General features: G+C 34.8%; 10 protein-coding genes across 21 annotated transcripts; 8 read left to right on the forward strand and 2 right to left on the reverse strand.

The window, feature by feature from the left end:
* Positions 1-34650: 34650 nt before the first annotated feature.
* LOC140893015 (uncharacterized) lies at positions 34651-35666 on the forward strand. Its single transcript, XM_073302091.1, has 2 exons — positions 34651-34995; positions 35198-35666. The coding sequence occupies exons 1-2, from the start codon at positions 34684-34686 to the stop codon at positions 35462-35464; spliced, it is 579 nt and encodes a 192-aa protein (XP_073158192.1). The 5' UTR covers positions 34651-34683; the 3' UTR covers positions 35465-35666.
* Positions 35667-35806: 140 nt separating this feature from the next.
* Positions 35807-37461, reverse strand: LOC140892338 (thylakoid lumenal 15.0 kDa protein 2, chloroplastic). Of its 2 annotated transcripts, none has more exons than XM_073301190.1 (6): positions 37250-37461; positions 37048-37145; positions 36754-36844; positions 36302-36370; positions 36114-36223; positions 35807-36032 (listed from the first exon to the last, which is right to left on the reverse strand). In XM_073301190.1, exons 1-6 carry the CDS (start codon positions 37443-37445, stop codon positions 35940-35942), a joined length of 657 nt encoding a protein of 218 aa, XP_073157291.1. In that variant the 5' UTR covers positions 37446-37461; the 3' UTR covers positions 35807-35939. The 2 variants fall into 2 exon arrangements, with proteins under 2 accessions (XP_073157291.1, XP_073157290.1); XM_073301189.1 differs by having other exon boundaries at positions 37048-37151.
* Positions 37462-38784: 1323 nt separating this feature from the next.
* LOC140890922 (transcription initiation factor TFIID subunit 8) lies at positions 38785-41602 on the forward strand. 2 transcript variants are annotated; one of them, XR_012152358.1, is made up of 2 exons: positions 38785-40482; positions 41213-41602. XR_012152358.1 is itself a non-coding variant. In XM_073299089.1 (2 exons), the coding sequence occupies exon 2, from the start codon at positions 39230-39232 to the stop codon at positions 40346-40348; it is 1119 nt and encodes a 372-aa protein (XP_073155190.1). In that variant the 5' UTR covers positions 38785-38999; positions 39074-39229; the 3' UTR covers positions 40349-40598. The 2 variants fall into 2 exon arrangements, 1 of the variants encoding a protein (XP_073155190.1); XM_073299089.1 differs by lacking the exon at positions 41213-41602 and having other exon boundaries at positions 38785-38999; positions 39074-40598.
* Positions 41603-59112: 17510 nt separating this feature from the next.
* On the forward strand, positions 59113-61685 carry LOC140888179 (uncharacterized). Its single transcript, XM_073295867.1, has 4 exons — positions 59113-59432; positions 60038-60773; positions 60858-60940; positions 61355-61685. Exons 1-4 carry the CDS (start codon positions 59113-59115, stop codon positions 61683-61685), a joined length of 1470 nt encoding a protein of 489 aa, XP_073151968.1.
* Positions 61686-63728: 2043 nt separating this feature from the next.
* Positions 63729-66893, reverse strand: LOC140893419 (uncharacterized). 2 transcript variants are annotated; one of them, XM_073302490.1, is made up of 8 exons: positions 66817-66855; positions 66370-66716; positions 66153-66296; positions 65790-66059; positions 64990-65634; positions 64710-64864; positions 64079-64151; positions 63729-64001 (listed from the first exon to the last, which is right to left on the reverse strand). In XM_073302490.1, exons 2-6 carry the CDS (start codon positions 66697-66699, stop codon positions 64781-64783), a joined length of 1473 nt encoding a protein of 490 aa, XP_073158591.1. In that variant the 5' UTR covers positions 66700-66716; positions 66817-66855; the 3' UTR covers positions 63729-64001; positions 64079-64151; positions 64710-64780. The 2 variants fall into 2 exon arrangements, with proteins under 2 accessions (XP_073158591.1, XP_073158590.1); XM_073302489.1 differs by having other exon boundaries at positions 66370-66893.
* Positions 66894-68454: 1561 nt separating this feature from the next.
* Positions 68455-74219, forward strand: LOC140890785 (probable enoyl-CoA hydratase 1, peroxisomal). Of its 4 annotated transcripts, XM_073298833.1 has the most exons (7): positions 68455-68562; positions 68659-68805; positions 69102-69174; positions 69821-69868; positions 72913-73343; positions 73439-73721; positions 73852-74219. In XM_073298833.1, the coding sequence occupies exons 5-7, from the start codon at positions 72931-72933 to the stop codon at positions 73954-73956; spliced, it is 801 nt and encodes a 266-aa protein (XP_073154934.1). In that variant the 5' UTR covers positions 68455-68562; positions 68659-68805; positions 69102-69174; positions 69821-69868; positions 72913-72930; the 3' UTR covers positions 73957-74219. The 4 variants fall into 4 exon arrangements, with proteins under 4 accessions (XP_073154934.1, XP_073154932.1, XP_073154936.1 ...); XM_073298831.1 differs by lacking the exon at positions 69102-69174; XM_073298832.1 differs by lacking the exon at positions 69102-69174 and having other exon boundaries at positions 68462-68562; positions 68659-68694.
* Positions 74220-76068: 1849 nt separating this feature from the next.
* On the forward strand, positions 76069-84313 carry LOC140890855 (uncharacterized). 5 transcript variants are annotated; one of them, XM_073298976.1, is made up of 13 exons: positions 76069-76307; positions 76395-76441; positions 76803-77082; positions 77186-77529; positions 77862-78135; positions 78373-78440; positions 79088-79339; positions 79734-79809; positions 80809-80885; positions 80970-81019; positions 82905-82989; positions 83156-83254; positions 83801-84313. In XM_073298976.1, exons 1-13 carry the CDS (start codon positions 76136-76138, stop codon positions 84023-84025), a joined length of 2049 nt encoding a protein of 682 aa, XP_073155077.1. In that variant the 5' UTR covers positions 76069-76135; the 3' UTR covers positions 84026-84313. The 5 variants fall into 5 exon arrangements, with proteins under 5 accessions (XP_073155077.1, XP_073155078.1, XP_073155080.1 ...); XM_073298977.1 differs by having other exon boundaries at positions 79133-79339; XM_073298981.1 differs by lacking the exon at positions 76395-76441 and having other exon boundaries at positions 76177-76307; positions 76803-76889; positions 76993-77082.
* A 21817-nt stretch (positions 84314-106130) lies between these two features.
* LOC140887757 (TSL-kinase interacting protein 1) lies at positions 106131-111664 on the forward strand. Of its 2 annotated transcripts, XM_073295211.1 has the most exons (15): positions 106147-106256; positions 106335-106457; positions 107070-107292; positions 107369-107451; positions 107538-107585; positions 107687-107796; positions 108260-108344; positions 108430-108709; positions 108903-109022; positions 109144-109295; positions 109410-109648; positions 109720-110047; positions 110435-110833; positions 110926-111054; positions 111195-111664. In XM_073295211.1, exons 3-15 carry the CDS (start codon positions 107172-107174, stop codon positions 111420-111422), a joined length of 2322 nt encoding a protein of 773 aa, XP_073151312.1. In that variant the 5' UTR covers positions 106147-106256; positions 106335-106457; positions 107070-107171; the 3' UTR covers positions 111423-111664. The 2 variants fall into 2 exon arrangements, with proteins under 2 accessions (XP_073151311.1, XP_073151312.1); XM_073295210.1 differs by lacking the exon at positions 106335-106457 and having other exon boundaries at positions 106131-106256.
* Positions 111665-116376: 4712 nt separating this feature from the next.
* Positions 116377-118193, forward strand: LOC140888180 (uncharacterized). The gene is made up of 3 exons (XM_073295868.1): positions 116377-116690; positions 117028-118021; positions 118101-118193. The coding sequence occupies exons 1-3, from the start codon at positions 116377-116379 to the stop codon at positions 118191-118193; spliced, it is 1401 nt and encodes a 466-aa protein (XP_073151969.1).
* Positions 118194-125957: 7764 nt separating this feature from the next.
* Positions 125958-126668, forward strand: LOC140888181 (uncharacterized). The gene has a single exon (XM_073295869.1). The coding sequence runs from the start codon at positions 125958-125960 to the stop codon at positions 126666-126668; it is 711 nt and encodes a 236-aa protein (XP_073151970.1).
* The last annotated feature ends 7070 nt before the right edge of the window (positions 126669-133738 follow it).

Consider the following 133738-nt stretch of genomic DNA (forward strand, 5'->3'; position numbering starts at 1 on the left):
TTTAACATTTGGCATTATAGTTACTAATTTATGCAGCATTAGTTCTAATGACTTAATACCACACAAATCCCGAGAGAGAAAAAAATGACTCTTAATCGTGGTTACTTTATTTTGATTTTGGGGTATATGATCGAGTTTTTCTTGCACTGTGAAATCAGAGAAAATAAATATATCTTTAGTACGTTTGAAATAATCGTAAGTGTACAAATCAAGTTATAATATATATATATAATGTATATATGAATACGAGTATCATTCATAAATACTGTATTGCACAATTTTCTACTCTACTTAACAAACTTCGACGAATCGTGAGAATTGTTCGACCAAATTACTAGCAAATAAGTAATGTGTGAAATGCAAGATCAATTAACACTAGTAAACAAATACTCAAAGGCCCTGGATTCAAATTTTTAACAAATATGTTGGGACACCGTCCCCTTGATTGAATTTGATAATTATTCTCTTCAACAATCAATACATGCTTTTGACAATTAGACTCCCCTGATTTATCAATATGCTCTTTCAAAGTATGCTAAATTAATATTTCAACGCTATGAAATTGAAAGAACATGTCGTGCACATATCTTTTAAATTATTTCCTTATTGCATTCAATTTCCATATTTATAGTTTTGTCTTTCTTAGAACAAGTTTCAAAATTGGTAATATCAGTTATATCTTGATTCGAAATATTTGATTCTGATGATATATTGTTTCCATGCTTTGTAGGTTCTTATTTATGAAAACATATTGAAGATCTATTTATAGGAGTGCTTGGACCGATCAGAAGGTACAACGAGATAGAGAGATCAAGAGAGTGAAACGTAGAGAGCAAAATACATAGAGAAAGTACTGCAGAAATTCTAGAGTATTGAAGATCGATCATTGAAGAATTTCTGAAAAGATATTACTGCTACATTGTGTTGTCGAGTAGTGTTGGAAACACTGAAGAACACACGAGTGAAGTGCTGTTCAGAAAGTGTTGACAACACTGAAAGATACACACTCTCGAATATGTATTTCTAGTATTTCTGTGATTTCAGACTGTCCAAACCTTACAAGTGGCGTCAGAGACATTCACTTGACGATACTAAGTGTGATTCTGTTTTTGTGTTTGACATGATATCACAATGGAGATACCTTATTCAGAAACTGCTCAACGTCCTCCAATCTTGGATGGATCCAACTATGCTATCTGAAAAGTTAGGATGCGTGTCTACATCAAATCGATTGATGAAAAGACATGGCAGCGTGTGCTACAAGGATGGAATCCACCAAGGAGAACTGATGGAGAAGGAGATTTTTTCCTCAAACCAGAAACGGAATGGAATGCCGATGAAACTGCTGCTTCGAATATGAACAAAACCTTTAATGCTATATTTACTTCTCTTGATTCTAATATAATTTCACTAGTCACTAACTGTGTATGTGCTAAACAGGCTTGGAAAAAACTTTAAATGCACTGTGAAGGATCCGAAAGTGTGCATCGAACCAAAAGAAGGATTCTCACTACTCAATTTGAAAATCTGAGAATGGAAGAGTGTAACACCCGGTATTTTTAAATACGTAAATTCGCATGAATAATTAGGAAATTTATTTATTTAAAATTTTAGATAATGGGTTAAATAATTATGTGAATTATTTGTGCATGATTTAATTTATTTTTAAGCATTTAACCCATAATTGGTGATTTTATGATTTTTAGTATTTAAATTATTTTATCGCGTAGACGGGACCGTGGACGGACGAGATGACAACTTTCTATCCAATTTATTTCATGAGCCTTTTAAGAGCCCAAAAATATTATTTTGAGTTTTATTTCCTCAATATTTTTAGTATTTAATTTTATATAATTTTAGGAGTCCGTTTTTATTCAAAATAAGCCAAAATAATGACTTTTATTATCTTTAAAATTCCCTTAATTATTTATTTCGGTATTTTTAAATTAATTATCAGATTTTAATTATTAGTTAGAGTTTTTAAGTTATATATTTCATAATTAAAAATCCCTATTAATATTTTATTATCCTAAAAACCTATTTTTAAATTAAAACCTTACCCTAAACCTACCCAACCCTTACGCCTCCAAGCCCTCAGCCGTCATCTCCCCCTCTCCTTCATCTTCTTCATCGATCAGAAATCTCCAAGGCTCCATAGCCGATTTTTCTTCGAAGTTTCAAGGTTGCTCGTCGTCCCGTCGTCGTTCTACACGCTCCTATCTCTTCCTTTAACGGTGCAAGACATGTTTCTTTCTCAAATTTTCGTGTCATATCAGTGGTTAATAGTGTGCGTGTGTATGCATTAGAATTATTCAAGGAAATTTCAGAAAATTCGTTTAGTTTTGGTTGTTATGCACCTTGTTCATGTTTTTCTTCCATGCTCACGTTTTCTTGCTTCATGACTTGTATGGCTGCTGGTCAGAGGTTGCAGGGGGTTTCTTAGGGTCCCTAGGTTGGTGTGGTTCGGCTGGTTTGGGCTGGAAAGGGGCTGAGGCACGCTGGTTCGATGTTGGTCCAAGGGGGGTGTAGTTTAGGGTTCGATGGAAGAGGGCTTCGGGTTTGAGGTAGGGACCGTGGCTCGGGCTGAGCCATGGTAGGTTAGGACCGCCCAGACGTGGGCTACGTCTGGGCGGCGGCGCTCCGACCAGAGGTGGCCGGAGCTGGCCGGCAGCAGGCCATGAAGGCCTGCTGCTCACGGCCGAAGGGAGGTCGGGTAGGGGGGATCGGGTTAGAGGTTTTGAGGGGTCCGGGTCGGGTTCAATAAATCATGGGTCAAGTCTAGTGGGTCCGGGTCCGGGTTAAGTGAGTCGGGCTCGGGTAATTTATTTTTTTTAGTATTAAGTATAATTAAGTGTTTAATGGGCCTAATTAAATCCAAAAATTTAATTGGGTTTCATTTAATTATTTGGGTTAAATTTAATTATTATTGGGCTTAAATAAATTTATTTAAGTTAGTTCACTAATTTTTATGGGCTTTAGAGCCCATGAAAATTATTGGGCCAGTCTTTGGGCTTTTGGGCCTATTGGGCCAGAATAGAATGTTAATGGGCAAGAATTTCTGAAATTGGGTTTGAGTGTTAGGGCCAGCATTTCAGCACAAACCATGAGAAATTGCATGTGTCCTAAATATATATTTAATTATTTTATGCATGAATGTTATTTTAGTATTTATATGTTAGTATAAAAATTAAATTAAATATATATGAAGGACACACATTTTATTTAAGTACATGCATTCATGAAATAATTTTTATGCATGATTTAATGTTTAAGGTTGAGCAAAAGAAAATAATTTTATGTTGGAAGTTGAAGTAGTGTGACAATTTAAGGGGGATTCGTCCCCATATGTGAACTATTGAAGGGCAGTTTACTGCCAATTTAAGAGGTGATTCGTCACCGCCACGTACGTTGGTTTCCACGCTGATCAGTATTTAATGTATGATTTAAGGTTACATTATGGATACAACCATGCGATGTTAGAAAATACTTTGCTCAACAATGTTTATGTATTATGTATGATTATTTAATTTAAGTTATGTTATGTCATGATATTTTTAAGCATGCTCATTCATGTATATGTTATGTATTAGTATTAAAGTGATTTAAATTATTTTAAACCCTTGTTATGTTAGCATGTTGGGCCTCTAGGCTCACTACACTGGTATGGTGCAGGTGAGTACGTAGAGGAGGATATGGTACCCACCGACGGCGAGGACATATGAGCGAACATGCAGTGACCCCGTGACCGTGATAGTCGTCTGAGTCTTTATGCATGTTTTGAATATTTTAGCATGTTATACATTTATTTATTTATTTTCAGTGGTTGACAGTATGGGATATTTTATTTAAATATTTTCAGTGCATGCAAATTTTATTTATTTTTGCTTATGTCAGTATTTTATTAAATGTTTGACTCAGATATTTAATTTATTAAAGGTTGCATTTTTACTTAGTTTATTTATTTTTAAATCTATTTATTCTGTGCATATATGTATGGGCATGTATGTACATATTATTATTTAGTAAGTATATAAAAAAAAAAATTTCCGCATATTTATTTATATTAGAGAGTTAGGGTCGTTTCACTTGGTATCAAAGCACGGTCCTTGGAGGGGTCATTACTGCTATGCGAGCTCAGAAATCCACGCTACCGGTTTGTAAGTTTTAAGTGTTTATAACATGATTTACTTTTAAGAATTTAAGTTAGCATTAATGTTAAAACACTTAGTTATGCATGGCGATTTACGTAAAGAAATATGTGATGGTGCAGAATGCCTCCCAGACCGATGAACAGACGTGGGGAATCTACACCTACACCTACACCTCCACCTCCACCTCCACCTCCACCTCCGCAGAATCCACTTGCAGCATTGGAGCAGGCCAATGCTACTTTGATGGCAGGGGTTACTGCTCTGTTAGAGCAGCAGGCTTCATGTCCTAGAATGTCCCATGAGGAGGACGTAGCTGAGCGGTTCCAGAAGAAGGGGCCGAAGGAGTTCGTTGGTACCACCGATCCTTTGGTGGCTGAGGGGTGGATTCGTTCTTTGGAGTCCATCTTTGAATATATGGGGATCACAAATGCGGACAGGGTGAACTGTGCGACGTATATGTTGAGGGGAGACGCAGCTCTTTGGTGGAAGGGTGCTGCCAGGGGAGTACACCTTCCTACACTGTCTTGGGCAGAGTTTAGGCGTATCTTCTACGCCAAGTATTTCACGGAGGATGTGAGGAGTCGCATGATCCGTGAGTTTATGAGTCTCCGGCAGGGGGACAGGACAGTGGTTGAGTATGTGAGCCAGTTCGAGAGGGGCTGTCATTTTGTGCCTCTGATTTCAGACAGCCCACCGGAGAAGATGAGACAGTTTGTGGAGGGACTGAGAGCGGATATCAAGCACGACGTACGTATGATGGATGCCGCTACATATGAGGCGGCAGTTAGTAGAGCACTGAGGTCAGAGGAGGGTAGGAGAGAGATACAGCGAGAGCAGCAGGGGAAGAGACAGATTCAGTCGGGGTATCGGCGACCATCTTCGCAGCCTCCTGCGAAGAAGCAGTTTACTGGGCCGTCTAAGGGCTCGAATCCGCAGCAGAGGCCACAACAGCAGAGGCCACAGCAGTTGAGGGGCGGGGCCCCTAATGCTATAGGTTTTCCTACTTGCTCGAAGTGTCAGAAGATGCATTCGGGACCTTGTCTGTTGGGAGCAGGAGTTTGTTTCCACTGTAGGGAGCCAGGGCATCAGATAGCTAACTGCCCGAGGAAGAAGAACACCGCTGGTAGAGTGTTCGTCATGCAGGCAGAGGAGGCAGATCCAGACACCTCCTTGATCACTGGTATATCTTACCTCTAGTATTTTATAATTTCTTCTATTGGTTAAAAAATTTGTTTTCTGTGGAATTGTTGTTATTTGGATGATCTATTTTCATGTTAGAATAAGAAGCATGTTTTACTTGTGATTAGAATTAAGGGTTTTAGCGACTCTTTGGGGAAAGTTTAGTTGGAGGCAACTCCACGTTTGCATTGCTAGATTCAGGGGCTACGCATTCGTTTATCTCCCTGGAGTTTATCAGACGGATAGGCATCACACCCGAGATTGTTGACAGTGGTTATGATATCACTATGCCGTCAGGACAGATTATTTCTACCTCTAGTGTCATTCGAGAACTGGAGTTGGAGCTTCAGGGGCACTCCATTCGCGCAGATGTGGTGGTTTTGCCATTGAGTGGATTTTATTTGATATTGGGTATGGACTGGTTGACAGTCAATGGAGCTTCGATTGATTTTCGTCGGAGGACAGTGTCAGTGAAACCGCCGGGAGGCGACCCGTTTACTTTTCATGCATCTTAGAGCAGTGATATTCCTCAGGTGATATCTCTTATTCAGGCGAGAAATTTGTTGAAACGGGGTTGCCAAGGTTTTCTAGCAAGTATTGTCACGGCCACAGAATCACCTAGCAGATCATTATCAGAGATAGAGGTGGTTCGTGACTTTTCGGACGTCTTCCCGGAGGATGTTGCAGGAATTCCACCAGTGAGAGATGTGGAGTTCAGCATCGACTTAGTGCCAGACGCCGTGCCTATCTCTAAGGCACCATACAGACTTGCTCCTACCGAGATGAAAGAGTTGAAGGAGCAGATACAGGAATTATTAGAGAAAGGCTTTGTTCGTCCTAGCTTTTCTCCATGGGGAGCTCCAGTGTTATTTGTGAAGAAGAAGGATGGCAGTATGAGACTGTGCATCGATTATCGAGAGCTCAATAGGGTCACAGTGAAGAATAAGTACCAACTGCCGAGGATAGAGGACTTATTTGATCAGTTGCAGGGAGCTTTGGTGTTCTCCAAGATCGACCTGCGATCTGGTTACCATCAGCTGCGAGTTAGAGAGGCAGATGTGTCCAAGACTGCTTTCCGGACACGTTATGGGCATTACGAGTTCTTAGTGATGCCATTTGGGATGACCAATGCTCCAGCGGTTTTCATGGATCTCATGAACCGAGCATTTCAGCCGTATCTTGATCAGTTCATCATAGTCTTCATTGATGATATCTTGATCTACTATAGGAGCGTTGAGGAGCATAGGCAGCATCTACAGACAGCCTTGCAGACTTTGAGGGAGCATCGTTTGTATGCCAAGTTCAGCAAGTGCGAGTTTTGGCTCGAGTAGGTGGCATTTCTTGGCCACATTATTTCGAGAGATGGGATTGCAGTGGATCAGTCGAAGGTTGAGGCAGTGCAGAAATGGGGTATTCCGAAGAATGCTTCAGAGATTCGCAGTTTCTTGGGTTTGTCAGTATACTATAGGAAGTTCATCAAGGGTTTTTCCTCTATTGCAGTACCCTTGACTTCCTTAACCAAGAAGAACGCGAAGTTTATTTGGAGTTCAGACTGTCAGAGGAGCTTCGATCAGCTGAAGGAAGCACTCACTACTGCACCGGTTTTAGCGATGACAGTACCACACGAGGAGTTAGTGGTGTACACCGATGCGTCTAAGCTAGGTTTAGGCGCAGTACTTATGCAGTGTGGTAAGGTTATTGCTTATGCGTCGAGGCAGTTGAAGATTCATGAGCAGAACTACCCGAAACATGACTTGGAGTTAGCGGCAGTGGTTTTCGCTTTGAAAATCTGGAGGCACTATCTGTATGGCGAGAAGTGCAAGATTTTCACTGATCATAAGAGCTTCAAGTACTTCTTCACTCAGAAGGAGTTGAACATGAGGCAACGGAGATGGTTGGAGTTGGTGAAGGATTACGACTGTGACATTAGCTACCATCCAGGTAAAGCTAATGTAGTGGCCGATGCTTTGAGTCGGAAGTCGTCAGTGGTATAGTGTTTGTCAGTGCAGCTATCACTGCAGAGGGAGATTCAGAGGTTTGATTTGGAGTTTTACTCGAGTGGTCATGCACCGAGCTTGTCAGTGTTGACGGTGCAGCCAGTTCTGCGAGATTGGATCAGGGATGGACAGTCTACTGATGAGGAGTTGCAGCGATGGAGACAGAGAGATGAGGCCAAGGGTAATCTTCTGTATACAGTTGTGGATGACATTGTTCAGTACCGTGGTAGGATGTGGGTACCGAACGTCGATCAGTTGAGAGCTGAGATCTTAGCAGAGGCTCAAACATCTCCGTACTCCATTCACCCCGGAAGTACGAAGATGTATCGAGATTTGCAACTATTGTATTGGTGGCCCGGGATGAAGAGAGATATAGGGAGAGTTGTGTCAGAGTGCTTGACTTGTCAGCAGGTCAAGACTGAGCATCAGCGTCCAGCAGGACTTCTTAGACCTCTTCCTATTCCGGAATGGAAATGAGAGAATATTACGATGGACTTTGTAGTTGGCTTACCGAGGAGTGCCAGAGGTTGCACAGCTATTTGGGTGATCGTGGATAGACTCACCAAGTCAGCTCATTTCTTATCGGTGAGTACTACTTACTCGTTGACACAGTATGCAGAGCTTTACATCAAGGAGATTGTTAGACTGCATGGCATACCAGTGTCGATAGTATCAGACAGAGATCCGAGATTTACGTCTGCATTTTGGAGGAGTTTGCACACTGCATTGGGGACTAGACTTTTGTTCAGTACAGCGTTCCATCCCCAGACAGATGGTCAGTCTGAGAGAGTGATCCAGGTTCTCGAGGATCTACTGAGAGCTTGTGTCATCGACTTTCAGGGCTCGTGGGAGACTAGACTGCCATTAGTGGAGTTTACCTATAACAACAGTTTTCAGTCGTCTATAGGTATGGCTCCTTATGCAGCATTGTACGGGAGGAGGTGCAGATCTCCTGTGCATTGGGATGAGGTCGGTGAGAGGATTTTACTTGGACCTGAGATTGTGCAGCAGACAGCGGATATTGTGACACAGATTCGGGATCGCATGAGGACTGCTCAGAGTCGTCAGAAGAGTTATGCAGATACTCGACGACGAGATTTGGAGTTCGCTGTAGGTGATCATGTATTCCTGAAGGTGTCACCTATGAAGGGAGTAGTGCGATTTGGCCGGAGAGGCAAGCTTAATCCGAGATATATAGGGCCATTCGAGATCTTGGAGAGAGTTGGCACGTTGGCCTACCGTTTAGCTCTACCACCAGGGCTAGCGGCAATGCACAATGTATTCCATGTATCCATGCTTCGGAGATACATCTCGAACCCGTCACATGTGTTGGATTTTGAGCCTCTTCAGTTGACACCGGAGTTAGCATTTGAGGAGAGGCCTATACGGATCTTGGCTAGGGAGGAGCGCAGATTGAGGACACGGGTTATACCGATGGTCAGAGTCCAGTGGCTGAATCACTCGGAGGAGGAAGCTACTTGGGACACCGAGGCAGATATGAGGACTCACTACCCGGAGTTGTTCGGGTAAGTACTTTAATTTCGAGGACGAAATCCAATTTAAGGGGGGGGAGAATTGTAACACCCGGTATTTTTAAATACGTAAATTCACATGCATAATTAGGAAATTTATTTATTTAAAATTTTAGATAATGGGTTAAATAATTATGTGAATTATTTGTGCATGATTTAATTTATTTTTAAGCATTTAACCCATAATTGGTGATTTTATGATTTTTAGTATTTAAATTATTTTATCGCGTAGACGGGACCATGGACGGACGAGATGACAACTTTCTATCCAATTTATTTCATGAGCCTTTTAAGAGCCCAAAAATATTATTTTGAGTTTTATTTCCTCAATATTTTTAGTATTTAATTTTATATAATTTTAGGAGTCCGTTTTTATTCAAAATAATCCAAAATAATGACTTTTTATTATCTTTAAAATTCCCTTAATTATTTATTTCGGGATTTTTTAATTAATTATCAGATTTTAATTATTAGTTAGAGTTTTTAAGTTATATATTTCATAATTAAAAATCCCTATTAATATTTTATTATCCTAAAAACCTATTTTTAAATTAAAACCTTACCCTAAACCTACCCAACCCTCACGCCTACAAGCCCTCAGCCGACATCTCCCCCTCTCCTTCATCTTCTTCATCGATCAGAAATCTCCAAGGCTCCATAGCCGATTTTTCTTCGAAGTTTCAAGGTTGCTCGTCGTCCCGTCGTCCCGGATTCGTTCTACACGCTCCTATCTCTTCCTTTAACGGTGCAAGACATGTTTCTTTCTCAAATTTTTGTGTCATATCAGTGGTTAATAGTGTGCGTGTGTATGCATTAGAATTATTCAAGGAAATTTCAGAAAATTCGTTTAGTTTTGGTTGTTATGCACCTTGTTCATGTTTTTCTTCCATGCTCACGTTTTCTTGCTTCATGACTTGTATGGCTGCTGGTCAGAGGTTGCAGGGGGTTCCTTAGGGTCCCTAGGTTGGTGTGGTTCGGCTGGTTTGGGCTGGAAAGGGGCTGAGGCACGCTGGTTCGATGTTGGTCCAAGGGGGGTGCAGTTTAGGGTTCGATGGAAGAGGGCTTCGGGTTTGAGGTAGGGACCGTGGCTCAGGCTGAGCCACGGTAGGTTAGGACCGCCCAGACGTGGGCTACGTCTGGGCGGTGGCGCTCCGGCCTGGCCGGCAGCAGGCCATGAAGGCCTGCTGCTCACGGCCGAGGGAAGGTCGAGTAGGGGGGATCGGGTTAGAGGTTTTGAGGGGTCCGGTCGGGTTCAATAAATCATGGGTCAAGTCTAGTGGGTTCGGGTCCGGGTTAAGTAAGTCGGGCTCGGGTAATTTATTTTTTTTAGTATTAAGTATAATTAAGTGTTTAATGGGCCTAATTAAATCCAAAAATTTAATTGGGTTCCATTTAATTATTTGGGTTAAATTTAATTATTATTGGGCTTAAATAAATTTATTTAAGTTAGTCCACTAATTTTTATGGGCTTTAGAGCCCATGGAAATTATTGGGCCAGTCTTTGGGCTTTTGGGCCCATTGGGCCAAAATAGAATGTTAATGGGCCAGAATTTAAGAAATTGGGTTTGAGTGTTAGGGCCAGCAGTTCAGCACAAACCATGAGAAATTGCATGTGTCCTAAATATATATTTAATTATTTTATGCATGAATGTTATTTTAGTATTTATATATTAGTATAAAAATTAAATTAAATATATATGAAGGACACACATTTTATTTAAGTACATGCATTCATGAAATAATTTTTATGCATGATTTAATGTTTAAGGTTGAGCAAAAGAAAATAATTTTATGTTGGAAGTTGAAGTAGTGTGACAATTTAAGGGGGTTTCGTCCCCATATGTGAACTATTGAAGGGCAGTTTACTGCCAATTTAAGAGGTGATTCGTCACCGCCACGTACGTTGGTTTCCACGCTGATCAGTATTTAATGTATGATTTAAGGTTACATTATGGATACAACCATGCGATGTTAGAAAATACTTTGCTCAACAATGTTTATGTATTATGTATGATTATGATATTTAAGTTATGTTATGTCATGATATTTTTAAGCATGCTCATTCATGTATATGTTATGTATTAGTATTAAAGTGATTTAAATTATTTTAAACCCTTGTTATGTTAGCATGTTGGGCCTCTAGGCTCACTACACTGGTATGGTGCAGGTGAGTACGTAGAGAAGGATGTGGTACCCACCGGCGGCGAGGACATATGAGCGGACATGCAGTGACCCCGTGACCGTGATAGTCGTCTGAGTCTTTATGCATGTTTTGAATATTTTAGCATGTTATACATTTGTTTATTTATTTTCAGTGGTTGACAGTATGAGATATTTTATTTAAATATTTTCAGTGCATGCAAATTTTATTTATTTTTGCTTATGTCAGTATTTTATTAAATGTTTGACTCAGATATTTAATTTATTAAAGGTTGCATTTTTAATTAGTTTATTTATTTTTAAATCTATTTATTTTGTGCATATATGTATGGGCATGTATGTACATATTATTATTTAGTAAGTATAAAAAAAAAAAATTCCGCATATTTATTTATATTAGAGAGTTAGGGTCGTTTCAAAGAGAGTGAGACAATCGATGATTATGAACGCCTCTTGAGGAAGATCGAGAATGAGGCAATTGATCTTGGTGATGCTATTTCGAACGAACGCCTGGTGAGCAAAGTGTTGAGATCACTGCCGAAAATATTTCAAATGAAGATTTGTGCTATTGATGAATCAAAAGACACATCAATTCTGGGATTAGATAAATTAATGAGTTCACTTCGAACTTATGAGTTGTAGATGAATTTTTAAAAAAAGGACAAAGGTAAGTCTATTGCACTTCAAGTTTCTAATGACTCATACAATGATTTTATTGATCTAACACATGGAGTCAACGAGTCTGACTTAGGAGATGATTCTATTGCTCTACTTACCAAACAATTTGGTAACTATTTGAAGAGAATGAGAGATTATAAGAAACCTGGTCAGAAACCCAAAGTTTTGGATGCTCCTACTGTTGGAAAACCATTGAGGATTTGCAGACCAGAACAGAATACCATTCCTTCAAAGAGTCAAAATCACTTTCAGAAAGAATGAAAAACAATGACTATCTCCAAAAAGTTTGATTCTGTGAAGTGTCATGAGTGCACAGGCTTCGGTCACTATGCTAATGAGTGCCCAACCAGACTTCGCAAAGGAATGTGTGCTTCCCTAAGTGATGATGAAGATGAGGAAGGAACAGAACAAGGAGAAGAAGAGACTCACAATGCCCTTTCAGTTTTGGTGGTGCAGAAGAAACACAGTGTTGTCACAGGTGTCACAACACTTGGTCACAACACTGACCAAAAGGTACTTTGTCTGAATGCATATGTTTCTGGAGACTCAATTCAAGAAGCTGATGAAGTAGAACTTTCTTGGGATAATGCTCAGAAGATGTATGAAAAATTGTATAATGACTGGATATTAAGGAACAAGTCAAATTCTGCTTTAACAAAGGAGAACAGTGAACTGAAAGCTTCAGTGGCTAGACTTGAAGTTGTTTTGAGCAAGAAGGATTTAGAACTAGGCAAGGTCAAAGAAGAGCTTGGAAGAGCCAATGCAACTCTCGCAAAGTTTAATTCAAGCAAGACAAAGTTGGATTCAATTCTAATGATGATAAAAGATGATAGAGCTGATCTAGGCTTTCATAATAGAAAGTTTGAAGTTCGGGAGTCGTCAAAAACTGTTTTGTCAAAGAGAACAGTAACTCTGCTACTGTTCCAATTTCAATTCCAAAGGAAAAGCCAAATCCATTGAAGACACAAGCTCCTGTTCAGAGGAAAAAGTAAAAGAAGCGTAGGTTTGTTTGTCATTACTGTCACAAGCAAGGTCACATCAAGCCTTACTGTTTTAAACTCAGGTATGACTATATGTACTGGAATACCAGACAAGTTTTGCCATCAGTGTTGCCAACACTGAACCAGAACACTGACTGGAAGAAAAATTCCAAGAAAAAGGTTTGGGTACCAAAAGCTAAATCTAGTTGTAATGTCGTTTATACTTCCTTGAAAACTAATATTGCAGGTCATTGGTACTTCGACAGTGGCAGTTCACGCCACATGACAGGATTAAAGAAGTATCTTTCTGACTATGTTGAACGGGATAAAGGAAAAGTGACATATGGAGGAGGAGCTAATGGAAAGATTGTTGGAAAAGGAACCTTGAATGTAGAGGGACTGCCGAAGCTTCACAATGTTCTACATGTTGAAGGATTAAATGCTAATCTTATTAGCATTAGCCAACTCTGTGATGATGATATTTATGTTAAATTTGATAAGAATTTATGTCAAGTATTTGATAAGAGTAATTCGTGTGTTTTGATAGGGTCTAGATCATCGGACAACTGTTATCAACTTGGAGAGGATTTTGCTTGCAAATTCACCAAGGTTGATGATTTGAATTTATGGCATCAAAAGTTGGGACATGCCAACTTCAAAGCATTGAAGAAACTGAGCCAGTATGATGCTGTACGTGGAATGCTAAATCTAACTTTTGGAGTTCCATATGTGTGTGGAGACTGTAAAAAAGGTAAGCAAACTCGTGTGTCGCATCCAGTGTTACAACACTGTGGGACAACACGATGTCTTGAACTTCTACACATGGACTTAATGGGACCCATGGAGGTTGAAAGCTGTGGATGCAAGAAAAATTCATTTGTGTGTGTTGATGAATTTTCAAGGTACTCATGGGTAAGTTTTCTAAGAGAAAAGTCTGGGACATTCGAAGCTTTCAAAAAGTTAATAAAACAGATTACTAATATGTATGCTTTGAAGGTTATCAGGATTCGAACTGACCATGGTAAGGAATTTGAAAACTCATTGTTTGATCAATTCTGTGAAAAGGAAGGTATATCACATGAATATTCAGCACCTAAGACACCTCAGCAAAATGACATTGCTGAAAGAAAAAACAGAACCCTCCAAGAGATGACAAGGGTTATGTTAAGCTCCAAAAATATTGCAAAAAGATTTTGGGCTGAGGCTTTAAATATTGCATGTCACATATCCAATAGGGTGTATTTAAGGAAAGGTTATACTATGACATCCTATGAAATTCTCATGGAAAAGAGGCCTAACCTTAAATCCTTTCATATTTTTGGATGCATATGTTATGTTTTGAATGACATGATGCAGTTGGCTAAGTTTGATTCAAAAAGAGATAAGTGTTTATTTCTTGGATATGCTTTGAATAGTCGAGCTTATCGTGTGTTTAACTTGAGAACTAGAACTATCATTAAATCTATTAATGTGGTATTTGATGATTATGCATATCTGAAGGGGAAAACAATTGAAGACAATATTGATGATCTGTTGGATACTGTTGCTCCCCAGACTGATTCCAGTGTTGTCCCTAGTGTTGTCCCACCTGAAAAATCACCCAGCACAACACTAAGTCCAACACTGAATATGAATGAACAGAATACAGAAGATCAGGATGTTTTTGAAGATGAAATACAAGATGCTGGACATGATGTACCAAGCAGAATTCAGAAAAACCATCCTACTTCACAAATCATAGGAGATGCACAAGGAAGGATGCATACCCGAAGAAAAGAAAAAATTGATTATCGAAAGATGAGTGGGTTAGTGTGCATGACTTTCGCATACTCTCAGGTAAGATATTCTTGCTTTGTGTCTAGTATTGAACCAAAAAATGTTGTTGAGGCTTTAAAAGACGAGTTTTGGATCAATGCTATGCATGATGAACTTGAACAATTTGTTAGGAATGATGTGTGGATCTTAGTTCCTCCACCTGATCTGTAACGCCCCACTGTATCAAGATGTGTCTTTTCAGCGTGCTTATGTCCTCACTCACACGCATCCTGGAAAACTTCCCAGGGGGTCACCCATCCTATAATTGTCCCAAGTCAAGCACGCTTAACTTTGGAGTTCTTATGTGATGAGCTCCCGAAAAAAAGATGCACCTTCTTGATATGAATAGTACATATGAAATCTTTTAAGCCCTCCTCAACCATGTAGTCCCATACCTACACAGTCTCAGAATCCCTCTCATTCCGGCACGGGATCGGTTCATTCATGTCTCCCTCCGCCTAGAATCTTACCAGGAGCCGCTCATTGTCCGTGCAACCTCTTGGCACCGGCGATCACTCCCTGCCTTTTCAGCCCCGGGCGTCACATGCCCACCAGCTTCCGCTTGGTTCGTCCCCGAACCATACCGTACTAAGAGAGGTCGGCTCTGATACCATTTGTAACGCCCCACTGTATCAAGACGTGTCTTTTTAGCGTGCTTATGTCCTCACTCACACGCACCCTGGAAAACTTTCCAGGGGGTCACCCATCCTATAATTGCCCCAAGTCAAGCACGCTTAACTTTGGAGTTCTTATGTGATGAGCTCCCGAAAAGAAGATGCACCTTCTTGACATGAATAGTACATATGAAATCTTTTAAGCTCTCCTCAACCATGTAGTCTCATACCTACACAGTCTCAGAATCCCTCTCATTCCGGCACGGGATCGGTTCATTCATGTCTCCCTCCGCCTAGAAGCCTACCAGGAGCCGCTCATTGTCCGTGCAACCTCTTGGCACCAGCGATCACTCGCTGCCTCTTCAGCCCCGGGCGTCACATGATCATAGTAATATCATTGGAACAAATTGGATTTTTAAGAATAAAAATGATAAATCAGGAAATATTGTAAGGAACAAGGCTAGGTTGGTAGCTCAAGGGTATACACAAGTTGAGGGGATTGACTTTGATGAAACCTTCGCACCTGTAACCCGTATAGAATTTGTGAGATTATTGTTGGCTATTGCATGTCACATGAAAATGAAACTTTTTCAAATGGATGTCAAAAGCGCATTTTTGAATGAAATTTTGAATGAAGAAGTGTATGTAAGGCAACCTAAGGGATTTGAAGATCCACATCATTTTGATCATGTTTATAAGTTGAAGAAGGCTTTATATAGATTGAAACAAGCACCTCGTGCTTGGCATGGAAGGCTCACGAAGTATTTGCTTGACATTGGATTCAAAAGAGGTGAGGTAGATAAAACACTTTTTTGTTCAAAAAGTACAAGGTAACATACTTATCTGTCAAATCTATGTTGATGACATAATTTTCTGTGCTTCATCTCAAAAACTTGTGAATGATTTTGTTGAAAGCATGACTGCTACCTTTGAAATGAGCATGGTAGGTGAGTTGAATTACTTTCTAGGATTACAAGTAAAACAAATGTGTGATGAAATCTTTTTGTGTCAAAGCAAATATGCTAAGAATTTGGTAAAGAGGTTTTGTACTGATCATGTTAGACATATGAAAACACCAATGGGAACTAATGAAAAACTGTGCAAAGACAGTGTTGCTGGCAGTGTTGACAACACTTTGTACAGAAGCATAATTAGAAGTCTGCTGTATTTGAGTGCAAGTCGACCTGATATTATGTTCAGTGTGTGTTTGTGTGCCCGATATCAATCTGATCCTAAAGTCACACATATGAAAGATGTAAAAAGAATTTTGAAGTATGTTGCAGTCACTTTAGACTTGGGTTTATGGTACACTAAAGAAACCAATACTAATTTGGTAGGCTATAGTGATGCTGATTGGGCAGGAGATGTTGATAAAAGGAAAAGCACCACGGGTGGTTGTTTTTATTTGGGTAACAACTTGGTTTCATGGTATAGTAGAAAGCAGAACTGTGTGTCACTTTCTACTGCTGAATCCGAATATGTGGCAGCAGGAAGTTGTTGTTCTCAATTAATTTGGATGAATCAAATTCTACAAGACTATGGTCTTAAAAGTAAAATACCAATTGTGTACTGTGATAACTCAAGTGCTATAGATATATCAAAAAACCCAGTACAACACTCTCGAACTAAACACATTGACATAAGACATCACTTTATTCGAGATTTAGTTGAGAAGGACATGATCCATATGGAGTTTGTTGGGACCAATAACCAACTGGCCGATATTTTTACAAAAGCATTAGACTTCGAGAGATTCTCCAGTCTTAGGAAATCTCTCAACATGTGTTCTTTATAAGTACTCACGGTTGCTGCCCTTAAGTGTTGCCAACACTGACAGACAACACCAAACATGCATGTGCATTTTTAGGACTTTAGGCATACTGCATATTCATAATTTTCTATGTTTTGCACTGTTTGATAATACTGACTGACACTTTGTAGTTCTTCTGTCAAAGTTATTTTCAGATCACACTTGCAATGAAAATATTTTTTAAACCACGAAGTAGTTGAGGGATGTTCATGTATTCCATGATTTCGTATCATGTGAAAAGTGGTTTTAAAAATTAAAAAAACATGGTTTGATAAAATTTCAGTGACCAATGTCTTGAAAATCAAACTAAAATCGGAAGAAAATTGGAAAAATCTACCTAAGAGAGTCCAATGAAGGCCGTTTTTTTAGTGTGCAGGCTACCACTTCTGAATCAAAATAAAAAGAAGAAAAACATGGCTCTGGAAGTGTGACAAATTCAAAATTATTTTGAAGACTACAGTATTGTTGGGAAGTGTTGCCAATACTGGTGTTCAACACATACTGCACACACTTTGCATGCATTTTGATCTAATCTCATTACATTATGTTTTAGACATAAATTAGGTCATTGACCGGCTAAATCGGTGTGATATAAATCTACTGGCAAGCGTACCAGGTCAAGTAATAGTAAAGTGGACTGAGAGTCCAAGTATCGATCACACATGGACTGTTGTTAATTCTAAAGAATTAATTATTTTACTTAATCTAGACAAAATAATAAAAAGCAATTTGATTTAAATAAAATAAGAAAATAAAATAAAAACTGCTTAAAAAATAAGAATAAAAATAACTGAAGATAAAAATAATTAAAATAAAGACAACCAAGACACACGTAGGTACCGAACAAATCATGTAACATGTAGTTGATTCAGGATTCAGATTTAATCTTAGATCACGGGAATTCTCCTATCTTGTTCAAAGGTCTATTTCTAGAACAATCAAACCTATTCAAATATTGATGAACTAATCTTTCGTAATTCTAATCAAATTTGAATGCATTAAATATTTATGAAAATTCAGTTTACACCCAAACCGCACACTGAAACCGAATTCTATTTCTAGTCGGTTTTACCATGTGTTAATTATCAGAGTGATCGAAATCAATACCTCCTTTGTCGACTTGGAATCGATTAACATGCAAGCAAACAGTTGATCAGACTATTCACAAGACAAATATAAATCTGACAATCAATAAAATAAAATCAACTTTGAAAAATCTCAAACAAACATTCAAGTTTTCTACATGAATTTGTTCGGCCCAATCACGTCGTTTTGGTTGAAAACAAACTACTCAATAATTGAAATTATAATTCAATAAATAAAAATAAAGAAGAACAGAAGAAGAAAAAGTGTAGAAATATTCTCCCCTCCCAGCCGCCGCCTTGCGTCTGCGTTATGCGTGTTGGAACCCTTATTCTGATGCTAAAATATATATTTATAGGTCCCAAATATTAGAAAGATAAAATCCTTCCCGAGCAAGAAATTTCCAAAAATAAAACTCTGGTCCCGCGGCTCGCTCGAGCGAGCATAGGGTCTTGCTCGAGCGAGCATTCTTCTGCTCCGAAGATTTGAAATCATGTCTCGCTCGCTCGAGCGAGCATCAACTCTCGCTCGAGCGAGCATCAACTCTCGCTCGAGCGAGACATTTTTTGCCTGAGAAAAACTCACGCACAGACTTCATGTGCGGTTTCCTTCTTCCTCTTGCGCGTTAGCGCTCATTCATGCGCTAAACTCCCTTTCCTTAGCGCGATAGCGCCTCCACCATTTCTTGTTAGCGCCAAACACAAGGCCAAACGCGCTACACACTCACCATCAGCGCAACTTTCAACCTGCTCCGAGCGACAATTTTGAAAAATTCATATCTTGAGTTTTAGCCGTCGGATCGAGCTGAAATTTGGACATCAGCTTCAAAACATCTTGAACTTCATTCTGATTGGTGGAGATCGGATTTGTATATTTCTAAAATTAAATATGATTTTTAGATCAAGGCTGCTCCATAATTAACTCTTCAAAAATCCATTTTCCTACAAAATCAACCCGAGGAGTGAAATACACACACATGCACTTAAAACACATAAAAATACATAAAAACAATATGAATTCACACAAAATAAACATAAAAATATCACGAACTAATGCATACAAAATTCACTTATCAACACCCCCATACTTAACTCTTGCTCGCCCTCGAGCAAGACATGCAAAATAAAATGCAAACAAAAACATAAGTAAGGACAAGTCATGAATGTGCACAGCCTCTGAGAAGTTCAATCACCAACAAAAAAATCACATACATGCTCTCAACTTTTCATAATACACCTTCGATTTAACGTGAACGTGTGTGTGTGAAATGTTATTCCAGTTTCATGCAACTTAGACCAAATTTGTCTCAAAACTGCTTAGCAACCTATGACAAATCAGTGCAAGTTTCACTTTTCAAGTGTCCATTCCTTCCAATGACCCCTAGACATACCCACCTCCCTTGAGATAATGAATTACACACCTCCGGATTTTGCACCCGGTATTGCTTTAGCCACAATAATTACCCGCTGACTTAGATATAACTGGCTAGGATACAAAAAATCATTCTATTTTTTTTTCTAATCCCCTCGTCTATAGCCGGATGGAGCATCAACCCCATTTTACCCGCTAACTTAGCTATGGAACAATGATTAGAATTTCAATCATTGTCCAAGCCCGGATGGAGTTGTAAAAATATTTTTTTTTCTAGGTGCGCCCAAGATCATAAGTGTAAACTAGAGCCTCATCAAAATTCATAGAACACAATCAAGATCCACAAACCACCTATTGCCGTGAAATGGTCAAACAGACAGAAACTTCATCAAATCTTTCTTTACAGTCCACTGGTCTAACACAAGTGCTTATAAATATTCACGGTTCAACCTACAGTTTCTCATGTCAAGTCAAGAGCAAATTTTTTTTAAAAAAACAAATTTTCAAATAAACTTCATCATCATTGGCTATTATGACTCATCTTACTCATGCAAGACTAAAAAAACAACAACAACAACAAACTAAATGCAAACAAACACAAAAAATGACAGATGCAATACAAACATAACAAACAATGCAATAAACTAGTCTAGCCCCCATACTTATCCAAAGCATTGCCCTCAATGCTTCAGAACAATGAACAGAATGCATAACAAACACACAAATGCAAAGACGAACAAAAACACAATGAGAACAAAAATAACACTCCCCTGGTTTTCGATTCATCCTCTTACTTCATGACAGTATCTGCTGGGACAGCAGCAGCAGACTGTGTATATCGGCAGGCTCGGCAAACTGGAATGGGAAACAAGTAAAAATTAAATAAAAAAACAAAAACAAAAAATAAAATAAAAAAACAAGGGAAAGAACTCTGGGTTGCCTCCCAGTCAGCGCTAAATTTATAGTCTACAGCCCGACTATGCAGAAGCAACCATCAAAGAGTGGTTGCCGCTCATAGTAAGAATCATAAGACTCTACGTATGAGTTTTGATTTCCATCGCCCTCAAGCTTGGCGTGATATATGCATGGGATGCTCGTCGGTCCAACAACACTCTTCAAGAACTGATTATTTTGGAAAGAGACTCCGAATATAGGCTGAAGCTCATCGAGGATGTAATATTGTGGTGTTGACGTCAATGGAAATAATGGATCTTCAAGTGGTGTGCTTGTAAAGTCCATTGACGAGTTCAATTCCTCCGCCTTGAATGTTTCTTCCTCCTCCACTGTCACTTTTAGCTCATCTTCACATGAATATTCCTCAAAAAATATTTTCTCTTGCTCTGGCTCAATTACTTCATTCTCTTGGCAGATCTCAAAAATTGGTTCTCTAAGAAGCGCAATCTGTTCATCCAAAAGACTCAAAGACTTGATGCGGCTTTCTAAGAACTGATTTGTCGATGTCTGCCATCGCACCATGTTATCCAATTGAGCCACATGATCCTCAAAATGCCCTACACACTCTTCTTGATGCTCCGGTGGTTGGTTCGCAAAATTTGTGGAGTTGAATTCTGGAGGATATTTGTGACTCCAACCTTGCAATGAAGGATCACAATGCCAATGGTAATCAAAATCTGCCATATCATTTAACAAGTGCATAGTACTATTATAATCTCTGTTGAACAAGTGACTGCCAGTTGCCCAAGCTCCATAATCTATCCAACGTCTTGTTAGCTCATCCAAACCACCATAAAAAATTTGAACTAGAGTGTAGTTCGAAAAATCATGACATCTAAACCTGTTAGCCAAATCATTGAATCTCCCCCAAGCAGCATAGAAGGGCTCCGAGTATTGTTGGCCAAACCTTGTGAACACCTGTCGATGATCCATCTCCAAGTACCTCACAAGTAAGAAAAAAAATAATTAAAAATTAAAAATAAAAAAAAAATAATGCAAGAAAAAAAATGTCTAGTTTCAAGCAAATAATCTATCCTAATATTAACTGAACAGTCCCCGGCAACGGCGCCAAAAACTTGACCGGCTAAATCGGCGTGATATAAATCTACTGGCAAGCGTACCAGGTCAAGTAATAGTAAAGTGGACTGAGAGTCCAAGTATCGATCCCACAGGGACTGTTGTCAATTCTCAAAAATTAATTATTTTACTTAATCTAGACAAAATAATAAAAAGCAATTTGATTTAAATAAAATAAGAAAATAAAATAAAAACTGCTTAAGAAATAAGAATAAAAATAACTGAAGATAAAAATAATTAAAACAAAGACAACCAAGACACACGTAGGTACCGAACAAATCATGTAACATGTAGTTGATTCAGGATTCAGATTTAATCTTAGATCACGGAAATTCTCCTATCTTGTTCAAAGGTCTATTTCTAGAACAATCAAACCTATTCAAATATTGATGAACTAATCTTTGTTAATTCTAATCAAATTTGAATGCATTAAATATTTATGAAAATTCAGTTTACACCCAAACCGCACACTGAAACCGAATTCTATTTCTAGTCGGTTTTACCATGTGCTAATTATTAGAGTGATCGAAATCAATACCTCCTCTATCGACTTGAAATCGATTAACATGCAAGCAAACAGTTGATCAGATTATTCACAAGACAAATATAAATCTGACAATCAATAAAATAAAATCAACTCTGAAAAATCTCAAACAAACATCCAAGTTTTCTAAATGAATTTGTTCGGCCCAATCACGCCGTTTTGGTTGAAAATAAACTACTCAATAATTGAAATTATAATTCAATAAATAAAAATAAAGAAGAACAGAAGAAGAAAAAGTGTAGAAATATTCTCCCCTCCCAGCTGTCGCCTTGCGTCTGCGTTATGCGTGTTGGAACCCTTATTCTGATGCTAAAAAATATATTTATAGGTCCCAAATATTAAAAAGATAAAATCCTTCCCGAGCAAGAATTTTCCAAAAATAAAACTCTGGTCCCGCGTCTCGCTCGAGCGAGCATAGGGTCTCGCTCGAGCGAGCACTCTTCTTCTCCAAAGATTTGAAATCACGTCTCGCTCGCTCGAGCGAGCATCAACTCTCGCTCGAGCGAGACATTTTTTGCCCGAGAAAAACTCACGCACAGACTTCATGCGCGGTTCCCTTCTTCCTCTTGCGCGTTAGCGTTCATTCATGCGCTAAACTCCCTTTCCTTAACGCGATAGCGCCTCCACCATTTCTTGTTAGCGCAAAACACAAGGGCAAACGCGCTACACACTCACCATCAGCGCAACTTTCATTCTGCTCCGAGCGACAATTTTGAAAAATTTATATCTTGAGTTCTAGCCGTCGGATCAAGCTGAAATTTGGACATCAGCTTCAAAACATCTTGAACTTCATTCTGATTTGTGGAGATCGGATTTGGATCTTTCTAAAATTAAATATGATTTTTAGATCAAGGCTGCTCCATAATTAACTTTTCAAAAATCCATTTTCCTACAAAATCAACCCGAGGAGTGAAATACACACACATGCACTTAAAACACATAAAAATACATAAAAACAATATGAATGCACACAAAATAAACATAAAAATATCACGAACTAATGCATACAAAATGCACTTATCAGTCATGCATTTTGCATTTATTGTGATCATATCGTGCGCAGGGTTAAAAGTTGAAAGACGAACAAAAATTTGAAAAATTGCCCAACTTGCTGAAAATTGAATTGGTTGTGATTAAATATGTTTCAGTGGCGTTAAAACTCGATGTGGAGTTATTTATTTTGGAAAATATTGATATATTCTTAAGTGAAAGTTTTCAGGGTATCCTTAATTAATCAAATTTAATTTCCTTAATAAAGAGATTTTTACCCGTTGTTACCGTTAGGGGAGATTCCTAGTCTGATATGATAGATAAGGGTTTTTGATTTTTTTTTACCGTTTGAACCCCTTATCCCTATATATTTCTAAGCACTGTAGAAATTGATCTTATCGTCTTCAACCTTTTCTAACTCTCTCTATAAAAATTCTATGAAACCCTTACTTCCTAAATTGTTTATAATGGCAGACAAAGCTTTCGATTCGCATGATATACGATCGGAGATGGGTTATCAAGAGGAAGACAAGCCTTCAGAGGTATCTTCTGGAAATCCTATTCTCACGATTGTACCTGCTGTCATTCAACCTACACCGTTGGCAGAAATTGCTCCTGGAGAACCCGGGAACGAAATCGACCTTGAGAATCCTCCTGATTTCCCAGTGTTGAATCGTGTGTTCCCAACACAGCCAATAGCGAGAAGGTCAAAGCGCCAAGCGGGCTTCAACCCCGATTTTACTACCAATAAGAGATTTCGTGGTAAGGGAGAGACTTCACGTCCTATTGTAGATGATCCAGATTTTTAATCTGGAGATGATTCTGCGGATCAGAATTTTTAGGTGGTTGCTAGGACAAAAACCTTTGTTGCTGAAAAGGCCAAATCAAATAAAGGAGTTTCATCTAGTGGTGATGATTCTTTTGATGTGGCTTCTACTGAGAAAAAGCCATCTAGTGCTGCTGTTGTTGATGATACCACAAAGACAACCACAGAGGCTCCAGTGTCTACTGATGAGGAAATTTCACTGGCCACTTTCATGGCGAATATTCAAAATACCAAGGATAAACCAGTTGCATCTTCACAGATTTCAGCTGATGATGATGAACCCGATGCTGAAATGATGCAAGAGTTTGAGAATAACCGGCCCCAGGAGTCTGATAGTTCATCTTCTTTGAGTTCTGAGAAGAAGATTATGAGGATGCAGCTTCTCCTGGTTCTGGAAGTTCTGAGGAACAAGCTGCTGATGACAGTGTTGCCAACACTGATGACAACACTGTTGCTGAATCTGACTCTGATATTGATCCTGCAAAGGCATACAATCTTCAGTTTTAATCAAAGGAATCTGCTGATGAATGGGAAGCTCTGTCTGGAAAAGACTGTTGGGAAGAAAGAAATATTGATGAAGAGTCCTTCGAAAAGCAGAACTTGGTGACCTTTTTGAAACAGCAGAGTTTATATTCTACTGTCACCACTGCCGAACCATTTTCAAGAAGAGCCGTGTTAGAATTTTACTGCAATCTGAATATAAAGACTGGAGATGAAGAATCATTTAAGTTTGGAAGAGTGTACATCCGGGGAAAGGTGTATGATTTCACTCCTGTTTTGATCAATGAACACTACAATACTCCTGATATCGATGACGATGCAGTTACTGAGGATATTGATCAAGTCACTAAAGTGATCACTGGAGGAATGGTTCAAAAATTTCCACTGCACCCAGACAGGTTGTCAGCTGCAAAGCTTACTTCTTTCTTTTCTGTGCTTCACAAAATTGCGATTAGGAATTGGACGCCATCTACCAATACAACAGTGGTAACTAAGCCACAAGCCCTTGCGCTGTTTGCCATTGGAACTCAAGCTCCTTTGGACTTTGGTAATTTGGTGTTTAAAAATATTATGACCTTTCGAAAAGGTGGTTGGAAAGCAACTAAGTTTCCGTTTCCTTCATTGATCTATGGTATGCTGGAATCTCATGGCTTCACGAAAGAGGATGATGAAGAGTTGATTGGAGGAGATGAGCTTATCAAGATCGCACCTGGTTTGCTGAAAGGAAATAGGAAGATTGATCTATCATGGACTTGTGATGTACCCAGTGTTGCCAACACTGAGTCTGTTCCACCCATGACCATTCATAACACTGCTATGATTATGTTGAATTCTACTGCAATTCGTGCTCAAATGGATCATGCTGAACTGAAAATTGCACAAGCCAAAGCTGATCTCGAGTACTATGAATCCTTAATGGCTGAGTACAGGACTAAGCTTGGACTACCAGGGCCCTCTGGACAAAAAGGGGGAGTAGGATCAAGTGCTGATCAAGCTTAAGATGAGGAAAATGATTAGTTGTGGTTGATCGTAATTGGTTTTAGGATTTTTTTCTTCCTTATCTTTTATTTTTGTTATTTATTTTTGTTATTTTGGTCTAAGTTCGAATTATATTTCTGAGATAATTAGTGTGTGCTCCTTACTACTCTCTGATATAATATTAAACTATTTGTTACTCTGATCTAGTAAGTGTTGAGAGTTGGTGTTGCCAACACGATCACACAACACTATGTTCTGAGATGATTAAATTCAAGGGGAGCTTTAGTTGCATAAGATAGGGGGAGTTATTTGCACTTGTGTGTGTGTTTTGTCCAGAAAGGCAAAAAGGGAGAGTTTGAAAGAACATGCCGTGCACATGTCTTTTAAATTATTTCCTTATTGCATTCAATTTCCATATTTATAGTTTTGTCTTTCTTAGAACAAGTTTCAAAATTGGTAATATCAGTTATATCTTGATTCGAAATATTTGATTCTGATGATATATTGTGTGAGACCTCGTTTCTAAACAACTAATCTCGGAGAAAACAACCAAAGACAAATTTTATTTTTTTTTTTAAAGAAAACGACCGCGCGCTTGCGCCCTCTCCTCGCCAAGAACCAGCGCTCCCGCATTCTCAGAACGCGCGCCCGCGCCCTTACCTCGCCAAACGGCCGTGCGGCCGCGCTGATATCCGCGCGCCCGCGCCTTCCTCTCGCCCAGAAATCCAAGGCACCGAAAATAAATCCAACCAAACCTAAACACTTGCATTTAAAGTATCTGACAAGCCAATGGCAATACAAGAAAAGTTTAGGAAAGAAAAACATCCGATTCGGTAGTACCTACATCAATTCTTGCTTACAATACAAAACGAGAAGTTCGAATGACAAAACATGATCATAAAACATAAACTAGATTGACATGCTGATTCGACTTCTAAACGAGTCTCACTTCTATCTCTTGCTCTTGACGCTAACCAGGTCTACGCTGACTTGATCCTGACCCTCCTGTTGCCAAGTACACATACAAAACAAAGCAACAGCCGGATAACCGGTGAGAATAATAATCCCAGTAAAAGCAACATAACAAGTAATACAACAATAAACATGCTTTCAAGACATCAACGAAATCAATAACAACATAATGAAATGCGTGTCTTTAAAACGGGATATCAAAGCTGATAAACGAGGGATTACTGCTGTGCTTTTGGGATCCCGAGGATGAGATCATGTGATGACTCACCGACTCTCCCAATCAAGGTAGTGCCACATATCTCACTCCTCTAGACTTTGAGTAACCATAATGAGTATGCTAGCACTAGGTGATACGACTACGACCTAGGCCACTCAATCATAGTTCCCAAACGTCCAAACAAAAGGGCGGTTCTGCCCGCTGAAATCAACGTAGGCTCAAGATGAATGCATAACAGAAACATAAAACATAAGCCACATAGTCAAAAGCAAAATCAATCAACAAGACACAAGTTCCTCATGCTAGAACAAGTGTAGATGCAATATGTGATTTGAAAGGGAAACTCGAGAACCAACTGTCCCGAGTATGCTATACCGCTACGATGACTGCTTTTATCTTTCAATGCAGTAGTTCCAACTCTGAAAAAGCTACAACAAAAGATTGTATCAACAACTATACAACCTAAACAACAATCAACGGTTCAAAGAAAATCTCTTTACCGTTCTTCGTCCAATCACTCGACGACCAAATGCTGCTAATATAGGGCTCGACAAACTCCAACGAATCTGTACGAAGACAAGAGATGATCAACAACAACGATCAACTCACCAACCAAAGTTCAACAACCCGAAACGGTTTGAAATTCCAAAAACTCAAACGACGGCATAACGGCTATAAACTGAACAAACCGGAAACGCAGACAGCAGTTCAATACCGATATCAACTCATATCAATGCCCAAAACAACAATAACAAAGCAAACCCATCAATCTAAAAATCCACATTTTTGAAAATGGCTTCCAAAAATCATAACAAATCCGAACGTCGTTCTAATTCAAAACCGACAGATAATAAACTATCAGAACTCTGTCAAGAACAACATACTCGAATCTCGAACGATTCTAACAACATCCGAAAACTAGAATGTATCCGATCGTAGAAGAACTTACAATATAACAGAGCTCTCACTGCAGTGATCGATAATCTGCCTTCAGAAATAAATTCCAACGGTCGGATCGAGCTCGGACTGAAATCTGGAAGCTTGGAAAAGCTTGGAGGCGTCTTCAATGGTGCTTCTCGGTTGGGAGGAAGATGAGGGAAGACTTCTCAATCAATTCTAAGTGTAGATATTATATAAAATCCAATAATTGCGTTTTAGTCCCTGAAACTTCCAAAATTTGCAAAAAGGACCCTGATAAAAAACAAGTCGGCTTGTGAACTCTGTAATCTTCGATTAACTCAAATAAACTCATTTAAGATAAAAACGGGGCGTTACATATTGTTTCCATGCTTTGTAGGTTCTTATTTATGGAAACATGTTGAAGATCTATTTATAGGAGTGCTTGGACCGATCAGAAGGTACAACGAGATAGAGAGATCAAGAGAGTGAAACGTAGAGAGCAAAATACATAGAGAAAGTACTGCAGAAATTCTAGAGTATTGAAGATCGATCATTGAAGAATTTCTGAAAAGATACTATTGCTACATTGTGTTGCCGAGTAGTGTTGGAAACACTGAAGAACACACGAGTGAAGTGTTGTTCATAAAGTGTTTCTTTGGTTTTTGTTTTTCGGCTTAGAACTTCCTATTGGTTTATTATTCTAGTTCTTATTAGTTTTTAGGAAGTCATTTATTTTCTCAATCTGTTGAGAAAAGTAGTTTTTCATAAACAATCACTAGTTGGTTTTTGTAAACTGATTTGATTTTTTAGTGATTATTTCGCCATGAGGCATCGCACAAGTATCTGATACTTGTGCATAATTATCTGTGTGTTATTTACTTTTACAGTTAGTTAATTATTCTGCTGCATAGTGTTATCGTGAAGTGTTGACAACACTGAAAGATAACACACACTCGAAAAGTTATTTCTAGTATTTCTGTGATTTCAGACTGTCCAAACCTTACAGAAATAATTAAATATCTTCATTTATTTATAATATAGGTGATTGCATGAACATTTCTTGGAATCTACTAGTTTTCGACCGATTGAACTATCACTAATTCAATATCAATATGTATCATATTTCTATTCAAATTGTAGATCTACGGACGGTTTCCAATAAAATAAATTTAGCTACACATAAAATCCATAATCTTATCAAAAGTTCAGTATTTGAAACGAAAAATTAAAGAAAAGATGATTGAGATCGAGAATAAATGCCGCACGCAAGCTTCTTCCTTGCTTGTTCTTCGTCTCTCGGTCTCCTTGATTTCAACCGTTCAAAGTTCTTTTAAAACCTAATTTTTGGTCTTTTTTTTTTATCTCCCAAGAGTCCACACTTCTCGTCATTTCTTTTTTAGTTCACTCACAAAAAATTTCTCTTTTTGTGTGTGTGTGTTGTGTATGTCGCCTAGGCACGAAAGTCTTCTGACTTTATCCATTTGATTTTCTCGTGTCCCACATCTAGGCACAATAAATCACCGCATAAGCGCGACGTGTTCCCCTTTTTTTCAATCTTTTCCCGTCCTGGTGGAAAAAATCACTCCCTAGGCCGGAAGTGTTTTGTCCCGCGCTTCAAAATTGTCCTTCCCAAGCTCCAATTTCCGTCTTCTTCTTAAAAGAAGTCTTAAATATGTGAATAGAGATCATAATGCTAAAAAAAACTTGAATTTAAGATGAAAATAGGGAAGACTCAAAAGTTTTATGCATTAAGGGACTAAAATGGACTAATTTAACATGCAATTTTGACTCTAGCTATCAGTACATGTCCTATTTGATAATTACAATTTAATTATTAATATAATCAAATCAGGACCAACTAATTATAAAAGTAAGTTCTATTTATTTATTTTATCTCTTAGATATTGGATTTCAAGTGTCAACCACTCCAACAAATGAACAAACAGTATCGAGATTATTTTCTAGACAGTTGTTTGTATTTTTAGTTTTATTTAAGTGAATGTAATCAACTATTATTACATGGTTACAAAGATATATTGTGTTTTTAAGATACTATCGTTAGCCTAGACGGAGTGAAAGGGATGGTGAATGCGACTGTCCCCTCAATTTTTAAATAAAAATAATTTTACGATTAAATTTTATTTTACTAGTGTTTTAAATAATAATAATAATAATAATAATAATAATAATAATAATAATAATAATAATAATGAAATTTTGTCATCGATCCATGCACTCAAATTTTCTGATTGTTAAATGATATCGATTGAATTACCATGTGCTTATTATCGTAGTGTAGTTACTCTCTGAAAATCCATATTGAAAATGATGAAAAAATAGTAATATCCAAATGTACCCATTTTGAAATTATTGTAAGAATATTGTGAGACTGATAACTTGTAATTCATCAAGTTCAAGAGCAAATTGTAACAAAATACCTCATTCGCCTAACTCAGGATAACAATATCGTGGGAATTAGTAAGTTATCTCACATTTTTATATAATTGGAACAATAAAGGTTTAAGGACAAATTAAAAGTTTCCACTGATCTTATATCGACTATATTATGTTATACTCATGGAATCCTGTATTTTCCCCAAAATGTATTCGATGACAATGATTGGAAGATTTGGAAGGCAAATTACTCCATTCCAACCTAATTTGCTTATTAAACATCTGAAAATCTTATAATCATATGTTGGGATCCACCGCATACTCAACTTTTAAAACTTTTTAATATCTTTTCGATCCTCAAAAGTAAAAATTATAAATTATCTTCTGGATAAATATACTATTTTATATTATATTATGTATATAAATGTATGATCCATGTACGTAAATCCAGAAATAAAATTTTATTTAAATTACGTTAAATTTAATTAACATTATGCTACAACTCGGATTGATCTATCATTTGTATATATTTATGAAATATATATTATATATGAAGAGGAAACTGGCTGTATTTAAAATAATTTTTTTCCAAAAAAAAAAAAAAGAAGATGAAAAGCAAACCTTTAAGGGCCTTTATTGTTAATATTTATTTCATGGCCAAGCTACTTATTTAGTTATTTGCATTTATCTTCTCTCCACCTAGTTTTTCAAATATCACTCTCACATACATTTTGTGAATAAATTTTAAAAAATGCCATGAGATATGAGATATATGCCAAACTGGAAACTACTTTTACATACATATATATAGAGAAATTTTTAGTTGCGCAACCAGTGACGCTCAACTCGTTCCCGACCACTAAAACCCGGTATCGTGTTTTAGTTATGCGAAAAATAAAAAAAAAACAACAAAAACCCGATACCGGGTTTTAGTGGTCGGGGACGAGGTGAAAAAATATTGTTGGACAGCTGAAAAGTCATCTATATATATATATATATATATATATATATAAATTTATAAACTACCTATGTATATAATAATCTGATTCCTACCCTCAAATTAATCTTAATAATGTGGTAAAAGATAATAATCCGTTAAGTGACAATCACATATGTGAGATGGTCTCAGACGTCGACTCGATCCATATATTAAGTGAAAAGTAATAGTATCAAAAGTAATAATTTTTACATGAATCAGATCAAGTAGAATATATGTTTCACAAAATTAACCTATGAAACGGTCTAACGAGAGTTTCCGTGTCTTTTAATTTACAACCAAAATTCAATTAAAACCAACTTAAAGAACTAATTTCGCCATCTATATATAACTTCATACTGCCGACATGACACTAAACATTGCTCATCAGACATTAAAAAGGTACTCCCTCCGTCCCATATATGTTGTCTTGTTTTAGTTTTCACACGAATTAAGAAAAATTTATTGGGAAAATAAATTTTATATAAACTTTTTATTTTATCCCTATTTAATATATTAAAAAATGATTGCATAATTTTCAAGGTGTAGTTAATAGGGGTATATTAGTAAAGAAGTGTAAAAAAGTATTACTAAATATGGTGTATGATTATATATTTGGGACAAAAAAAAATGTAGACAATATAATTGGAACGGAGGGAGTACTATTTTGAGTGGTCAAATGACCAAAATCATATTTAGGTAAATCTTATGAGACAAACAACATTTTTTCATACACGCGTGTGTGTTGTATGGAAATGTTTTATTATTTTCAACTATGTATCCCCAAAAATCCAGAGATTGAATTCAATTTGAGAAAGAAGAATGTGATTTCTGAATTAAAAGTCGGGTAAAACATGATACAAATGTTCAAAACAAAAGCAAAATGGGAATTTGATCGTAGCCTAATTAATTTAAGCAGCCATAGCCGTGATATGCTGATATTAATTAAATTAATACGTGCGCACCTATATAAAGACAAATGGAATTAAATTTAGGTGAATGATATACATCATCATCATCCATATATATATAGTTGACAAAGAAACATCAGATTTGACCTAAACTCCACTGCCCTCTGACTCAGCAAATTACCGCTGCAGCCTTCGATCTTGGCTTCTTCCCCATGTATGTATCATGCATAAAAACACATATACATCATACATACATGCATATCATATCATACATAAATGCATCAATCATGTCCATCACATGACATGCAGCCATGAAGTAGACCTAGCTACCATCAAATCCAGCTGGGGATTAATAAATAAATGAAAATAAGAATTTTATGTTATTTTTTTATAAGAAAAATACTAGTTTACTTTATTTAAAAAAATTAATCGACAGAGATTTTTTTAAAAAAAATTGAGAAATTAATGACATGTACTCCCCTCGTGCTCCCTTTCATTGAACAAAATCTCACATTTAAATTTTCAAATTTCAAAATTCAAATGCTGAAAAAATCAGATATATACTTTCAAACTCTTGAATAAAAATTCCCTTTTACTTTTTTTTTTCTTACAAAAAAAAAAAATTGCATACTGTTCGTATAGAATAATAGAATTATAGAAGTTCAATTATGCACGTTGTCAGACTTTACATAATGTAGTTTTTATTTTTACCCTCCAGTTAATAAACGATAGATTTGAAATTCAACTGATTATATTTTTTAAAAAAATAATAAAACAAATTAAACGGCTTTGAAAATCATGATTTTTACGACTTCAAATCTCTCGATCCAAATAAACTCGTCCAAACAAATACTCGATCAAATTTAAATCCATAGATTTGAAATTCGCCAATCTCAAATAACTCAAGCCACACACATCATCCACGAGCATCGATCGTTGTTACCCATGTACTGATTAATAGTGGTAGGGGTCCGTTTGAGGCTAGTGTCACGTGTAGTTTGTCTGAGTTTAGGCATAAATAAATGAATATATAATGTAATAAAATGGATCCCCCAGTATGAAAATGAAATGGAATTGGGTTTTAGGAATCTGCTAGATCCAATAATAATATTAATTAATTAAAAATTCTAGAAAAAAAATGTTTAGTTAGGTTAAGGGGTACAAGAGTAGGCGTGAGGGGGGGTCCCGTTCTTTGTTGGCGCTGCGTCGGAATTTTAATTCTTACTCCAATCGTGCCACCTTCTAGTAATAATATTAATGTTATGCTTTCCAATTATTTCTTTTTTTTTAAATAAAGTTTGCTCATCTGGCAATTTATTTAGATTATATATAAAGCGTACCAGATATGGCCTATTATATTCAACTATCTGTCCACATTTTGGACATAGAAAATCACTTAATCTGTTTTTTTTTATAATAATAATAATAAACCATCGAGTCTAGAGAAATTCATAGATACATCCACGACGTTTAGAAATTTAGTGTGTATTTTGTGTGTAGGATTCATTAATTAAGCATCCATTGTCATTGGTGACAATCCACTTCGAGCTTGATAGATAGATACTTGGAAAAATCAACATTATTAATTAGGGATTTTTCTATATATATGCTATATGTCATGTAATAATGTGACCAAATGAGAGAATTTGCTTTGATCAAAATGATAGAAAATGACGGAGATAGCTACTCAACTGCATTAAGCATAACATACACTGAACCAAATTTTTTTTATAAAAAAACATTTTATGAAAATATATTTAAAAAGTACACTTGGAGAACACATTTTTAAATACTAGCTACTCAGCCTGTAATATAATATGTTTTGATTTCCATCGGTGCTTCAATTCAATTCGGAAAACATAAAAAAAAACTTTTTTTAAAAAACGTTTCATTAAAATCTTATCTAACCACATATTTTAAGTTTTTTTCACATATAAACACTAAAAACGTTTTTAAAGTACTAATCTAAACAAATTTTAAGTATTTTTCGCATCATTCTCAAATAGGGGCTGCCCTATTCATGCCGGATTGAGGCTTGAGCTCAGTATTTTTGGACGAATCCAAAAAGTCAAAGCGCCATGCATCTTTGATGTCTCCCAAAGGGCTGCTGCAACAAAAGCCACAATTTTTTACTAATTCTTGTTTTTTTTTCCTTCAAAATTTTTGCGTTGAATGCGCTTCCTATTTTTGAACAATTGTTTTTAATGTTCAACGGTTTTTAAATGTGTGGATATATGGTAAACATTATGGGACGCAACGCATGACTGCTTGTCTGAAAGAAGAAGATTCCTTGCCCTTTATTTGACTAATTAATTAGCCTTCCTTGTATATGTATTATAACCTCGTTTTTCAAGTGTAAGAAATACGAGATTATCTTCAAAATACAGTTGCATAATAAGTATTCTATCATATTGTTTCTATATAATAATATGAAACAACCGACGGCTTAACCTACGTGAGTTGAAAATGAAATTTAAAATTGTTTATAGCGATTTTCCATGGATCCCTACACAACATGTGTTAATAATTTTTGTAAAGTAAAAGATATTACTCTCAATTGCTATAAAAAGCTCATTATGCAGTCAAGTTTGTGCGGCGTGAATCAGAGTGGGACAACAAATACTTAAACTTCGTATGAAAGAAATTATAATCACAATCAACTCGAAATGTAGTAAAAGTCATACTAATAACCACAGTATATATATACATATTACAGGATATTTAGTATATGAAAATTTTCGAATTGGGCTATCAAAAAAAATTCGAAATTGGGCTAAATCATGGATTTCATGTGTGAATCTGGCCGAAAAATGGAGTCATGGAAAATTCAAAATTCATGGTAGTTTGGGCTTGAGTTGTTCTTAAGGGCCAGCCCTGAATTCAAATAGTCGGCCCATTATCGAACTTCCCCATTGCCCATTTGTGGGTAGGCCTAAAGAGCACATTTTGATGGAATCTCCGTGTACCGTCCAAGATTCCTGGATCCATAATCCAACGGCCCACAATAACTCTTTCCCAAGATTCGAAACAAATCCCAAGCTCCATTTCAGAACCTTTTTGAGCTGATATAAAAATGGCGAATTCAATCTTGAAATCCCATATTCTCCGCTCGAAGAATCTTCCAGACTTCCCATGGCCGCGCCACCGTGACGGCAATGCTAGTCTCTGCCACAGACGATTCCCCCACCTTCGCGTTCTTCTACGCACTCTTCCTCTTCGTCTTCTTCCTCCTCCTCTTTCGTTTCCTCGCTTTTTTCTTCTTCCTACTGCTCCTTTTCTTCCTCTGTTCCGACGTCGTTTACCTCCTCTCGTCTCTCCTATGTCCGCCTCCGTGAACTTCTCCCAGGATAAGGACGCACCCGCCGCCGACCCACCTGCTAAAACTGTGAGCAATCCCCTCTTTCGCAGATTTCCACTGATTTTATGCTTCGATTTTGATAATTTGTTCTGTGCAAAAAGATTATGTTTTTAATCCGAGAATCTTCATCGGCTTTAATGGGCCTTTGTTGTATCTGTGTCTAGTATTAAGTTGGGATGAAATTTTAGCTTGTGACTGATTCTTGCATTTTGCTGGTGGTGTGTCGTAGGTAAGAGTGATGATAAAGGGGAGGGTTCAGGGTGTATTCTACAGAAATTGGACGATTAACAATGCCAATGAATTGGGGCTCAAGGGTTGGGTTCGGAACAGGAGAGATGGCTCTGTGGAAGCCCTGTTTTCTGGGAACCCCGAGAAGGTCGAGGAGATGGAGCAGCGCTGCCGAAGTGGCCCGCCGGATGCCATGGTCACCGGTCTTCAGGTCTTCCTAAGTACCGATAATCCCGGAACCTCGTTTCAGCTGAAGCCAACTGCGTAATCAAATGTGCGTCTTTTGCCTTGTGCATTGCGTCTATTTCGCTTGTGGTTGTGGACTTGATTGATTCATGAAGATATAAAGGATGTCGTATGTTTATGTAATCATAGAAGTGATCTTGTAATAAGAAATCTTGGAAAACTTTCATATAATCTAAAATGGAATGGATATAGGAGGGTGTCATTACATTCTCCATTTGAGTTTATATGTGCTATGACATAGAGTTGGGAAATTTTCCGTGCTTGTTATTGAGATCCTATCCTTTAAAGTATTAAGACATCCAACATTTATTCTCATACGTGGAGTTCAAACTTTTTTCCATAAACTGACTTGTAACTAAAAAAATTCATCAATTTCCTTGTAATAAATCAATGAAAATCAATGTGTTGTATTACAAAATGTATATGAACTGCTGTCCAAAGATTGTTGTACAGGAGAACGAGCATACATAGAAACAAATGCTAAGAACTGCAGATTCTCATTTTACTTCTGAGCAGTTGTTTGCACCCACGGGTTCTCTCAAGCACGTTGATATCGCCACGACAGCGGCGTCGATAGATGCATCCTCTCCCTGCTCAAGGCCAACATCATCTTACTAATGCTAAATGTTTCATAATATTGATGGTACTAATCTGACTTGAGGAACTTTAACCTTTTCTCTCCAGTAAAAAATGTTTCCGTATTTCCCTGCCAATCGGCTCCAGAAACTGCGTGGTATGTCTAAATCCACCGATGCTCCGACATTGAAGTTCAATATGTTTCCTGGTTGAATAACAATGACCATAAACATGAAGTTGAGAATTGAGGAAGATTGAGAAAAATATTGTTTTAGGCCTCTACCAAAGGTGGGATCGGCCACGAATACAATTGTATTATCGTCCACCTTCCAGTAATCTTTGATAGCTAGACCTGTGGATAAAAATGTTTTCAGAAAATGCAGACACTTAGATGTTTGATATCACACCCCACATTGCATTATACAAGGGGTGTAGATAGATTTATAAGAAAACAAAATGGACTACTCTCACAACTCAGGTTCGCCATTTTCCGTTGAGAGGGAATGGCGAATACAGATTAGATAGTAGCCTCCGATTAGAGTTTCATTTGCCGCGAGATAGAGTTCTATCATCTATGCATGCTGGAGCCACCTTAAGTTGTCGGAGAGGTGTAGACGTATGGATATAAAAGAAAGATGAACTCTCCCATTAACTTGGGAGAACCATTTTCGTAACAAAACTAAACATCTGTAAAGTGTTGTTTACATTTAGAAACTCAGAATATTGATGTCATACCGGGAGTATCAGGATAGTTCTGAGCCAAAACTCGCAACTTATATCCTGTATCCTTTTCGAGGGCATCAATCTCCAGGGCTATTCTATTCTTCTGCAAATCAAATTGAACAATATGATACTATTTAGAGTTGCATCTTATTCATGCATGATCTCTAAACCATTTGACAGAACTATTATACAAACAAAGGTAAACTCTTTAGGAAATGTCTGAAAGGATTCGAAACTTGCAAAAAACACTTACGAAATCGAAAGATGAAATTGATTCGAAGAGAAACGGTGAGTAAAAAAAGGCACCTGACCCTCTGAAAGAAAGCCAGCGGCATCAATAACCGTAGTAAACACTTTAGGAAGCAATTCAGGCTTGTTCACCCCGGCTTTTCCCTCAGCAGATCCTACTCCTACAAAGCGTAATTCATTTTGCAACAAATGTAAAACCAGCAATAATTCATTCATTTGTACTTTCATTGCTTAACAAACAAATGTAAAGCATCATCACCAGTGAGGGAGAGAGAAAGAGCTAAAGATCCAGACAGCAAGATATTCAAAGATTTCGGAGGAATACGAGGAACCCATCTGGGAAATTGGTGTTTGATGTTGCAAGAAAGTGATGCTGCTGCGGATTTTGCCGAGACAGGGAGAGGAATTTGTCGAAATGCGAGGGATGAAGACGGATGCTGCAGAAGATAAGCCATTGGACGGCTTATAAGAACTTGGAAATCTTGATTCCGTCTTTATAATGGTTTTATTTATTTATTTTATTATTTTAATTTAATGGATGGGCATGCTTTTTTTTTAATTAATGAATAACGATTAAACTTTAGCGAATTCTAATTTGTAAATATAAAAAATAAATCTCAACAAACCACGGAAAATTATCCACTTTATACTACATGCTAGTACGTTGAAATGCTTTTAGGAAGTATTTTGAGCTTTTCCTTCGACTCCTTATGAAAATTGAAAAGAAAAGGTGGAAATTGAAGAATTAAGGGAATTTCTTGATTTTTTTACGAGGATATAGAATGTTATTTAAAATTTTCAATCTAACTTTATCTAACTTCGTTTTTAATTATTCAACTGAGCCACCAAAGGCATGCCGAATTGCCGATTCGTTTTAGAAACAAATAATCCGATCTCATAAAATCCAGATCAATGTAATTTGATGATTAATCTGGAAATTTTGCTTAATACCATAGTTCAATTTATAGTTGGGTAGATGGATAAATTGTGTACTTCGGATATTTAAATGAGAAGAATTTTTTTTTTATATCCCATATATATTTTGTTTATATGTTCTCAAAATAAATTATCTTATATAGGTTTTATATTTTTAAAATATATATATATATCACACTTTATATCATATTATTTTATTTTTTATTTTAGAAAAATAAGGTATAAAAAATAAATCGGGCTAATTTTATTTAATTTATAATAAGATTGAATGATAAAATATTCAATAATGAATCTCTACATTTAGATCTTTCAGAACGAAATCTTCACCTCCTAGAGTCCTGAGGTGGTTTTAAACAAAGTTCTGTTCACACGAATTAATAAAAATTAAGTGCACATTATGTATATATAAACAACATACAATAAATAGTTAAATAAAAAATTAGATTCATCTCTTTTTTATATAAGAAATTGAAAAAAAAAATTATCTCAAGCAAAAAATTTTTACTCATGATTAATTATATTTTGTTTATACACATTATCGAATGTGTTTTAAATTTTTTTTATCATCCAAATAAACAAAACTGATTTGAATAAAATATAACACGAATTGTAACATAAATTGAAGCTAAAGATATCGTATCTTCCCGTTTATTATTGACATAGTTTGCACGGTTGTCAAACGAATGGATCATTCAAAAAATGAAAAAGAGCATAAAATAGAAAAATCGAATGGATCAAATTTTATATTAATGAAACCCAAAAAAAAAAATAATAATAATAATTTACAATAATTTTAACTGAAATTGTTTGAATCCTGAGCATGGCTCCGTCCATAAATACCCCCGATAGCCTGTACAGATCCACGCTTTCACTTCCAGTTTCTTGGTAGGGTTCTAAACTCTACCGTATTTTCTGTAAACCCCCAATTTCATTCTCCGAACCGACAATTGCATGTGAAAACCCTAAAGTTGTGATTTTTGTGTCAAGGGTTTGACGCAATTGATGCAATTCGCTTTCGCTCATCAGAACTTAGAGATTGTGGGATTCGGTAGACTCTGGGAACTGCATATCTAGTAAGTATTCGTAATTCACTCAAACTTATTCGCATTAACACAATATGTGTGTTGTAAACTGGTTGACATTACAGCTGGGCCATTTGGGTTTCGTGGCTGTTCATAGTGGGACGTGGATGGAATGTATATAATTGTGCCCTAGTTGTGCTGTGGCGGTGTTTGGGTTTATGAGGTTAGTGATTTTGAGTTTTTGGAGTTGAACGAGACCTTAGTGGTTGGGGAATCTGAATATGAACGGTGGAGGTGAAGTAGATGGAAAGAGAGATGACCAAGGTCCGATAATTCGATCTGGCACCAATAAATTTGGCCGAGCGATTTCAAGGGTATTTGTGGCGCAGATGTGTGAGAGTATTGGTTTTCAGGGAGTCAACGAGTCTGCTCTTGATTCACTAGCTGGAATTGTGATTAGGTACATCAGTGACCTGGGGAAAACTTCAAATTTTCATGCAAATTTGGCTGGTAGGGCCGAGTGCAATGTCTTTGATGTCATTCAAGGGTTAGTGGATTTGGGCTCGTCACAAGGATTTTCTGGTATTTCGGAGGCCCGGAATGATTGTGTAATTAGTTCTGGTCCTGTCAAAGAGCTTGAGGAGTATGTGGTGTCTTCGGAGGAGATACCTTTTGCTCAGCCAGTTCCACAGTTTCCTGTGATCAGGGGACGGAAAATGATACCTAGTTTCTCGCAAATGGGTGAGACACCCAGTTCTACGCATATACCAGTGTGGTTGCCTGCATTTCCAGATCCTCACACGTATATACAAACGCCTGTATGGAATGAGAGGGACACTGACCCTCGTACAGATATGATTGAGCTGGCAAGGCAGCGCAGAAAGGCAGAAAGGTCCTTGTTAAGCTTGCAGCAGCGGCTGGTGTGTAACGGGTCATTATTGGCTGCGGCCTCATCTGGAGATTTAGCTGAACCAGATGAGGTGGGGAAGTCCGAGTTTTCTGAAATTGAAAATTCTGTTCTTGTTAAGCCGTTGCAGGATGGTGGGAGAAGCTCTTTACCAGCTGATCTGCATGCTAAGCTTCCTGGTGAGTCACACACAGACAAGCGGGCCTCTTTATTGGAGACATTTGCTCCTGCTATCGAGGCAATGAAGGATGGGCTTGATTCTGGAAGTGATGGGGACAAGCTTCTTCCGCAAAAGAGGAAACCTATATTTCTGGAGTTGAAGGGTGGTAAAAAAGTCTTTGGAGAATCACTTGATTTGAGGATTCAGAACAAGGCCTCTGCTAGAACTTCATCCTGGTTCGAACGTGAGGACGAAAAAGATGATAAGAAGAGGAGGGTTGAGTTTATACTCCGGAAGTCTATGGAAAACCAGCTAGAACTCCCTCAGTTGTAAATTTGTAATTCCCCGAGTGTGTTAGGTCAAAGAGAATTTGCATACGCTAGCTCAAGAATATAGCAGTTGATTAGGTTAGTCTGACTAGAAATTGTAGTTAGTTGTGCTGGTGAATGTGATTAGAACCCACACAGGTATCGGACCTAATCTAAGCCATTTTTCGAGAAAATTTTGTGTGTGTTTTTAGTTTCTTCTGTAAGTCTACATTATGATTTTTTCCAGTGAATGAAAATGTATCTTCACTTGTTTATTTTATAGATATCTGTGTACGCATTGTAATTGGTGCAGTTTACTCAGCATGTAGAAGGTGTAAACTTCAATTCCGGACATTGTTTTACTGCATTTATTACAGTGCTATACTTTTCAAGTATGAATGTTATCTATCATCCATGGTATGTGTGCAGTGTGCTTAACTAACTAAAATGGGAATATAGATTTCTTTAAATTGGCAGGTCTTCTCATCCTTTATACCCTGATTTGAAGGTTGTAGAAGAGGAGCAGTAGCTTTAGCTGTAAGTCGATAGCATGCTTTAAGCAATATGTGCCTTGTTTAAGAAACTTCATCCAAGTTCAGTGATGTTTTACCAAGAGTATGATATTGAGTTAATGCTGAACATTGAATCTTTATCATCAGTTTGAGCTAGTAATTCTCAATAATGGGAAGAGGAAGCATTTATGTCACTCTTCTCTTCTCAACTTTTGTCATTTAGTTTTTTTCTCTTCTTTCCAAATGTTGTTAGAATGTATCATAAAGCACAAATTATATATTCATTTTATGTTCAATTCACTTGTCGTATTTGTGCTTATATGGCAAAATATATCCAAATGTTGAGCTGATTTATTGTGTTCTTGTTATTGTTTTAGATTTGACAATTCATTCTAAATCTGCAAAAAATTGGGAAGCTATTCAAGAATCTATAAAAATAAGGAAGAATCCTTATTTCTCTAGAACTCAAAATCTACCAATCTCGAAGGAAAAAGGACTTTATTTTTTTCAGTTATAAATAGGACATAGTCATTCATTCAAGGAGGACTTTTGTCGAATTTTTTTGACGGCCAGAGGTTTGAAAGAGGAGGAAGACAACTTCAAGTGGGAATTTCACCATTCACGTCGAATTTTTCTTAATTTCCTTCTTGTAATTCATTATCATGAACTCAAACATTGTTTTTATGCTTTGTTATGCGTTTATGGAATAATGTGGTTTAGATCAAGACCACGATATTGATAGACATAACACTATGTTTTGATATTTAGTTATTATGCAGTAAATTATTTCTTACCTTCCAATCATAGATTGTGATGGTTTATATTGTTTGATTAATAATCTAGTCAATTATTGATATGTTTGTTGAATATTCTTGAATTGGAAGAGAATTGGTTTGATATAACTTTAAAGATATCAATCCACATGTGGTTAAATTGACTGCAAATAACATCGGATTTTTCAGTTTCGGTGAAATCTGAAATCCCTAGTTTTTTAATGTATTTGTATTTAATAATCAAGTTCATTTAGAAATAAATTGTCTTTAAGTTAAAATATATTTATTAATTTTAGAAAAATATTAATTAATAATTTAGGATATTTCACCGTATAGAGTGATGTTTGATAATTAATTGAATTTACATAGGTTTCAATTTAGTAAAATCTGGTATCGTTATGTGTTTTGGTTCTTTTATTTGAATTTGGAATCTTCTTTTATCATTGACTATTGTTAAATTTAATTGAAAATTTTACTTAGTTTTAATTTTTATCGTTATTGTATGAGTTTACCACTTTACTGTGTCACTCGTTTAATTTACTCTAGCTTATGTTTAGTAATTTTAATTTAGTTATTAAATATTCGCCTCTATGGATATGGCTCGAACTCAAATTTGACCATATTAACTTGATCTAGTGTGCTTGCAAGTACCTCCAGAAAAGCTTCCGTTTTACTCTCTTTCTTTGATTTCTTCAATTCTTAAATGCATTTTGTTCTTAATGATGTGTTACCAGTCTTACAATTGTCCTTCTCATCAACAAATGGGCCTTCATTAACATGCTGCAAGTTTAATTTCTCCCCATCCATTTGTGAATGATAGTTTAATTAGCTTGTTTCAGCACTAAAATTTATCTTTTAATTTGGCTGTGTTTGTGTGTATTGACTGCTGGTGCACACAATAATGACTGGCTGTATTGAAGGGGAAGGGGTCTTGTTCTGATTTAGAAAAGACTAATGCATGGTTCCTTATTAATTTGTTTCTGGCCATTATGATGGCATGAAAAACCAATGATCATTTATCGCCATGTGGACTGGTCTTGAAATTTCATGTGTGATACAAAAGCAGAAATGTGGAGAGAAATGCAAGGTGTTGATTTATTTTACTCAAGTAAACAATACAGATTTAATATCTTGTCCGAGCTCTGTGTTGTGATACAAAAGCAGAAATGTGGAGAGAAATGCAAGGTGTTGATTTATTTTACTCAAGTAAACAATACAGATTCAATATATTGTCCGAGCTGTGTTGTTACTTTTAACAGCTGTTTGACATTTACACAGATATCCATTTTCTTGGTTAAAGTCATCTCAAGCATGCAATAATATGTTTTGGAGCGCAGTTGCTTCACAAGGTATGGCTAACACACCCTGTTGCTCGAATCCAAATTCTTTCTCCGCTGCTTCGAGCAACCCTATGAAAGGAGGATATGAAAGGTAAGCTAATTCTACCATGAACTTCCTTTGCTCTCCATCACCAATTGTAATGACCGGAAAATACCCATCTTTTGCGATTCTTTCATGACCAGTCATCCAGGTGCTGTTGCATAGCTTGGTCACCCAATTTACGATGTAATCCGAGCACTTCAACATTTTTACGGATTGCTTGATTGTTACAAAGGAGCTAGTTGTTCTGCATTTTGAACCCACCCCCTTTTCTTTGTTTTTGTTTGTTCCCATAAGCGATAAATTTTGCAGTTTCAGTTGTTTCTTGATTCAACAGGACAATCTTTTTTCTGTTATATATAGATTGCTGTGAATCGAATGTGAGTCTATTAATGGAACACGGGGAATCTTCACAGTTTGCCTTCCTTGTAGGGAAAATAAACTTGATTGGTGTGGGGGTGAGTACAGCAAGTGGTGATTACATTAGTATCTACTGTTTAATTTATTTCACAACTGAGCAGTCCTTTTAGCCTGATGCAAGTTGGTATACCCTAAAGAAACTAGGGGTTTCAGAAGTGGAAGGACTTTTATCTGCAACACATTATGATTGAAAAGATGAGGGGGGACGCGAATTCTTGTGGGCCTCAGCCGTAGGGGGAAAAAGAAGAAAATAAAAATAGAAACAAGAAAGTGACAGTTCAGACATTTTCTTTGTGGCATGTGCTGATGGTTCATGCAGATGCCAAATGATGCATGCATTTAGTGAGTATTATTATCGCAATACTAAGGAGGAAAGGGATTAATAAGCAATCAATTTGGCGATTTGCACTCTATGCTAAGAACTTTCCAATTTTATGAAGTTTTGTGGATAATGCATGAATCATTGGTGTCATGCATCATTTTCAAGTAAAATTATGGCTTGTAATTGATTCTGAAAACAAGTTGTGCCTGCCATTTTGTCCCCCTTTTCGTGTGTCTCATCCTCCGCCACGGCGGTATTTAGGTGGAGGATCGTTGTTTGGGATGTTGCCGCGAATAAGATGACATGTGTTCACGAGGGTCTAGGCTTGATGTACACTCAAGCTCGACTCGATTAGTGAGTGGATCTCTGCGTTCAAGCTTGAGTTCAACTGGACACTAAATCGCCATTTTGCTATATTCATTTGTGCCGGTTATGTCGTTAGTTTCTGGGTATGAATTTGAGCTCAAAACTGGCATGAAGTGTAGTTTATTTATACAAGAATTTATGTATGATAAAGATGATAGAAATGCAAGAAGAAAAAAGTAACACAATTCAATTTCTAACATGAAGTATATATTCATGTATAAGCCAATCAATTAATGGGTAATGTCTTTGCAACGAAATATTTGTTTCAGGAGGAAATTCGCTTCTTGAAAACTAACAACTGTATTGAAAATAGTGGTAGCAAAATCAACTTGAAACCAAGTCCCTGTGCAACGTAACACATCAAGCATGCATTACGCGGCACAAATATTACAAAAAAGAAAACAAATCTGAATTCTTGATTTGGAGAAAGTAAATTGTTGAGGTGTAAGTATAATGGATCAAAAAATCAAATTGCCAATTTTTACTTGCTGTAGTGTTTCTCAAGCCATTATTGCTGAAACAAGAATTTTTTGCGACGATTTTGCGATGCTTTCAAAATACGTCGGAAAATAATTTGGATAGTTTTTTTTTAAAGGCGTAGCACATTTTTAATCGTCGCAAATTGTCGAAAATAGAAACCACCTGGACAATGGTTTGCGTGATTTTTATTGTTTATTTTTTAATTTAAAATATAAAAAAATTATAATAATAAATAGTTAGATTAAAAATGATATTTTTGTAAATAAATATTCATGAAATAAAAAACAATAAAAATGGTATGTTCATAATTTTATAACTATATAAAGACAAAAATAAAGATGATGACATACCAAGATATCACTACTCTTACTTAATACTCCTTCCGTCTCATATATGTTGTCTTGTTTTAGTTTTCACACGAATTAAGAAAAATTTATTGGAAAAGTAAATTTTATATAAACTTCCTATTTTATCCCTATTTAATGTATTAAAAAATGATTGCACAATTTTCAAGGTGTAGTTAATAGGGGTATATTAGTAAAGAAGTGTAAAAAAATATTACTAAATATGGTGTATGATTATATATTTGGGACAAACAAAAAAGAAAACGTGCACAATATAATTAGGACGGAGAGAGTATATTGTATAGATAATATTTACATGTAACGGTTTATCTTTAAATGCAAGTTGCGCTGGATTTTATAAAACCGTCACAATTATCGACGGATTTTAAATAACCTTCGCTAAATCCATAGACCATAGCAACGTAAAAAACCAACAATAAATGAACACTTTTTGAAAGTTGTGACGGATGTTATAAAACGGTCGCAATTAGCAACAGATTATATTAAATTCATCGCAACTAAAAAGGCCACATATTTTGTGTATAATCTGTTGCTAATTACTGTGATATAAATGCAAGCGTTTCGAAAGTTGCCCATTAGTCATAAGTTCAAGTCCGACAAGCAAAACCCGCATGTTCAGAAATTAATATAAAATTCATCGTGACTCAGATTGATAAACCAATTTCACCAATGTTCACAGAAACCATTTCTGCATCTTTTAGAGTCAAGATAAATTTTCTGAATCCGAATTCAGTGATTTCCAAAAATGTCCATCCCTATATCATTTTAGGAAATCTTACTCCTCTACTCTTAAATAAGAAGTCTCACTTCTTTGTTCATTAAATTTAACTCTTTAAATTTAACTATCTCAACGGGGATTAAAAATCCATTACTCTGTGTGATATGAAAAAAACCGTCACAATTACGATATTTTAGTGTATAATCTGTTGCTAATCGGGTAGTAAGTAAAATGTTATAAAACGGTCGCAATTAGCAACAGATTATATTAAATTCATCGCAACTAAAAAGGCCACAATAAAATTTAATCGGGTAGTTTGGGTTACCCGAACCCGATTAATATTTAGTCGGTTTGGGTTCGGGTAGTCATATGCTATCCGAAATATCCGATCGGGTACCCGACTAATATTATTATTTATTAATATATTTTAAAATATATATATATGGGCTATTGTTTATTTGGTTTGGACTTTGTAATTGGATAAATAAGCCCAGTAGCCCATTAGTTTGATGTCTTTGCCATGAAAATAAATTTTCATCACATTCATAACATCAAGCTGGTGAATTGTTCAATCCTAAATTTTGACATACTTTCTTGGTGCTTCATGTAAATATTAATTTGTAGTGTTTTTTCCATTTTTTTATTTATTTCTTTAAAAATAAGAAACCCGAAATCGACCCGACCCGACCCAAACCCGACTTAATCGGGTACTCGACGAGGTTGTCGGTTTGGTTTCAGGTAGCGTAAAACACTACCCGATTAGTCGGGTACCCGACCCAAACTACCCGAAACCCGAACTATCCGACCCGTGCCCACCCCTACAATAATGCATGCGTTTTGAAAATTACGACAGATTTTAAAACACCGTCACAATTGCGATATTTATACTAAAGTGGTCGTAAATTTGAAAATTGAAAATATTATTGATATTAGCGACAATTTGTGCATAAAACGTCGCAAATTTGCGACGGTTTAGATTAAACCCTTGCAATGTGCGACGATTTATATTGAAACCGTGACAAATTTGAAATCCCCCAATAAATACGCGCGTGGAAATATAAATGTAGACATTATTTGAAATCCCCCAATATATAAACGCGTGAAAATATAAATGCAAAAATTTACTAACCGTCGTACAGTGAGTTCAATTATACACGCTGGATCATGAACAACATTTCTGACGGTTAGTAAATTTTCGTAGAAACTCGCGACAGTAAATTGCGACGGTAATGTATAAAACGTCGCATATGTAATTTTTGCAAGATCATATAAAAACCGTCGCATGTGTTTTTTTTTTTTAATTTCCGATTTCTTTTGCTGCGAATTTTTATATTCCGTAACAAAAATTGCAACGATTGTTTGAAACCGTAGTAATGGAGGCGTTTTTTTTTTTTTTTTTTCAATTTTTTAGTGGTTATTGTTTTTCTAAAACTTTGTTGCCACTATGTATTAAAGTTCTAGATATACTTGCACATATCGATAAACTGCTAAATGTGTGTTTGAGTAAATATTTTTTAATTAGTTATAGGTTTCAACTGAAAATGCAAAATTTTAAGTTTTCTTCACCACTCAGGAAGTAGCCCACGTGAGCATTGTTTAGTTCGGTGAATAAGATTCTATCTGCATTTTATAAATTTAAAGGTGAGATTTATCAATATATTAAGGTTTACTATTTTTTGATCTAACAAATATTGATAATTAAATCTTTAACCTTAAATACACCAAATGATAATGTCTATAAAAGTAGAATGATAATGTCTATAAAAGTAGTTGTCAGCTGGAAACTTTGGGTGGTGGGAAGTCAATATTAATGCTTGATAAGTGTTAAACTAACATTTAATTTACTTAAGAAGGTTTCCAAATAAGGTTCATTATGTATATATAAAAATCAATGCACATGGTCCAATGAATGCTATTTCCAACAACTGTGGTAGCTCATGTAGATATATTTACGATTTTAATAGAGACGATTATGAGTTTGGTCATGCCTCAAAGACAAGGATAATGCAATTATTAACCCATAATAAAAAAGAAGTGTGAGTTGATCAAGAATAAAAAAGAGGCTTAGTACATAATGGACATCGAAAGGGCAGTTACCAATACCATCATTTCAGTTCTTAGGATTTGATCACTCTCGCCGCCCACCATCGGAAGAGGTTACGCCACCGGTTATGTTTGCCAGAGCTAGATAGCCAATTAAAAAAAAAAACAAAAAGGCCGGAAATAAATAAACAAGGGAAAATTGCATAACTGCGCTGTGGAAGCAAAAATCCGATATTCATGATATCATAGTTCTAAAAATTATTAAGGGACTAAATTTTAATATCGAAATTTTTTTTTTTTAAAAAAAAGAAAACAAAACAAAAATGTAATATTTATAATATATCGCATAATGTTAATTTTGATAAACAAAAAGATGGTGTCTAATAGGTAAATTCTTTATATGTAGGAGAAGATGATGAACTTGAGACGACCATTCTTATTACGTACTCAACTCAGATATACTTCACGCTGATATAGGGTTGATGTGATGGTTGATATAAAAGTAATATTCTTGCGCTACGACTAATAGTTTATTTTTAATTTGAGTATATATGTGAATTTTTATCAATCTCACATGTCCGAAACGATTTTGGGCAATTGGATTTAATATTAAGATACTACTATTATGCTAGTATGAATTCTAACACAGAACTTTTATAAAATTAGCACACGTGCTTCTTTATATGAGTGATTGGTTGAGCACGCGCTACTCATACGACTGGATAAACATTTTGAATTTTTTTCACCAAATACCCTACAAAATATTGAAAATACGTATTTGATCCCTTGAAAGTATATTTTTTTATCAATTCAACCCATAATACATAATTTTTATTCAAATTCAATTATAAAATATTTATTAAATATTTTTAATTTTATTAATTATTAATTTTTTCATATTATTAATTTTTCTGAAATTTTTTAGATAATGTAAAAAAAAATTTTAATACATTAAATAATATTTCTAAATAAGTTTATTTATACAATTATTTTACTTAATTTAAGTATTAAAGTTTATTTAAAAAATAATTGAACCCATTACTTAATTTAATATAATAATAAAATTTACTATTAAAATATATTTTTCATATAATTAATATTTTTCATAGTTATTTAATTAAACTTTTATTTTTATTCAATTAAATATAAAATTATAAACAAAACTAATTTAATTATTTATTTAAATGTGATAATTTTCTATTTGTTATATCTCTTCAACTTATGATATATAATTTTCTTAAGATCCAATTAAAAAATATTTATTAAATATTTTCGTTTTATTTATTTATTATTTATTGCAAATTGCAATGTATTTTTTTGAAAATTTTAAATTTTGGTTAAATACAATATAATCCTAAATCGAAAAATTAATATCCATTAACTTATAATTCTGGTTTAATATTTTGGTATTTTTAGATACTTAAATCCTTGTTTATGAATGCATGTTTAATGAAAAATTTGAAAACAGGAAGTGCGTGTAATAAAATAATAATAGCAAGATAAACTAATAATTTTTTTAGAAATAAATTAATTAAGAATAATAATTTAAAATAAAAATAAAAATTAATAAAATGAAAAATGTTTGATTAATATTTTATAATTGGATTTTAATAAAAATTGAGTATTAAGAGTTGAAATATTTAAAAATTATACTTTTAAAAGGTCAAATATGTACTTTGGTGCAAATTAAAAAAAAAATCTTAAAGTGTTTGCCAGAACGCATGACTGCATGAGTAACATATGCTCAACCAATCATTCATATGAAAGACAAATATAATAATTTTATAAAATATCAAGATTTGAGATGGCTATTAAAAGTTTACAGTGATAAAATATATATTTATAATATTTTACAGTGATATTTCCCTAAAAATAACTTAACTAAAATATAAAAATCATTTTGCAGAAGTCTGCTATAGCCACAAAGGTATTAAAAATTTCATCATATATATCGTGACCCAATCCACTGTGGCTTCCACCCATACTCCCATCCGGAAATTTATTGTACCAAAAGTCAAAATTAGACTATAGCTTTCCCTATCCAATTGTACAACTTCATTTTAGCAAGGCACCATGACCGCTTAATTCGATATTAACTAGCAAGCGCACTAGGTCAAGTAATAGTAAAGTGAACAGAGAGTCCAAGTATCGATCTCACAGGGACTGTTGTCAATTTTCAAGATTTGATTATTTTACTTAATCTAGACAAAATAATATAAAAGAGTGTGAATTGAATAAATAAGAATTTAAAATAATAAATAATTATGAAATTAACTAAAAACAAGAACTCAATGATAATTCTAAATAAAATAAGTCAACCAAGACACACGCAGGTACGGAACAAACAATGTAACATGTAGTCAATTCAGGACTCAGATTTAAATCTTAAATTACGATGAATTCTCATAACTTGTTTAAAGATCTATTTATAAAACAATTAAATCTATTCAAATATTGTCGGATTAATTTTCATAATTTTAATCAAACTCAAATGCATTAGGAACTATGAGAATTCAGTTTGCACCTAAAACCGCACGATGAAATCGAGTACTATTTCTAGTCAATTACGTCGTGTCAATTATTAGAGTGATCGAAATCAATTCCTCCTCTGTCGACTTGGAATCGATTAACATGCAAGCAAACAATTGGTCAGTTCATTCAGCATAAGACAAATATAAATCTAATAATCAATAATATAAAACCAAATCTGAAAGATCACAAACAAACATCCAAGTTTTCTACATAAATTTGTTCGGCCCAATCACGCGGCCTTGGTTGAAGAAAAACTAATCAATAATTGAAAACAATAATCAAAAAATAAAAAAGAAAAAGAAGAAAGCCTTCAATCTCGAGCCGCCTCCTTCACGTGTTATGCGATCTGATATGCGGAACCCTTAATCTGATGAAAGAAGACTTATTTATACGCCCCAACTCTTCAAAAGATTGATTCCTTCTCGAACAAGAGTTTTCCAAAATTAAGATTCTGCACGCCCGTCTCGCTTAAGCGCATAAACATGAGCTCGAGCGAAAAATCTTCTGTTTTATTTTTTTCACGCTGCTCCAGGCTCGCTCGAACGCATAAACATGCGCTCGAGCGAGCAACTTTCTGCCCCAAAATATTTTTCCTTGCGAAATGTCTGAACCCCGTGCCACCTCTGTGCTTGGGTTCGTGCATCCTCCCTCTAAGCGCGCAGTTTTCTTGAAAAAAATCATATCTCGAGTTCTAGCCGTCGGATCGAGCCAAAATTTGGACATAAGCTTCAAACATCTTGAACTTCATTTTGAACGGTGAAGATCGGATTTGGATCTCTCAATCATTAAAAATGAATTGTTGACCATTGTTGCTCCGTAGTTCATTCTTATGTCTCTTCTATTGTTCCAAAAATCATGATTTCTTCAATATTTCTACAAAAATCAACCCGAAAAGTGAAATGCACATACATGCAATAAATTATGAATAAAACTTATAAAACACTATGAATGCATGCAAAATAAATATAAAAACAACACCAAAATATGCACACAAAATGTACTTATCAAATCCCCCATACTTAAATCTTAATTGCACTCGAGCAAGAAATATGATAAACAAACACACAACAAAAATAAAGTAGGAAAAATTCATGGGAATTAGCCTCCGATAAGTTCTATTGTCAACTAAAAAACACGAATTCTCTCAACTACACATTTGGTTTAGCGTGAACGTGTGCGTGTGCAATGTTATTTCAGCTACATGCAACTTAGAAAGAATCCGTTTTAAAACTGCTTAGCGAACTAATAACACATTAGTGCGAGAGTCACTCGCATGCATACATTCCTTCTAATTATCTCTAACACACTTTATTTGAGATTATTTTTACGTACCGCCGGATTGTGCACCCGACATTTTTAAATCTCAATAATTACCCGCAAACTTAGCTATAACTGTGATAAGATTCGAATTTCAATTCCCTCGTCTATATCTCAGATGGAGCAATAATCTCATTGAACCCGCAAACTTAGCTTCTAACCAAGCGATTATGATTTCAATCCCTTGTCAGAAACCCGGATGAAATTTTTATTAATTTTCCTAAGCCAAATTATTTATTTTAAAGAAAAATAACCTCATTTAATCCACAAACTTAGCCAATGACAAGGTAATTAGGATTTCAATTCCTTGTTCATGAACCGGATGAAGTTGAGTGTTTCAAAAAAAAAAATTCTATGTCACTTTTTCAAAAAATTTGGTGTGCCAAAGATCATAAGTGTAATTTGTTAAAGGATCATAGAATTCACATGACACAATTAAGATCACAAAACACCTAGTACCGTACAATGGTTAAACAGATAAAAACATCATCAATGGTTTTGCTACAATTCACTGGTCTAACATGAGTGCTTAAAAAAATATTCACAGATCAACCTACAATTTTTCATGTCAAGTCAAGAGCAAAACCAAAAAATTTCACAAAAATATAACTTCATATCATCATTGGCTCTCATTCATTATTCTACTTAACACACATGCAAACAACAACAAAACTGACACGAACTATATGCAAATAAACTAAAACATGACTGATGCAACACAAACACAAAAAAAAATAAAAATATAAAAACTAGACTCCCCCCATACTTATTCAAAGCATTGCCCTCAATGCTTTCGAAACAATGAACACAATTCAAGACGAATAATGAAAACAAAAATAACACTCCTCTGGTTATAGATTCGTCCGCTTTCTTCTCAGCGGTATGGGCGATAGCATAAGATTGGGTATAGCGGCAGGCATGGCAAACTGACATCGGAAAGAAGCAAAATTCAAATAAAAAGAAACATAAACCAAAAATAAAATAAAGATCAAGGTAAGAACACTATGTTATCTCCCAGTCAACGCTAAGTTTATAGTCTATCGCCAGACTATACATTAGCAACCATCAAAGAGAGGTTGCCGCCCATAGTAAGAATCATTCGACTCTACGTATGAGTCTTGATTTTCGACGCCCTCAATCTTGGAATGATATTGACTTTGTAATTTTGCCACTTCAACAATACTTAACATAAAATGATTATTTTGGGGAGAGACTCCGAATCTAGGCTGAAGCTCATCGAGGATGTAATACTGTGGAGCTGGCATCAATAGGAAGAATGAATCTTCAAGTGGTGTACGTATAAGAACCATTGACGAGGTCAAATCTTTCGCTTTGTATATTTTTTTCCTCCTCCACTGTCACGTTTGGCTCCTCTTCAATCAAAATTCCTCTAATAATATTTCTTCTTGTTTTGGCTCAATTACTTCATTTTCTTGACATATCTCAGAAAATGGTTCCATAAAAAGTTCAATCTGTTCATCTAAAAGACTCAAAGAGTTAATGCGGCTTTCTAAGAACTTATTTATCTCTGCCTTCTTTTTCACAATGTTTTTCAACTGAGCCACATAATCTTCAGAATGCCCTATACACTCTTTTTGAAGCTCAAATGGTTGGTTCGCAAAATTTTTGAAGTTGAATTTTGGAGGATATTGATGACTTCAACCCTGTAGTAAAGGATCACAATGCCATGAAATCTGCCATATCATTTAACAAGTGCATCGCATTGTTGTAATCTCTGCTGAACAAGTGACTGACAGTTGCCAAAACTCCATAATCTACCCAACTTCTTATTGTTTCATCCAATCCACCACAGAAAATCTAAGTTAGCGTGTAGTTTGACAAATCATGGTATCGAAATCTGTTTTCCAAATAATTGAATCTCCCCCAAGCAATATATAATGACTCCGAGTATTGTTGGGCAAACCTTGTGAACACCTGTCGATGATCCACAAGTAAAAAAATATTAAAAATTAAAAATTAAATAAAGGCAAGGAAAAAAATATAGTTTCAAGCAAATAATCTATCCTAATATTAACTAAACAGTCCCCGACAACGACGCCGAAAACTTGGCTGCTTAATTCGGTATTAACTAGCAAGTGCACTAGGTCAAGTAATAGTAAAGTGGACAGAGAGTCCAAGTATCGATCCCACAGGGACTGTTGTCAATTTTGAAGATTTGATTATTTTACTTAATCTAGACAAAATAATAGAAATGAGTATGAATTGAATAAAATAAGAATTTAAAATAATAAATAATTATGAAATTAACTAAAAACTAGAACTCAATGATAATTCTAATTAAAATAAGCCAACCAAGACACACCCAGATACGGAACAAACAATGTAACATGTAGTCAATTCAGAACTCATATTTAAATCTTAAATTACGGTGAATTCTCCTAACTTGTTTAAAGATTTATTTATAGAACAATTAAATCTATTCAAATATTGACAGATTAATTTTCATAATTCTAATCAAACTCAAATGAATTAGGAACTATGAGAATTCAGTTTGCACCTAAAACCGCACGATGAAATTGAGTACTATTTCTAGTCAATTTTACCTTGTGTCAATTATTAGAGTGATCGAAATCAATTCCTCCTCTGTCGACTTGGAATCGATTAACATGCAAGCAAACAATTGGCCAAATCATTCACAAGACAAATATAAATCTAATAATCAATAATATAAAACCAAATCTGAAAAATCCCAAACAAACATCAAAGTTTTCTATATAGATTTGTTCGGCCCAATCACGCGGCTTTGGTTGAAAAAAAACTAATCAATAATTGAAAACAATAATCAAAAAATAAAAAAAAAAGAAAGCCTTCAATCTCGAGCCGCCTCCTTCACGTGTTGTGTGATCTGATATGCGGAACCCTTAATCTGATGAAAAAAGACTTATTTATATGCCCCACTCTCCAAAAGATTTATTCTTTCTCGAATAAATGTTTTCCAAAATTAAAAATCTACATGCCCGTCTCGGTTTATGCGCTCGAGCGAGAAATCTTTTGTTTTATTTTTTTCATGCTGCTCCAGGCTCGCTCGAGCGCATAAACATGCCCTCGAGCGAGCAACTTTCTGACCCAAAATATTTTTTCCTCGCGAAATGTCCGGACCCCGTGCCACTTCCGTGTCTGGGTCCTTGCATTCCCTCTCAGCGCACGGTTTTTTGAAAAAAAATCATATCTCGAGTTCTAGCCGTCAGATCCAGCCGAAATTTGGACAGCAGCTTCAAACATCTTGAACTTCATTTTGAACGGTGGAGATTGGATTTGGATCTCTCAATCATTAAAAATGAATAGTTGACCATTGTTGCTCCGTAGTTCATTCTTGCGGCTCTTCTCTTGTTCCAAAAATCATGATTTCTTCAATATTTCTACAAAAATCAACCCGAAGAGTGAAATGCACACACATGCAATAAATTATGAATAAAACTTATAAAACACTATGAATGCATGCAAAATAAATATAAAAACAACACCAAAATATTCATACAAAATGCACTTATCACACCACTAGATGATTTCGGGTCATTTCAACCTACCTTTACATGCATTACTATTTACTTCCATGATAGTTCTAAAGATCATCATTTATCAAAACACCTAGAGAAATTATTCTGTTTGAAACATTCAGGCAGCAAATCTCTTGTGAATTCAGTTGGTTGGCACATAATAAACGTCGTTCAATCTACATTCCAAGAAATAAAGGTTCTGTTAGTTTGGACATGTACTTATAAAACGTTTTTATAAAATAATTTTTTAAAAACTTTTTATAAAATCTATCAAAAGTTGTTTTAAAAATAAATATGTGTTTAGACAACTATTGAAAAAAATTAACATTTCAAACTAATGTTGTTCATCTCTGCATTCCATAGTTTCATTCTAAAAACATCTAAAAACATATTTCAAGTGTTATTTAAAAACTATACTTGGAGAAAACTTTTTAAAAAATATTTTACAAAAACATTTTACAAAATATGAAAAACGTTTTTAAGGTACATGTCCAAATAAAGTCTTTGCCATTTTAGTAGCCTTACTTTCTTACTTTACAGTCTTATTACAAGTATTTTAAGAGTTTGATTGATGATCTTTTGATCAAAACTCACTAATCTGATTTTTATGATGACTTCTTGTTTGTGAAGATAACAAAGTCATCTTTTGTTGACCCTATATGACTATTTTTTTTTTGAAGATGACTAGAAGACATAGATTAGCTTGGATTAGGAGTTTATAGATTTTATTAATTGTAAATTGTAAGCTAGTAAACCAATAATTTGACACTGGTAAACTGTTAACTTTTATTGATAGAATTTTGACTATGATCAGATCTAAGTGAAGGGAAAAATCACTACTCTCATTTATTGAAAGTTTTTTTGTTTAACCTCAAACTATGTCACATTTTTGCTCTAGATATTTAGGTGTCATAATTTTGTCATTAAAAAGAGATCAAGTCGTTAAAAATTATATTATTATAAAGGAAAAACTGTAATTTTTGTCCTTTATGTTTGTCACTTTGTGATTTTGATTTTTTATGTTTTTATATTTCAGTTTTAGTCCTGCATGTTTCGATTTTTGTCGATTTTAGTCTTTTTTATTCAAAAATGCATACGTGGCACTATAAGCTTCAGCTCCACATCAGCACTAAATTGATGTCACATCAGCGCCACATCAGAAAAAAGACTAAAATTGCAAAAAATAATAATAATAAAGATATCGGACTAAAACTGAAATTTGAAAATATAAAGGACGAAACTCGCAAAGTGACAAACATACATGACTAAAAAAGCAATTTTTACTATTATAAATTATTATTTTTGCACGTTTTAATTTTATTATATATTTAATTCACTTATTATGTTTTTTTGTTGCTACATTTAAAATGAGAATTTGAATGCTTTAAATTTTATACATTTAAATGTGCACTAATGAAAAAAAAAATGGGGAAATTGCATATATCACCATTGTGAAATCTCGGGTTTGCTGATAACCCCCTATGAAATTTTTTTAAGCTAATAACCCCCTATGATTCTAGATTTATAGCATGCACACCCCTTTTGATTAAAAAATAACGAAAATACCCTTGACTTTTATGAACTCTTTAATTTATCATTTATTTTATGTAGGGGTATTTTTGTCATTTTTTAGCTGAAAAGGGTGTAGATGCTACAAATCTAGAATCACAGGGGGTTATTAGCTTAAAAAATTTTCATAGGGGGTTATCAGCAAACCCGGGATTACACAAGGGTGATATATGCAATTTTCTCAAAAATAATTTTTTATATAAAATAGTGTTCCAAACAATTTCTTGATCATTTTTAACTTTAAAATTGTTTTTTCTAAAACAGTTATCCAAACACATTTTTAAATATAAAAATATTTTTATAAAATAGTTATCAAACACATATATATATTCTTAAAACAAATTTCAAAACATTTTATAAAAAAATTTAATTTTTTTTTAAAACACGTCCAAACGAAGCCTAAATTTTAAAATATAGCGATACTTAAAATTTTAATCTTTTCCCTTTCACCAATTAAAGAAAACATATGATGCGCCTTTTATTTAGCATCAACTTCAATTTATTTCATACATTCATTTATAATGTGCATAAAATATTTTTGAAAATAATAATAATATAAATCAAAGTAACACAAAAATGGTGTATTGAATTCATTCTATTTGGGAGAGAATCAAGGAACATTGTTTGCATTTCATCAAGAATGGAAACTAATAAAATTAGCAGGGTTCTTACGTTAAAATAATAATGTATGTATATTATTATAGTATCAGGCAAGTTTTAAGTTATTACTTTATTCAGAGGGATATATGCATATATTTCTTACAAAAGAAATAGAAATTCCAATATTATAAATTTTTGGGTGTCGAATGTCGATACTAGAGAAGGAAAACAAAAGGGAAGAAACTTATAAATCTGAAAGATTTGAAGGATGCCGTTGCAATAAAAGAACATAATGCTATCCGTTGAGGGTTCATTTCAAGTTTTCAACCTATTTTTATAGTAATAAATCTAAGAATTTTCATTTATCAATATATGTGAAGTCTACTAAAAAAATAATGGATTCTATTTATAAAGATCGTTAGATGTATCTATCTTCATACTATAAAACGCGAATAATTCAAAACGGGCCAGTTTCTGTACGGTTGCCGGCAATGGCGGAGCTGGGATCCGAAATCCACCCGGGCTAGAAATTTTAACGAGAAACAAAGAATAATGCATAAGAATTAAAACGATGAGTAATACCTATTCATTGTAGCCTTAAAAAGCTTTTCATTAATAAGATCTTCAATAATTTTTTTGGAATCGTGTTTAAGATTTAAAAATTTTTGTTTGATATCACATCCAAATTTGTTTTCAATATGACATCATATCATCAACATGAGATCAATGCATAATCTAATATAAATAAAAATTTGAATGGAACACACAATTAAAATTTTTATGAAATCAAAAATTGCAATTCAAAAAAAAAATCATTTCATTGCAATGCAGTTACTTTTAAAATAAGCAATATCACAAAGTAAAAAAAAAAAATTAAAAAACAATAAGAATGAGTGAAAATACTATTAAAAGATCGGAGATTGATAGAGATGAAAGTTAAATTGAATTAAATCTAATCAAGAAAACAAGGTACGGAAAAGACTAGGAATGACAGCGGGTCGGGTTTGGGCAAACGCGAGACCTGCTCCGCCTCCCCATGGACCCGACCCGCCCCGTGAACTCAGCGAGTCCAATCCGGATTAGACCCGTTGAACCCGTCAAATTTTATATAATTTAAATTTTATTAAATAAAAAATTTAAATAAGTTAAAAAAATTAATTAAAAATCATTAAATTTATTTTTCAAATTTATATTAACAATGTTTAGGATAAAAAATATTCTCAAAATTAAAATGTATCATTTTTTATTTAATTAATAATTAAAAATTAAATAAATTTTATAATAATATATTTTCATATTAAAAATATCATGATATATTAAAATTATTTCAAGGGTGAATTGTGATAAAATACCCATGGACAAACAAAAGTTTATGGATAGTCCCTGTGTCAGAAAAAATGAGTTTGCACTACCTATTTCATTAATTTTTTATTTTAAACTCCCTAAATATATAATACATTAAAATTTAAAAGTTAAATTCTCTAAATACATTATACAAACCTTATACAATTTCTTTATCTACATCACGATTCCAACTCCCTCCTCTCTCCTAAATCTCATCGCCGTCACCTTCTTCTCGATCAACTTTCCCACTTTCAAGTCACCCCATTTCCGTCGATTTCTACTCATTTTACCATATCCCCAATTTTTCTTGACATCCCCACACAAGAATTCTCATGAACGCTGGAAAATTGGGCAAGAAGGCAGACGATAAGCAACCCTAAATTGGAACTCTTGAATCCATCTTCATTTTTTAGGAGTCGAGTTCGAGGTTTGTAACACAATCTGGGCTGAATGCTACGAAAAATCAAAGAAGCTTCAAGCAGGTTTCATCGTTGATTAATTGGAGAAAAGCCTTGTTGTCTGTCGGTAGAATGGAATCCGGAGTTGGGTCTTCTTCCAACCTTGTGTTTTTAGGTACCTGTAAGTGCAAAGGTCAACTTTTTGTCATCTCAAATTTTAGTGGATGTAGTTTGGAGGATATATTTTTGAGCTTGTCTAGCAAATATGAAGAAATAAATCCTCTGTCAATGTCATTACAATACCTAGCTCCCCAGCACAAGATGTACGTTACCTTAAATGATAACGATGATGTCCGTAATATGATCCATCTTCACATGTGTATGAAGCTGAGTATGATCGAATTGAGGGCTGAGTTGAAAGATCAGATTCGAGGAGGGTTCAATATGGAGAGGTAAAATACATTTTTTCCTTCATTATTCTGCCCTATGACCTTATTAGTGTTGATTTTTTATAATCGGTTTGATTCTGTAATTCATGTGAAGCATGAATTTGCACGTGAAATTGTTTATACATATTTTAGTTCAAAATATTAATTTTATAACTCTATATTAGTTGGTTAGTCCTTTATGAAACATGATTGAGCTAATAAATTATTTGTACATCTTTAAGTCTTTTTTCAATCATGATGATGCGTATGAAAATGTTTCTACATTTTTAAGTTCGAAGTAGTAGTTTTATATATGTGCAATACATTTTTCGTAGTATGTTGAATTTTGAATTTATGAATATTAAATTCATAAGGGCTGAAGAAGATGACACACAATCTAGAAGTGATAATGAGGTTGAACAAATCCACGTACAAAATTCACTTGAATCTTGGTTACATTGCATTCACGGGCAAGGGCAGACATTTAAGGATGCTACAGAATTTCGAACGTATATTAAAAATTATTCTGTTGCAACTCGACGGTCATTTTGTTATAAGAAAAATGATAGCAAGAAGATTAATGTTGTTTGTAGTGAAGTAAATTGCAAATGAAGAATTTATGCTTTTAGACATAAAGTAGACAATCTATTTGGTATTCGAAAGTGCAATTTACAGCATACATGTGGAGAAGATAATTTATGTGGCAGAGGACATCCAAGAGCTGATGCAACTTGGGTTGCAAATTTGATGAAAGAAAAATTAAGGGCAGAGCCATCTTATCGTCCATCTTTATTGTTGAAAGATATACATAGGAATTATGGAGTAGAATTAGAGTACCGCAAGGTTTGGAAGGGCAAGGAATTAGCGATGCATGATATCTATGGTACTGAAAAGGATTGTTATGATAAGTTGAGATGGTATTGTCGTAATGTTCGAGAAACAAATCCAGGAAGTGTGGCAGAGTACGAGATTGATGCTTTAACTAATAAATTTAAACGTTTATTCATTTGTTTCAATGCATGTGCCAATGGTTTTTCCACAGGTTGTAGACCAATGATTTTTTTGGATGGCACTCATATCAAAAACAAGTATAAAGGTAGCATCCTAGTTGCTGTGGGAAAGGATGCTAATGATAATCTTTTTACATTGGCATATTCTGTAGTGGATGCCGAGAATGATTGTAACTGGGAATGGTTTTGTATTAATTTGAGAAGTGTTCTGCTTTCACAACATATCAGTGGATTCGAAAATTTCACCTTCTTCTCTGATAGACATTCTGGTATCATCAAGGCTGTTAATTTATTATTTCCTGGTAGTCACCACGCTTATTGTTTGAGGCACTTGGTGGACAATTTTGTGAAGCAGGTTAGTAATTATTTGCAATATGAATTTCTAGAAGTCTATTTTTTTTTCAATGTTAATAATGCATTAATTTTGTTGTTATTGTAGGTTATGCGAAGCTATCCGCTACACAACAAGAAGCATTGGTCTTCTGTGTTTAAAAAGGCTTCATATGCCCCTTCTCATCAGGAGTTTATGCAACACATTAACAATATCTCATAATCCATGCCTCTTGCAAGAAAGTTTATTACAAATTCAGAACCTGAAAGTTGGGCGAATGCTTTGTTTCGTGGAAAACGTTGGGGTGTCATGAATAATAACATGGCTGAATCTTAGAATAATTGGGTTAAACCAGCACGTTATCTTCCAATTGTGGGTATGGTGGATGGTATACGTGTTCAAATCATGAACATGATGCACCAGCGTCGTGAAACAACCTTAGCCATGGTTCAAGAATTAAGCCCAAAGAAGGAGAAAACTCTTACAAGCACATATATTGAATCTCGAAACTTGATAGTTCACAGATCATGTGGTTCAAAATTTGAGGTAGTTGATGGTGATAAATCATTTGCTGTTGATTTGAATGATTGAAGTTGTTCATGTAGGGCTTGGGAGATCAACATGTTACCGTGCAAGCATGCTTGTGCAGCTATTAAGTCGAAGTCTTTGTCGTTATATTCTTTCTGTTATCGGTATTTTCACATTGATATGTATCGTCAAGCGTACAAAGGAATTATTAATCTCATACCTACATTTGACATGAATGAAGACAGTATTGGTGAAGGATCTATAATCAATGCTCCTGATGTACGCAGTCAACCAGGTCGTAGGAAGACTAAGAGGATACCGTCCCAGGTTGAAACACGTGTTGCAAAGTGTGGTCGTTGTCGTAAGCGAGGGCATAATAGACGCAGTTGCAAAGAAGCTATAGAATAGGTTTTTTTTTATACTTTTCCTTGAATCAGTCTTACTGTTTAGTGCAGTTATATGTCTTGCTTGCTTAGTTATTTTGCTTTCTAACATAGATTATATGACACACACTATTGACATACACTGTGTTTACATTTTCACAGGAAGAAGAGGATGAATGAAGTACAATCATCCGTGGATTTACCAAAGAAGAGGCATACACGTTCTGGTCATAGCATTGGTGGTGTTTTGCTTTGATAGCCTCATTTTGATGACATTTTCTGGAAGTTTTGTTTTGAGGGATTCAAAACAAAACTCTTGTGTTTTGCTTTGATAGCCTCAAGTAGTTGGACTCTTATTTGTGGCTTAATTTCTGAGAACATTTTTGATTTGTGGACAAACTTTTGTGTTGTTATATTAAGTCGAATTTGTATTCTGGAAATTTTTTGATATTATTGTGTTTGATTTTTTTCTGTGTTATTAGGTTGATTAATGTGATGGTGTGTGTCTGTGTTTTTTAGCACCATAGTTTTTTTTTTTACAAAGTACAATAGCATGTTGAATTTGAGACCAAAAAATAAGTACAAATATAGCTAAATTAGGTATAGTAATTTCTAATATAAGGTACCCTTGAACCCAAATTGGGTATACAACTAACAAACAATAAGTTTTTCAAATATGACATCCAACTTATTACTAAAATGAAAGATTAGTTTCATTTATCAATGTCTCATTAGAACAATGAGAAGAACTAGAAGGAGAACAACTGCAATGAAAAAACATGAACAACCGAAACAACAACATATTCGTGCAATGTAAACACCCATCATGTCGTTGCTTTTAGGGAGTTGGTGATCAAGCTGCTCAGTTAAACCAAGTGCCGAGGTGGATAATGATTGTTGATCCGGTGATTCACCATAACTTGGATTCATTGTTGTGCTCTTGTTGGAATTTGTCGTGGTGTCGTGTATATCACCATGATATTCATCACACCAATAAAATCGATTTTTGTGTCGAAGATCGCAAGGAAAAATGTAATAATACTTTCCCGGTCGGGTAGCTCGAGTTCCAGCTTGTCTTAAAATCATTTTCCCGAAACCACATTGGCACTATGGTGCATCCTTGTACTCCATTCTGCAACCGTAATTCCTTTGTGAGATGAGAGGACGATGTTCAAAAATATTTGAAGAAACACATACCTGGAGTACAAGGATGCATCTGTACCTTTATAAGAGATCAATTGTACCCAATGGGCATGCATCTGTACCTCGTAAATTTGTTATGAGTACTTGTGAGATTCAATACTTTGGATTTGAAATTATTCACCCTTGTCCTATCTAAAACTCAGATATTTAAGTATGTGAAACATATTTCAACATGTCATTACGTGCATTGGATATTTGTGGTCACTACATGAAGTCATATCATATACATTCTTGTACTAGTTACAATGAAGTTCAAAACTTGTTTCATACTATAGAGCACAATCCATAAATAATTCTAGTAATTTCAAAGAATTTGATCACATGTTTCATACTTATGTAAACATATCATATACATGAATGTGTTCGACTCATATTCATATATACTCGATGTTGTTCTCGATTTACTCTCATGTGTACTGAATTTGAAGCTAAATTGTACCTATTATTCATGCATCTGTACCTCGTAGGCTCATGATGCGTACTTGGAAAATTAAATTATCTACAACCGGTCAAAAATTACTGAGTGTGCCTGGTTTCCAAGGATCTGTACCTTTAAAAAAGATCAAGTGTTCCCAATAGGCATGCATTTGTACCTCATAAATTTATTACGATCAAGTTTACCTATTATGCATGCATTTGTACCTAATATGTCATATGTACCTGCACTAAATAGAGTTTGTAAATACTCGTACATTCAAACTACTACATGGAATACTACAAGCATTAATATTTTTAGTCAATTACATGGAATGAAAATTTTGAAATGTGAAATTGGCATATGGCTATCACCGTCAAAATGAAACCAAAACCAAAACCAAAATGTGCATATGCATGCCACCATCAAAACGTGCATATGTTTGTCACCATCAAACATTCACACAACTAATAACTATTTCAGTAATCCATTCGCATCGGATAATATAGAGGCTGCAACACGGGCTTGATAAGCACTCATCGTGACATCTTTTTGATACTCCCACATTATATCTGTGTCACGTGCCAAGCACTTGACCCATATGCATGTATAGACGCCGCATTCAAGTGTGTCACCTTGATCACGACACGCTACTCTCACCAATGACTCGTTGTCCACAACAAAACCTGATTGAGAGCGGGTGCATCCAGCCAAAAACGTAGCCTGCAAAAGCTATATTTTTAAAAAACTGATTCTCAATATCAAATATACAATGTAAAATGGTCATAGTGTTTACTCACATAAACGGTGGCAGTTCCATTTGCAGTTGGGTCACGCATTGAGTTCCAAATTCTAAATACACCGTCGGAAGTTCTATAAACAAATAGAAACCAATGCCACTTTTCATTCAGAGGAAAAATTATATATTTACATCTTCTAAATAGTTCCTCATTCAACATTTGAAGTCTTCCCCTCGTGTAAACTGTCAGACTGGCAAAAAGGCGGCATAATCATCATCGCTACGCAACTTACATCTACTGCCTCTTTTCTTCAACTGAGAAAAGACTTCCTTCTAACAAACCACACAAACCAAAGCCTCATATTTGTGTCCATGCAAAACATGATCATAATAATATCAAAATATTTGGATTTCTACGAACCTGAACTGTTGTGTCTATGCAAAATATCTCAGACCCATTTTCCTTACTCTTTTTTTGCATAATCCGCATATAAACATTAATGATTTCGAAATCAACAGGTTTACCAAACATAAATTCACAAAACTTTTTTCCTTCTAAAAATACTGCGTCTTCCTCCCAAATGATGACACTGTATATAAGAATGTACATGTATTTTTGTATTAAAACATCAAAATATATACATCTATATATATTAGAAACCAAAATCAAAATTATTAAATAAAGAACGTACTTCAAAGCCTCCCTAGAAAGATAGTTTGCCAATAAATTTTTCTCTTCCTCAGTTGCTTCTTCATGGCCACATTAATCGAGTCTATCTTTGTATCTCAGTAGATCATCCTCTACTGGACTATTGCTATTATCATCAATACACTCAATTATGTTATCCTACACAAGAACACAATTGAAAAAAACATAAATTAAATGGTTATTATATATATATATATATATATATATATATATATATATATAGATACAGTATAACATAAACTACGATAAATTGATAGTCAAACCAGCTTTTTGCACTTCCTCTTAGGTCTGGGCGTCGAACTAGGCGGTGTCACAAACATCGGTGATTTTCTTTTCTTCTTGCGATCAACCCTTGTCCTCACCGTATCCACAATTGAAGATTGAATAGCTGGGATTTGCTCAACTCCTACCCCAAGAGTGTTATCTTTGACCGCATCAAAGGTAGAGTTGGAACTCATAACTTTGCTATTATCACCACTTTCATAATCATATTCAGATGCTAACACATCATCTTTTTCCTTCACCACATCAGAGGTAGCACCACAACTCACACCTTTGCTATCATCACCTATTTTAGAATCATTTTCAAATCCCACACCATTGTACGCTCCAACCTCATTAGAAACATAGCTCAAACCTTTGCTATTGTCACCCGTCTCAGAAACATTCTCACAGCCTACCATTTCATTTTTTTCAGGAGTACCAGCACATATCATACCTTTGTTCAAATCAGAGGTGCCAGAATCATCATTTTCTTTATCACCTCTTACGTCATCATTGTTTTCTTTTTGAATATCAGTAACAACATTCAACAACAAAGCATTAATCTGACTCGAATCACATGATACATTTCTTGAATCAGTACCTACACCCTCATTAATTTCTTTCTCCATTTCATACAAATTAACCTGCAAGTAAAACATGTAATCAGTTCCAAGATCAACAAATAATCATTCCAAAATTCAATTAAAATAAATTATCTCATATCATTTCGTTTCATTTCTTCATTCAAAAATATCTGAAACAATATCATTCAACACAAACTATGAAAAACTAAATCAACCTCGTCCTCATCTTTCTCAGAAGTCTCGTACTCCTCGATCACAACTCCACACTCATTTTTACTCTTCAATTGAAAATCTGATCCAAACTCGTGAACTTCTTTATCAACAAGAATTTTTTGCTTCTCGCAATTCCTCAATTCAACACATAACAGCTTCTTTATCTCGTCCACTTCTTTTCTCACAATGTTATCCACCCTTATTGAATCAATGTTAACTTTTGTCGGCTCCAAAAACTTTTTTTCCTCATAAAATAGATATATCGAAAGAATCTGTATCATGGAAATACAAAAAAAAGAAAGAAAAAAGTGTCAATTCAAACAAGATTTAAAATGACATAAACATATTGCATCCTTAACAATTACCTTCGTTGAATCTATAGATTTCAACAATGATTCGGCTTTGGCAGTCTTCAAAGGAATCTTACTGTCACCCCATCGAAACAACCGAGGGAACATTTTTAAACTACGAGGAACAGCCAATGAAGGAATCCTTTCATACACCCAAGCCTAAAAATAAATCAGTAGTATTTAATAGATAGAAAACATAAGACAATATAAACTAAACAGAAACAATACGTACCATCAACCCAACAGTGCATCCATCTAAATAACTTTTACTTTCGATGTTGCGTATTGATCGACAAAGATATCGAAATGCAGCATCGCCCCAAGCATAGTCAAAAAATGTGGTCAAGTCATCGAGATAAGGGAATATAAAACTAGGGGTATAATAATTCCCCGTAGAAAATATTACACAATTGAATATGAACAAGATGTAAAGTCTGACAAAATCATCAATCTCTGACCCACTGTCACTACATGCAAGAGAAATAAGTTTTTCATGGATTTCGGCTCGCTTTGCTCTGCCCAGATGTCCTCCAAATTGCCGAGCAAGAAATTTAGACTCCATTTTCAGATCCAAATCCACTGGTTGGCCAAAATTTTGCAAACCAAGAATAACTGAAAACTCGCTTGGAGTGAAAGAAATCTTAATATCATCACCCACAATCAAAGAGCATGAATTAACCTCAAATCTATTCAAGATGAAATCAATCCTACGGCTGCTGGTTGCAAGTTCGGGCATGTCCATCCAATTACCAAGAGGAGTATCTGTTATCCTAATCCTATGTTGTTTCCCTATTTTTGGTTTTAATTATGTCATCACATCTTTAAACATAATAGGAGAGCATCGACTACAATATTCTTTAACACTTTCTTTCTTCGCAAAATCATCAATTTTTTTTTTCCTTCAATAACAATTCCTAAATAAATACAAACAACAATAAGATACAAAACTTACAAATTTATACATAATCAGTAAACAAGAAATCAAAAAAATCAATTTCAGTATCAAAAACATTTTTAACAAAAGTAATCATTCACTTTAAATTTACAAATAATCATATCATCAGAACCCTAGCAAAAATATAATAGAAACGAACGAATAACTACATGGCCAAGAACATAACCCTAGAATTTTTTTGGGAAAAAAGGGTTAACAAATGAGATGAGAAAAAAATACTCAAAAACACGTAAATAACCATGAATAATTCAAAATTTCGTGAAACTAATACGGATTAACAGAGACATCGCGAAGAACGTAACCCTAAAATTTGGGGATAAAATGGTTAACAAATGAGATGAGAAAAAAGACTCAAAAACACACAAATAGCAATGACTACTTCCAAATCTTCCTGAAACGAGTACGAATTAACAGAAAAATTTCGAGATGCAAACCTTTTTTGATTTACGATCGGCAGTAATCTCCTGCTTTTCAAATCTCAATTTTTTCTTAACCTTCTTGGGCTGAGAAAAATTCTTCATGGTGCAACTTTCTGAAACGATGTCTTCCGGTGACGAGAACGAACTAAACGACAGGGCGACGGTGAGAAAAATTCTTCATGGTGCAACTTTCTGAAACGATGCCTTCCGGTGACGAGAACGAACTAAAGGACAGGGCGACGGTGAGAAGAAGAGCAGAGAAGGAAATAGAGATCCGGTAAATGAGGAAATGAAGTTTATTATTATTTATGTATGTATTCATAAGGTATATACAGTTTAAAAATAATATAATTTATGTGTATAATGTATTTGGGAAGTTTGAAATAATAAAATAATGAGTAAGGTAATTGAAAGTGATTTTGGCTGACATGGGGACTGTGCACAAACATGAGTTTGGGTTTGGGCATTTAAGGGGAATTTACCGTTATTTCAATCCAAAAAATATTATAAACTTAAATTATGAATAAAATATTAATATTTAATATAAAAATATAATTATATATTATTAATATATATTCATATATATTTTATATTTATTTTTGACTGAACGTGTCCGACCAAACCCAAAACCCGCATATGCATTCGCTTGACCGGATATAAACTCATCCCGTTGGCGGTAAGTTAGATCCTGTATATACAGGCACTGCCTTGAGATAGATTTAACGGTGGACATTTATCAATAAATGTGGAATACATTATTTTTTAGTGGATCTCGCATGTACTAATAAATGAGGATCTATCATAGGATAATGCCTGTATAGCCAGATTGAAATGAACACCGTTGCCAGGTTCGATGCGAGGCCAGAATTAAACCATCCTCGTCTCCATCCTCATCCCAATCCCAATAAAAAAAGCACACGTGCCAGCCTTCTCTTTTTTTTTTTTTTTTCTTGAAAAACGTGCCAGCCTTCTCACCCCACCGCTTCAACGAAAACAAGCATCAAAACAACACTGTTCCCTTCCACTTCTTCACCGTGATTTGGGAGATCAGGTCAGTAGCTTCTTCTCCGTTTTGTTTCTTCTCTTCTCGTTTCTGCCACTTCTTAATCGCTTACAATTCCTTTGCCTTTCCCATTCTTCTGCGCAGTGTTCCCTTTTTGTGGGATTGAAGAGCTTCGGCTGGGTTAATTTTCTTCTCGTGTTTTTGTTCCGCTTGTTTTTGGTTTTTGGATATTCTCGGTGTTTGTGTTTCTTCACCTCGCTCTTCTTTGTTTGTGCTTTCTGATTTTCTAAGGTGATTAGATTTTGTCACTGGTATCTCATTACTTCTAGATTTATGCAAATTGTATGTTGGTTGAATGCAATTTTATCTTCCTTCTTCTGAAAATTGAATTCTTCCTGATTCATTGGGGGTACAAGATAATAGTTTTGAAGGCCTCTTGTTTCGCCTCGCCCTGTATTTTGTGGCGATGCATTTGTTATATTTATCAGCCCCTGTTGAACAATTTCCTTCAAGTTTATGTAGATCTAATGCTACTTTGAGGTATAGAAGTATAGTTCTTATATTCTTTCTTTTTTTTTTTTTGAAAGAAAAACGATTCCATATCAAACGTCTTGAAGTACACAGTCTAACAACCAATTAGGAAATCCAGAACAGATCCAGGTACAAGAACTCAGTACAAGTAAAAATCAAATTGTGCTAATGTATGCGCACACGAGTTGGCTTGACGACATATATGTTGAATACCTCTAAATCTTTCATCTCGCATCAAATTTTGACCTCCTTGACCACTCTCTCATCTGATCCCAACCAATCAAAAGGTTCTTGAATTGCCTTAACCGCTTCCAACGAATCAGAATAAGTTCAGATTTTATCAATATTACATTGCAAACAAAGCTTCAACCCAAAGAGAACAGCCTTCATCTCCCCTCTAAAAACTAATCCTGGATTACTAATAGGGCTGGCCAAAGCGGCCACAAATTGACCACCACTGTCTCGAATAATGGCCCCAACCGAAAGACAGCCCCTTGCCTCTTATATTCTTTAATATCTGCCTCATACCACTTTCAATACCACTGCTTGTTTCTTGAAGATGAACACAATTTTTTTTTAATGCTTGATGATTTTTTAGGGCATAATACTTCTCTCCTCCGACCGTTCTGCGTTTTCTCTGCCGTTAATTAGTTGTCCGTTCCAACAGTTTTGCGTCGTTTGGCTTCTATTTGGAAACTTCGTACGGCTAACGGTTTCGTTCTTCTCTGTTTTTGTCCCTTTGTTTTGCGTTGTAAAAGGTGGTCTATTTTTTCAGATCGGTGTGTCCTCTGCCTTCTATCCGGGACTCGGAAACTTCGTACGGGTAATAAGTTGCTTCTTCTCTGTTTTGCTTTTTTGTTTTTTTGTTTTTTTGTTTTTGTTTTTGTTTTTTTGTTTTTTTGTTTTTTTTACCTTTGTTTTGCTTCAAAATGTGATCTAGATCTGTGTTTTGTTTTGTTTGCACTGAAAATTAAAATTACCCAACCAAACAGACTGGAGAAAACCCATAATAAAGAATGGAAATAAAATATAAGGTGCTGTCAGTGTGTGTGTAACTTTTTAACATATAATTTGATGAAAAATGATTAAATTATTTCTTTTGATGCAAAAAAAGGTCCAATTATAATTTCACAGAAAGTATTAATAGATTTAAAGATATTTCATTCTCTGCTCCATGAGTTTCTATCCATAGCTTACTGCTAACAATATAACTCTCTATAATTTTTTTTATCTTTTCTTTTTAGAGACTTTTTTCTTTCCAAAAAAATTATTTCCGATAGAATAAGACAGATTTTTTTAGGTTTGCCGCAACGCTGTCGGTCTTTCTTCTTTCGTTTAGATTTGATGTTTTCTGTCTTAGTTTTTGTGAGTTTTCCTTTTTGTTTTTTCCATAGAGGCTATATAATACGTTTCAGAAATTAGGGAAAATTAGCATTTTAATCCTGTATGTAGGCTTCATTTTGGTTTTGGTCCTGTATATTGGCTTGTTTTGGAAAAGATCCTGTAACTTTGTTTTTATTTTGGATTTAGTCCTACATGTTTGATTGTTTTGGTTTTGGTCCTATAGGTTGACTTACTTTTTCATTTTGGTCTTATACAAAGTTATGTTTTGAAAAAAAGTACATGAATTTGGATTTTTTTTGGATTTGGTCCTATTAGTTGACTTGTTTTTTTTTTATTTTGATCGTGGAAAAGATACGGTTTTGACCAAATTATGCTCGGTTAAGTTAGAATAAGCGCTTATATTTTTTATTTTAAAATAATAAATTAAATTTAGAATTTAGATGTTGACTTTTCAACTTCACCGCTTAAGCTTTTATAATAAATATTTTTTTATGATTTTATAATTAAATAAATTAGGTTTAAAATTTAGATGCTGACATTCTAATTATTTTTTAAAATAATAATTATGTTCTAAAAGGTACAATAACTTGGTTATTTTTTTGTATTTTTCCTCCGTCGCCGAAACTGGAGGGAGCAGCAAAATTTTGCTTATTTGCAGTGTTCTAAAAAGCACGCTTAAGCGGCGATTAAGCGTGATAAAAGTGAAACATACTTAAAAAGCTCTGCTTTCGAGAAAAGCGGAACAAAAAAAGTCAACCATAGTTGAGAACGATAAAAAAATATATTAGAGTGTTACTTTTTAAAAGAACGAAAGTATGTTTTAAATATATTTTTAGTTTTTTAGCTAATTTTGTTAATTTAGGTTGGAACTTATTTATATGATCATTAATAGGTGCTAAGTGGGCGAACACTTAGTGCCAAATAAAAAAAAATCGAAGTTACAGTTGAGAACGATATAAATGAATATTTGTTTGTTACTTTTTAAAAGAACAAAAGTATGTTACATTTAATACATTAAATTAACATATTTTAGATTTTATTAAATTATTTAGATTAAAAAAATTTAAGCGTAAAAAAATATTTTTTTTATTAGTTAGTTGTAGTTATCTCAAACCAATAAGCTGATAAAACATGAAAGAATAAAAAATATTTATTACAAAAATAATTAGAGATCAACTTCTAAATTTCAAAACATGATAACATACGGGACGAAAACTAAAAAGCAAACCAACTTACAGGACCAAAACCAAAATAAGCCAACATATAGGACTAAATCCAAAAAAAAATCGAGTTACAGGATCTTTTCCAAAACAAGTCAACATACAGGACTAAAACCAAAAAGAAGCCAACATACAGGACCAAAATGCTAATTTTCCCCAGAAATTAAAGTAAAAAAGGAAACCAAAATATATTTTTTAAACTTGTACTAATATAATAATACACACACACATATATATATAGCTATTACTACATATAAAGCTTCCACCCCCTATACTGACATTTTTGGTTAGCTTCATATTGCTTTTAATATAATTACGATTTCATCATTTATTTCTTTTTCATTTTCTTTTATTTTCATTCCTTTTTCTTGATTTCATCATTTTGTTTCTCATTTTTTTCTTCTTTCTTTCTTTTTGTTTGACACATTAAAAAATTATCAAAATACTTCCCTCAATTTATAACTTAAACCACAGATACAACTTTCTGCGTGTTGTGGAACATCTGCTACATGTAGCCATTTAACCACGTGTAGATTTGAAACCTGCAAACTAAAAAAAAAAAAAATCCTTGTTTGTCAGAATAATATACGCAGCAGCAAAGCTTGCTGGTACAGCCAAAATCTTAGTAATATTTGGGAAATAAAGAAGATTTTGTGAGCTTTGCTTGCTGGATTTTGGCCATTCTCATCATATCATAATTGAAGAAAAATATGAGCTTTTGAATGCCATGACTTAATTTAAAATGAATGCTTACTTCACAGGGTTTAATGCTGCCTAGGTATTAACTATAACCATTTGTGTAGATTACTCATACATTTATCTCTAACTAAATGTCTAACTAAAGTAAAGTTTAGTTTTTACCCACGTGTTGTACAACTTTATCAATGTTATCAGATCTGCTTTTTGTTTTGTTTAAATATTTTGATGTCTGAGGGTAGTTTCTTTCTCGTCGCTTTTTTTTTCTTGGTTCTTTCCTGCATGCTGTAAAACGTTTTCCATAAGCTCAGATCTGTTCTTTCTTTTGTTAAGATTTTTTTAATTCAGTCTTCTCATTGCTTCTACTTTCATGAATCAAATTTGCTTTTACGTCATGCGGTTTCTGCTTGGGATTGCAAAGGCTTCTGCAGGCTCAGTCTCTTCGCTTGTTTTTCCTCTTGTTATTACCCACATGCTGTACCACGTTTTCGATTTTATTAGATATGCAAACCTGGGTAAACACCTCAAGTATTGAGGTGTCCATACCTAGTAATAATAATAATTGCAAATCCAATGCGCTTGTACATCTCATCTCATCTCATGTCAGATCATCACGTACAACCAAATGGAGAAGCCGCCGCCGGAGAAGCAGCTGATCTTGGTGAAGAAAGATCCCGATGGAGTGGCCTTGGTCATCATAAATCGGCCCAAATCTCTCAACTCATTGACCCGGCCCATGATCGTCGATTTGGCCCGCGCCATCAACACTCTGAGCTCTGATGATTCGGTCCGGGTCATCATATTGTCCGGCTCTGGCAGGGCCTTCTGCTCCGGCGTAGACCTGACGTCTGCGGAGGACGTGTTCAAGGGGGATGTCAAGGATATGGAAACCGACCCGGTCTACCAAATGGACCGCTGCGCCAAACCCATCATCGGAGCCATCAACGGCTTCGCAGTCACGGCTGGTTTTGAGATTGCTTTAGCTTGTGATTTCTTGGTGGCTTCTAAACAAGCTAAATTTATCGATACCCATGCGAGGTACAATTATTTGATTGTAAATCGTTGCAAGTCTTGATTTTGTTTCAGATGGATTTGCTTTGAATAATTGATTGTGAGGTGGGTAATGAATGCAGGTTTGGAATATTTCCTTCGTGGGGTCTGTCTCAGAAGCTTTCTCGCATAATTGGGCCGAATCGAGCTCGCCAAGTGTCTATGACGGCGATGGCCGTAACTGCGGAGCAAGCCGAGAGATGGGGTTTGGTTAATCATGTAGTTGAAGAAGGTGAAGTGGTGAAGAAAGCTAGAGAAATAGCTGAATCCATGATCAAGAATAATCAAGACTTGGTGGTGAGGTATAAATCAGTTATAAATGATGGATTCAGAATGGATCTGGGTCATGCCCTTGCTCTGGAGAAGGTATCCCTTCAACTTAAAACTTGTATGTTCCTCTGCTATTATTGCTCTATCTATATATATATATATGTATATATATATATATGTTCTCAGTTGTTTTGAATTTGAGGAGTTGGATTTTTGTCACTCACAGGAAAGGGCTCACCAATATTACGATGGAATGACTAACGACCAATTTCAGAAAATGCAAGAATTCATAGCCAGCCGGAGCTCAAAGAAACCATCTTCCAAGCTGTGACTTTTTTATTCTAGATAGATTTTTAAAATGTTTAGCTAATAATAAACAAATGCTTGTTCATCATGCTCATTTTCTAAAATGAGCTCTTTTCTCCCGTGTTATACTTATATGTAAGGTCTCATCTGTATTTAAGCTAGAAAAGGCCATGGTAACCAAAGACTCAAATTCATTGAGAACTGGGGAAATGTAGCTATGAATATTTGCATAGCAAGAAAAATTCTTGAAGGTTTTCCCTTGTGAGAAGAAACAACAGATGATGCAAAATCACTAATACATTTTTTCCCTCTTATCGTTTGGAAATGAACAGATATGGGAAGCTGATAAATATCTTGGGAGTGAATGGAATGGGAAGCTGATGTAGCTGCCAATTAATCTCTCCAAACCACGCTTTTTCTGAACTTCATGATAATCGTAAAATTCTTTCATTTTTTTGATAAAATCTCATTTGGGAGCTGCAACATGCTGGTGTTCATCTCCTATTTGCGGAGGATAGGGTGAATCCATCCATGAAAATTCATCAATATGTACATTAATCACATACAAATATCGTTACTTCATTACATAACAAAGAGTACAGTATACATACCAAAAATTTCAATCCACAAAATCTGATGAAATCCTAGTAACAAGAAGTTCACCAACAATTATCTACACATAGCTCAACTGTATCTTTTCTACGTTGAACCGAACTACAACATTACTTGCTATAAGTAGATGGATATCTTCCAATCATCAACTCCATAACTATCTAAAGATTTGGATGCATTTTCACGCTTTTTTTCATTTTTATTAAAATACTCTATACACTAGCCACATAAATATTAGTTATATTAAATTAAAAATAATATATATACAAACATATTTTTTCTATTTATAAGAACCAATACACCCCTTTAAAATAAAATAAAATAAAAAATTTATCTTTAATAATTTTTTGAATTTTAATTACAAAATTTCACGAGAATTAAAATCATATTGATTAAATTTTTTTAAATAAAAACTTATTATACTACACGACAAAAACTTATAATATTATATTGATCATAAATTTAAAATAAAAATAATTATTTTTTATAATTAATTCATTATTAATTATATAAATTTGATGTTTTAATTATTTTTTATATTTTTAATTTGTAGCTTAATTTTTATTATAACTCAAAATTTACATTTTATTCACTTTAATATAAATATGCATATACATATATAATAATAATAATAATAATAATAATAATAATATGTATATGTATATGTATATGTATATGACTTATACATATTGACTTGATATATTGACGTAGTTTTAAAAAATTATTAATACGAATGTGTGTGTATATATAATATATTATATAAATAAGAATATTATACTATATAAAACTAAATATTTTCAAATTTTATAGATTCATATTAATTTTTTAATTGCAACAAGTTTAATACTACTTATGATTTTTATAAGCCAAATTGATAACAAAAAATTATTTATATGATAGGTAAAAATATTTTAAAGAAATAAAATTATTTTAAAGAGAGATAAATATAAGGTATTGATACTCGATTAATAATTTTAATAAATAAATCATAATCAAAATCATGAATTACAAAACACATATGGTTCAACAAAAAAAAAATTACAAATGCCAATATAAATTTTGAAAAAAGTTTACAAATGTCAATAAAAACCATGAAAAACAAATCTGCGAGATTCTGTGAAAGTCATTAAAAATTTGTAAGATTCTATAAAATTCTTCAGAAATCTATCAACTTCACAAAAATCTGTCATTTAAAAAAGTCAGTAAATCTATGCAATAAATACAACCCCTAAATTATATGGTAAAATTCAAGTCACTCTCAGTATAAGTTAATTTGTATATAGGAATTTGTATATAAATTTCGGGGGTCGATATTAGAGAAGGAAAACAAAAGGAGAGAAACTTATAAAAGATTTGAAGGATGCCTTTGCAATAAAGAATATAATGCTATCCGTTGAGGTGTTAGTTCAACCAATCACATGAATATAATATTATCCAACGATTAATGTCTCATAATTTGTCAAATTAACAATATATAATTAATTACTAGATTTGGATGTTACCCATACACTAATTAACCCGTTGAGCTCCTCGCCTCCTCCATTTCCGCCAGAATGAAAAACTCAAGACAAATATTCAACTGACCGAGCAAGATGAGTCAATTTCTTGGTATTACGAAGGCGAATCTCTTACCCGAAATTTCAAGTCGGAAAATTATTGCCTTCGATTCAATCAAAATCCAGCAGCACGAAGCATCTTTTCTTCTCAGAAACAGGATTCTGTGCAGGAAAAGGAAATGGCGAGCAGTTCAGTCAAAATTTCCAGGTTGTTATCTTGTTATTGCACAATTTTTTTTATTTGACGCTTAAGCTTGCATAAGCAATCACCTGATATTTTTATTTATTTCGACAGTTACTTGCAAACTGGTTGATATAGATGCAGGTTTGCTTCAAGAAGAGGTAGATTAGTTCAATTGTCAATTTTTTTCTTTGGCTCTAGGATAGAAGTTTGGGTTGACGTTTATGTGCCTTTTTTTCTTTTTGATTGAGGATTTGCATGTTTGGTCATTCTGTATAATGTATAGTCCAGCCAGCTTAACATTTCGTCAAACATTGTGGACACAGGAAATATGGGGACGATAGGACTTTATGAACAATGTAATGAAGAATGTTTTTTTTTTTGGGTCATATGCATGCAAACGTTAGAATCTGATTATTGATGGAAAATTAAGATAAGTGAGCCTACGGAATCATTCAATGCTCAGATTGTTTGAGGAGACAATTATGCAAAGTCATAATGTGTGCATTTTCTTACATTTAGGATGCAGCTTCTGATGGAGCAAAAATTATTGATTTTCCTCACGTGCAAACTCTTAGAAACTTCCCCAAGGAGGAGTTATTTGAAAAGGTTGTCATGGTCAGATTCGATTCAATTATTCTACTCCACAGAAAGGAAGACCAATCGCCACAAGCCAGTGCTCTTTATACCATCAAGTATTTGTATGAAGCAGGTGCAAGAGTAATTATGGTGGGCAGCTGGAGTAAGACTACCAATTCTAGCCTTCCTTCAGGAGCATATCATTCAACAGAATCTGTAGCAGGTATACATTCTTTTGACTGATATGTTAATCTTGCTAGTTTCCACATTTCAATTTTCTGTCGCAATATGTTAAATGCTCTTTACTGATGCTCAGTATGTTCCAGAATATCTATCGTTGGTACTTGAACTCAAAGTTGTTCCATTGACATTTTCTGAGAGATGCAAGCATTCTGGTGTGGAAGAGAGTAAAAATTATGACATTCTTCTGCTCGAAAATCTTTTACACTTGAAAGGGGAAATGGCTAACTGTTCAAAGTTTGCCAAAGAACTTGCAACTGGTGTTGATATTGTTGTCAATGACGCCTTCTCTCAGTCTCATAAAGTTATAGCTTCAACTGTTGGTGTTGCTTCTTTTTGCCCTGCCTACGTTGCTGGATTTTATTTTGAGGAAGGCCTCTATAAGCTCAAGAAACTCATCTGGACCAGTGAAAATCCCTATATGGCTATTGTAAGATGATAATCTTTGCTCAATAATTTATTTGAACTGCTAGTGGATGATTTTTTCTGACAAAATATTTAGCAAAAATCTAGGTATTTGGTGCTATCTCTTTGGCAGTTGTGTGCTGTTTCTAGGAATAGATCACTAAGTTTGTTGTCGGTGTGTAGCATCATGTTTCTAGACTGATAGGCTATAAATAGTGTGATCATTCATTTACAAGTAAGCTATGAAGTAACAAAAGTACAAAACCAATATATATTTGTGTAAATATTTACTCTCTTAATTGGCTCTTTCTTGCATTTGTTGGTCTCTTATTTATGGTGCTTCAATTTTACATGCAGATAGGAGGAGGTAACCTTGCAGACAAAGCAGCTGCCCTGCAGATTTTAGCTTCGACATGTGATGGTTTAGTTTTTGTTGGGAGTCTGGCCTTTCAAGTAATGCATGCCCTATCGACGGAATTTGTTGAGCTTGGGGCATTAAAAGATGCTATCAGTATTGTGGAGTCTGCAAAGTCAAGAAATATTCCACTTGTCTTTCCAAAAGATGTTTGGTGTATCAATAATCATAATCCAGAGCAAGTGGAGATATTTTCTGTTACTTCTATTGCTAAAGGTAAGGCCACAACTTACACCATTTCAGTAAGTAACAAGGTATTCTTTTGCATTAAAGAGACCATATCCTCAAGTTTCATTATCTTCCTGTTTTTTAGATATGTAAAGTTCAAATGTTGTCACAATGCAAGAGATTCTGAACTTTTTGTGCATGGGTTTCTTATTGTCATGGTTAATGTGTGGTATTTGTTTTGCAAATTTTCACTGTTGCCTTGTTTTTCAATTCTCATCTTTCCAGGTTGGCAACCTGTTGATATCGGTCCAAGATCTTTGCAAGAAATGATCTGTTTACTTTCAAAATGCAAGGTGCTTACAACTTTTTTATAAAAACTAGGACGCGATAACATTTATCTTCGAGGTGCTTATTGGTTTCTCATAAAACTACCTGGACATTCGTCAAATTTAGTTGAGTTTCCTGTTCACCTACTCATAGATGAACATCACGGTGGCCTATAGTCATCGTTCAGATTTTCCACATATTCAGGATGTTCTAAGGTATAGAAAAACTCCAATTAGCTGTTCTAGAGGGGATAGAGAGAAATATGGAAGTGCACTATTGCTAGGTAACATATACTCAGAAGAACGGCTAACTTGATTGCTCCATGCATTTCTTCTTGTAGTTGATGAACTTCTGGTCTTTTTACGAGACAGTTGGTACATAATTTTCCTGCTAAGTGTCACCACACTACTGAAGTTTATTAGATTTTTCAATCTTTACCATAGAAATAGTAAATTCGCAGTTTCTAGACAGAGACATGCTGTATGTTTACCCGTGTAGAGGAACTCTGTAACTACACATGCTGCAATGCCTTTATATATAATACTTCTGAGTTGAGAACTATACTTTGTTTATTTTTTTCGTTCTCTAGAAAATCTGAGTCGATTGTATATGCTTGACTTCCCCACATAGATTTTACGTTTTCGTCTTTACAAATCTTACTCTATTTTTCCAGAGAATATTGTGGATTGGCCCATTGAAGTTCAACTCGTTATGTCAGGGTAAAAGTGGAGCGTTTAAACTGGCAGAAGAACTCGATACTCTTAAAAAAAGAAGTTGCGATACAACTTTTGTAGGGAACATGCAGTTTAAAGAATCATTAAGCAAATTGAAATCTTTCTCAGAAGATAATTTTGTCAAAAATGCTGCAGTTGTGTGGGAGTTTCTTAAAGGAAGAAAACTTCCTGGGCTTGAGGCATTAGATAGAGTATGCATATCGAACTCCATCTTTGAACATTTCTGTATGTTAATCATGGTGTTATGAAGGAAATTGTGAAACAAGATAAAATGTTCCTCATTCATTTTTTACCAGCTTCCGCAAGCTTTTCCATTTAGATTCAAGTACCATCGTATAGATGTTTATCAAAATAAAATTAACCAAGAAATGTATTAACTAGCAATATTTGCCATTATTTAGTTGCAGCAATGGTTAAATGATATGCCTGTGCAGGGACCCTAAAAGATCCTTATATTTACATACATGTACTCATGCAAAATGGACGTGTTTTTATTAGTAAGCTGTGTGGGAGCAATATATACCTGATTAATTTTCTCTTCTTTGGAACTTGCATGTACATTATAAATTGTTTGTATCTTTGCAGGCATATCCCTTCCATGTAGACTGGAATATCGCTTATACCGATCCAATGCGTCCTTTGGTTGTTGATGTTGGAAGTGGTAACCTTCATGTGACTACGTTATTCAAATAGCATAAAATTAATCTTGATTTAAAACCTGAACAGCTTTTTGTTTGCTACTATCTCCTTGTGAAACTACCTCGCATGCATAAAGTCAAAATAAATAAAAATCCAAGCATCACCTTACTAATTCCTTTGGTATCATTTAGTTGGCTGGGAAACTGTACTTCAATATGATTACCCATCTTTAAAGCATTTTCAATGTTTTTCACGCTTCTGGCCTACCATGTCAATACACAAATATTATTGGTTTATTTCAATTTTGAATTTCAAGTTTAGGTGTACATTTTACTTATGTTTGCATTAAAAATTCCAAGTCAAACAACTTTAAGATTAAAAAAAAATTTCAGAAATTTCTGGTGAAAGTTTTGCAGTTTATCTACTATCTATGGCCCCAGGATGAACATTTTTGCCATCACCAACTACTATATTAATCAGTTTGAAGCTCGAGGCTATCTCTTATGTCATATTCACAAAAAGATGCAGATAGGATTTATTGTAATCATTGTTTTGTTGCTTTCTGCATATATTACGCTTTCTAAGTTTTACTTGAATCATTTATTCGGAACGTGGATGCCAAAGAAAGGAAATTACATGTCCAGAAGCGCCTGGTTGACTTTCCTGCATTTTATTTTAATCTCTCATCCTCCCATATTTCATAATCATTTGTACTGCTTGGTCAAGGAAGCAAATTGCATCCGACCAAATTTGTCTTTGCAACTACAACACCATGTTTAGACTTTAGAGAAAGTGTGAGGGAAATTTTTGTACAAAATACCATAGACATGCCAAACTATTAGATGGTCACAAACATATGAGGACAGAAGGGATTCATTTCCAATGGTGGAGGTCAATCATGTCGAACTCTTTTTGAAGGAATCTAAAATACTGTTTAGTTCAATTTTTGTCGACAAGTTTGTGGTAATAAATTCTGTACTCAAGGAAGTAAAGAGAGTAAATTATGGCTGGAAAATTACAGGCAATGGCTTGTTTCTGTTTGGAATGGCAAGAAGAATTATAAATATGAATTTTCTTGGGCTAGAGATAAATGCAAAGGTCTTTTATCCTCTCTCTGAACATATTCGTTCCTGAAATTTTGACTTATGAACTTATCGCATCTGGGCTCTGGATATATTTCAGCTGGTAGATCGTTGTCTTAATGAAATTCATCGACCGGGCATCCAAAATACGTAAGCAGTTGTTCATTCCTGTCAAATTTATAATGCCTTAGCCTTATGATTTAAATAAATATTGGCAATAAAGTTTTTGGCCTTCAAACAGTACTCACTACTTAGAATTGTTTTTACTGACTATATGTGCCAGAGTTGCACCCCATAGTCTAAAATACAAAGAGAAAGAACATGTTTTTACAGGAACGTAGGGCGAAAACTCTATGAGAAATCAAGATGAATTGTCCATGACTATGAAGGTCACTCTTGCCTTGTGTAGGTTAGGAGGTTGAAATTTTATGATTTGGACAATTTTAAGTATTCCATGCATTTGGATATACATGCTTATATCGAAGCCATTGCTTTCTCGCAAAATGAATAAACCATAGTCGAGTCAAGGGTTGACTTTTTGGAGAATCCCAATTACCTGGAACACCATAGATGCTTGTGGTGTCTCAGTCTTCACAATCTTGGTAAAAAGCTTATTTGTAATGAGCGGAGACATCACTACAGCTCATTTACTAAGTTGCGAGGTTCAAATTTTATGAACTAGAAGATCCAAGGAAAATCTGTGAAGATTTAATATCATTGGTGATTTGGTTTGATTAATATATTTTCAAGTTTGTTGTTAAGAACTATACTTAGCTTCCACTTTAAATAAATGCATGTCTTGCTTCCTTTCAGTTACTTCAAGATAGTTCTTGGCTTTATCACGATTGACAGTCAAATTATGTCACAAAACACTTCAATTTCCTGGTAATAGTTGGTTCAAATGTTTTCACGTGAGTTGCATCTTTTGATTGATATAGTCATGAAGGAACCACTGGCGGTTCCAGTAAGGGGCAAGGGGGGGCAGCTGCCCCCCCTTGAATTTTATTTTAAATTACTAAAATATTTTTATATTTTAAAAATTATAATTTATGAGCATAAATTAGGAATCAAACACGGAAATAAAAAAAAAATCAAAAAATTTAAGTTAATCTTCATTGTTTAATGTGTGCAAAGTGATCCGAAAATTTATGGCCCGTAATATTTAATAAATTATAGTCCAATCACTAAGTTTTTAAACTTAAACACAAATGAATTTTAAGTTTTTTAAATCTAAAAACAAATTGTTGAAGCAAGAATTGTTAACTTACAAGCTTGTGAGTTTGAATTTTATTTTATCAGTCGCAACAACTGCATTGAAGAAAAAAATTTTTGCTGAGAAGATTATTACGAATATTAATTAATTATACTGAAATATATGTATGTATATATTAGTTTATTGATGAAGTTATTATTAATTATTTTCAGAAAATAAAAAGTCGTATATTATTTAAATGAAAGTCTTATATTTAAATTTTGTTATGTGGTGATTGTGTGTATATATATATAATCTTTTATTATGTCCGGCCGCCCCCCTTCATAAAATTCCTGGATCCGCCCTGGAAGGAACTAAACGAGTGTCCTGGTTTCATATTGGTGCGCGTTGCAGTTTCAGTCAAATATCAAGATGTTTTCTAAAAATAAATTTATACAGATAGTATTTGGAACCCACTAAGATAACCTGGTTGTTGAAGTCACTTCACCTAACCAATTTCTAGGGTAAGTGGCTCAGTATTTTTTCTTCCTCATTTCTCTTTTGAGACCTGTCTTTTGATTTCAAGAATTTCTCATTGGGTCACACCAATCCTCAAACTTGAAGTCCTTGATTCTATTATTCCAATTAATGTAATTTATTTCTTCTGTAAAAGGCGGAAGTGGAACAATGTAGCTGCTAGAATACTGCTTTCTTTTTTTCACTGTGGGGGGATGGGGTTGGAGAGGCCAGATAGCTATTTAATATTTCAATTCTGTTTAACCAGTTTTGGAGACACCATTTACTAATAGAGAAGCTGTTACATTTTTCTCGTCCGGTTTACAGGCACTTTCTCACAACAAATGCAACATCAACATTTCGATCGATAGTGTCAAGTTACCCAGGGGCATTGGTTCTCGTAACAATACAGGTGATACGGTTTATTGCATGAATGCATTCACAGAAACTTGCAGCTAGCTTTGTCTCTGACTCTGAATAAAATTATTTTCAATCATGAACCACCTAGTATCAAATGCACGTTGCTCGGTAGCAGCCACATAAAACATTCAATTCAAAAATGTTCTTTCTGATTGCAGTGTCCAAACCCTGACTTCAACAATCCAGATAACCGGTGGAGGATGTTGCAGAGGTCATTAGTTGAAGCAATAGCAGATAGACTTGTGATCGGTGGAAAGGTACTTTATCACTAGCTTGCCACATGTTGATGATTATTACATGTTTGAAATTGACATAATAATTGTATTGAGAAATATTTAGCTTTATAGTTGACTAGTTTCATTGGTTAACTGTGTGTGTGTGTGTGTGTGTGTGTGTGTCTATACATACATACACATATATGTTTGTGTGTGTGTGTGTGTGTAAGTCTCATTAAACAATCAGTGTCACCTGAAACGCGGCGATCTATTTTCCTTTTACCCTTTCTTGTGATTTTATACTTTTCCTCCTATCTATTTTGCTTGTAAATTCTCTTTCCTCGTTTGACAAGCTTAATGTCATGGAAAAATGATTTCTTCCACTTCTCGTTTTCAATTCAGCCACCCTCCTGTCATTTAGAAACGTTGGAGGTCTCAAGAGTTTATTACCATAGTAGAGCGAATGTGGTAATCCATAAATCAAGCTGTTTTTATTTTTAAGATGAATTATTTTATGGCAAAGTGGTTTGATTTCTGATATGCTGTAGATTAAAAATAACGACCGATAACAAACTGGTTAATGTGCAGGTATTTCTCCAATCTGATATAGAAGCAGTCGCTCTGAGAATGAAAAAAGAATTTATAGAACACGGCAAGGGAAAGCTTGCATTGCTGAATCATGATGAGGAGAAGACTGATGGAGGAGAATGGCTGAGGGAAAATCCCTTTGGAGTGCCATCAGATTGGGAACAGCATGTGTTAGATCGTGGTGATCCCATGTACAGACTTTTACTCGTGAAAGTAACAAGCTGAGGCTCTATTTGCATAATCTGTAAATGGTTCTATGTTCCGTCGTAGCATCCGGTGAACTTTCGGATAGTGTAGCAGACGACTCAAATGTGCCAAGCCAAACGAGGCAAGAAACTGCCCACCGAATGCTTTCAAAGTTTCGGGTGACAACTGATAAATTATAGGTTGATGAGTAATTTTGTGCTACGGATGTACATAAAGTGTAGCAGTCCTTTTGATGTACGGCCAAAATTTTAAGCTCCAAGTTTTACCTAAAAAGAAAACGAAAATAATCCGAAGTGATCCAATCAATATGGAAGTGTTAAATCTCTTTTTGAAAATTGAAGTGTGGTCTGTTTTTGTTTGAATATGATATTTTTAATAACACGTATTTTTACTTTAAAAAAATAATTATTTTTAAGAGTAAAATTTATTTTGGTACACGAACTATTGATAAAATGTCAAATTATACATAAACTATTGAAAATGGTTTAATTAGTACATGATCAAGTAACAAAGTCAATTTTGTTGTGAAAAAGTAAAAATTTATGGTAAAAAGTAAAAACTCCAAAACTCAAAATATATCAAACTCTACACTTTATAATATTTTTCTCTCAACTCAATTGTATTTTTCATCACAAATGAAGACCTATTTATAGATCCACATTTGAGATTAGTCCAAAAATAAATACATCATCATCTACATCATCACACACTAACTTTCCACATTTTACAACTCAATATTCAACATTCAACATTCAATATTCAACATAATATTAATAATAATAATATTTTTCAACACTCCTCCTTGTGATGATGATCGTGATATGATGACTGTCTTCATTACGTGTTTTATACTGCCTCGTTAAAAACCTTACTAGAAAAAACCCAGTGGGATAAAAACTATAGTAAGAAAAAAAGAGTGCAGCCACGTAAACTCCCCCTCATGTTAACATGAGTGATTCTTTACATATTCCGCAGATTGCGCATCCCAATGTTGTATATATGCTTTCTGAATATCGTCGTGGGAAGTGCCTTTGTGAAGAGATCTGATGAGTTCTCACTTGATTGAATATAACAAATATCAATATCTTTATTCTTCTCAAGCTCTTGAGTGTAGGCAAAGAACTTTGGGGGTATATGTTTTGTTCTGTCACTTTTGATGTATCCTTCTTTCATTTGAGCAATACATGCAGCATTGTCTTCATACAACGTCACAGGCTTCTTGTCTACTGATAATCCACAAGAAGTTTGGATATGTTATATCATTGATTTTAGCCAAACACATTCACGGCTTGCTTCATGTAGCGCAATAATCTCAGCGTGATTTGATGAAGTTGTTACGAGTGTTTGTTTCTGTGAACGCCAAAAAATTGCGGTGCCTCCACGAGTAAATACATATCCGGTTTGAGAACGTGTCTTATGTGGATCAGATAAATATCCAGCATCAGCATAACCAATGATACTTTGATTGGTGTATTTTGAGTACAAAAGTTTCAAATCTGTTGTTCCTCGTAGATAACGAAATATATGTTTAATTCCGTTCCAGTGCCTCTTTGTTGGATATGAACTGAATCTTGCCAATAAATTTACAGCAAAAGATATATCAGGTTTAGTGCAATTTGCAAGATACATAAGGGCACCAATGACACTTAGATATGGTACTTCTGGACCAAGAATAACTTCATCATCTCCACATGGACGGAATGGATCCTTTTCTATGTTTAATGATCTTACAACCATTGGAGTACTTAATGGATTTGATTTATCCATATTAAAACGTTTAAGGATATTTTCTGTATAATTTGCCTGGTGAACAAAAATTCCACATTCTTTTTGTTCGATTTGCAAACCCAGACAATACTTGGTTTTTCCAAGATCCTTCATTTCGAATTCTTCCTTCAAGTACATCATAACTTCTTGAATTTCTTTATTCGTTCCAATGATGTTTAAATCATCAACATATACATCAATAGTTACACATCCGGATGTTGTTTTCTTGATGAAAACACAAGGGAATATTGGATCATTTACATATCCCTTTTTCATCAAGTGCTCATTTAGCCGATTATACCACATTCGGCCAGATTGCTTTAACCCATATAATGATCTTTGCAATTTTATAGAATAAAATTCTCTGGGTTTTGAACTTTGTGCTTCAGGCATCTTAAATCCTTCAGGGATTTTCATGTATATATCACTATCAAGTGATCCGTATAAGTAAGCTGTAACAACATCCATAAGACACATTTCCAAATTTTCAGACACTGCCAAACTAATCAAATATCGAAACGTAATTGCATCCATAACAGGAGAATACGTTTCTTCATAATCAATTCCAAGCCTTTGAGAAAAACCTTGTGCAACAAGTCTAGCTTTATATCTGATGTGGGGTCTTGGGTTGCTAATCTCAAATCTTAAGGGCATTTAATGAATAAGCATCATTAAACTAATAAGGAAAGAAAGGATCTAAAAAAATTTTTTTTTTTTTTTCCAAAAAGGGGTGCCCCCCCGCCGCCAAAAACTACCGCGGGGCGCCCCTGTTTTTTTCCAAAACAGTAGGCTAGTCTCCAGGCTGCGTGCGAGCCGTCAAAAACTACCGCGGGGGCGCCTCCTTGAGCAGAAACTTGCCTTGTTCTTTGTCCGCAAATTTGATCCCTTCAACTCCTTCCAATTCATCAAACTCAAGTCCAAAACATGATATAAAAGATCCAAATCATGCATATTAATATAAACAAGGTCTCAAGCATCTATACATGTATTTATTACATCGCACAAGTCGCTAAAGAAACGATAAACGACATAATCTATCTCAAGTTTCATACATGTATTCCAAAACTCACAAGTTCTAAGGTTCCATGCTTCTACCATCCAAAACATCATCTACAACCCGAGTCCTCACGTGCTAGACTCTCTCCCAGCTGTCAATGACGTCGATGATCAGCTCCTGCCCTCTCTGTTGTCATGCACACATACAAAACAAGACAACAGCCGGATAAACTCCGGTGAGATATAATTCTCAGTATAACCAACATATCGAAAGCGTTAAATAAATCATAACGACTCTATTTAAAACTCAACTCAACAAATAGAGTACTCAACGCTTTAAAGACGAATTGATTCACATAACTTCGAAGCCATCAAGATTCATAACTGATCTTGACATGGATATCTATCTAACGAATTCGTAAACGACTCGCAAATAAGGTTAACCGCAACCTTGGCTTAGATTCAATTCGATATAACATCATATCAACTCAAATTTAAAGATCCACTACCTGAGATGGATCGACAACACCACAATCAAATCAAAACATAAACAAGTATGTGATTTTTGCGGGCCAACTCAAAGATAATCGTTTTTGAGTTTCAAAGTCCCTACTTCGCGATGTCGTCATTATACCTTCGTTTATCTCGGTTCTAAACTCTTCAAATCTGCGAGATATAATCAAAATACATATATCAAACTTCATACCAATCTATCATTTCAGAAACGAGTCAAAACCATCAAGAATTCATCAATCAATCGCATTTCAAACCTCAACTCTTTCTTCGTTCGTTCAAAGTCAGCGTCTCGTGTTGTTGGCCTTCCAAACTTGACTGAAACTGAACAATAAAAATATTATAACATTGATAACATCTCAATAACAACTTCAACTCAGAATTCGGCTATCAAAACAGTTCCAAAACTCGATTAAACGACATAGCGATTCCAAATCGGTAACCGACATAATCCCGACTTCGAAATCATTTCTCTTTTCAATATCATTCAAACTTATAGATATATTTCACAAAACAGCTGATATAACTCATTCAAATCTTCATTGAAATAGCTATAATCTACAATCATAAGCTGGAGATCATATTTGGACACAATAACATAAGCTCATCAATTCCGGTGTTGCATATTCAAACGATAGAACACCAAGCACAATTCCAAAATTTCATAATCTGATCTTTGCCACATATCAATTTCGAAATCCATAAAACATAACATAAAACTTACACGAGATCGAAGCCCTCGTCGTAAGGATTCCAGAACACTTTTCGGAATCAAAATCGGACAACCGGAACAAAAGTTATGGCAATTCGAAAATCAAACTTTCAAAGGAATTGAAGAAGAACGAAACTCTGCTCTTGGTTTCGAAAGTTTTCTGAACAAAATCATGCTTACACGTTGCATAAGCTGAGTAAGCTAATAAAATCTGATAACTTTCAACAAAATTGCACTTTAGTCCCTCAATTCTTCAATAATTACAATTTAGTCCTCGGCCCTTATTTTAATTCAATTTAAATCCTAAATAATTTAAGAATATTAGAATTTAAATCAAACTCTAAATATTCCCAAATTAAATATACTCGGATTAAAATTAAATAAATTCGGATTAATTTCTAATTAATCCCGGGCCTTACATTTCTCCCCCACTAAGACATGAGTTCGTCCTCGAATTCATAAACAGTATAGACATGCAGTCCGCATGCTCATAAGAATAAAAATAACTGAAAACTGAATAAGAACTCACATCAATGAAATAAGTAAGGAAATCGTTGCTTCATATCTTCTTCGACTTCCCAAGTCGCTTCTTCAACTCCGTGTCGACTCCATTGAATCTTCACCAATGGAATGGTCTTCGTTCGGAGTTGCTTCGTCTTTCTATCAAGAATCTGAATAGGTTGCTCGAAATAACTAAGAGTGTCATCCAATTCAGCTTCATCGGAGTGAATCACATGAGATGCATCAGATATGTACTTCCTCAACATCGATACATGAAAGACATCATGTATTCCAGATAAAGACATAGGAAGAGCGAGTCGATAAGCTAGATTGCCTATCTTCTCGAGAATCTCATACGGCCCAATATACCTCGGAGATAATTTCCCTCGTTTACCAAATCGAACGGTGCCTCTGAACGGTGAAATCTTCAGAAACACTCTATCTCCCTGATCAAAAGATAACGGCCGTCGTCGTACATTCGCATATCTGGTATGTCTGTGCTGTGCTGTTCTCATTCTCTGCTGTATCAGTTTCACCTTTTCAGTCATCTGTCTGATCATATCTGGCCCTAACTCAGGTACCTCAGAAACATCATCCCAATACAAAGGTGATCGACACTTCTTTCCATATAACGCTTCGAATGGTGCCATCTCTATACTCGTCTGATAACTGTTGTTATAAAAAAATTCCACGAGTGGTATAGAATTTTGCCATGTAACACCAAAATCAAGTACTACAGCTCTAAGCATATCCTCAAGCGTCTGAATAGTTCGTTTAGATTGACCGTCGGTTTGAGGATGGTAAGCAGTACTCAAATGTAAACGCGTACCTAGAGCTTCCTGTAGGCTATGCCAAAAGTGCGAAGTAAACCTCGGATCTCGGTCAGATACAATCGACTTTGGCATACCATGAAGTCTTACCACTTCTCGAATATAAAGATCCGCCATTTGATCATGACGATAAGTCATTCGATAAGGAATAAAGCACGCAGATTTCGTCAATCTGTTAATGATCACCCAAACAGCATCGCATCCTCGAGATGATCGTGGCAACTTCGTTACAAAGTCCATGGAAATGTGATCCCATTTCCATTCAGGAATTGATAAACTCTGTAATAAGCCACCCGGTTTCTTTCTTTCAGCCTTCACCTGTTGGCAATTCAAACATTTGGATACAAATTCAGTCACATCAGACTTCATTTGTTTCCACCAGTACTGACTCTTCAAGTCGTTGTACATCTTTCTGCCTCCAGGGTGAACACTAAAGCGACTACAATGGGCTTCTTTCAGAATATTCTGTCTCAAGTCTGCAATATTGGGAACAACTATTCGGTTATTCACATACAAGATATCATCGTCACTAAGCTTGTACTCAGACTGATGTCCTGATCTGATCATTTCAATCGATTTCTGTACATTCTGATCAGCTTTCTGTGCTTCTTTGATACGAATCAACAACTCTGGCTCAGAACTGATTGCATAAACTCTCATAGGCCTTCTATCTGTCTCAAAGACATATCCAGAAACACAACAATTCTCAATCAAATTAGATACACCTATAGTAGATAAAGATAGAGCACATACTTTTCTACTCAGGGCATCTGCTGCTGCGTTAGATTTTCCCGGATAATATTTGATTTCACAATCAAAATCCTTCAATAAATCAAGCCATCGTCGTTGTCTCATGTTCAATTCAGATTGTGAGAATAGATACTTCAGACTTTTATGATCAGAAAAGATTTCAAACTTCTCGCCGTATAAATAATGTCTCCAAATCTTCAATGCAAAAACGATAGCAGCCAATTCAAGATCATGAATCGGATACCTAACCTCATGTGGTTTTAGTTGTCGAGAAGCATAAGCAACAACATGTCCTTTCTGCATTAAAATACATCCCAAACCCTGGTGAGAAGCATAACAATAAACAATAAAATCACCAGTACCTTTAGGGATTGTCAACACAGGCGCAGTAGTCAATCTCTTTTTCAGTTCAACAAAACTCCTTTCACATGCCTCAGACCAAACAAATGGTGCATTCTTCTGTGTAAGCTGTGTAATAGGCTTCGCTATAGATGAAAAATCTCGAATGAATCGACGATAATAACCAGCTAAGCCCATAAAACTTCGAATTTCTGGCACAGACGTCGGTCTTTGCCAACTGATCACAGCTTCTACTTTGCTTGGATCCACTGATATACCATCTCCTGAAATTATATGGCCAAGAAACACGACTCGCTGCAACCAAAACTCACATTTGGATAACTTGGCATATAATTTTTCTTCCGGTAACGTTCTCAATACAATTCGGAGATGATCAGCATGTTCACACATATTCTTAGAATAAATCAAGATATCATCGATAAATATGATCACGAAATCATCTAGATATCTTTGAAATACCCTATTCATCAATCCCATAAAAACTGCTGGTGCATTCGTTAGACCAAAAGGCATGACTATAAATTCATAATGGCCATACCTGGTTCTAAATGCAGTCTTAGAAATATCTTCGTCTCTAACCCTCAGTTGATGATATCCGGATCGCAAATCAATCTTCGAATATACTGACGATCCCTGCAATTGATCAAATAAATCATCGATACGAGGTAAAGGATAGTGATTCTTTACCGTTGCTTTGTTCAATTGCCGGTAGTCAATACATAGTCTCATCGATCTGTCCTTCTTTCTAGCAAACAATATCGGAGCACCCCAAGGAGAGACGCTCGGTCTGATATAACCCTTGGCCAACAAATCTTCAAGTTGGTCTTTCAATTCTTTCAATTCAATCGGTGCCATTCGGTACGGTGTTTTTGATATCGGTTGTGTACCTGGCATCAATTCAATACTGAAATCTACCTCTCTGTATGGTGGCAATCCTGGAATCTCATCAGGGAATACATCTGCAAACTCGCTCACCACCGGTATATCAGTCAATTTCGGACTAGTCTTCAGTATATCGACTGCATAAATAAGGAATCCTTCTGCCCCTTTCTGTAACAAGTCAGTCATAGAAAGAACAGATATCAAAGGAATTCTAGCTCGTGATCCCTTACCATAAAATTTCCATTTATCAGCCATATCAGGTCTGAACTTCACAATCTTCTGAAAACAGTCTACTGTAGCTCTGTACTTGGTTAGCATATCAATACCGATTATGCAATCAAAATCAGACAAACCGAGTATAATACAATCTAGCTCAATCTCATGCCCCTCACACTTTAATATACAATTTCGTACAGACTTCACTGATACAATACCTCGACCCAGAGGTGATGAAATAGATACAACAGTAACTAAGGGCTCAACAGGTAATGAATGCAATGCAACAAACTGCTTAGATATAAAAGTATGCGACGCGCCAGTATCAAATAAGACATAAGCAGGATAACCATAAAGAGAACAGTTACCTGCAATCACATCATCTGGTGCCGCTTGTGCTTGCTCCTCAGTCAATGCAAACACCCTTGCTTGTTGCCTTGGAGGATGATTCACCGTCTGACCTCCTCCTCTACTCGGTGCTGCAGGCTGTGGTTGAAAAGAGTGAACTGAAGATGTAGATTGACCCACCGGTCTCGATGCTCCTGCACCCTGTGCACCTTCAGATCCTCGTTGTGGACACACTCTTGCAAAGTGTCCCATCTTGTTGCAAATGTGGCAGCTTCCAAACACCCCTCGACATTGTTCATCGGTATGGCGACCTCCACATTTGGTGCAATATACATCAGACTTCTGTCCAGCTCTAGACTGTCGGGATCCACTAGAACTAGAAGAGCTACCACCACCTGATCTCTTGAACTGTTTGCTCTTACCCTTGAAGAAATTTTTCTTTCCACTGCTGCTACCTCCAGCTTCAAATCGAGGTGGCTGTGGAATGTGTGGCTGTTCTTGTGGTTGTCTCACTGGCTGTGGCACAAACTGTGCTCCTCGTTGTTTTAGTATCCCTGCTTCTGCACCCTTTGCTCGATTCAGAGCATCAGCAAAGGTATTCGGTCTTCCCGAATTCACCAGTGTAAACACATCAGGATTCAAGTCATTGATGAATTGATCGGCTTGAGCTTCGTCACTAACAGCGATATGTGGTGCAAACTTCAACAAGCTAGTGAATTTAGCGACATATTCTTCAATATTCAACTGTCCCTGTTGCAAACTTGCAAATTCTGCTCCTTTGTCCTTGCGATAAGACACAGGAAAGAAACGCTGATAGAAAGCAGTTCGAAATACAGACCAGGTAATAACAGTACCTTGGTTTTCTAGTGCTCTCTTCATCGCTATCCACCAACTCTTGGCAAGGCCATGCAATTGATGAATTATCAGTCTCACACGACGATCATCTGTATAATCAATGGACTCAAATAACTGCTCAATATCTTCCAGCCAGTTCTCACACTCTATAGCATTCTCTGTTCCTTGCAACTTCGGTGGTTTGAATGACTGGAATCGTTTCAAAAGTTTCTCCATCGGATTAGCATCACTGAACTCATCAGTAGACGTACTACCCTGTCCATGTTCAGACACTATCACTGGGACCTGTGCAGCATTTGTCTGTTCAGGCTGATTCGTAGCCAATGTCTGCCTAACTCTCGGTGCTGGTCGGGGAGGCATATCTGATAATCAAACAGATTAGTGCACAGTTCATCATATCATAACACATTTCTGTTTCAGTTCCTCAATGCCTTCTCAAAAGATCGAATCTGATTCAGTCGTATTATTACACGCTTCCAATAATATCAGATAACGAATAGCATGCAATTCTTAAAGCTGTAAATCAAGTCAGATAATAAACATGCTTCAAGAATACTTAAATCAGAGTAAAAGACTCGATCTACCCCGCTCATCTATTCTTAGTCCGAGAAACTTAACGCTCTGATACCACCTGTTGTGGGGCCTCGGGTTGCTAATCTCAAATCTTAAGGGCATTTAATGAATAAGCATCATTAAACTAATAAGGAAAGAAAGGATCTAAAAAAAATTTTTTTTTTTTTTTTCAAAAAGGGGTGCGCCCCCGCCGCCAAAAACTACCGCGGGGGCGCCCCTGTTTTTTTCCAAAACAGTAGGCTAGTCTCCAGGCTGCGCGCGAGCCGTCAAAAACTACCGCGGGGGCGCCTCCTGGAGCAGAAACTTGCCTTGTTCTTTGTCCGCAAATTTGATCCCTTCAACTCCTTCCAATTCATCAAACTCAAGTCCAAAACATGATATAAAAGATCCAAATCATGCATATTAATATAAACAAGGTCTCAAGCATCTATACATGTATTTATTACATCGCACAAGTCGCTAAAGAAACGATAAACGACATAATCTATCTCAAGTTTCATACATGTATTCCAAAACCCACAAGTTCTAAGGTTCCATGCTTCTACCATTCAAAACATCATCTACAACCCGAGTCCTCACGTGCTAGACTCTCTCCCAGCTGTCAATGTCATCGATAATCAGCTCCTGCCCTCTCTGTTGTCATGCACACATACAAAACAAGACAACAGCCGGATAAACTCCGGTGAGATATAATTCTCAGTATAACCAACATATCGAAAGCGTTAAATAAATCATAACAACTCTATTTAAAACTCAACTCAACAAATAGAGTACTCAACGCTTTAAAGACGAATTGATTCACATAACTTCGAAGCCATCAAGATTCATAACTGATCTTGACATGGATATCCATCTAACGAATTCGTAAACGACTCGCAAATAAGGTTAACCGCAACCTTGGCTTAGATTCAATTCGATATAACATCATATCAACTCAAATTTAAAGATCCACTACCTGAGATGGATCAACAACACCACAATCAAATCAAAACATAAACAAGTATGTGATTTTTGCGGGCCAACTCAAAGATAATCATTTTTGAGTTTCAAAGTCCCTACTTTGCGATGTCGTCATTATACCTTCGTTTATCTCGGTTCTGAACTCTTCAAATCTGCGAGATATAATCAAAATACATATATCAAACTTCATACCAATCTATCATTTTAGAAACGAGTCAAAACCATCAAGAATTCATCAATCAATCGCATTTCAAACCTCAACTCTTTCTTCGTTCGTTCAAAGTCGGCGTCTCGTGTTGTTGGCCTTCCAAACTTGACTGAAACTGAACAATAAAAATACTATAACATTGATAACATCTCAATAACAACTTCAACTCAGAATTCGGCTATCAAAACAGTTCCAAAACTCGATTAAACGACATAGCGATTCCAAATCGGTAACCGACGTAATCCCAACTTCGAAATCATTTCTCTTTTCAATATCATTCAAACTTATAGATATATTTCACAAACCAGCTGATATAACTCATTCAAATCTTCATTGAAATAGCTATAATCTACAATCATAAGCTGGAGATCATATTTGGACACAATAACATAAGCTCATCAATTCCGGTGTTGCATATTCAAACGATAGAACACCAAGCACAATTCCAAAATTTCAGAATCTGATCTTTGCCACATATCAATTCGAAATCCATAAAACATAACATAAAACTTACACGAGATCGAAGCCCTCGTCGTAAGGATTCCAGAACACTTTTCGGAATCGAAATCGGACAACCGGAACAAAAGTTATGGCAATTCGAAAATCAAACTTTCAAAGGAATTGAAGAAGAACGAAACTCTGCTCTTGGTTTCGAAAGTTTTCTGAAAAAAATCATGCTTACACGTTGCATAAGCTGAGTAAGCTAATAAAATCTGATAACTTTCAACAAAATTGCACTTTAGTCCCTCAATTCTTCAATAATTACAATTTAGTCCTCAGCCCTTATTTTAATTCAATTTCAATCCTAAATAATTTAAGAATATTAGAATTTAAATCAAACTCTAAATATTCCCAAATTAAATATACTCGGATTAAAATTAAATAAATTTGGATTAATTTCTAATTAATCCCGGGCCTTACATTTGACTATTTCATTTTTCTCATTTCGCTTTCGAATAAAAACCCATTTGTATCCAACAGGTTTTACACCTTCAGGTGTGAGGACTATAGGTCCAAAAACATTGCGTTTATTCAGCGAATCCAATTCAACCTGGATGGCATCTTTCCATTTGACCCAATCATGACGAGTTTTACATTCATCAAAAGATTTTGGTTCATGATCCTCATTTTCATTTACGATGTCACAAGCCACATTATAAGAAAATATCTCATCAATATCTTCTATGTCTTTTCGGTTCCATATTTTTCTAGTATTAATATAATTGATAGAGATTTCACGATTCTCGTCAGTTTGTGGTTCTTACAGAATATTTTCATCATCAGGTGATTCTTCTGGAACACCATTTTCTATTTTATGATCGTCGTGCTTCTCTATGCCTTTTCTTTTCCGAGGATTTTTATCCTTGGAACCGACTGGTCTTCCACGCTTCAAGCGTTTTATGACATCATGAGTGTCTTCAATTTGTTTCTTTGGAATTTCAATTCGAGCAGGGGCATTTACAGCATGTATATATGATTTTGTTACCCTTTTTGTGTCTGCAAATGCATCTGGCATTTGATTTGCAATTCTTTGCAAGTGCACAATTTGCTGTACATCTTTCTCACATTGTTTGGTCCTTGGATCCAAATGTAACAATGATGGTACATACCATGTGATTTCTTTTTCGATGTGTTTCTTTTCTCCCCCTAACATTGGGAAGATTTCTTCATTAAAATGACAATCAGCAAAACGTGCTGTAAACACATCGCCTGTCTGAGGCTCAAGATATCGAATGATTGATGGACTATCATAACCGATATAAATACCGATTTTTCTTTGTGGACCCATTTTTTATCGTTGAGGTGGTGCAATAGGCACATACACCATACATCCAAAAATCAGATGAGAGATATTTGGTTCTTTACCAAATGCAAGTTGCAATGGAGAGAATTTATGATATGCACTTGGTCTGATGCGAAATAATGCCGCAGCATGTAAAATTGCATGTCCCCATATAGAAATAGGGAGTTTTGTTTTCATAATCATTGGTCTAGCAATCAGTTGTAGACGTTTAATCAATGATTCAGCTAATCCATTTTGCGTATGAACATGAGTTACAGGATGTTCAACAGTGATTCCCATTGACATACAATAATCATTGAAATTCTGGGATGTAAATTCTACAGCATTATCAAGTTTTATTTTCTTGATTGTATAATCGGAAAATTGATTTCGCAATTTTATTATTTGAGCCATCAATCTTGCAAATGCCACATTCCGAGTTGACAATAAGCATACATGTGACCATCTGCTAGAGGCATCGATCAATACCATAAAGTATCGAAATGGTCCACATGGTGGATGAATTGGCCCACAAATATCACCCTGAATACGTTCAAGAAATATGGGTGATTCAGTTTGGATTTTAGCTGGTGATGGTCTTATAATAAGTTTTCCAAGTGAACATGCTTTACATTGAAACTTATTATTCTGAAAGATCTTCTGGTCTTTCAATGGATGACCATGCGTATTTTCAATAATTCTTCGCATCATTATTGAACCAGGATGTCCCAATCGATCATGCCAATTTGTTAATATTGAAGAACTATTAACCACCATATTTGATTCGATTGACCTTATATGTGTATAATGCAATCCAGTAGGGAGCATTGATAATTTTTCAACCACATATTTTTTTCCTGATTTATATGTGGTAAGACACATATATTTCTGATTTCCATCAGTTATCGTCTCAGTATCATACCCATGAGAGTATATGTCATTAAAACTCAACAAATTTCTTTTCGATTGTGGTGAATATAAATCATAATTTATCAGTAATTTTGTACCATTAGGTAACAAAAAATGTGCTTTTCCACAACCATCAATCAAGTCTACAGGACCTGATATGGTATTCACCATTGTTTTTGTTGGTTTTATTTCCAAGAAATATCTTTCATCTCGCAGAATAGTGTGTGTTGTACCACTATCTGGTATGCAAATTTCCATGATATTATTTCCATATTTGCTCATAGCATTTTCCATACTTCAAAAAAATGCAATAAAAAAAATCAAGGATAATATATATATGCAAAATATAGCATGTTTCATAAGAATGCATGAAAAATATAGCATGTTACATTTCAGTCTCACCAATATATTAATCAATGTTCTCGAAATCATTTGAAAAAATCGGCAGCATTGAAATAAGTTGAACCACTTAAATGGTTACTGTTTTCAACAAAATTGGTCTCTTTTTCTTTCCCCTTTATCGATATTTTAAAGAGCTTACATAAGTGCTCAGGGGTACATGACCAATGTCTTGGAGTGCCACATTTATAACAAACACTCTCATATCTTTTTGAGTGATTTTTATTTTCACTCATATTTTCATGCTGCCTTTTTGGGTGGTTCGTGACGTTCTTTTGAGATTAGTTATTGAAGTAACTATCTCGATTATTTTCATATTCACGGTCATAACCACGACCACGATCATTTCTACGTCCACGTTCATGACCACATCCTCGATCTCAACCAAAATCTAGTTTATGCCTTTGATTTTGGTTTTCATTTTTTACTTACGACATTTGCTTCTGGAAATGCCGTAGATACATTGAGTCGGGATTGATGATTTCTCATTAACATTTCTTTGCTCTTTTTCTAGTGATATCGAGAGCAACGAATTTAAACTTTGTCAAATTTGACATGGTGGTACTAGAAAAATAACAATGCATTTTATAAATTAATTTCCATTAATATGACAATACAAAATAATGGATAAACGATGAGTACAAGTACGTGTACAAATAGAGAAAAAGTATGTGGTGGAAAATCGCTGTTGAGTACAAGACTCGTGAGCATGATGATCATAATCGTTATGAAAAATAGCCTTAGAAATGTCATCATCATCATCTTCGAAAAAACCGAGGAGAAAATATTTTGAGAGAAAGAGTGAATTTTGGTGTGATTGAAAATGAGTTTGAGTGAACATATTTATAGGCCAAAAACTAGCCGTTTGTGACCGTTTGTGACCGTTGGGGGTAAGAAAAAATCGAGTATGTGTTGAATAAAAATTCGTGATAATGATGCAATGCATATAATGATAATCATAATTAAATAATTATATATATCATATCACATTATTATAAGGTCGGTGTCGTAGACAACCTTTTATATAATATTGTGAAATTATACTAATATAGTTAGTATAAAGTCAGGTATAGTATATCATATTATTATAAGATCGGTGCCGTAGACAACCTTTTATATAATAACATGAGATTATACAAATATGATTAGTATATAAATACACAATAATATATATCATATCACGTTATTATAAGGTCAGTGTCATAGACAACCTTTTATATAATAACATGAAATTATATATTAATATAGTTAATATATATACATAATAAATATATATCACGTTATTGTTTAAAAACCTTAGAGACTTTTATACTTGTCGTATCCCTTACCGGGAGTGTGGGATGTCGTCTTAACATCCTCCCAGGATTTATAACAAGTTTTGAAAAAAAACTTATTTTTTTCATAACATGATATTATATATTAATATATACACAATAAAAATATATAAACAGTAAAATAAAAATTCTTACTTGTTGAATATTTTTGACTTCTTCTTGTATTTTGGAGCGTCAGAAAATATAGAGAACCTTCGAGCGATCGTGCTGATAACGTGTTGTGAAAAAGTAAAAATTTATGGTAAAAAGTAAAAACTCCAAAACTCAAAATATATCAAACTCTACACTTTATAATATTTTTTTCTCAACTCAATTGTATTTTTCATCACAAATGAAGACCTATTTATAGATCCACATTTGAGATTAGTCCAAAAATAAATACATCATCATCTACATCATCACACACTAACTTTCCACATTTTACAACTCAATATTCAACATTCAACATTCAATATTCAACATAATATTAATAATAATAATATTTTTCAACAAATTTAAATTATTTAAAGTCTAGGATTTTTGTTAAATTCAAACAGATACAAATTTTAATTTTTCAAAATGATTTTATTGATTACAATTATAAGAATAAATCTATATTTTTATTTAAATTTTATATTATATAAAAAAATTGTACTCATCGTACAAAAATATTTTAAATATTAATTAATACATATATATACACACAAATATATATATATAACAACTGATAAATTATATATTCAAAAATAATATATATTAAAAAATATTTATAAATATACAATAAAATGATGTTTTACTCTTTATCTTATGATGTTTTCATTTACATTAATATAATTACAATTCATCAATAAATAAGTATAAACTGAAATATAATTTATTATATACATAAAAATATTATAAAACATATATTTTTATATTTAATTGTTTGATTAAAAATACAATTAAAAAAATCATGTAATTTATCAGAAATGTATGAACCAAATACAAAATTTTTTGAGGCAATAATAATTGTGAAAATCGAGACAATGAGCAAGATTCACATGATGTTGTGTTGTTGCTCCGACCTCCATAGGCTACCGATTTTTTTTAAAAATATTATATATATACTTATATATATCTGTGTTTTTTTTTTCATTTATGATATATAAATTTCACGTTGAATATTTTTTTGGATGCATGATATATAATTTCCTTTTTATATTATAGTAAATATGAATTTATTTTTACAATTTAATCAATAAAATAATTTAAAAAACAAAATATGTATCTAATTGAATTTAATAACAATACTGGACTTAAAATCAATTTAAATAAATGACAAAATTAACTTTTGAGTTTGACCATATATCAGTTAAATCATTTTTAATAGTTCGTGTACCAAAAAACTAGATTTTTAGGATAATTCATTCTACGTAATCATTTGAAACCTGTGAATAAATTTGGACCAAAAATATATGATTCTATAGTTTAAATTCTCATTTTAATCCTAGTCAAATGGATATGATGAATTTTAGTATGTTTAGATTGAGTTTGGATGGAAAAATTTAGTTTTGTAGGATAATTCACTCTCCAATATAGTAATTTGAAACCCGTGAATAAAATTGGACCAAAAAATATGTTTTTACACATCATTTTAATATTTCTAGTCAAATGGATGTGATGAACTTTAGATGTGGATTTGAAATCAAACACGCTTAAAATTGAGCTTTGATGAATTTGATTAAGAGTGAGAGATTTGATTAATTTGTGGAAAGATCATAAGGATAAAGTTCAAATAACACCCGTTTTGAAAATATTTGAAATACATTCAAGCCAGTTGACTTTTATCTATTCAAGCCAGTTGATTATTAAAGTAATATACATGGATCTTAAATCCATCGGATGCAAAATCAACCTAATTAGCATCATTCATTGTTACGAAACTGATTGGATTTGTGATAATTATTATAGCCTGTCATTTCAATATTTATTCATGCATCTGAATGATTTACTACTTATAAATGGCAGGGTTGGTGTAACACCCGGTATTTTTAAATACGTAAATTCGCATGCATAATTAGGAAATTTATTTATTTAAAATTTTAGATTTATGGGTTAAATAATTATGTGAAATTTTTTGTGCATGTTTTAAGTTATTTTTTTAAGCATTTAACCCATAATTAATGATTTTCACGATTTATGGAAATTAATTGTTTTTGATCGCGTAGACGGGACCGTGGACGGACGAGATGACAACTTTCTATCCAAATTATTTTATGAGTCTTTTTAGAGCCCAAAAATATTATTTTGAGTTTTATTTCCTCAATATTTTTAGTATTTAATTTTATATAATTTTAGGAGTCTGTTTTTATTCAAAATAAGCCAAAATAATGACTTTTTAGTATTTTTAAAATTCCCTTAATTAATATTTCGGGATTTTAATTTTAGTTATCAGATTTTACTTCTTATTTAGAGTTTTTAAGTTATATATTTTATATTTAAAAATCCCTATTAATATTTTATTATCCTAAAAACCTATTTTTTTAAATTAAAACCTTACCCTAAACCTACCCAACCCTCACGCCTCCAAGCCCTCAGCCGACATCTCCCCCTCTCCTTCATCTTCTTCATCGATCAGAAATCTCCAAGGCTCCATAGCCGATTTTTCTTCGAAGTTTCAAGGTTGCTCGTCGTCCCGTCGTCCCGGATTCGTTCTACACGCTCCTACCTCTTCTTTTATCGGTGCAAGGCATGTTTCCTTTCGTTTTATTGTACTATATCAGTGTTCATGTGTGTGTGTGTGTGTGTATACATCAGTTTATTCAAGGACTTTCAGAAAATAATCGAAATTGGTTTGATGTATGCGCTTTATTCATGTTTTGTGGAATCATGCTCACGATTTTAAGCCATGGGTGCGTCTAACTGCTGGCCAAGGATTCCTAGGTGGTGTGAGGGTGGTCGGGACTCGAGTGGCTTGAGTGGTTCGAGCCAAAAGAGCCCAGGAAGCAAGCTAGGTCGATCGGGTTCCAGGAGTGCGCAGGTTTAGGTTTTGGAGAAGGAGGTTCGATGATGGGGGTCCAGGCTGCATGGGGCTGGGGGCTGGTGCAGGTTAGGTCCGCCCAGACGTGGCCTACGTCTGGGCGGCGGCGCTCCGGCCAGGGGCAGCCGGAGCAGGCCGGCAGCAGCCAAGGAGTGGCTGCTGCTCACGGCCGCAGCCGAGACGGGAATAGGGCGACGGGTCCTAGGGTTTCAGGTGGGTTCCGGGTCGGGTTAGTGGTCCGGGTCAAGTCCGTGGATCACGGGTTAAGTTAGTTGGGTTCGGGTCCGGGTTAAGTTAATTGGGCTCGGGTATTTTTAATTTTAAGTTAATTATTAAATTTAAGTGTTTTATTGGGCTAATTAGATTAATTAAATTAATGGGCTACATTTAAGTTTGTTAATGAGCTTTAATTAATTAAGTGGGCTTAGAATAATTAATTATTGGGCTTAAGTATGTTAATGGGCCAGTCTCAGTGTTAGTGGGCCAGAATTTAAGAAAATGGGCCTGAGTGTTAGGGCCAGCAGTTCAGTACAAACCATGAGAAATTGCATGTGTCCTAAATATATATTTAATTATTTTATGCATGAATGTTATTTTAGTATTTATATGTTAGTATAAAAATTAAATTAAATATATATTAAAGACACACATTTTATTTAAGTACATGCATTCATGAAATAATTTTTATGCATGATTTAATGTTTAAGGTTGAGCAAAAGAAAATAATTTTATGTTGGAAGTTGAAGTAGTGTGACAATTTAAGGGGCATTCGTCCCCATATGTGAACTATTAAAGGGCAGTTTACTGCCAATTTAAGAGGTGATTCGTCACCGCCACGTACGTTGGTTTTCACGCTGATCAGTATTTAATGTATGATTTAAGGTTACACTATGGATACAACCATGCGATGTTAGAAAATACTTTGCTCAACAATGTTTGTGTATTATGTATGATTATGATATTTAGTTAATTTAAGTTATGTTATGACATGATATTTTTTTTTAAGCATGCTCATTCATGTATATGAATGTATTAGTATTAAAGTGATTTAAATTATTTTTAAACCCTTGTTATGTTAGCATGTTGGGCCTCTAGGCTCACTACACTGGTATGGTGCAGGTGAGTATGTAGAGGAGGATGTGGTACCCACCGGCGGCGAGGACATATGAGCGGACATGCAGTGACCCCGTGACCGTGATAGTCGTCTGAGTCTTTATGCATGTTTTGAATATTTTAGCATGTTATACATTTGTTTATTTATTTTCAGTGGTTGACAGTATGGGATATTTTATTTAAATATTTTCAGTGCATGCAAATTTTATTTATTTTTGCTTATGTCAGTATTTTATTAAAATGTTTGACTCAGATATTTAATTTATTAAAGGTTGCATTTTTACTTAGTTTATTTATTTTTAAATCTATTTATTCTGTGCATATATGTATGGGCATGTATGTACATATTATTATTTAGTAAGTATAAAATTTTTTTTTTCCGCATATTTATTTATATTAGAGAGTTAGGGTCGTTTCAGTTGGTCTTGAGAAAAACGAGGTCTAGGGAGATAAAACAACATGGGCTCTATCACATTAATTTGAAAATTCAAATATATAGCCGATGACGTGTTACTCGTCTGACATCAAAATCTCAAGTGTGAAACAAGATCTCGAGTTCGATACTCACTTATAACAAAAATCTTTTCTTCCAACTTAAAAAAACTCAAATATATAATAATAATAATAATAATAATAATAATAATAATAATAATAATAATAATAATAATAATAATAATAATAATAATAATAATAATAATTTAATATCATAATCAAATAAACCTTAATATGTAATTGTAAAGCTAGTTAATAGAAACAATGTTTTACATAAATATAACTTATTTAAAAAACTAATATTATGTAAAATTCATCATATTTGTAATTTTTATATATATAAAAAGTCATTAATTATACCATCCTACGAAATATCCTCAAATGTTGTTTTCAATATAGATAATCGTTAAATCATTTAATATCTCTTGAAGCATTGTTGTTAAACTTGGAAAAGCTTTTTTTTGGGCCACAATTTTAGTATAAATTCTCTCAATTTAATTTAAAATTAGGCATAATTCAAAATATATGAGTAGAATAAGATCCAAAAAAAAATTATTTGTATGTGAGAGGTGCACACTACAAAAAATTGAAGACGATAATTAAATTTGATAAACCTAGCTCGGATTAAAAGAAATAAGTGATTAAATTATGATTGTACGTGATTGTCATAGAGATTTATTCCCAAGTATTTTATTTTTATTTAATTAACTAAAATTATATGGACATTATAATAATTTATAAAAATAATTGAGATCCCCTCTCAAAATGGGACCTTGGGTGGTCGCCCGACTCGCCCTCCGTAAGGGCAAGGGCGGAGGCACATCCGGGTGGCCCATTTTAATTTTTTTAATATGTTATATATATTTTTAGAAATTATTTTTTGTGTTATTTTTGGACAAATGCTATATTAGTCCGGGTAGTCAAATTAAAAAAAAAATAAAAAATAGCTCACATGTAGCCCAATTAAAAAATTAAGTAGCTCATATATCTCAAAAGTAGGTTTTTTCGTTCTTGTCTTTTCGATAGATTTAATTCAATTTAACTTTCATCTTTATCAATCTCCATATTTTTATAATATTTTCACTTATATAAGGTAGATTTCTTCTTGCCCCCCCTTTTTTTTTTTTTTTTTTTTTTTGCCTTTGTGATATTGCTTATTTTAAAAGTAACTACATTGCAATTAAAAGATTTTTTTACAATTGCAATTTTGATTTCATAAAAAAGTTTAATTGTCTGTTTGGTTTAAGTTTCTATTTATATTAGATCATGCATCGTAGTGATCGTATGTTGCTGATATGATGTCATATTGAAAAGAAATTTGGATTGTGATATCATTCAAATATTTTTAAATCTTACATAAGATTCCATGAAAAATTGTTGAAGATCTTATTAATGAAAAGCTTTTTAAAACTATAATAAATAGTATCTTATTCATATTTTAATATTTATGCATTATTTTTACTTTTTTGTTAAAAATTCTAACCCGAATAGATTTCTTATCCTTGATTCCTTCGTTGCGTAAGGGCCGCCCCTGATAAATTGTAATTGTTGGGCGCAAATTTTGTGAAACCGGCTACAATTCCATGATGACGGAATCGTGGAATTTAACTTGAAGAAACACCAATTACGAGTTATTGTCACAACATATGATCCTATTTTTTATTCATGCACTATGCACATAAATATTAGACGTAACTTAATTTAAGATCATATATTTCCAAAAAAAGTCTAAATATCACCAAATAGATAAATAGATCACGGGTGTTTTCCCAAAGCCAAATTCCAAACTATTTAATTTAAGAGGAGGTTTTTCGTGAGATGATCTGATAGATCTATATTCGTTAAACGATTTGACTGGACTCATATTTATAATATATATAATAATAATTTTGACATAAAAAAATAATATTTATTCATGGGTTGTATCAAATAAAACATCTATTTCATAAAATTAATATGTGGGACAGTGCTATAGAAATCTCTATGTTAGTTTTGATTTTGGACTACTTATTTTAATGATTTAATTTTTTTGGGGCACAAATTTAGCCATTTAGGGAGATAATTATATTTATTTTAGCTTAATTATAGTTTTGGCGGCATAACAATATAAAGGTTTTAAATATTTCGGTCAAATAAATATTTTAAATTTTATTGTAAGCAAAAATAAAAAATAAAAATTGAAATCCATGTGTTCAATAAATTGCACAAACAATTTTGTGTGAATTTGGAATAATAACTCAAATCCAATTCAATCGAATTAAAGAATTATCTTGAATTCAAATATGACCATGAAATTTGTAAATCCATCTTATACTAACAATGTCGTATAAGAAAATTATTGATATTGCACCTCATTATAATTATTTGATTGTGTTAATAGAATATTTCCATCACATGTTGTAATAAAATAATAAATAAATAAATAAAATAAAAGGTTGAGATTGTAAAAATTACCATGGAATCAATTATAATAAATTGATTTGTGTAATATTTTCATTATATGTTGTAATAAAATAAAAGGTCGAAATTGTAAAAATTACAATGGAATCACAAATTAATTACCCCAAATTTATCATATTATTAGATTATTTAAATGAATAGGTACATAATTACTTCCAATGAAAGCTTTGCTGTGGCCTGAGGTGTGTTTATGATTCCCCAATTCACCATCACCGGTACACTTGAAACCCTAATTTCTCAGCTTTTGGTGCTGCCCATTCACCATTGAAGAAAGGCAATCCATCGAACAGGTGGTGTAAATGCCCAATTCACTCTTTTTTCAATTTTTTTCAATCTGTATTTTACAATTTTGTGAGCTTTAACTGCAGTTCAGAGGCATTCATATTTGGGAAGGTTTCATTTTCTTTTTTCAATTTCCCTTTGCTTTCTCTTCCCTCTTCTGGTTTTGTTACTCTTCAATTGATATTCCCCCGAAATGAATTAGATTGCTGGTGAGAAATCTCTTCCTTGTCATTTTTGCCGTCTTCGCCATATGTATAACTCAAATTAATTACGAAGTTGGATTTTCGTTGTTCCTTTCTTTGCTTAACTGGAAATAGATCTTGGGGTTTTTTGTTTCTGGATCGATTTAACTTTTTGTTGGATGTGTTGTGGGTTGAATTGGTTGGCAAAGGTTATTTTAAAGCTAATTTGGGGAATGATGCTGTTCGAATGTTGAATTTTGGTGCTTCATTGCTCGAATTATAATGAGGGATACCTAAACCCTATTTGCACATCTTGATTATTTCGCTACTTTGATTTCTATGTTGTGTTAAACGCTCATGCAATTGGGGAATTTTCATTTTTACGTGGGATTTCTTCAAATTTTAAGATACTGATACTACTCTCTATTATTCACATTTATCTCCAAGTTAGGGATTGTGTATAAAGGCTTGTGGAACTTTAAATTATTGGTTTCTTTAACTATTAATATACTAATCCTTGTAAATTCTACAGCCTGTTTATCGACGCCACTTAATTGCTCAATTGGACAAATATAAGTGTGTTGATAATCCTTAAAAGTTTCTTTGCTGATTGTTTACACTTTTTTGTGTTTCAACCAGTCGTATTAGATCCCGCGGCAAAGGTAGTTTGAAGTGTCCTTTGAGAACCGCAGAGCGAGAAGGAATGAAGTGTAGCAATTTTGTGTTAGCAAAAACATAGAAATGGTGTCTCAGGTTTCCATAGATTGTGAGATTCTACTTGGGTCTGAGAATCTTGGAAGTGATGGAGGGGATTCTAGTGTACCCCCATCTGCACAAGATCAAGCTGCTGCGCCAATGCCCAGTAACTTTTACTCTTTAATTTTCAGTGTTATCCTAAAAAGGAAATATTTCACCATTGCCTGTTTATTTCTATGCAGTAAAAAAGCAAACAAGGCAATGGGCTGCTTGGACTCGTCAAGAGGAAGAAAGCTTTTTTGCTGCTCTACGGCAAGTTGGCAAGGCAAGCAATCTGCTATGTTTGTACTGATTTTTGTTCCGAAAGTTTGCTTTTTCTACGTTCTGACCATAGAATACTCCTGTTCTCAGAATTTCGAGAAAATCACTTCCCGCGTTCAGAGTAAAAACAAGGATCAGGTTTTTAAAATTAAATGATTTTTTTTAATGAATTTCCATGCAGTTTATTCCATTATTGGATTCTAACTTTTCTCCTATTTTAATTTATATCTGGCATTCAGGTCAGACATTATTATTATCGGCTTGTAAGACGAATGAACAAGTTGCTTGGCCCTGAACTTTGTCTTGATGCCAAAAACTCAAAAGATACCAACGCTGCTATGCTTCGATGGTAAGTCAACCATTTATAGAGAATCACTATCACATTTAATCTTAACTTTTAGTTTTTACCAATAGGTTTTTACACTTTCTGACTTTCTTTTCATTAGTATCCAATCTACTTTGGCTATCTGGTTGTGAGTTGTAATAACATTTTGATTTCTTCTAAATTTGTTTTCGAATCATCATAATGTTCTCTTTGTAGCGTTTCGCTTTGTAATTCTAATGTAGTAGTAATTATCATCACAAGCATTTATGTGTTGCATTTTTTATCAGCATGCACTCACTTGTAATACACTGCAATTTTGTAGTTTGCTTCTATTTTGTCTCTCCTTTCCCTTTTCTTCTGTATTTTCCATTTGTGGGTATTGGAGTCCTTCTGTCATGATTGATAGTTGATACAACTCTCTGCTTTGAGTGAATCAGAGAATTTTTTCACCAACAATCAGTCTCCTAACATATGTAGTCACTTGCAGGTGGTCGTTACTGGAAAAGTATAGCTGCAAAGCCTCTAAGCTTCACTTGAAACCTCGAAGATTTAAGATATTTCTGGAGACTCTGGTTGGTATTGTGCTAATGGATTCTTTTGTCAGATATGAAATAGTTTGAAACATGATTGAACTGATTATATTCCTTTCTCATGAAGGAGAATCAACTCTTGAAAGATAGGAAGAGGAACATAAGGAAACGACTTCCTGGTGGAGAAAATCATTCTTCTACGGCCTATGTCCCTGCCTCAAATGAGGTCAGAACATCAGGTCACGACAGTCGTGCTGTGAAATTGGTTCTCGTAGACAGCCAAAACATCCAAAAAGTTGGATCTGGAAAAGGATCTATGTTGAAGCGCCATGTAAATGCAGAGATGATGAATCGTGCTAAAGTAGACCCAACCTCTGTGAAAGCTGCAAAGCATCGACGCAAAACAGGTCATTGCAATAATCCTTTTTAAGATCTATTAATGCCCTCGTTTATCTGAAAGGTTTTGGGCATATGAATGTTGGCTTGGATCTTGTTATCTCTGCGCTGTGCAAGTGTTAAAAAAAGCTTGATGCCTCAAAATTTTCTTCTGTCTTTTTGTTCACTTTGGTGTTACTCCTGTATTCCCAAATCTATATGTAGGCATTGCATCTGCAGCTGCATATAAAAGATGGGAGACAGCTGCCATTGCTGGGGTTTCATTGGTAGCTGATGCTGCTGAACATTTGGAACGAGTGAACTCCAACAAAGATATTGAAATTGGTCAGGAGAACTCAGTTTAAATCCCATATTTTCATTCTGAATCTAGGGAAGGCAGGACTAATGGGTGAATTGACGTTAAGTTGTCTTATGATAACCAATGTGTTATTGCTTAAATTTCCAGGTCATGATGGCTCTCAGCAAAATGTGGAAATGGTGAACACTTTACCTGTATCTTCACAAACATTGTTCAACGAGAATAACATTCAGAACTCTGCAAAACTCAAGCTACAGTTGTTCCCAATTGATGAAAGCACTCGGAAAACCTTGGAGACGGTAGGATAAAAGGAAGCCATGCTAGTGAATGTATTTCTTGATGATGTTTCATGGTGGTTTTTCAGTGCTTGTTAAAATTACTAAGAAAGTATGGACTATGTTTATTTATTGTAGGAACAACACAATCCCCATCTGGAACTTACTTTGAGCTCACGAAAGAAAATATCATCTGTGTTTGAGCATCTAAGTAGAAAATGGGGTAACTCAAGCTTTAATGCACAAGAGCTGATGCTTTTTCCTTACTGGGCACAAGGGGAAAACCTGGTGGGATATCAGAGGTGGACTAAGGATTGTTCTCTTTGTGCAGTAGATATTTATCATCTAATTGGAAGCCCTCCGATCTTCCGCCTCAGGTTTAATTCTCATACACTCAGTGTTGATGTTTGTAGAATCAATAGATTAACAGATTTGTTTTGTATGTAAGGTATGGCTGGTTCTCGAAAGCTGCAGTTGAATTGGAAACAGCTCAAACATTGTCACATGCTAATCTCATCGAGCAAACTCTGAACACTAACCTAGCAAACGAGCAGAACTTTCAAACTGAGCACCTTTTTAGTTTCCATGACTGTCAGATTGCCTCAACAGGACAGAATAATGCTCATGTTCCCTCATCAACATGTGCTCCAAATGAAATGGTTGAACGTTGTGGTTCTGATGTTAATATTTCAAGATATTATAGTGAAGCTGTAGATATGTCACTGCCCAGAAGAGATGCTGGAGCTTCGGCAGTTACCAGACAAGTTGAAAAAATGGTATACCTTCTACTTTTGCTTTATGTCTTTTAACTTGGAAGCTTTTGATAGAACTGAATACTGTCGTGAAAATTTATGTGATATACAAATAAGTTTACAAACTGCTATATATTTGCACCGTATTATATTAAGTTACATGTACTGTTTATGAGACTATTCAGCGTACAGTTTCTATTAAAAACTTCTAACGCACTTTTTCACCTATCGTCCTGTCCATTAAAAGGAACAAATGGAAACCTTTTCTGACAATTATCGAGTACCTTGGTCACTCATGGCATGTGAGTTGTATAAGAATGATTTAACGCTCGGTCTCACATGTTAGTCAAACCAACCTCAAGATTAGTGTTGCCTCATTTTGAGATAATATATATATTTTTTAATTCGCAGAAGGGCGTGACTTTGTCATCTGGGGAGTGGGCCGATAGCCTTACTAACATTAGTGTGGGAGATCTGCTTTCTGAGTCAGCACAGAACATGGACATCAACTGCTCAGATTTTCCCGTGCCTGTCAACTCTGACTGTCATTCACAGATCCCATTCAGTTGTGACTCTTTTGATGCTGCAGTTGCTGCTCACATTTACAAACATCAAAACAAAGTAGATTTCCAGCATAGAGTGCAATCTCACGTGCCTTCCATTTGGGAAGCTGAAGAAACATGTGATGCCTTTGCATTCCAAACGAATGGCCCTTTACGTGACGATAGCCATGGTGCATCAAAGAACGATTCCCCAGAAGCGTGTGTACAAGCTACTAAAGGAAATCTTGTTACTTACAAGGAAGTTGAGGTATGATTTTAAACCAGCATGTCATTGGGTTACCTGAATGTTTGCCTTTGGTATCAATGTCTTAGTAGTGATACTGTTCTTCTTTCATCTAGGAACTGCCTGAAGTGGAAAAATTAACCAGTACTAATCCTGATTGTGGAGACCTGATAGGTAACTGTGGGCCCAGTTATAATTCAGAGAATGGTACAAAGGATATCGGTGGGATCACTGATATATATTGGGTAAGATTTTCCGGAGTTCACAATTTCCATTTTCTTGTTGCAGAAGTTCGTTATTGATTACTATCAGCTGTTCTTCTTTCATTTATGTCGTGATTGCTAGTTTTTAAGATAATCTGATTCTAATTTTTTCCGTGGCTCAGCCTGACTCTTTAGGACCGTTAGATTTGGACATACCAACCTGTAGATACCATAGCGATGATCTAATTTTTAGCGATAGCCTTGGTGGTTTGAACCGTCTTGTGGCCAACAGTTTGGATGTGTTTCAAAGTTGCTCATTATTTGGATTGGACAAGAAAGAACCGGCACCTACTGCTGAAACTCGTCAAAATGCTACCGTTTCAGATTTCAAAATCGGCAATGAAGTTTAAGATTCTGCAAGAGATCTTACAGCTGAAATACAGCGCATTCACACCTGAGCTTTGTCAGGTTAACCTCGACTGAAATAATTTAGTTAAGGTTATGTGGTATTTCAAAACAATCGTAACAATTAGCAGACTACAGAATCGATAGCTCTTTGTGTTGTTGAGCCAGAAGTTCTTTTGTGCTGTACAAAAATAGAAACTTGACACTTTCTCACATTTTAACTCAAGCTTTTTGCTGTGTTGATATATTGCTGCTGTTCATTGATGCATGCCTTTCCCGCCACATTTTCACTCTCAAATTGTTTAAATTTTTTTGATAATAAAAGATATAATGAGATAAAAACAATTATACTTTCTTTCGAAGCTATATATATATTAATATATATATAGAGTAATTTTCAGCTGCCCAACCATTCCTGCCCAACTCGTTCCGGACCACTAAAACCCACTATCGGGGTTTAGTTGTTTTTTTTTAAAAAAAATTTGTATCACTAAAACATATAAATATGTGAGTTTAATTGTGAATTTACATGTCTATCCTTTTCTATTAATATTACATAATTAATGTGTTTTTTCAATTATCTATTTATGTGTCTCTTCAACTAATTAAGTAATTCATTTAAAAAAATATATCATGCACTTTTTAAAATAAAAAAAAATGAAATTTTGTGCATCTACTATTTATTATTTGGCCTTGTTTTTATTTGATATGCACTGTTTCAAATAAAAAATGATAATTTTGTGCATCTACTATTTATTATTTGGTTTTTTTATTATTTTATTTAATTTCTCTATTATATATCTCTAATATCTAATCTAATACTATAATCTATATTATAACTATAAATATATGAGTTTCATTTGAGACCAATTTTATTTTACCCTTATCTAATATAATAATATAATCTATACTACAACTATACATATATGAGTTTGATTTGTAACTAATTTTACACTCTTATTTATTTGTGCTTGTGAATTTACATGTCTACCCTTTTCTATTAATACTACATAATTAATGTGTTTTTTTAATTATCTATTTATGTGTCTCTTCAACTAATTAAGTAATTCATTTAAAAAATTATATCATGCACTTTTTTTAAAAAAAAAATTAAAATTTTGTGCATCTACTATTTATTATTTGACCTTGTTTTTATTTGATATGCACTGTTTCAAATAAAAAATGATAATTTTGTGCATCTACTATTTATTATTTGATTTTTTTATTATTTTATTTAATTTCTCTATTTTATATCTCTAATATCTAATCTAATACTATATTCTATACTATAACTATAAATATATGAGTTTCATTTGGGACCAATTTTACCCTTATCTAATATAATAATATAATCTATAATACAACTATAAATATATGAGTTTGATTTGTAACTAATTTTACCCTCTTATTTATTTGTGGTTCATAAAGTTGTTTATGTCATTTTTTGCACAAACTTAATAGAGTCATTAATACAATAAATAACTCCACCAAATTTCATAACCTTGTAGTTTGAATGTTTAGTGGAAAATGATATTTCTAGGAAAAATAAGAGCTAATTTTTTTTATTATTTCATGTAAAGTGGAAGGTTTATTGATTGATGCATGGTAATTGGATCCGTGTGTTTTCATTTAATTATTTCGGTAATGTGTGTTAAATATTATAATCAACTACCTACTTTAATTTTTGTTGAAATTAATGTTTTTTCCCTTTTCATAAATATAAATAAATTTTGATTTCATCTTCGTGTCTTTGATTTCATTTCAATATGAAGGATATAAAGGCGTCTACATTTTTCCGATTTGGTTTCCATATTTTAATTTTTTTTTAAAAAAAGTAATTTTACGTGTAATTTTTTGCTAATAGCCACAAGTAGAAGAAAAAAATTAGAAAATAAAAAAAAATCCACAAGTGCCTTTAAATATGTCAGTAAATATCATTTTTTTTAGTTTTTTTCCAATGAAACTGGGTATTGAAAGAGGTAGATTATAAATGCGCTTTTGTAAATTTTTCTAAAGTTTATTTGCACTAAAATTTGATTAGTTGATTTATTTTCAATTTTATTTATATATTTTATTCTTTTATCTATAATTTATTTGTGGTTCATAAGGTTGTTGTGTCATTTAATTTTTTGTACTAAATTAATATAGTCATTAATAGTATACTTAATTCTACCAATTTTGATAACCTTGTAGTTTGAGTGCTTAGTAGAAAATGATATTCCTAAGAAAAAAATAAGATCTATTTTTTTTATTTGATGTATAATGAAAGGATTATTGATTGATTCATTCGAAGCGTGTGTTTGCATTTAATTATTTCGGTAATGTGTGTTAATTATTATGACCGACTATCCATTTTTTGTGAAATTAATGTATTTTTTTGTTTCCTTATCATCTTCCTAAATATAAATAAATTTGTCATTCATTTTCTTGTAATTGATTTTTTACTTCGATATTAATGATATAAAGACGTCTACAATTTTTTGTTTGACTTCTAGATTTTTATGTTTTTCAACCTTTACATGTAATTTTTGCCTAATAGCCACAAGTAGAATAAAGAGATTAAAAAAAATAAAATACTTAAAAAAAAAAAATCCACAAGTGCCCTTTAAAATATGTCAATATATGTCATTTTTTTAGTGTGTCTTTCCAATGAAACTGAGTATTGAGAGCATGTGTATTTTAAGTGTGATTTTGTAATTTTTTCTAACATTTATTTGCACTATAATTTTATTAGTTTGATTTATTTTCAGTTTTATTCATAGAAAAATAAATTAATGAGAAGTTTTAAATGATATAAATTACTTTCTACTTTTGAATTTAATGTATACTATATATAATATAATATTAATTATAGGAAATTTTTTTTACATATGACGTTTGATTCTTTTTTTTCTTAAAACACATATTATATTTTTTGTTTTAAAATATGTGTTTTTATTACACATATTTATTTAATTGATCATATATATCATGAGAAATTTTATTTCCCATGAAATTAATTTTCATCAATATTAATTTACAAAAAAATCATTGTGACATAAAATTAACTATTTATAGTAACTCTAAAAAAATTGAGAAAGGTTTTAAATGATTGAAAATTTCGCACAAACATGAGTGATATTGAATTTAGTAACAATTTTAGGATTTCTATTTAACATTAATACGATCATTTTTTTAATTAAGAAAATTTTTTGAGGCATAGAGCTTGAGTTGTGCAGTTTAAAAGATTTGAATTGCACCGTCACCACTAGCTATAGCTATTGGTAAGTGTCATACAATCGGTCCTACATTATTTTTAGGAAAATACTACATGTTCATGGAGAGTTACACGTTTACACATTACACTTACAATTACATGATTATCCCTGATGCATTTTTGAAAGATTGTTTTTCCAAATAAAGTGTTGGGATAATCATGTAATTTTAAGTATAATGTGTAACTCAACGTATAACAATCAGTGTACATGTATAACACTACCCTTATTTTTATTGGTTTTATTTATGATTAGTATTAATTTAATGAAAAAAATACTCTATATGTCCAAATTATGTAGGTCACGTTTTTTTTTTTTTTTTGTCTCAAATGTAAAATAATATTTATTACACTCCTTGACTAATATACATTTATTAATTATATCTTAAAAATTGTGCAATTATTTTTTGAATACATTAAATAAAGATAAAATGGGGAGTTTGTACAAAATTTGTTTCCCAATATTTTTTTTCTTAATCCGTGTGAAAAAAATAGGTCTATATAATTAGGACGAATGAAGTATTTTTTTTTTTACTTGAGGAGAGTTGTCCTTACATTAAGATTACACAAAAACATGGATTGAAAAGTGTCTTATTTGGATAGGTGAATTTATATGATTTATTGTAAGGGAGAATTGGAGATAAATCCCCAATCAAAATCAAAAGTTTAAAATCAGTCCCCTTGTCATAACTTTTTATTCTGCACTCCCTATTGACCCAAAAAGTTTAATTATACTCCCTGTTTCATGTTTTATCCCATTTTCCCTTTTAATTCTATTTTTTTTAATTTTCTTGTTTTATCCCATTTTCCCTTTTAATTCTATTTTTTTTAATTTTCTTTTCCCATTTATTATTATTATTATCTCCTACCTTCACTTTAGTTTTTTCCCCAATTTCACGTCTCATGTGAATCCCTAAACAACCCCACCGATTTCCATCGCCTCTCTTCCCTCCCAATTTCTACGACGTCCAGTGAAGAAAACTAAATCTTGTGCCACCAATTTTCTCATCTTCTAGTCAACATCAAGAATCCACCGGCAGTAGGAACCCACCAATTTGTGACACCTACGGGAAACGATAGAAATCAGGCGACAAGGGACAACGATTGGAAGCAAAGAAGCGAGGAAAGTGAGTTTCTTGTTATCTACTTGTTCGATTTGTTCCATATCTTATGAGATTTGTGCTTAATTTGTTTAATCAGTGTTTCGCTTCAAATCCTCTCATTTTTCTGAATCGTGGTCACCAATTTCGAGCTGATAATTTGGTGATGATTTGTTACTTTACTTGTTGGGAATCTGTTGGCTTAATAATTTTATATTATTAGCGACACCCACTATCCTTTGATCAATTAATCGATGATTTTTACTCGTATGTTTTTTTTATTTCCGAGGCATTGTGATGGTTTTTTTTTTGTTTTTGGAGTTTTGTTGACTTCTAGGTTTATTGGTTTGGTGGGTACTTAATTTTCCTTGTTTTTAATTACCAATCAGTAAATTCTATTTGTATTAGTGTTCAAAATAATTATTTGATGCAGCAATTATCTTTCTCATCAGGACTTTGAATTCGTTGAGTTGAAAGAATATAATTTTATTCTTGTTTACTAAGATTTTGTTTTTTTTATCATGTATATTGAGGTATAGTTATTGATTTTTATTTAATTTTTTAATCGTTCATTTGACTAATATTTCTGCTTAATTTCTTGTAGGAATGGAATCTGCATCTGGATCCTCTAATTTTTCATTTTTGGGTAGCTGTGATTATAAAAATGACCTTTATATGATTTCAATCTATAATGGCTTCAGTCTAATGGAGTTGTTTCTGAATCTTGGAAGAAAATGTAAGGAGATTACTCCACAAACTATGACATTGCAGTATCTAGCCCCTCATCAGAAAAAATATGTTACATTGAACGAAGATGATGACGTCCGTATTATGACTCATCTTCACATATCTATGAAACTTACAATAATTAACATGAGGGCTGTGGAAAAAGACGAAATGAGATCTTACAATTCCACGAGGTAAAAACTCCTGCCTTGATTTTTTGTTTTCCATATAAATTTGGTTGATGTTTATAAATATTTATTTAATTTTTTTATTGGTAAGTCATTTGCAGCGTGCAACTACTAATACTATATTGTTTATTGATATCTCATTTTTTGTCATATTATGTTTAGTGCTTTTGCGAATCTAGATCTTATGTAAGAAGTAAGTTATATTTTTCAAATCATTAGAGTTTTAAACTATTAACTAGAATATGAGTATTTTATTCTCCCTTTTTTTTATTTGTGTTATGTTAATAATTTACTTCAATTTAAAAAATGGGAGGTTAATAAAAATTTTCATTACTTAAAATAGGTTTGGATCTGAAGATGACACGTTCACTAATAACGATGATCATCTTCAAGTGGGTTTGTTAAGAAATTCTATAGACGTTTGGAGTAATTGCATTCGAGGAGTGGGTCAGATATTCAAGGATGTTGCAGAATTTCGAGTATATGCCAAGAAGTATGCAGTTGCTATGAGACGGTCTTTTTTGTATAAAAAGAATGATAAAGAGAAGGTTATTCTTGAATGTAGCGCAAATGACTGCTCTTGGAGAATTTATGCTTCAAGACACAAAGCTGACAATCTCTTTGGAATTAGAAAATGTAATCTAACACATACATGTGGAGATGACAATCTTCGTAGTAGAGGATATCCTAGAGCTGATGCTGCATGGGTTTCCAATGTTGTGATGGAGAGATTGAGAGGAGAACCGTCTTATCGACCATGTATGATGTTGAAAGATATACAAAGAGATTATGGGGTCGATCTCAATTACCACAAGGTTTGGAGAGGGAAAGAAATGTCTTTGCGTGACATTCATGGTGTAGAGGATGAATCTTATGACAAACTAAGATGGTATTGCAATGCTATCAAAGTAACTAATCCGGGAAGTATTGTTGATTGTGAAATTGACCTTCTTAGTAATAAATTTAAACGGTTATTCATTTGTTTCAATGCATGTGCAACTGGTTTTATCAGTGGATGTAGACCCTTGATTTTCTTGGATGACACTCACATAAAAAATAAATACAAGGGAAATATTTTGGTTGCCGTTGCAAAGGATGCTAACGATGATCTTTTTACGTTAGCATATGCAGTTGTGGATTCTGAAAATGATGACAATTGGGGATGGTTTTGTTTCCATCTCAAAGGCGTTCTAGTTTCACATCACTGTATGGTATTCGATCAGTTTACCTTTTTCTCCGATAGGCATCCAGGGATAATCAAGGCAGTTGAGTTAATATTCCCATGCAGTCATCATGCATATTGTCTGCGACATTTGGTGGATAATTTCGTGAAACAGGTTTGTATATGTGCACTAGTTTTAGCATTTCAGTATATGTGCACTATTTATATATTTTGTTTTGGTTATTTGAATGTAGGTCATGCGAAGATACCCACTCCAAAACAAAAAACACTGGTCATCTATTTTCAAGAAAGCTGCGTATGCCCCATCAAAGCAAGAGTTTGTGTAGTGACCCTGCATGGAATCACCTACTAACTGGCAACTAATAGTATGCATTAAATTTAATACAACAAAATACTTAGCAGAGTAAAACGTGCGGAAACATAACCATAATTTACATATCAGCTTAGTAAAATAAGTCCAAGCTTAAATCTGTAGTGATACAACCAAATCAAAAATCTTAAAAGTAAACATTATACAGCTATATCGAATCCTGCTGTATAACTAACTCTTCAAGGCCCCTGCTCCCTAGTCCTGCCTTGAACTACCAGCTCCGTCCATCCTGCGACCTGCCTCGTGGAATAGGGTGTCCAAGATAACAACTAGGACGTGAGCGCTAACGCCCAGTACATAGACATGAGTAAACATATGTATATAATGCATGCAACATGATGACTGGTAAAGGGTCATCCGAAAAGTCATGCTCAGTACCGGCGCCACATGAGTGCTACCACCGCACGGATCAACCTCTGGGTGCAACCACACTCGTCTAGTACACCAGAGTAGACAGACATAAATGCCCCCGCCGTCGCGGTACTCTTAGTGACAGACTATCGAGTATAGAGCTGAGCGGCTCTATAATCAGGTATAACAAGGTATAGGCTCACCGTGTATATGCACATGACATATGAATATGGAAAACGGTAAATCATACATCATGCCATATAATAATGCCAAATAAATGCAATATATAAACATGTATACTCGCTGGCAATCTCAGTCAATGGGTACGTACTTAACACCGAAGTCTGAATAAGCTGGAAAAAGACAACCCGTAGCTGTCCTAGGTCAACTCCCGACCTGACCTGGTCTCAAGCTTGACCCAAACTGGTCTCTTGGTCCGACCCCGAGCTCTTCCTTCCCGAGCTATTCCTTCCAGAATTCCCGAGCTACTCTTTTCCGAGCTCCCGAGCTACTCTTTTCCGGGCAAAGATATGAAGTGAGATGGAAGTGATGTGAAAAATAACTGAATCCCCAGCTCCTATTTATAGACAAATATTTGGGGTGATCGGGATTCTTGAGCTAACGTCGAGACGTCCGAGCTCCTATAAGCACGCCACGTATCAGATGCTTGAGCTGAGTCAATACCATTATTGACAGCTCATGCTTAGGCGCCAACTGTCATTCATGCAAGCGTCCACACACCTGCCTGCCTATCCTGGAGGGTTCGGGCTTCCCTAATAGCAGTTCGGGATTCCCTAGCAGTAGGTCGGGATTCCTTAATAGCAGTTCGGGATTCCCTAGCAGCTTTTCAAACTTTCTTAGTAACAAAATTCCCTAACAGACTAACAACAGAATTCCCTAGCTGTAGAATCCCTAGCAAGAGAATTCCCTAGCTAAAGAATCCCTAGCTGTATAATCCCTAGCAGCAAATTCCCTAGCAGCTCATGTTTCCCTAGCTGCTCATATTCCCTAGCTGCTCATATTCCCTAGCTGCTCATCAGTTCAGCAGTTAAGACTGGACCCTTAATCATGATTATCATATTATTATCTTAAAATGAAATTTGGGTTACTACATTCTCCCCACCTTTAGATATTTCGTCCGCGAAATAAAATCTAAAGACAAATTAAGATAACAATATGAAACAGAAAACCATGTCTTATTACAACAAACTGTAATTATACTGATACATGGTAATCAAAAGTATAAAACAAACAACTCAGGATATTCCCCTTGCATACGACTCTCCGTTTCCCAAGTTGCTTCTTCAACGCCTCGGTGCTGCCACTGTACCATCACAAGTGGTATAGTCTTGTTCCGAAGAACTTTCTCCTTTCTGTCTAGGATACAGATTGGTCGTTCAACAAAAGACAAATCTGGCTCTAGCTGAATATCAGTAGATTGAATCACATGAGATTCATCAGCTATGTACTGTCGAAGTAACGACACATGAAAAACATTATGTATACTGGAAAGAGATGGCGGTAAAGCCAAACGATATGCAACATCTCCGATCTTCTCCAGTATCTGGAAAGGCCCAATGAAACGAGGAGACAACTTGCCTTTCACACCGAATCTCATCACCTTCCTGAAAGGTGATACTCGTAAGAACACATATTCACCAGGCTCAAACTGAAGTGGCCGACGGCGAATATTAGCATAACTGGCTTGCCGATCTTGAGCAACTTTGATCCTATGCTTGATCAAATCTACCTTGTCTACAATCTGCTGCACCAATTCAGGACCCTCGACTTGTCGTTCCCCGACTTCATCCCAGAATAACGGAGTACGACACCATCGACCGTACAATGCCTCGAAAGGTGCCATATCAATACTACGATGATAACTGTTATTGTAGGAAAATTCAATCAAAGGTACTTGATCCTGCCAAGATAAGCCAAAGTCCATGATAGAAGAACGTAGCATATCCTCTAGTGTACGACTCGTCCGCTCTGACTGCCCGCTAGTCTCCGGATGATATGCAGTACTCAAACTCAGAGTGGTACCCAACGCCTGCTGAAAACTATCCCAAAAATGTGAGGTAAATCGCGGGTCTCTATCACTGACTATACTCACTGGAATCCCATGCAATCGCACTATCTCCTGGATGTATAAGCGTGCCATGCGATCATAAGAATACTCCCGGTTGTAAGGAATGAAATGTGCTGATTTCGTCAACCGGTCAATGACAACCCAGATAGCATCACACTGACGTGTATTCATAGGCAAGTGGGTGACAAAATCCATAGTCACGTGTTCCCACTTCCATTCGGGAATTTCAAGATTCTGCAGTAATCCACCTGGTCGTCGATGTTCAGCCTTGACCTGTTGACAAACCAAACATCTCGAAACAAACTGATAAACACTTCGCTTCATCCCTTTCCACCAGAATCTAGTGCAAGTCCTTATACATTTTCATGCTACCAGGATGAACTGATAATCGACTCCTGTGAGCTTGAGAAAGAATATTATTCCTGAGCTCCGCAACATTAGGTACAACCACTCGATTAGATAGACACAATAAACCATCTGCCTGAAAATGGAATCCAGATGTATTAACTCCATTGGCTAGACATGCCAAACGCTGAGTCTTAACATTAGATATATGAGCATCTCTGATCCGAGAATACAATGCTGGCTCAGATAGAATAGTATACAAACGAATCCAATTCCTCCCTTTCTTGTGCTTGAGCGTAAAACTCAATGAACAGCACTCTTGAATCATATGAGATATTTCATTAGTCTGAAGTGCAGAAAGTCTCACCTGCCGACTCAAGGCATCAGCAGTAAGATTGGCAGAACCTGAATGATATTTGATTTCACAATCATAATCCTTCAAAAGATCCATCCAGCGTCTCTGTCGCATATTCAACTCTGCCTGAGTGAATAAATACTTCAAACTCTTGTGATCCGTGAATATCTCAAATTTCTCGCCATAAAGATAATGCCTCCAAATCTTGAGCACAAATACAATGGCGGCTAACTCGAGATCATGCACTGGATAATTATTCTCATGCGTCTTCAACTGTCGAGAAGCATAGGCAATAACATGTCCATGCTGTGTCAAAAGACATCCTAACCCCTGACCAGAGGCATCAGTATAAACAACATAACCTCCTGATCCAGAAGGTAGAGCTAGCACAGGTGCAGTAGTAAGACGTCTACGCAGCTCATGAAATGACTCCTCACAATCCGAGGACCAAATGAAGGTAACATCTTTCCGAGTAAGCTGAGCCAAAGGCCTGGCCAACTGTGAAAAATTCTCGATGAACCGACGGTAATATCCAGCTAGACCCAAGAAACTACGAATCTCAGCAACCGTCGTCGGACGAGACCAGTTCAGCACTGCCTCTATCTTACTAGGATCAACAGATATTCCTTCACTAGAAATCACATGACCGAGAAACACTACCCGATCAAGCCAAAATTCACACTTGCTCAATTTCGCATACAGCTGCTTATCTCGTAACGTCTGTAAAACAATCCTTAGATGCTGTGCATGCTCATCCTTGTCATGAGAATAGACAAGAATATCATCTATGAAGACGATGACAAATCTATCCAGATACTCTCGAAATACCTGATTCATCAGGTTCATAAAGACTGTCGGTGCATTCGTCAAACCGAATGGCATCACCAGAAATTCATAATGCCCGTATCTGGTCCTGAAAGTAGTCGTAGAAATATCAGAGTCTCGTACCCGCATCTGGTGGTATCCAGATCTCAGATCTATCTTAGAATAGACAGAAGTACCCTGTAGTTGATCAAACAGATCATCAATCCGCGGCAAAGGATACTTATTCTTGATGGTGACACGATTCAACTGCCTGTAATCAATACATAATCTCATCGATCCATCCTTCTTCTTGACAAATAACACAGGTGCTCCCCACGGAGAAACACTCGGACGAATATATCCCTTATCAAGCAGATCCTGTAACTGCTGTTTCAATTCCCTCATCTCTGACGGTGCTAGACGATAAGGTGCTCGGGATATAGGCGTAGTTCCTGGTACTAGATCAATACCAAATTCAACCTCTCGAACCGGAGAAAAACCAGGAATATCATCAGGGAATACGTCAGGAAACTCGCTGACAACCGGTAGCTGATCAATACCCGGACTACTCGCAGACATGTCAACTGCATAGATGAGGTAGCTCTCCCCACCTGACTCCAAGACATGACATGCCTTCAGAGCCGAAACAAGTGGCATCGGAGGTCGCGCACCCTCACCATAAAAATACCAGCTATCACCCTCAACAAGATGAAACTGTACCAGACGCTGATAACAATCCACAGTAGCGTGATATAAAGTCAGCATATCTATTCCCAAAATACAATCAAAATCTGTCATTGCTAATATCATCAAATTAGCCAATAACACATTACCCTCAAACTCCAGAAGGCAACCCATCACTAGACGCTTAGTTACTACCTCCTGCTCCAACGGAGTAGATACAACTAAATTCATATCTAATGATACATAAGGTAATCTATGTCTCTTAACGAAGCGACTAGAAATAAAGGAATGCGATGCTCCAGTATTAATTAAGACAAGTGCAGGAATACCACATAACAAAAAGTTACCTGCCAACATGCGATCGCTTCCCTCAGTAGCATGCTCCTGATACAGAGCAAATACCTGCCCTTGAGTCTGGGGACGATAACCAGAATAACTCTGTGGTGCTGGCTGCTGACATGGAAAAGTAGAAGCCTGAGATCCAACCTGGGATCCCGATCCACTAGCAGAACCCAGGCGCTGAGGACAATCTCTCCGCAGATGTCCCTGCTGACCACAAATATAACAAGCACCAGTAGCTCTCCGACATGAAGCTGCAGGATGCTTCCCACCATAGTGGCTACAAAACTCCTTCTTCTTATTCTTTTTCCCAAAGCGGAATGTACCTCGTGAACCACGAGAACCAGACGAAGTAGTAGGAGTAGAAGAAGACGTAGGTACAGATGGCACAACAGATTGAGCTCGAGGCTCAAAAGATCCACTAGGCTGTGCTGGCATCATCAGCTATCCCCGCCTGTTGCTAGTCTCCACAAGACGACAACGGTTCACCAAAGTCTCATAAGATACCGGGTCATCACATACGACAACCTGTGAGTAGATATCTTGATTCAAACCTTGTAGAAAGATATCATACTTCAACGCATCACTCTCATTGATATGAGGACTGAAAGGTAGCAGATCAAGAAATCGTTGCTGATATTGATCAATAGTCATTGATCCTTGCCTCAAAGTAAGCAACTCCATCGATCGTGCTTGGCGAACAGCCGGAGGAAAATACAGTTTCTGGAACTGCTGACAAATCCCCCCAAGTCACCTGTCCTCTCTCAGTACGTGCCTGAGCAGCCTTGGCATCCCACCAAAAACGTGCTCGATCCTCTAGAACGAATTCTAGAACTTCCAGTTTCTGTTCCTCAGTGCACTCGAAAGCTCGGAAAGTACTCTCGAGTTTAGACATCCAGCTTCTAGCTTGTTCAGGATTCTCGCCTCCCACCAAGGGTTTCGGTCCTACCTGCATGAACTTATTAATAGTGTAGCGACGTCTACCCTCATAAGGACGATGTCGATCATCCTGATGATGATGGTGACGATGATGATGACCACCTCTCTGGCCAACACTACCGTGACTCTCGTCAGCCATATCCTGAAAAGAATTGGACATTAAAATCCCAAATGCGCAAGAATTACTCAAGACTAAACTAAATCCCAAGTACTAATTTCAAAATCTATGCATGCTCTGATACCAAAAATATAGTGATCCTGCATGGAATCACCTACTAACTGGCAACTAATAGCATGCATTAAACTTAATACAGCAAAATACTTAGCAGAGTAAAACGTGCAAAAACATAACCATAATTTAAATATCAGCTTAGTAAAATAAGTCCAAGCTTAAATCTGTAGTAATACAACCAAATCGAAAATCTTAAAAGTAAACATTATACAGCTATATCGAATCCTGCTGTATAACTAACTCTTCAAGGCCCCTGTTCCCTAGTCCTGCCTTGAACTACCAGCTCCGTCCATCCTGCGACCTGCCCCGTGGAATAGGGTGTCCAAGATAACAACTAGGACGTGAGCGCTAACGCCCAGTACATAGACATGAGTAAACATATGTATATAATGCATGCAACATGATGACTTGTAAAGGGTCATCCGAAAAGTCATGCCCAGTACCGGCGCCACATGAGTGCTACCACCGCACGGATCAACCTCTGGGTGCAACCACACTTGTCTAGTACACCAAAGTAGACAGACATAAATGTCCCCGCCGTCGCGGTACTCTCAGTGACAGACTATCGAGTATAGAGCTGAGCGGCTCTATAATCAGGTATAACAAGGTATAGGCTCAACGTGTATATGCATATGACATATGAATATGGGAAACGGTAAATCATACATCATGCCATATAATAATGCCAAATAAATGCAATATATAAACATGTATACTCGCTGGCAATCTCAATCAATGTGTACGTACTTAACACCGAAGTCTGAATAAGCTGGAAAAAGACAACCCCTAGCTGTCCTAGGTCAACTCCCGACCTGACTTGGTCTCAAGCTTGACCCAAACTGGTCTCTTGGTCCGACCCCGAGCTCTTCCTTCCCGAGCTATTCCTTCCAGAATTCTCGAGCTACTCTTTCCCGAGCTCCCGAGCTACTCTTTTCCGGGCAAAGATATGAAGTGAGATGGAAGTGATGTGAAAAATAACTGAATCCCCAGCTCCTATTTATAGACAAATATTTGGGGTGATCGGGATTATTAAGCTGACGTCGAGATGTCCGAGCTCCTATAAGCACGACACGTATTAGATGCTTGAGCTGAGTCACTACCATTATTTACAGCTCATGCTTAGGCGCCAACTGTCATTCATGCAAGCGTCCACACACCTGTCTGCCTGTCCTGGAGGGTTCGGGCTTCCCTAATAGCAGTTTGGGATTCCCTAGCAGCAGGTCGGGATTCCTTAATAGCAGTTCGGGATTCCCTAGCAGCTTTTCAAACTTCCTTAGTAACGAAATTCCCTAACAGACTAACAGCAGAATTCCCTAGCTGTAGAATCCCTAGCAAGAGAATTCCCTAGCTAAAGAATCCCTAGCTGTATAATCCATAGCAGCAAATTCCCTAGCTGCTCATGTTTCCCTAGCTGCTCATATTTTTCTAGCTGCTCATGTTTCCCTAGCTGCTCATATTCCCTAGCTGCTCAACAGTTCAGCAGTTAAGACTGGACCCTTAATCATGATTATCATATTATTATCTTAAAATGAAATCTGGGTTACTACAGTTTGAAGAACATATTAACAATATAATAACATCGATGCCACTTGCTAGAGAGTTTATAGTCAATTCATGTCCCGAAAGTTGGGCAAATGCATGGTTTCCAGGAAAGCGTTGGGGTGTGATAAATAATAACATGGCCGAGTGTTGGAATAATTGGGTGAAACCAGCCCGATCTCTCCCTATTGTGGTCATGGTAGACCATATTCGCATTCAAATTATGGAAATGATGCACGAACGTCGTGAAGCGACAATGGTGATGATTAAAAGATTGAGTCCATCAAAGGAGAATTTTCTTGCAAAGACATATGCCCAATCTCGCAGCTTGAAAGTGCGTAAAGCAAGTGGCTTGAGTTTTGAGGTTGTGGACGGGGATAAATCATTTGTTGTTGATTTGTCTGCTATGACTTGTTCGTGCAGAGGTTGGCAGATTAATAGTCTTTCATGCAAGCATTCATGTGCCGCAATAGAATCAAAATCATTGTCTTTATATGATTTTTGCGACAAATACTTTAAGATAGAGTTCTATCGTGAAGCATATAGAGGAATCTTAAATCCTATCCCTACATTTGAGATGCATGAGTCCAATCTTAGTCAATCGTTTGTAATCAATCCTATCGATGTTCGAAGCCAACCTGGCCGAAGAAGAACTCAAAGAATACCGTCGCAAGTCATAGTACGTGTGTCAAATTGTGGTCGATGTCGCAAGAAAGGCCACAACCGCCGCAGCTGCAAAGAACCCATTAACTAGTTTTTGCTTTATGGTTTGTTAACTTAGTTGTTAGCTATTTGACTTACCAGTAAAAATCATACAATTATATATTAGTGTCTTGCAAGATTATCATTGTTATGAAGAAAATACTAATACATTTTCTAATTTACTGGAAGAGAAGGATGGAAGAACGAAGAATTTGCGACAATATGCTTAAAAGGTGTCCATGATCCTGCAAAAGTATTAGTGGTGCATCGTTCCCTTGACATTCTCGTTCTTTTATCATGTTTTGTTCAACTAGAGAGTCATATGTTCTTTTGTGGGATTGACGAATTTAGACTTTATTTTTGCGAAAGAATATTAGATATAATTTCTGTTGATGTATGAATTTTCATGTTTTGGACTTATGGAACTAACTATGTATGGTATGGTATTGCCGAAATTTAAGTGAAAGTGTACCACATCCATATGTTTACTGTAACACAAATTAGCTTACGTTGTACCGTATCTTATTTTAAAGTATACCACGTAATATATGATATAGTACCACAAATTCATGTGGAGTTTTTACCACCTTAACTTAAAAGAGTATGAAATCTTTGTGTTTATTGTACCACATATCATTCTTTCTTTGTACTGTATGTTATGTTAATGTGTACCACTTAATGTATGATATAGTACAATAAATTCATATGGAACCGTATCTTATTTTGAGTATATGTAGAAATGTGCAAATTATTGGAACATTGTTAATAGAAATGGTATGGTAGCATATGTTTTGGACTTATTGAACTATGTATGATATGGTATTTCCAAAATTTAAGTGAAAGTGTACCACATCCATATGTTTACTATACCACAAATTAGCTTACGTTGTACCGTATCTTATTTTAAAGTATACCACATAATATATGATATAGTACCACAAATTCATGTGGAGTTTTTACCACCTTACCTTACATGATACCAAGATGCTATCAAATAACAATATAATCAGTACATGTATTAAATAAAAATGTCACGTAATCATATCAAATAAGATAATATAGACTAAGTTGTAGTTTCTCCATTTGTTACAATTTAACAAGTTATCAATGACTATTTTATCACTTAATCATGTGATATATTTCAAAAATTCAAATATTTTTATCATTTAGTATTCTTTTCCAAAGAAAGCGCTAGAAATTATGCGCGTGAAAATTATTGGAACATTATTAATAGAAATGGTATGGTAGCATATGTTTTGGACTTATAGAACTATGTATGATATGGTATTTCCGAAATTTAAGTGAAAGTGTACCACATCCATATGTTTACTGTACCACAAATTAGCTTACGTTGTACCGTATCTTATTTTAAAGTATACCACATAATATATGATATAGTACCACAAATTCATGTGGAGTTTTTACCACCTTAACTTACATGATACCAAGATGCTATCAAATGACAATATAATCAGTACATGTATTAAATAAAAATGTCACGTAATCATATCAAATAAGATAATATAGACTAAGTTGTAGTTTCTCCATTTGTTACAATTTAACAAGTTATCAATGACTATTTTATCACTTAATCATGTGATATATTTCAAAAATTCAAATATTTTTATCATTTAGTATTCTTTTCCAAAGAAAGCGCTAGAAATTATGCGCGTGAAAATTATTGGAACATTGTTAATAGAAATGGTATGGTAGCATATGTTTTGGACTTATAGAACTATGTATGATATGGTATTTCCAAAATTTAAGTGAAAGTGTACTACATCCATATGTTTACTGTACCACAAATTAGCTTACGTTGTACCGTATCTTATTTTAACGTATACCACGTAATATATGATATAGTACCATAAATTCATGTGGAGTTTTTACCACCTTAACTTAAAAGAGTATGACATCCTTGTGTTTATTGTACCACATATCATTCTTTCTTTGTACTGTATGTTATGTTAAAGTGTACCACTTAATGTATGATATAGTACACTAAATTCATATGGAACCGTATCTTATTTTGAGTATATGTAGAAATGTGTAAATTATTGGAACATTGTTAATAGAAATGGTATAGTAGCATATGTTTTGGACTTATAGAACTATGTATGATATGGTATTTCCAAAATTTAAGTGAAAGTGTAACACATCCATATGTTTAATGTACCACAAACTAGCTTACGTTGTACCGTATCGTATTTTAAAGTATACCACATAATATATTGATGCGTGGTTAAAAACGCAGTACCATTTGTATTGATACGTAGTAGGTTTACTTGAAAATAAAGTATAATAAGCTCATAATATGGTATGAAAATCTGTTAAATTTGGTACATCTTCATACATGTTTTATATTGTGCTGTTGGTGCGTGGTCAAAAACACAGTATCATTTGTATTGATAAGTAGTACATGTTGTTGAATATGAAGTATAATAACGTCTAATTGTGGTATGAGAGTTTTTATATTTGGTACATCTTTCATACATGTTTACATTTTAGTGTTGGTGCGTGGTTCAGAAACGCAGTAACATTTGTATCAATACGTAGTATGTTTACTTGAAAATTAAGTATAATAACCTCTTATTCTGGTATGAGAATCTGTTAATTTTGGTACATCTTTCATGCATGTTTTATATTGTGGTGTTGATGCGTTATCAGAAACGCAATACCATTTGCTTAAAAATGAAGTATAATAAAGCCTAATTGTTGTATGAGAACATCAATTTTACCAAAATTAAACATCCATTCAACCAAAATCAAACATCCAACTTCAACAACATAGTTATAAATAGAAATTAAACATCAATTCTACCAAATTACAATACCAATTTCATCAACAAAATTATCCATCCGATCAAAGTATAGTACAGAATACACCAACACAATTGTTCACTTTATTTTCATTTTCATTAGTTCTTCCCCATCAAACCATATTCGTCTTTTAGGATGGTTGCGACAACGTGTGCCCTTATACCGTCTATGTTGCATTCACTCCGATTACACCATGTAAAAGGGTCATCACGAGCATAGCACTCTGCCCATAGGCAAGTAAACACACCATAATCTGGATTAAGCCCTTGGGCTCTACACTTTGGAAATCCCACGTTGCAATTGGAAAGATCAATATCCTTGAAAATCCTCAAGTATCCTAATAGAAATTCAACCTGGACAAAAATGAATTATTGTAATATTAAAACTAATTGCATCACATAATAAGAAAGGTAAAATAATGCATTACTTACAAACTGCCTCGCACTTGTCCTGTCATATGGACTGTCTATTGAGTTCCTCACCACAAATTCCTTTTTTGTATTATTCCACACAAGCAAAAACCAGTGAGATCTCACACCAATAGGAAATAAGACATATCTGCATATCTCCATTACTTCCTTTTCTAGATCGTGTAGCTTCACCACAGTACTGTTTGTACACTTGGAGAGGAAGTCCACATATTGATGATCCTCAAGTGGTTTGTTATTGTAGTGCTTACCAAGTACATGTAATGCATCACGCTACGAAAATATTTAAATTGTCAACAATCAATTTTTATGGTGCTTAAGTACTTAAATAAAAGAACACTAGATGAAATAAAATTAACTAAAAAAATAGCTCATAATAACCTGAACCCAAGGTTGAACCACATAAATGGGGAGATCATGGTTATTGGAGCGACACAGAATTTTCAGGTAGCATTCTATTATCTCTCCTCGTACATTTTTTCCAAATAACATATCACATAATTGAGGTCCTTTCACTGATAGGTACGAGTCATTCCACACCATGCAACTGTGCAAAAGAAATCAGTGCACTAATTAAAATAACAATGTAATAAACATGAAGACTTACTCTAATTTTTCTCTTGATAGGAAAGAACAAATGACATTTCTCTCCGATTCAGTCACAAAATTATGTCCACGAAAATCTGTCCGATCCTTGTATAATTGCAAAGGATCCTTAACGACCTGTCCAACGTCCAACGTGACCTGCTCAACAATACGAACAAGATCTATGTGGTAGTCATCCTAATGAAACACATAACAATTAAAACATAAACAATATAAGTCGTATATCAAATAAAGAAAAATAAACAACTATAGGTAATATATTACAACTAACCTCTGTCGTACTACCAACCAAACTACTGGATTTCTCTCTCAATCGTTTTGAAGTTCTTCTTGGAACATTCATCAAACTCTCTTTGTTTTTCCTGCTAGCGCGCTCTACTTTCTTTCTCATGTTTGTGATCTTCTTCGGATCAAACCCACTTGCAGCATCGCTCTCGTCAACCAGCAACTTTGAAACATGGTCATCAATATTTTGGCCGGAGGCTTCTTCATCGTCCTTCAAGGTCATTTTACTAGAATCCACATTCACATCATCAAATATATTCTCAATTTCCTTCTCAATTTCATTTTCTATTTCCATTTTCTCACCTTCCGTCTCCTCTAACTTACCAACTCCACCATCCATTTCATCCGCAGCATCATTCACATCTTCATGATTTATTGGAACTTGTGTCTCAATCTGCAAACTATATAAGTCATTGAAATTACCATCAAGATCCTTACCAAAAGAATTTTTATGACCACTACTTTTTCCAGCAACATTCTTCGAACCATATTTGCGTTTCAACTTCTCAATCTCAGATGACTATTCCCTAACAATCTTCTCCAAACGAGTGACATCAGTTTTCAGAACATACTCATTCATTGTTGACATTACCTATAACAAATCAATCACACATTTCATCAACAAACAATAAGAACATTACAATTAATTGCACAATTTATAAAGTCGCATCACATTCACGTACCACACCGCTGGAAAATAGCTCCTCAACAAACACTCTTTCTTCAAGGAATGGAACTACAGGAATAACCTATTTATAACATAAAATTGCAACGTTAGAACCTTATAATTATTTTGGATAATATTATATAAAAAGAACATATCAAATAGGACCTTCATCCTCGTAATTGCGTTAAAACATTCTTCGGCAGAATCGGCATTGTTAGGAATTTTGCACTTTGCCCAACGAAAAACACGGGAAAATTTCATAAAACTTGCCTGAATAGCAAATGAAGGTACACTATCGTACAACCATGCCTACGTTGAAATATTATTAGATTAAGTATGAACAAGAAGAAAATGTTAGATGATTAATGTATTAAGTACAATAAATACTAACCATCAACCCGACTAAACAACCATCTAAGTACTTCTTTCGTTCCACTTCACCTTGTCCATCACCGATATGGGAAGCAATTTGCTCGCAAAGGAATCGGTAAGCAGCATCACCCCACGAGTAATAAAAAAAAAGATCCAGATCATCAAGATATGGCATAATAAATCGTGGAGTCGAATAATTTCCAACCGGAAATATCACACAATTGAATAAATATAAGATAAACATCCTCGCAAAGTCCTCAACATATATTTTCTTCTTCTTACATGCTAGTTCAAGAAGTTTCAAACGAATACTTGACCGGATCACCTTGCTTACATTACCCCCAAAATAACGATTTACGAAGGAAGATTCCATTTTCAAATCAATATTCACCGGCTGTCCAATATATTTTAACCCCATCACAATAGAAAACTCCGACGACTTAAAAGGAACCGATACACTACCATCTCCAAATTTGAAGGACAAAGACTGAACATCAAACCTTTTTAACACTGCCTCGACCTTCAAAGAACTAAAGCTAAGGTTTGGAATCTTCAACCATTCCGAGAATGGAGAATCTTTGATCCACTGTAGTTGTCTTCTCTCGATTATAGGCGAAAGGTCTTCCATCGTATTCCGAAATACTGAAGCAGAACAACGGCTTGGTGTCTCATACGGCCTCCGGGTATTAGCTTTCACCTCAGATCCTACTTATTTTCGAACCATTTTTAAATAAAAAAATAAAACAGTGTAAAGTCATAAGTCATAACGAAAAACAACATAAAAATCAATAACTATACCTCAATATACATAATAAAAAAACAAAAACATGTTCAACTGACTCTGAATTCTCTCCAACTCACACACTAAAAATATCAACAAAAGGGATTTTCAGTTACTGAAGCAAAAAACAGGTTCACCACCACTTGAACGTGTTAGAATATCTGACACTCTAGCACCCAAATTCATCCTTTCCTTACATTTTCAAGAAAGAAAAGGCTAGGAATAAAAATTTGAGCCCCAAGGTTAAGCCAATGAAGAATTTCGGAAGCTATCCTCAATTCTCAACAGATGAGCAGATTGACTTACTTTGAAACATATGACTGTAACAAGCAATATTATGTAAATTTCAAGCTTTTTACCTCGACTACAGTGAATGGCAATTGGCAGAGACGAGATAAAAGGTCGGGTTAGGCTCAACTGAAGTTACTTCCAGTATCGTCCTCACATGTGCACTAACTAACAAATAAAAAGACTTCCAAGTTTTAATTCCAAATAAAGATATTGACACTGGTTGATACACTAGGATAGGTGAAAAAATTGATATTTTGACATGATTGTCATAAACTCGATTCAGAAAAATGAGAGGATTTGAAGCGAAACACTGATTAAACAAATTAAGAAAAAATCTCATAAGATATGGAACAAATCGAACAAGTAGATAACAAGAAACTCATTTTCCTCGCTTCTTTGCTTCCAATCGTTGTCCCTTGTCGCCTGCTTTCTATCGTTTCCTGTAGGTGTCACAAATTGGTGGGTTCCTACTGCCGGTGGATTCTTGATGTTGACTAGAAGATGAGAAAATTGGTGGCACAAGATTTAGTTTTCTTCACTGGACGTCGTAGAAATTGGGAGGGAAGAGAGGCGATGGAAATCGGTGGAGTTGGCTAGGGATTCACATGAGACGTGAAATTGGGGGAAAAACTAAAGTGAAGGTAGGAGATAATAATAATAATAAATGGGAAAAGAAAATTTTAAAAAAAAATAGAATTAAAAGGGAAAATGGGATAAAACATGAAACGGGGAGTATAATTAAACTTTTTGGGTCAATAGGGAGTGCAGAATAAAAAGTTATGACAAGGGGACTGATTTTAAACTTTTGATTTTGATTGGGAATTTATCTCCAATTCTTCCTTATTGTAATGCACAATGTTTTTTTTTTATCT

The sequence above is a fragment of the Henckelia pumila genome, chromosome 3 (genome assembly GCF_033568475.1).
Source record: "Henckelia pumila isolate YLH828 chromosome 3, ASM3356847v2, whole genome shotgun sequence".
In the NCBI taxonomy this organism is placed as follows: domain Eukaryota; kingdom Viridiplantae; phylum Streptophyta; class Magnoliopsida; order Lamiales; family Gesneriaceae; genus Henckelia; species Henckelia pumila.

Excerpts from the sequence above, each read along its gene's own strand:
- LOC140888180 (XM_073295868.1), top strand. The coding sequence starts at position 116,377 with ATGGAATCTGCATCTGGATCCTCTAATTTTTCATTTTTGGGTAGCTGT. Across the intron at positions 116,691-117,027 it reads AGATCTTACAATTCCACGAG|GTTTGGATCTGAAGATGACA; the intron begins GTAAAAACTCCT and ends TACTTAAAATAG. Across the intron at positions 118,022-118,100 it reads TGGATAATTTCGTGAAACAG|GTCATGCGAAGATACCCACT; the intron begins GTTTGTATATGT and ends ATTTGAATGTAG.
- LOC140890855 (XM_073298976.1), top strand. The coding sequence starts at position 76,136 with ATGAGTCAATTTCTTGGTATTACGAAGGCGAATCTCTTACCCGAAATT. Across the intron at positions 77,530-77,861 it reads AAAATCCCTATATGGCTATT|ATAGGAGGAGGTAACCTTGC; the intron begins GTAAGATGATAA and ends TTTTACATGCAG. Across the intron at positions 78,441-79,087 it reads GTTTACTTTCAAAATGCAAG|AGAATATTGTGGATTGGCCC; the intron begins GTGCTTACAACT and ends CTATTTTTCCAG.
- LOC140890785 (XM_073298833.1), top strand. The coding sequence starts at position 72,931 with ATGGAGAAGCCGCCGCCGGAGAAGCAGCTGATCTTGGTGAAGAAAGAT. Across the intron at positions 73,344-73,438 it reads TTTATCGATACCCATGCGAG|GTTTGGAATATTTCCTTCGT; the intron begins GTACAATTATTT and ends TAATGAATGCAG. Across the intron at positions 73,722-73,851 it reads ATGCCCTTGCTCTGGAGAAG|GAAAGGGCTCACCAATATTA; the intron begins GTATCCCTTCAA and ends TGTCACTCACAG.
- LOC140888181 (XM_073295869.1), top strand. The coding sequence starts at position 125,958 with ATGCCACTTGCTAGAGAGTTTATAGTCAATTCATGTCCCGAAAGTTGG.
- LOC140893015 (XM_073302091.1), top strand. The coding sequence starts at position 34,684 with ATGGCGAATTCAATCTTGAAATCCCATATTCTCCGCTCGAAGAATCTT. Across the intron at positions 34,996-35,197 it reads CCGACCCACCTGCTAAAACT|GTAAGAGTGATGATAAAGGG; the intron begins GTGAGCAATCCC and ends GGTGTGTCGTAG.
- LOC140888179 (XM_073295867.1), top strand. The coding sequence starts at position 59,113 with ATGGAATCCGGAGTTGGGTCTTCTTCCAACCTTGTGTTTTTAGGTACC. Across the intron at positions 60,774-60,857 it reads TGGACAATTTTGTGAAGCAG|GTTATGCGAAGCTATCCGCT; the intron begins GTTAGTAATTAT and ends TTGTTATTGTAG. Across the intron at positions 60,941-61,354 it reads TATGCCCCTTCTCATCAGGA|GGCTTGGGAGATCAACATGT; the intron begins GTTTATGCAACA and ends TTGTTCATGTAG.
- LOC140890922 (XM_073299089.1), top strand. The coding sequence starts at position 39,230 with ATGAACGGTGGAGGTGAAGTAGATGGAAAGAGAGATGACCAAGGTCCG.
- LOC140887757 (XM_073295210.1), top strand. The coding sequence starts at position 107,172 with ATGGTGTCTCAGGTTTCCATAGATTGTGAGATTCTACTTGGGTCTGAG. Across the intron at positions 109,296-109,409 it reads CTCGGAAAACCTTGGAGACG|GAACAACACAATCCCCATCT; the intron begins GTAGGATAAAAG and ends TATTTATTGTAG. Across the intron at positions 110,834-110,925 it reads TTACTTACAAGGAAGTTGAG|GAACTGCCTGAAGTGGAAAA; the intron begins GTATGATTTTAA and ends TCTTTCATCTAG.
- LOC140893419 (XM_073302489.1), bottom strand. The coding sequence starts at position 66,879 with ATGGACATGCCCGAACTTGCAACCAGCAGCCGTAGGATTGATTTCATC. Across the intron at positions 66,297-66,369 it reads GATGCACTGTTGGGTTGATG|GCTTGGGTGTATGAAAGGAT; the intron begins GTACGTATTGTT and ends ATTTATTTTTAG. Across the intron at positions 64,865-64,989 it reads AGAGGAAGTGCAAAAAGCTG|GATAACATAATTGAGTGTAT; the intron begins GTTTGACTATCA and ends GTTCTTGTGTAG.
- LOC140892338 (XM_073301189.1), bottom strand. The coding sequence starts at position 37,445 with ATGGCTTATCTTCTGCAGCATCCGTCTTCATCCCTCGCATTTCGACAA. Across the intron at positions 36,371-36,753 it reads GAACTATCCTGATACTCCCG|GTCTAGCTATCAAAGATTAC; the intron begins GTATGACATCAA and ends TTTTATCCACAG. Across the intron at positions 36,224-36,301 it reads CGTGGCCGATCCCACCTTTG|GAAACATATTGAACTTCAAT; the intron begins GTAGAGGCCTAA and ends TTATTCAACCAG.